This window comes from Dama dama, chromosome 22 (genome assembly GCF_033118175.1).
Source record: "Dama dama isolate Ldn47 chromosome 22, ASM3311817v1, whole genome shotgun sequence".
Classification (NCBI taxonomy): Eukaryota; Metazoa; Chordata; class Mammalia; order Artiodactyla; family Cervidae; genus Dama; species Dama dama.
In genome coordinates this window covers 4,404,437-4,509,873 of record NC_083702.1, presented here as the reverse complement: position 1 = coordinate 4,509,873, position 105,437 = coordinate 4,404,437, and the positions used below count along the sequence as shown (strand labels likewise).

Below are 105,437 nucleotides of genomic sequence, written 5' to 3'. Positions count from 1 at the left end.
ATGTAAAACAAAATATAAATTGGCAGACCTAAGCCCTAACATATCAACAACTGCTTTAAATGTAAATGGTCATTTACTGGGTCTTCCCTGGTGACCCGCGGTGTAGGGACCTCGGGTTCGATTCCTGGCCTGGGAACTAAGATCCCACATGCCTTGGGGTGACTAAACCTGCAAGCCACAGCAAAAGATTCTGCATGCTGCAACTAAGAGCCAATGCAGCCAGTTAAATAAATACATACATAATTTTTAAAATGAAAATGGTCATTTATTTTTTAAGGACAATTAAAAGACAGAAATTGGCAGTTTAAAAAAGGAGCTAGTCAGAGTGAATTTTAAAAATGACCCAACTATGTGCCATCTCTAAGAAACCCATGTATAGGCAGCTTAAAAGCAAAAGGTTAGAAAAAGATATATCATGCAAATATTAACTTAAAAAATCACATGGTTATATGAATATCAGAAGAAACAGACTTCAGTGCAAGGCAAATTGCTAGATAACAGGGAAAATTCATTAACAAGACATACAAGTCCTAAATGTGTCTTTATAAAAGAACAGAGCTGGAAAATGTGTGAAACAAAAATTGACAAAACTGAAAGGAAAAATGTCAATATCACAACTCATCCAATGTGAAATAGATAATTTGAAGAATCCTACAACTATCCAGGAAATTGAATTCCTGAGTTTAAAACTCCTAAAAAAGAAGCCTACAGGCCAAGATAGTTTTACTGAAAAATTCTACCAAATATTTGAAGAAGAATTAATATTAATTCTACACACTCTCTTACAGGAAATAGGAGGAACACCCAATTCACTTTATGAAGTTCATACTGTCTTTATATCAAAGCAAGATAAAAACAGTATAATAAAAAATGAAACGAAAAACTACAGACCAAAAATCCCTCAGGCAGAAATCCTTAACAAAATATTAGTAAGTAGAATTTAACAGTATATACACAGAATTATACCCCATGACCTGAGTCTCACAGCTCCTAAAATATTAACTAAAATAAAAATGAATAACAAACTTAAATGTAAAACATAAAACTTTTTTTAAAAAAGCATAGAAGAAAGTCTTTGGGATCTAGAACTAGGTAAAGAGTTCTCAGAATTGACCCCAAAAGCATTACTCAGAAAAGGAAAAATTCATAAGTTTTTTTTTTTTTTTTTTTTTTTCTCTGAGAAAAATCTTGTTAAAAAGCTGAAAAGACAAGTTACAGACTGGAAGAAAAATTTGCAAACCACATGTCCAACAAAAGACTAGTATCTAGAATATATCAATTCTCAAAACTCAACGCTAATGAAAACCATTAACAAACAGTTCATTAGAAAGTGGAAAAAAACACGACATTTCACCAAAGAAAATATACAGAAGAAAAACAGGCACATGAAAAGACATTCAACATCATTAGCCGTTAGGAAAGTGCAAATTAAAACCATGGTGTGGAAAAAAAAAAAAAACCCATGGTGTGATGATTTGCTACACACCTATAAAAATGGCTAAAATAAAAAAGCAACAACACCAAATACTGTTGAGGATGCAGAGAAATGAGATCACTCACATGTTGCTGATGGGAGTGTGAAATAGTACAACCACTCTGGAAAACAATTTGTAGTTTTCTAAAAAAATAAACATTCAATTACCTACCATATGCCCCAGCAATTGTCTTCCTGGACATTCATTCCAGAGAAATGCAGATTTCTGTTCACAGGAAAACCTGTACACCAACATTTATAACAGCTTTCTTTTTGATGGCCAGAACTCAGAAACAGCCCATGTGTCCTCCAGCCTTCACTGAGCCTGTTTACTGTCAGCCTATGTGGGTGGTTTTTATCAAGTTGAGAAGTTCCTTTCCCTTCCTAGACTGCTGAGACTTTTTTTTATCATAGGTGGATGCTAAATTTGTCAGATGCTTATATATATATATATATATAAGCATATATATATATAATTATATATCTTATGTCTTATGTAGTGAATTATATTGATTAATTCTTAAATGTTAAACATACATTGTACTTCTGTGGTAATTCCAACTTGGTCATGATACATTATGCTTTTTTTTGTTTGTTTGCATTACACCTTTTATATATTACTGGATTTGACTTTACAGTATCTTGTGAAGGATTTTTGTGTCTATATTTATAAGGGATATAGAACTGCAATTTCATTTTCTTGTAGAGAGTAATGCTGGTCTTACAAAATGGGTTGAGAAGTATTCATTCCTTTTCTATTTTCTGAGTTTATGTAAAGTTGAGATTACTGTTGCCTTAAATGTTTGATATAATTCACTTACTAATCTTCCCTCTAACCCTCAATCTCTCTGCCAATATGGTAGGTACTTAGTGCATGTGGGATAAATAAATTTGTGTTTATAAACCAAGCGTTGCCAAGTTTCAGATGGCTTTAAGACTGGGCCAGTAGCAGAAATAGGTGAAACAGCTGAACACAATAGGGAGGAGTAGTGAGAATGAAGTGTAAGTCGCTCAGTTGTGTCCGACTCTTTGTGACCCTGTGGCCTATACAGTCCGTGGAATTCTCCAGGCCAGGAGTGGGTAGCCTACCCCTTCTCCAGGGGATCTCCCCAAGCCAGGGATCGAACCGGGTTCTCCTACATTGCAGGCAGATTCTTTACCAACTGAGCCACAAGGAAAGTCCAGGGAGGAGTAGAGTCTGTGGCTAAAAGACAAAGTATTCAAATTCAAACTTCATCTACAAGTAACAAATGCAGGAAAGGGTGTGGAGAAAAGGGAACCCTTCTACACTATTGGAAGGAATGTAAATTGCTGCAGACACTATGGAAATCGGTATGGAGGTTCCTTAAAAAGCTAAAAATAGGGTTGCCATACAATCCTGGCAATCCCACTGTTGGACCTGTATCTGGAGAAAACACTAATTCAAAAAGATACATGTACTCCTGTGTTCACTGCAGCACTGTTCAGAAGAGCGAAGACATGGAAGCAACCTCAATGTTCATCGACAGACGGATGGAGGAAGGAGAGGTGCACGCCCATAGTGGTATACTGCTCAGCGTGAAAAGAATGAAATAATGTCATTTGCAGCGACAGAGATGGACCTAGAGATGATCATATTAAGTGAGCCAGAAAGACGAATAACCATTTGATATTGCTTACATGTGGAATCTAAAATATGACACAAATGAACTTATCTACGAAGTAGGAACAGACTCACAGACACAGAGGACAGCTGTCGTTGCCGAGGGTGGGAGAGGAGGGACGGACTGGGAGCTCGGGATCAGCAGAGGCAGACTCTCATATATAGGATGGCTGAACACTACGGTCCTGGTGTGCAGCACAGGGAACTCGATGCAGTATCCTGTGGCAAGCCAGAGTTGAGAAGAATATGAAAAAGAATGTATGTGTATGACTGAATCACTTTGCTGTAGAGCAGAGATTAACACGACATTGTCAATCAGCTATACTTCAAGTAAATCAAATTTTTAAAAAAATCCTCATTAAAAAAAACTTATCTGTGGAGCTTGCCCCCAGACCTTTGGCTTGCAACCCCTATACATAACCCCAGTTGCATCCTTCGTTAAGACGTGGAGCACACAGCAGAGGACACATGAGCCCCACCAGCTGAGAAGTCAGAAGTGGCATAGATGTGGCTCTGTTTCTGCTTTCCTTGCATAGATTCACCCTCCTTCGCTGCCTCGTTTCTCTTCTCTCTCACTCTTACCACCCTGAGGTTGCAAGCTTCCAATAAAGCGTGAGAATGCTTAGAAAGAACCTGGGGAGGCGGGGGAGTTATGGCAGCAGGCAGGCGTCGCCCAGCAAAGTGGCAGGGACTTAGCCAAAGGGATGAAGAGATAAGAAACGCCTGGCGATGTGCTGATCAGTCCGGGCACAGCTAGGATTCTCACCGGCAGGGCACAGGGCTGGCACAGCATTTCCTGACTAGCTGACCACAAGTGCCCATGAGCTGGCATCCTCTCCTGGGGTTGTCTTGGTGCGTTAGGTCACAGCACCCAGGATCTGGGGAGCAGACTCCCTGAGAAGAGGCGACAGTTCTTGTAGTCATTCATCCCAGGCTGCTGGAGCCTGTCTCCCCTGTGTCTTCATCTTCCCTGGAAAGGGTCAACCCACAAACCCTGACTGCGTGTCTGTCCCGGGCAGGGCCGTGAGCTGGCCGCTCAGGACTGAGCCAGACGTAGTCCTGTCCAGGACGACTCAGGACTGGACATCATCCGCATAAAGACTAGAAACCATCAAAGAAAAACATGATGAAATTAACTCATGCTCTGTTTCTCGAGGCGAGGAAATGTGTTTCTACATTTTGAAACTCTTTCCGTTCAAAACTGTCAAAATAAAGAAGCAAAGGCGTGTTGCTGGAAGGGAGAAGCTTTAAAACTGGGGAAAAACAGCTCATGTGGGACTGGCTCTTTTCCAAACGCGCTTGATGGCTGAGTGGTTAGCGCCTGGTGTTTTCAAAGGGCCGTTAAAGTGATGTCCTGCCAGAGCACAGAGGGTCGTAAGGCGCCACGGCCCTTGGTTTTAAGTCTTAGTGATGACTTGAGTGTGTCGAACAAAGTTTTATTTTTTGGACCAGAAATAAAGTCTCACAAATTCTGTATAGCTCTGAACAAATTCCTACTTGTCTCTCTAAAGTACATCTCCTATCTTTATGGGCTGTTTCATTTTTCCATCGAAGTTTAAAAAATATATTTTGAATTTTCTCTGGCTTCAGGATGAAGTCATAAGACCTCAGAATTGCCAACAGATGCTTTCTTTCTACAGTGTTAGTATGCGGGGAAGTTTTATTAAAGTGATTTTTGTGTGCTGAAAAAGATCAGACATGTGTAAAACCTGCCACAAATTGTACACCCATTCTCCAGGGAATGTCTCAGATTTGATTTCGGGGTTCACTCTTGCATAGAAAAGATGACTTTAACTCATACACTTTTTTTTTTTTTTTTGCTTTGGGCTTTTGGTGTGTGTGTTTGGCCTACGTCCCCACTGTGATTGTAAATTGCCAAAACTTGAACATGGAAAACTGGTATTTGAGATCAGGCATAAAATTATGAGATCATATACCTCCAATTTTTTTCATGCATTTGGATAGTCTCAGTTCCAATGTTCTTTTACGCCAATAAGGAGCATGGGCTAGGAGCAGTGCAGGTTGTTAAAAGTACTTGCCAAACATACTTCTCAAGCTTAACCCCATTAGACAGGCTGGGGCAGGGGCGGGGAGTGGGCAGGAAGAAACAGCGTTACAGCACATTGGCTTGAAAGCAGTCTGCCCAATGACTGGCCCCCAAATGTTTCTCATTAAGTATCTTCCCCAAGGGCAGGACTGGGACTCATTCATTTCTTAATTTTCAGCCCCTAACTCAGTGTCAGACAGCGTTCGGTGCTAAGGAGACATCAGCTGAAAGGATTATTTGAAGAGTGTGTGACATTAGGAGCTGTGTTGCAAGGATGGGTCTCCAAGAGTCCGATCCATGCCCCGGGGCAAAGTATGCTGTGGTGCCTTTCACTTCCAAGATGGACTTCTGGAATGCCAAGCAGACGCAGTGCCTTGAAATCCAAGAAGCTGCTTTGCCTGGAAGGAGAGACTCCAGAGAGGCAAGAAGAGAGCCTGATGCCTCCGAGTTCCTTGGTGGGACCTGAGCCCTGAGCCCTGATCCCCCTTCAGAACGTGTTGGGGACCGGGGAATCCCAAGAGAAGTCCTGGGGAACCCTGAAGTGGAGGGACTTTCCCCTCCTGGAGGCAGTGGGGTGGAGGTTGCCGACTGGAGGTCACGCAGAGAGAACGTGCCGGTGGCTCCCGTCTGGAACATCCTCTGTCTTCCCCAGGGGTTCTCACCTGTTCTTCAGGCCTCCAGCCAGATGTTCCTTCTCTGGGAAGATCACCTGCCTCTCAAGTCTGGGTTCCCTGATTCCTCTCCATGGGGTTTGCTTATCCCCTTTGCGTCCTACTGTCGTAAACAAATCAGCTGATACGGCCTCTGTCTCCTTCCTGGCCTGTGAGCTGCCCTGGGAGGGACTGTGTCTCCAGGCATCACTGTGTCTCTGTGATCAGAACAGGGGGATCCTGGGTCCCCTCTGCCCCTTCCTCTGCCCTCCCCAATTTATCACTGTTGTAGTGAACATAAAGCCTTCCCCCCACCCCACCCCTAGCGGCTTTGAATATTTTTCCTTGTGTTTGTTTTAAAACAGTTTGACTATTTGGTATTTAGAATGCGGTTTTCTTTGTGTTTACACTATTTTGGATAAATTGAACTTCCTGAATCCGTGGGCTGGCCTCTTTCATTGCTTTGGGAAAATTCTTGGCCGTAATCTGAGTATTGCTTTTGCTCCCCGCCCCCCTCACCTCTGTTTTTCTGGGGCTACAATTACATGCCTGTTGGGCCTCTGAACTGAGTCCCATAGGTCTTTTATCCTCTTTTAAAATCCATTCTTTTTTTTAAAGATCTATTTCTTTGGCTGTTCTGGATCTTTGTGGCTGTGCACAGGCTTTCTCTAGTTGCAGAGGCTGGGGCTGCTCTTTGTGGCGGTGCGTGGGCTTCTCATTGCGGTGGCTTCTCTTGTTGCAGAGCACGGGCTCTGGGCACGTGAGTTCAGCAGCGGCAGCTCGCAGGCTCTAGAGCGCAGGCTCAGTAGTTGTGGCGCACGGGCTGTTGCTCTGCAGTCTGTGGGATCGTCCTGGCATGCTGCATGCTAAGTCTCATCAGTCGTGTCCAACTCTTTGCAACCCTATGCACTGTAGCCCACCAGGCTCCTCTGTCCATGGGATTCTCCAAGCAAGAATACTGGAGGGGATTGCTATGCCCTCCTCCAAGGGATTTTCCTGATCCAGGGACTGAATCCAAGTCTCTTATGTCTCCTGCATTGGCAGGTGGGTTCCAGGACCAGGGATCAAGCCCATGTCCCCTGCATTGGCAGGCAGATTCTTAACCACTAGACCACCAGGGAAGCCCCCATTCTTCTTTTTTTCTATGTTTCAATTTACGTATTTTTATTGACTTATCTTTGATCTCATTTTTCTTGTGTTCTACTATACCTAATCTGTTGTTGAAGCTCTCCCTTGAGTTCTTAATTTTCCAGTTCTAGAATGTCAGCTTGGTTATTTGGTTCTTTTTTCTCTAAGAAGTCCAGTTTCCTATTTGAAAATCTATCTCTCATTATTTTGTCTATGTTTCTGTCCCTTTGGCATATGAATCATTATTATTACAAAACTCTTATCAGATGACTTCAATATGTGGATCAGCTGAGGTTATGAATCCTTTGCCTGTCTTCTCTGCACATTACTTGTCTTACTGTCTTCACTCTTTTCATGTATAGAAATTTTCACTGAATGCTGGACATTGTATGGAAAGAAAGGAGGTTCCAGGTGACTTTATTCTCCTCTGGGGAGGGTTTCTCCTCACCTGCTAAAAATCTCTCTGCTTACATGAAGAAAAGCTAAATCCAAAACTGTCCCTATTGGATAAGTGGTACGAGAGCCTTCTCACCTCAATCCAACCAGGAACTGAGTAGGGAGGGGCTGAGCTGGTTTGAGTATATTCAAGTTTGTCTCTGGGGCATCCCTGTTCCCAGATCATGCCATTGTTGACTTAAAAATATCCACAACCTAAACGTTGAGAGTTACGTTTTATTCGGTGGGAATTTTTAGGACTTCAAGCCCCCGAGACATCATCTCAAGTGACCTTGAGAGAACTGCTCTGAGGCGGCGAGGGGAGGAGCCAGGTTGTACAGAATTTTTACAACAGAGGGAGGGTAGTCTGAACATCCAAAGATGACTGTTAATGAAAGAAAATCAGATATCCCAAGTTAAGAAGTTTAGCATTTTTCTATGTATGGGAGGATGCAAGCGTCTGGGCTGTCTGAAGTCATCTCCTTTCATGTGGGTCTCAGCTATCCGGGGCCAGGATCCCTTGGAGGGAGCTCACCGTCGGCAGTGGCTGCAGGCTGGTGGCTGCTAGGTCACACACAGTCTTGTTGCTGATTGCCCTTACGGCTCAGCAGCTCACACCAGAGGGCTGCAATCGCTGATGACTGAGACATCCTTGTTTACTGGCGTGGCAGGAAATATCCCATTTCTCACCCTCCTGAGCGTTTGACTGGGAACCCGCTGGGCTGTGTGCCCCCAGCCCTGAGAGGCTACAGGACAGTCAGCCCCTCTGCATCCTGCCCAAGTAGCTTCAACTCCTGGCAACTACATGGCACAGAAAGGCGGGCTGCCTGTTGGAGGGAGGTCTTCTTTCAGCCTGGGCTCTTGTGTCCTCAGCCCCACCCTGCCTTTCTGATTTCCTCCTAGTTCCCCAGATCCCTGCACAGCCCCAGAACTCAGCAAATGTGCTCCCAGGAAAACTGGCCTGTGCATCCCAACCCCTTCAATTTTCCTTACCCCACTGTCCCGTGTGACCACTGGATACTAGCTGGCTTCTCCTTCCCCTGGCTGAGCCTCCCAGCCAAAAGCAGCCCCATCTTCAGTCCTCAGAGAGAACAATGGCTAGAGACTGTCAGCTCCTCTTGGGGTCGCCGATGCTAGCATTTAATCTAAGCCCCATTGCTTCCACAGCTCTTTGGTGTCTTTAAAAATATGATTTTTTGCAATTTACCCAGCTTTTCAAATGGAGGTGATGGGAATACCAGCCTGTTGAAGTGAAGTGAAGTGAAAGTCGCTCAGTCGTGTCCGACTCTGTGACCCCATGGATTATACAGTCCACAGAATTCTCCAGGCCAGAGTACTGGAGTGGGTAGCCTTTCCTTCTCCAGGGGATCTTCCCAACCCAGGGATCGAACCCAGGTCTCCCACATTGCAGGCAGATTCTTTACCAGCTGAGCCACCAGGAAAGCCCAAGAGTACTAGAGTGGGTAGCCTTTCCCTTCATCCAGTGGATCTTCCTTAACCAGGAATCGAACCAGAATCTCCTGCATTGTAGGCAGACTCTTTACCAGCGAGCCACAAGGGAAGCCCATTACTCCAATTTAAAAAGAAGAAAAGGAGTGCTTCCTACACAGTTTATCCACAAACTTGTTTTTGTAAAAAGAAGCCATGCTTAAGTACACAATAAATACACAATTGTATTGACACTCTGATTATAGCTGTAAACATCTTTCATGCAAGGGAACAAGAACTAGAGAGGAACGTGGAAAATGAGCCTAATGGGTTGGGGCAGTGAGGTTGTCTGTTTTTCTTGGACTTCTGATTTCTTTTAATATGATTAAAATGTGGTTTATAGAATTTTCAAAAATATTATTTTGGAAATCCAGGCCAGGCTGGGCGGCCCCGCCTGAGGTCTGCTGCATGATGGGGTCCCAGGTTCTTGGTCCCTTCCCTTTAGTGGACTGAGTTCTGTCTAGACTTGGAGTCAGGACAGCTGGAGAGATGGGTGCACCGGGCTGGGCTCTCAGGGGCTGCAGGACGCCTGCTGAGCCCCTGGCCTTCCTGAGCCCCGGTTTCTCCATCTGTAAAGTGGGCACGGTATCCCTATCTCACGGGTTGCTAAGGACTCAAGGCCATGCTGTGTGCGGCTGGCCAGGGCTTGGCTGAGTCTGCATGTGAGCCCTGGGGTCTGGGGACGTGAGCAAGACAACGCTGCAAGGCTCAGGCCGCCGGTGGAGGGATGCGTGTGTGGTCCAGGGCGTGCGGGCTGATCTGATCAGACACCTTCACATGTCAGGCCTGCCATTCATGCCCTACGTTTAAATGGGCACCACGTGGCCATGGCAGGACCAGGGTGCACTTCCTCCTGAACGGGGGTCCCTGGGGTAAGCAGAGCGTGACCCCACCCAGCAATGAGAGAAACGGACAAAGCGTCAGTGCCGGGACGAGCTGGCCAGTGCGGGAGTGAGGGTGGAGGACCGGGGGACACCCCCAGAGGGGCCGGGGGAGAGGAGGCCTGCACATCCACGTGCCCACAGACCACCCAGCCTCGGCCAACCTCAAACCCCCAAGTCCCAGACGGAGTGAGAGGCGTTTGGCGTCTGAAACACGAGAGCGTGTCAAGTACGTTCGTAAGTGAAGTCAGCCTCGTAGAATGTGAAATCTAAGACACAGGCTGACTTTTTCCTGCGTCAGGGTAAACACTGCATTTTTCATGTTAAGACCCAGACTAAAATCTGAAGCTGGAGATAAAGTGGAAACCCCCTGCGGTGTGACTCGGCCCCCTGTCCGCTGTGCTTCTCAGATCCCGAAGTTTCTGTTTGTGTTTGGGGTTGGGGGGGTCCGGGGGCGGGGTGATGTTGAGGTGTCCCAGGCCCTCCTTACACTGTTCCTGAGACTACCGGGACACTTGGGGCCAGTTTCTGAAGTGTGAGAATGGTTTGCCAGGAGGAGCAGGGCCTGCAGGGGAGGGAACAGCAGCTGCAGACAAAGGAGGGGTATTCCAGGTCTGAAGGGAACCCCGACCCCCAGAGCGTGTGCTCCACGAAGGCAGGGGTCTGTCTGTTTGGTCCATGGCTGGGCCCAGGACAGTGCCTGGCATGTAGTAGGTGCTCGAGAAAATACTTGCCAAGGGAGCCGATGAGCGAGCCATTGGCTGGGTATGCAGACAGAAGAGGCTGGAGAGGAGACAGAATCAGAGCAGGGCATCCCGGGCCTCCTGGGACCGTCGGAGGGCCTGGACACCGTCCTGCAGAGAGCGAGGAGCCAGCGGAGATGCAGAAAGATCCCTCTGCCCGTTGCCCAGCTGTGCGGCCCCGGCAGGGAGGGAGCAGCGGGCATGGGGCCAGCTGGCCCCAGGGCAGGGCTGTGGCCACAGCCACAAGCATCGCAGCCCTCCAGCACAGCCCGGGGGCCTGGCCCGGTGGCTGTAAAGCTGGTGGTGCCCGCAGAGCTTCTCCCGGCCCTGCCTTCCGCATGGGCACAGGGCGAGACGAGGTGGGGGGGCCATCCTGAGAACAGCCAGGCAGCCCGAAGGCAGGCGGGTGGCCAGCCCAAGCCCAGGAAGCCAGGCCCCGCAGCCGAGGGCAAGACAAGGTCAGAGACTGCAAGGAGCAGGAGGCCACCTTGGGCCCCGAGCACAGTTGGCACCTGGGTACCGGGGTCATCCAACCCCCAGGGCCTCCCCCGGAAGACGGCAGCTCCACAGCCCAGTGGGCCAGCACGTGGCATGGGGCCCGGCCCCTGGACATAGGGAAAAGCAGGGCTCACCTGCAGAGGCCTCTCTTCAAGCTTCTGCTGTTCTTTCTGCCTTGGGCACTGCTCGCCTCCCATCTCTTCCCACAGAACTCCCCGTCCTCCCCCCAGCTCAAGTTTCCACGAAGTTTCCAAGACCAGCTCTCCCCCTACATCCCCTCTCCCACCCCTTTCTCCTCCTCCTTCATCAGAGCTGACACTTATCAGACCGGTTCCATGTGTGAAGCACAGATCTGGACGCTTCGCCTATGATATCCAAGTTAACCCTCCCAAACCCGTAAGAGGCTAATGTCAGTATCGTTTTGTTTTTGTTTTTTAATAAAGAATCCACTGCAGCTCAGAGCAGGTGAGTGTCTTGCCAGCCCGTGAGGGGTGGAGACAGTGTTTTAACAGAGGCCTGTGAGGTCAGAGCTTGCTCTTGGTCATCAGAGTCACCACCAGGCATAAGACAGGAGGCTGTGGTCTCTAACCTTCTCCCTCGGCATTCTGTGTGTACAGGGCGGGGGGATCATGACCATCTTCTTTACGGGTGTCTCACACACATGGTCTCCATCCGGGAGACCTGGAGCTGAGTTTCTTGAGAGTCAGGCCAGGCCCCACTTGCCCAAATGCACCATCCTCTCACCTCCATGGAAAAGACCCTGATGCTGGGAAATTTTGAAGACAAAAGAAGAGGGTGGCGGAAGATGAGATGGTTGGATGGTATCACTGACTCAATGGACATGAGTTTGTGCAAACTCCGGGAGATAGTGAAGGCCAGGGAAGCCTGGTGTGCTGCAGTTCTTGGGGTTGCAGAGAGTCAGACATGACTGAGCAACTGAACAACATCACCTCTCCTCCGTGTCTCCTTTCCTTTCCACCTGGCAAACTTCTGCTGAGCATCCCTGAGAGCACCCCGTGCCCCCCGCCACTGCAGCCTGCAGTGTATCAGGGCACCTGTGGTCTCCCCCAGGCCATGAGCTTCTGGGAGCCAGTCCTGACACCTCCAGGCCTGGCACAGATCTGTGCTCAGCATTTGTGAATGAACAAATCCAGTCCAACATGACTGATTCTCAAGAGGCCCTGGAGCTGGAGGGATGAGATGGAGCATTGGCTTTGCTACTTAATTACTCTTGATCTCAGGCAAGTTCCTTCATCTTTTCAAGCCTCGGTTTCCTCATCTTTATAAAGGGAGCAGTTTGTGGCGAAGAGAGATGAATGCCCTTCCTAAACTCTGAGTTGTAAACAGGGATGATGGCGGCTCCAGGGAAGGCCTTGCTGAGTGAAGCAACACTTGGTAAGGCTCACAGCTGTGCAGATTTTCCTAAAATATGAATCCTTACAATGAAAAGATTGTTGCATTCCTTTAGAAAAACACTACCTACAAAGACTCCCTCCCCGCTTCCCCCTCCTCATTTAGTTGAACAAGTTTGCTCTGGTTGCAAAGACCCCAGCAGCTCCCCCATACACCCAGCTGGGACCTGTGAGGAAAGTTCAGGCCTTTAATTAGAACCATTTGTCCTTCCAGCAAACGGCAGGTGGCTTAGAAAGAGATGCTCATTAGAGGGGCATGTGCCCTTTGACCTGCTCATCTGACTTCTGGGAATCTGTCCTAAAGAAATAATCCCAAATGTGGGAAAGGCTCACGGACAAATAACATGGTCCTTGCGGTGTTTCTCATAACAGCAAAGAAACTGGAGTCAGCCTGAACATCCAACAAGGGGTGAGCTGAAGGCATTTATTGCCCACTGGGAGGGTCTGCTGTGGGGGCTTTGTAGCAACTTGGATGGTGGTTATGAAGAAGTTTAATTAAGGAAATCAGGTTACAAACTATGTACTCCAAGCCGAGCTATGTAAACTATGCATATCAAATACTGGAACAAAATACACCACCATTCTACTTATGTCAAGAGGATGAGATTATGGGTAACTTTTTCCCCCTGTCTCCCCCATCTTCTGCAATGTGGTTACAGTTAAAAGTATTTTCTAATCCTGAAAAAATCAAAACAAACAATGGCTGGTTTTCCTAGGGTAGACACAGAACTTTCTACTTTGTAAAAACAAGTTTGAAATAACCACATGTGTGGCCTGTTTTGGATTTTTTCCCTTTAATGTAGAAGTAATACATGCATGTGCGCTCAGTTGCTGAGTCACATCCAGCTCTTTGCGACCCCGTGGACTGTAGCCCGCCAGGCTCCTCTGTCCAAGGGATTTCTCAGGCAATACTGGAGTGGGTTGCCATTTCCTCCTCCAGGGGATCTTCCCAACCCAGGGACTCAACTCACATCTCCTGCATTGGCAGATGAATCCTTTCTCACTGAGCCACCTGGGAAGCCCAGAAATAATACATGTACAGAGTAAAAAATAATCAGTGCAAAAAGACCCACAAAAGCCACTAACCTAATGACACTGTTTTTCTTCCAGTATTCTCGATATATATATACAGTTTAACAAAGCCTAGCATATATGCATTTTTAAGTTTTGTGTGAGGCAGGAGCTTTAGTCTCAAAGCAGAGTTGTTGTCGTTGTTCAGCCACTAAGTCATGTCCGACTCTTTGCGACCCCATGAACTACAGCACACCAGGCTTCCCTGTCCAATACTGTCTCCCGGAGTTTGCTCAAATTCACGTCCATTGAGTTGGTGATGTCATCCAGTCGTCTCATCTTCGCCCCCTTCTTCTCCTGCCCTCAATCTTTCCCAGCATCAGTGTCTTTTCCAATGAGTCAGCTCTTTGCATCAGGTGGTCAAAGAATTGGTGCTTCAGCATCAGTCCTTCCAATGAACACCCAGGACTGATCTCCTTTAGGGTGGACTGGTTGGATCTCCTTGCAGTCCAAGGGATTCTCAAGAGTCTTCTCCAACACCACTGAACAGCTCCTCAAAGAACTATTAATATGTTTTCATGTAAAAATAAATGATGGTGGCTTTATCTGAGTTTGCCCTGATAATTCGTCTGATCCGTGGAGAGTTGTGAGGAGCTCTGTACCAAGGTCACAGGACAGAAATCTCTGGAACTGACCAACCCCATAGCAACTGTTGCCACGAACCTCCAGATCTAAACCGGCCAATTCCCTACCCTGTGTTAGGGTAATATATAGCACCCTATTACCCACCCTATAGCATCCAACCAGTCACCTAATGCCACCATTCCAGTAGGAATTTCTCTGTCTTGAGACTATAAAAATTGGCTACTAGCCTGTGAAAGGGGTCGGCTCTCCCTTGGGCTGGCCTGCTGCTCTAACACTGTCTCCCACTCTAATAAACTCTCTTCTCCTCTCATCCTGCCTCGCGTCTGAAAATTCTTTTCCAACCCACGCACAGACCACCACAAGTTCCAAGACAGCTGAGGTTCTTAACGTCCCTGGGAGGCTGATGCTCTCCCCTCCTATTTACAGAGTCCTGGGTCCCAATGCCTATTTATAGAGTCCCAGACCCCAGACAAAGAACATCTCTTCCCCTCCCTCACTGCGTTAGTTTTGCTGGGGCTGCATAATGAATGCCACAGACCCAGGGGCTTAAACACTAAGAACACATTTCCTCCCAGTTCTGGAAGCCGGAAGTCTGAGAACCGGATGTTGGTAGGGCTGGTCCCTGCTGGGGCTCCTCTGTCGGGCGTGTCGATGGTTGTCCTCACCCTGTGTCCTCACGCGGTCTCTCCTCTGTGTGTGTCGGTGTCCTCATTGTCTCCTCCTCTAGGGACCCCAGTCATATTGGACTGTGGACCACTCCAATGACCTCATCTAACTTAATCCCCTCTTCAAGGCCCCATCTCCAAATGTGGTCACATTCCCAAGTACTGAGGGTTAGCGTTTGTGACTTTTAAGGGGATCCCATTCAGCCCGAACACTCACCAACCACCTGCCGCTGCGCTGGGTGGGCCCTGTGGGGTGGTGATGAATGTGTGGGCTCACCATCCAGATGTGCCTGGGAACATCCTGGCCCTGCTCCCTGTCTATGTGAGGCTGGCAGGGTCTTCCTCTATGGTCCTGGTTCCCCTGCTGTGAAATAGAGCTCACGCAGAGTGAAACGGGCTTCCCAGGTGGCTCGGTGGTAAAGAATCCACCCACCAATGCAGGAGACGCAGGTTCGATCCCTGGCTGGGGAAGATCCCCTGGAGAAGGAAACGGCAACCCACTCCAGTATTCTGGCCTGGAGAATCCCATGGACAGAGGAGCCTGGTGGGCCAAGTCCAGGGGGTCACAAAGAATCAGACATGACTTAGCTTCTGAGCACGCACACATGCAGAGTGAAATGGGCTCCAAGCCAGAGGTGTGCAAAGATGCAGGACAGGTGGGAACAGCATCCTTAGCCTAGTGGGGAAGTGGACCAACGGGGCTGGCCCAGGCAGGGCTTCCAGTCACGTCCCCGGCACCACCAGCCCTGACGGCGGGGGCTGCCACACTGTGTGTGGGGCACAGGCTCGAGGGTCAGGAGTTGGAAGACAGACATCTGGGCGAGGACCGAGAGCCCAGGGCTCCTCCACAGCTTGCGTGCCCGGCAAAATGCGGAAGTTCTCATTCTGAGCTGAAGGGATGGAATTCTTTTCTCATTTGTCACTCTAGTCACACGATTGCCCCCATGACCTTCCTCCGGAGCAGACACTAGTGTCGTGGAGAAGGGACCAGAGAGGGCAGTGAATGGACTCTGGAGCGGAGGTGGGTGGATGGCAGCCCTGGGCCGTCCCCGGGGGGCAGCAGAGGGCAACGTCCGGGCCACAGTGGTGCCAGCTCTGCCACCTCCTTGAGCCATGGTCTCCCCAGCTGTCCTGGTGGGGGAAGAAGAGGTGCCCCTCTCGGCGGAGGTGGTGACGCTGGGCATTACACGGCTCTGCCTCGAAGTCATGCATTTCCCTCCACGCTGCACTGCCAGCTGCCAGAGAGGTGCTTTCTCCATTCACACACTGGACGGGAGTTTTTAAAAGTCTATTTTAACAAATTAGTTTGGCTGCCTCAGGTCTTGAGTTGTGGCTTGTGGGATCTTTAGTTGTGGCGGTTCATCTCAGTTCAGTTCAGTCGCTCAGTTGTGACCCCATGGACTGCAGCACGCCAGGCCTCCCTGTTCATCACCAACTCCTGGAGCTCACTTAAACTCATGTCCATCTATTGGTGATGCCATCCAACTATCTCAACCTCTGTTGTCCCCTTCTCCTCCTGCCTTCAATCTTTCCTAGCATGAAGGTCTTTTCCAATGAGTCAGTTCACATCAATTGGTCAAAGTATTGAAGCTTCAGCTTCAGCATCAGTCCTTCCAATGAATATTTAGGACTGATTTCCTTTAGGATGGACTGATTGGATCTCCTTGCAGTCCAAGGGACTCTCAAGAGTGTTCTCCAACACCACAGTTCAAAAGCATCGATTCTTCGGCGCTTGGCTTTCTTTATGGTCCAACTCTCACATCCATACATGACTACTGGAAAAACCATAGCTTTGATTAGATGGATCTTTGTCGGCAAAGTGATGTCTCTGCTTTTTAACATGCTGTCTAGGTTGGTCATAGCTTTTCTCCCAAGGAGCAAGCGTCTTTTAATTTCATGGCTGCAGCCACCATCTGCAGTGATTTTGGAGCCCCCCAAAATAGTCTCTCACTGTTTCCATTGTTTCTCACTGTTTCTATACTTTAGATGCGGCATGTGGGATCTAATTCCCTGACCAGGGATTGAACCCAGGCCCCCTGCATTGAGAGTCTTAGCCACTGGAGTACCAGGGAAGTCCCTCGACAGGATTTATTGAGTATCAAAGATGCACAGACACAGGCCTTGCCCTCAAGAAGCTCATAGGCTAGTGGGTGGAGAGAAAACTAAGACTTTAACAAAGAAAGAGAGGAACATGAAGCAGGAGAAGTGTCAGGAAGGGGGCCACCTCTCAGCTGAGACCTGAATGACAGGATGGAGCCGGCAGAGCTGAGAGGCAGGGAGGGAGGGGAGGCGCTTGGCTGTTCTAGAAGCCGAGGAAAGGACCCGGGGCTGCTGATACAAGATCCACGGGACCAAGAGACACCTGGAGGGGTGGGGAGGGACCAGGGCAGTCGCTGCCCTGAGGAAACCGCTCAGGTGGGTGGCAGCACCCCACAGGAGCCCCACAGCAGCCTGTCCTCCAGAGGCTGGGCAGCATCAAAGCCGTTTACTTTCTGACTTGGGGAAAAGACAGTCCACGTGTGCCAAAAATGATCTTTCAAACAAACAGAGCATTACTTGTTACCGAGAGGATGGGGGTGGCCGTTTGTCCTGCTCCTCGGTGATGGAAGAAAGCTGGCCTGTCACAGCGGGACATAACGGATGACTTCCTGCCTAGAGCAGAATCCAAGGGCTGTGTGTCATCTTGCCCTGGACCAGGGGCCAGATGGTGGGGGCCTCCTCGGTCCCTAATCCCCCCCGTGGAACCTCTCTGAAGATGAGCCCAGCTTCCACCAGCTACAGGGAAATGTGCAGCTCATCAAGTTTCCTGACTCTAACATCAAGACCCAGAAGGAAACTGATTAGAAGCTAATGCCAGAAAGAAGCTTGTCTCTCCTGATAAAAGGATACACTTCCTTTGGTCAGAAAACAGGGGCTGCCTAAGTGATCCTAATCTGATCTTTGCTTTGGCTGCCAAGAAACTCAAAAGTCAGGTTTAAGCGCAGGAATTATACCACTCCAGTTTTATGGTATAATTATTCCTTCCTGGCTCAACGGTTTCTTCAAAAATAAAAATAACAATATTTTCCCTAGTCAAACACAACACCCACTTTCATTTAGCTCCCTTTTGATCTTTAGCTGCATGAATGTAGCTTTTACAGAGTCATAACTGCAATGTGAATTTATACATTCTCACCCAATCTTGTTCCCCCACTTTTTTTTCTACATAAATTAATTCACAAAAATCCTATTTGTAGTAAGGCATCATAGTTAGCCTTTTCAACAAAAGCACAATATTCTGTTGAATCACTATTAACATTGTTGAATTTAATCGTACATACTGGGTATAGGTTATTGTTGGACATTGCATTTTTTTCTAAATTTTCACTGTAATAAACAATTCTGCTAATATAAAAATAAATAAGGGACTTCCCTGGTGGTCCAGTGGTTAAGACTTTGCCTTCCAATGAAGGGAGTGTGGGTTGGATCCCTAGTGACGAAGCCGAAGATCCCACATGCCTTGCGGCCAAAAAAAAATTTTAAAAAAATAAGAAATATTGTAACAAAGACTTTAAAAATGGTCCACATAAAAAAACTTTTAAAGAATAAAGGAATCAAAGTTATGAAAGACAAATACTTATATGAAAAATGTTCAAATTCTATGTTAATTAAAAACATACATTGAAGCATTGAGACGCCTGTCCTTTTGCCTGTGGAAATAGTCCAGACTGAACAAGGACATTAGTGCTGGAGAGGAAATGCAGCAGCCCAAGGCTTGGCTCCTGTCTCTCTCTGGGGTGACTCAGTCCAGTTCTGGATGAAGCATCCGCTCTTCGAGGGCATCCACGCTGGGAGTTGAGCCCAGAGAATGCAGGTTTCACTGGAGCAACGATTTGTAACCCCCAACATTGAAATGATCTAAACATCCAGCAATCGGAAAGTGGTTCATCTGTAAATGAACCAGACTCTGCCCATCTACAACAAACACACTAGAATCAATTTGCAACAACATAGATAGACCTAGAGATGATCATGGAAGTACACGTGGGCACAACCTGTATACTATTCATTGGCTAGATATATAACGCAGGTTTCTAATAAGACAGGGCAAGGCTTATGCTATAGTGTTTGGTGAACAACAAAGCCCTTCCAGCCCAGGACTGGAAGTCAGTCGGCCTGGATTCAGAACCCATAGCTGCCAGTCACTGGTCATGAGAATCTGACCAACAACCTCACCTTTCTGAGCCTTGGTCTTATCTGTAGAATGGGGGTACTAAAGCACCTCCCAGGGCTGTTGTGAATATTAATAAAATAACAGACAAGCCTATAATCTGCTGCAAACACATTTTTTTCTGGTTCTCTAACCTCCTTCCAGGACAACCTATGGCTTAAAAAACATCAAATTAATGTTAAAGTAGTAATGAGTCTCCATCGGCCTCGCACTTAAAGCTCCTATATCCCCATGTTCACTGCCTTTGGGACTTTACCAGACCAGCTCTGCGGGATTCAGGGACCCGCACCATCCAGCCAAAATGGACCAGGTCATCTTTCTAGGCTGCCCGGAGTCTCTGCCGCCCCCATGCCATTGTAGACGCCACCTGCTCTGCCCAGGAAACCATTCTCGTGCTACTGCTCACCTTTCAAGGGCCGGTCCCACGCCTTTCAGGAGCTTTTCCTGGCTCTCTGCAAATCTCAGACTGGAGAGGCACCCTGTGTGGGGGAATGAGTGCTGTGTCTTTCTGTCTTTGATGTTTAAATCTAACATTCATTCAGAAAAGGGCACGTATCAGTGACTGATAAAAACTCACACACTGAACCCTACCTTGAAACCAACGCAGAGATTAAAAAAAAAAAAAAAACATCCCAACCAGCCCCTCTTCCTAAAAGCCACCTCAGACCCCCTCTGGTCCCTAACCCATCACTCTCCTGACTTGTAACTTGTTCCTGTCTTCATGGCATCTTGCAGGAAATGTTCTTCAGCAACTGGCTCCACAGTGGCTCTTGTCTGAGAACCTTCCAGTAGCTGCCCAGGTTGTCAAGCGCTGGTTTTCAGGGCTGCATAGTGCTCCACACTGACTGCCCAGTGCCTGCATTCCGCTGCGGCTGAGCTCGGCCCTTCCCTGTTGGAAGCTGTCCTGAACTGCCAGGCAATGGGCACTCTGGCCCATGATTTTGTCTCAGTGCCCAGGACAGCATATGCCTTTCTGCCTGGTATAAAACCGAGTGCGACTCCTGGGTCAGGGAACCCCGACATTTGGCTAAGGGTGTCCCTGTGGGTCTCATCCCCCTGCTCCCATCTCCACCTGCACATCTTTGTTTTTCTTATTCTTTGAAATAATTCTATTTCTGGGTTCAGCAGACTAATTCATCCTCAGTAACCACCGACTGGTTGCAGCCATGAATTTCCTACACGGAGTGGCTTTTGCAGGCCCAGCTCAAAGGCTGCTTCCTCATGGGCAAAAAGGAATCTCTTTCTCCCCAGAGCTTGGGTGTCCCGGATTCTTCACCCTCCACGGGCGTTGGGATGCTGGTGGAGTGAGCCTGACGGGCGGTCCCCTGAGGGCAGAGCCAGGTGGCAGTCTCGGGCACACCTGAGGTCGACCACCGACCTGCAGAGCCCCTGACGACCCCCCGCGCAGGAGGGAGGGGGAGGGAAACCAGCAGACTGTGGGTTCCGGGCAACATTCGGGGGCCGAGTCCCGCAGGGGGCTCCCCGAATGGACCGCCCTTATTTTCCCTCAAAAGGCGCCTCCGATCCTGGGGACCCCTCGCTGCATGGGGCCGCCCCCCTCTCTGGGGGCGCTCCCCCAACCCGCCCTTTTGGTGGAGCCGGGCGGAGCTAACCTTAGATACCCAGCCCGCCACTCGGGCCGATGGGTGCGGAGGGGATCGGGTTTCACTCGCGCAGGGCGGGTGGGGGTGTGGGCGGGGGTGGGGGTGGGGTGCTTCCCGCCTATCGCGCCCCCCCTTTCCCAGGCCCCCACACCGGGCAGAAGTTTGGGGTCCCTGTCCCCGCCCCGGCCGTGGGCCTGCGCGCCCTTCGAGGATGGGTGCCAGGAGGGAGGGCACCCCAGGAGGGAGGGGGCCCGGAGGTCTCCGGCGGGGAGCGGCCGGGGGAGGGGAGCGGGCGCCCCGCGGCCCCGCCCCCGCCGCGCCCTCCCCGCGCCCTCCTCCGGGGCGGGATAATTGAACCGCGCGGCCGGGGCCCAGCGTTGGCTGCGGAGGCTCGGCCGGAGCTTGGAGCCCGCGCTGCCCGAAGCCGAGAGCCGCGCCCCGCGCCTTTGTCCGCCCGCTGCCCATGGAGCGCGCCGCCCCGTCGCGCCGGGTCCCGCTGCCGCTGCTGCTGCTCGGCGGCCTCTCGCTGCTGGCGGCCCGAGGTAGGGGCGCAGGGGGGCGTCGGGAGGGAGGGGGAGCCCCGAGTCCACGGCCCCCGCTTGAGTGACTCCCCCACCCCCACCCCCGACCCCTGGGGACCCCGCGCCCCGTGGGACTTTTGGGACTGCCGGCGCCTGGGGACGCAAGCCCGGAGCTGCGCCCCCGTCGGCGGTCCTGGGGCGTCTGAGCTGCCCGGTGGCGCTCCCCTCGCCACCCCACAACTACCCGCCTCCTGGTTTCCATCCTGATCACCTCCGCTGACTTGGGGACTTGTTTTAGAGACGGATGCCTCCAAACACATTCTCCCGCAGGTCCTCTCACTTCCAAACCCTGCCCACCCTAGCGCCCATCCACCCGCCGGGGCCAAAGTGCCGGCTGGGAGAGGGAAAGGCTGGTGGTGGCCAAGGTCGCCGCCCCACCCCCACCCTTCCCCCTCCCCCACCCCCATCCCCACACCCGTGGCTGCCCCTTGCCCCTGGAGCGCCCTTGGCATACCTGTTCTCACTCCTCCCACCTCCACCCTTATGCAGGGGCTGTGGTACCCAGCTTTCTGATGGGAAAACAGACTGGGGGGTGGGGATGGGTAAATTGCTCAAGACACAGCACCCGTCATGGAGTAGGGGGCGCTGGTGAAGGCCACAGAGAGGAAGGGTGTAGTCTGGAGGTGTTCAGGGTCACAGCTGTGTGTGGGGAGATCGCTGTCTGCCCTCCTGGGACACTGAGGACCCCAAGACGGAGGTGCTGCCAGCCTCCATATTCAGTGCGGCCAGGGTCGGGCCACCTCCAAACCCAACCGCCTGGTGGCAAGGGGGTGCAGGGGGGTCTCCACCAGCAGAGCCCCCAGCCCTGGGACTGACAGCGCTGGAATGGTGAGCACCCAGCTCATCCTTTCTCCCTTAATCCTCAAGGCCTCGCTCCTCAGGGGTGACCACAAGGCCCTGCCAATCCCAGCCATGACCTCTGACCTTTCCACTGACCCCAGTTGCTCGTCAGTCATTAGCTAGGCCAGCCCTCCTGGGGCCAGGCTCAGATTAGGGCTCCGACCACCCTCGGCATCTCCGGTTCTTTATCTCTGGCTTAGTTGAGCTGCTTTTAAACTCTCTGGTGACCACTCCCCTTCCTCTGTCAAAGGTCACTTGTCCCAGCTAATACCTTACTGGGATTCAGGGGTCCCTGGGAGGCTGGGGGTGGGGGCGGGGAGGGCTCTGCGCTCTGCAGAGGTTTCTTGGCTCCCTGGCCCCCTTTGCCGTAGACCTTCACGGAGCCCTGTCTGTTCCGGGCGCGGGCCTGTGCCCGGGACATGTCGTGGGTGGAGGAACGGGGCTCAGTACTGGCAGTGAGAGCCATCCGGGCCCGGGGGTTGATGGGAGGCTTCTTGGAGGAGTGGGTGCTTGAGCGGGAGCTGGTCAGGCAGGCAGGGGCGGAAGGGAATTCAGGGGACAGCGGGCTGGATCAAAAGCCCAGGGGGGCCCGGCACCTCCTGTGTCTAACACACAAGGAAACTGAGTCGCAGAGAGAAGGTCTAGTTGGGCTTTGCTGAGGCCGAGTCCCCAGACCCTCCACCGCTATCCCACCTCCTGTGTGAGAAGGGTCCCCTGCAGGCTGGCAGAGTCCAGCTTTGAAGGAGTGCCGAGGCATGCTAGGCTGGGATGGCTCCCCAGCCCTGACTGATGGTTTACTGCCGTCTTCTTCCTAGAGTGGGTCCTCACTTGAGGCGGGTAAAGAAGCCTCTCTCCTTTGCCCACTGATGAGAATGCCTGTATCTTTGGGGAGGTCCCTCTCTTGAATTTCAACAAGTTTGGTATGGTTTGGGGTGAGAGAAGGGGAGAGATCTGCCAGGTTCCTTTCTGTACCTGCAAACTCAGACGCTGTAAAGTTTCCCGAAGCCTTGTAAGGCCGAGAGTGACACTGTCCCCACCCACCCCCATAGAGCTGAGGGGGTCCCAGAGGAAATGTGCAGTTTAAAAGGGTCGCGGAAAAGGCCTTGATGGTGAGCCTTTTAGCTAACCTTCGGAACTCACTTAGTGACCAGGCCACAGGAAGGCAGAGGGGTGCTGCACTTCTGAGCCACGGGGGCGGAGTGGGAACCGCCGGTCTGTCCTGCATCCTTTTGTCTGTCCCGTTGGGCTTTCCTAAGAGCCAGGGTGGGAGGGAGTAAGAGAGGAGGAGGGAGGGTGTTGGGAAAGACGGTTGTGTTTTCTCCAAGACTTTCTTGGCTCCAACCGGGCAGCCTCTCCGACTGATCACAGAGAACGTCGCTGGGAGGAGAACAAAGGGGAGGGAGGACTTGGCCTGAAAACACGCGGCTGCGCCGCGGCTGCTCCGGAAGTCTCCCAGTCGGGTGGCAGGGGCTGGACAGGCTGAGGGGGGCTGCAGGAGAATGAGACTCAGGGTGTCTTGGGGGGTGGTGCCAGGGCCTCTTCTGGGGGGCCACAGCTCCAGGTTACGCCCCCTCCAGCACTGCCCGGGGCCACCCCACCTTGGGTGCATTTGAGCCCTGATGGTGGTGGGGGAGGAGGGTGGCTCACTCCCCTTTGGCACCTAGCAGACTTCTAGGAGAGCTCATTTGTGGAACTGACAACAGCTTTGCCTGTCGTCCCTCAGAAAAGAACCACGGGATGACCTGGTTTCTCATTTGTAAAATGGACATAACAGAAACCGACTTTTTAGGTCTCTTTGAGGATTGAGGGGGCTTCCCAGGTGGCTCACTGGTACAGAATCCGCCTGCAAAGCAGGAGACACCGGTTCGATTGCTGGGTTGGGAAGATGCCCTGGAGAGGGAAATGGCAACCTGCTCCAATATTCATGCCTGGGAAATCCTGTGGACAGAGGAGCCTGGCGGACTGCAGTCCGTGGGGTTGCAAAGAGTCGGACACGACTAAGCACACAGGAGGATTGAGGGCAAGACCGTAGGATACCTGTCGTGGGAGCTCTGTCATTATTACTTGTTATATGTGTTGTCCCCTTCCTAGAGTAGGACAGTGTCCTTTTCCCCAAGACTGCACTACTGAGACTGCATGTCCCCAGCCAGGAGCTGGGAGGGAGGCAGCTCTCAGGTGCCAAAGCCGTATTGGTAAAGATCATGCAAAGTGGCTCAGCTGGCCTCCTTAGGCGTTTGATCATCTATACGTGAGGTATCCGCTGAGGGCCAGCTCTGTGCCAGACACTGTTCTAGGTCCTGGGGATATGGCAGAGAGGAAGAGACCGGAGCCTTCTGCTCATGGGGCGTAATTTCCGGGAGATCCTGAAAAGTAGATGGTTCCAGACCAACTCCAGCTGGGAGTGAGTCAGGGAAGACTTCCTGGAGGAAGTGGCATGCAAACTGGGATGTGAAGGAGCAGATGGAGGGTGGGGAGGGTCACCATGGACAAAGGTTGAGAAAGCGAGTGAGAACGTGGGGCTTCCAGGAGTTCTGCCCCCACCTCGTGCTTGGGGAGCTTCCTCAGGAGCCTCCTCCCCAACACCATCCAGACAGCCTCTGCCATTCCTCTGAAGGGGGTGCTCTGTGAGCAGTGGATGCGGTGGGTGGAGCAACTTTGCAGGAAAACAATTCTAATAGGGTGCACGAGTATTTTGCCAGTATATCTCACACAATAAAAGGTTTTTCTTTTGCAAAACATCAGATCATAACAATTTCATTAATAAATGCTTGTGCAGGTTTCACATGGTTCCAGTTTCCTTGTAATGGTTTCAGATGAAACGAGGTGGGTGGGAACCTATTAGGTCAACTCCTGGGATCAGAGACCCTTCAGCCTGGAGGGGAGCTTAGTGCTGAGAGAGTGTGGCGCTGAGGGCAAGTCGTGTGTCCCTGGTTATCCAGCTTGCAGCAGGCAGGGCTGGACTGGAGGCTGTGCCCTGCGGCCGTCACTCTTTCCGCTGGTCACCGCCTTTAACCCCCAAGGCTGGTCCTGACAAGAGGCTGGGGCGGGAGGGAGCCAGCTGCCTGCATGTTATCAGGAGTGTCCTACGCCAGCCCACCCAGGGGTGGGAGCGGGCACTCCACCAGGGTTAGGAGACTGGACCCGAAAGTGACCCGAGAGAGCCTGACTGACTCCCACACGCTTTCTGCTCTGTTTCCTTAAATGTGGAAGGAAAGCTCTCTGCTCTAGGAACTTATTATAATTGAAGTCTTTTACATTTAGTCACTGATTTAGCGCTGTCAACAACCCCATGAAGTAGGTACAACTGTTATTCCCATTTTACTGCTGGGTTCCCAGGGGGCTCAGCGGTAAAGAATCCACTTGCCGATGCTGGAGACGCAGGTTCGATCCCTGGGTCGGGAAGATCCCCTAGGAGAAGGAAATGGCAACCCACTCCAGTGTTCTTGCCTGGAGATCCCCACGGACAAAGGAAACCTGGTGGGCTACCGTCCATGGGGGTCGCAAAGAGTCAGACATGACTTAGAGATTGAGCAACAGAGCAGTTACTCCAACAGGTGACTTGACCCAAAAGGAAGAACAGGTTCAAAAAAAAAAATACTGGCTCAGCCCATTAGCATGAAAACCCTCTGAGCTCTGGCATTTCAGAGCCGGTCCCGGCAATCAGTCCTTGCTCACAACAATGTTCGTCATCAGTGGAGGACACGGGACTCCGTGTGCCTTACCACTCGACTGGACGGACCCTTCAGTCCCATAATTGAGCGCTCCTGTTACCGAAAGAGTGTGGGATCCGGCTGCTCGCCACCCAAAAGCCAGTAAACAGGGCGGGTTGGTGGAAAGGAAAGTTTGCTTTATTTTAGGTGCCCGCAACTGGGCAGGGGGAGGGCAGACATCTATCTGTCCAAAGGCCAACTCCCCCCCTCCACTGGCAAACTGTGGGCAAGAGCTTTTATAGACAGACGTGGGGGGCGGGGCAGGCTACACGCAGAAACAGCACAGTCAGCTCTGAGCGTCATCTTCAGATTGCTCACCGGTGGTCTGACCGGCGTCATCTTGCTTGTTTCAGGTTCACTTAATCTTCAGTTCTGGGGTCCATCTGTTCCCATTTCTTTGAGGCCAGTTCTCGAAATCGTGGCAGCTTCTGTCATGGGTACAGTCTGGTCATCGTGCAGTTAACTTCTTCCACCTGGGGCTTCAGTATCTGTAAGACAGCTCACAGGACATGGCTCAGAGTATTATCTGTAGTCCTTGAGAAAGAACCAGCGGTCCTCGACTGTGCCCACTGACGACATTGTTATTCTTTGGTCTCCTCTGACTGTTTCCCTTTGCTTCTGGGTTCCTCATTTCTCTGATTAAACGTCTTTGACTCAAGTTTTCCACAGAGCGGAGGCAGGCAGAGGACGTGGAGGGGAGGGACGAACTTAAGGCCCTGCTCGGTTTCACTGTGCAGCCGAGGGGCTCGTTACAAAGGACAGGTGTTTTCCATGGTGGAGGCGGGGGGCGGCGTGCTAGGGAGGAGACGGCAACCGGGGCCCCTGAGGGGCTCACGGCTGGCTTGACAGGAGGGGAGAGCGGATCGGTGGATGAGCCTGTGCAGTGCTGGTCGGGCCATCCAGCCCGGGGCCCGACTTGGTCCTTCTCTCCCTCAGCTGCGGCCTGAGTCAGGCCCCCCTCCCCGCCCCCTGGGGAGGGGCTTAGGAGCCCCCTCTGAGCAGCCAGAGCCCCCAGTGCTTGTCCCACCGCAGACGTGCCAGCCTGGCCAGGGCCAGGAAACCAGATTCCCACCCGGCTCCGTCCCTGACTTCCTGGGGGATCCCATGGGCACGGGCCCCTGGTCACTCCTTCCCCACACCAGGGGCCCAGAGCCAAGGGGGTGAGCCTCCAGCCTCTGCCCCCGTCTTTCTGTGGCCGTCTCCTCTGTGCGCCTCTAGGGACATTTGTCCTGGGACTTAGGACTCACCCAGATAATCCAGGATGACGTCACTGGGAGATCCTTAGTTATAGCTGCAAGGACCCTCATTCCAAATAAGCCCACATTCTTAGGTTCCAGGCGTCAGGACACGGATGTGTCTTTTCTAGGGGACACCCCTGAAGCCACTATACGCCCTTGAGAGTAAACACAGAAACAGATGCGCTCACAGGAAGTCCCGTGGGGCCCTCTGCCACGGTGACTGTAACACGTGACTGCGGGACTCCGGTGGTTCTCAGGTGGGTGGTGGGGGCGCGGTGATCCTGGAACTCAGACGTCAGCGGCAGGGAGCCGTCTGTGAAAAGACCTGGGGAGGAGCGTTTGGGCAAAGGGGACGGAAGGCGTACACAGGCCTCCAGGTGGGGCCCGGTGTGTCAGAGGGACCACGGGATGGAGTGACGGGAGGGGAGGTGGGGGGGCCACGGCAGTTTGTGCAGGGCCTTAAAAGCCATGCTGCGGACTGTGGATTTTATCCCAAATGCCCCGGGGCCGGAGGCTCTTAAGCAGGGGAGTGACATCCCTTGCCTCACGTTTCCAGCAGCCCCTCTGTTGATGGATGGTGGATGGATCGCAGGGAGACCAGAAGGGAGGCTGAATAAGCCGGGGGGTGGGGGTGAGGCTCCTGCAGGGTCCAGGGTGAGGGATGCCCTGGAGAGGGTGGTGGCCTGGGGGCTGGGGAGAAGCAGACAGATCTAGAGAGTTGGGGAGGTTGAGTGGACAGGACTTAGGACTTGCTGAGGACTTGATGTGGACGGTGAGGGAGCTGGAATCATTCAGGCTGACCCAGTTATTTTGGCCTCAGCCTCCGGAGGCAGGATGACTGCTAATTACTGAGGCGGAGAAGCAGGACGGGGGTGGGCCTCGGAGTCCCGAGTGGACATCTTAGGTCTCCTGTTAGACGTCCGGGTGGAGTCTGGACAGACAGAAATGAGGGAGTCTCGGCCCGAAGGTGAGGCTGGACGAGACCACCCAGGGAGGCGGGGATGGAAGAAGAGGGAACAAGGGCCGGAGGCACTGAGCCCTCCCGGCAGTTTGAGGAGGGAAGAGCAGAGAGGACCCCTCCTCAGGGGCGTCCCCAGGGCCCGGGGTGGCAGCTAGGAGGCTGCCAGGGCTGGCTTTTAGAGGCCAGCTCTCAGAGTGTCTTTGTGCTAACGGCTTGAACCAGTATTTTTCTTTTCTTTTTTTATGAGCCTGTATTTGTTTTGAACCCATTTTTCCTTCTGACTTGTGTTGCCTGCCGGAGTGAAAAGTCCTGGAAGTTTTGTTAACCTACATGTGTGTCTCGTTTTGATGTGAGCCTTCTCTCCGAAACCCGCTGCACCTTTTCCATCATTGGTATGACGGCCCCCACCTCGGGCACAGAGAGGCCAGGCAGGGTGGCTGTGGACACACAGCTGCTTCGTGGCAGCACCAGGATTTGAACATGGGCAGCTTGGCTCTCTCGTCGTGTTTCGAAAGCAGGACGCTGAACGAACTGCCTCACTTGTCTTTCCACTTGAAAAGTCTGCCATTTTTCTAAGTCCAGCTTCAGGCAGAAGCCACCGTTTCTGGTTTTACGGTGGGTGGGTGTCAGCTTTAGAGTCACAGCCGGATTCGAATGCTGCCTGTTTGTCCCCTGGCCTTGGGCAACGGGCTGCATCTCTTTCCATCCCCTGTGTCCAGAGTTGCTCAGATCACACGAGATCATTCATCTGGCCGTGTCTTCCTGGACACTTCCTGGCTCTGGGACAGCCACGGGGCCAGGGGCAGAATGAGTCTTCCGTCCAGCCCTCATGGCACCGGAACACACACAGTTAATTATTTGTGCCAAAGCGCTGGGAAGTTAGGGGAGCAAAGAGACCATGAAAGGAAAGGCCGCTGCCCCGTGTTTGCGTGTGTGCATGGGTGTGTGTGTTGGGGGAGGGGGGGGCGTTGGTTCTGGAGGACTTCCTGGAGGAGAGGGCCTTTGAACGGGTGTGAATGAACTAGTCCGAGCAGAGGAGTGGACCCGGAACCCCCCAGCCTGGCAGAGCTTCAGTTTCCAAAAGCCGGGTGCAGAAGAGACTTGCCAGGTGTGCACATGTGTTCTGAGAGGTGAGGGGGAAGCAGAGGAGCTGGGTCCTGCAGGGGGAGATGCTGGAGAGATGGGGGCAGAAGGAGGGTGGCCCGCACGTCCTCGGGGGTTGGTCCAGGAGATCACATGAGCTGCCTGGAGGGAGTGGCGTGGAATGGACTTCTCTTCCCCTTCTCAGGGGTGTGCCTTCTGGTCCTGTCTCTCGCTGCCTCCTTTCAGCTGGTTCTCTATCCGAGACCCCGTCTCTCTGCTGGGGGCTGCTGTCCAGGGGTGTGTGGGCACCAGCTGTTCTAATGCTGGGGACAGGACTGGATCCATAAGAGCAGCCTCAGCGCCCCCTGCTTCCTCTCGGGGAGGCTGGGGGCCTCGAGGAGGGAGATGGGTCAGTCCTCGTGCTTGGCCACAGGGGGATGCAGAGGCGCTGGGACACACCCGGGAACAGTCTCCTGGCATCTCCCTGGGTTGTCATCTCCTTGAAGACAGAGTCCTGATTCTGGAGCCCACACTCCCGGCTCAGAGGGAGCCTGGCGCACGGAAGAGTCCTAAGAGGGGTGTTGCTGGCTCCCCAGGCTTGGGGGGGGGCGCCCTGCAGGGGGTGGGGATGGACTGAGTCTGGCATGGTTCGGTCTGGTTGGAATTTCCCGTTGGCATCTCATGGCAGCTCAGGCTTCCCAGTTATGCGGGTCCTGCACCCCACGGGGACCCCCTCCAGCTCTCTGCTGCGGCTTCAGGCTGTGCTGTGGGGCAGCTGGGCTGCGAGCCTTGCTTTAACTCTTCATTTTCCCCAATGAGGGGGTTAAAATAAAACCAAGTAGAGAGCTAACCAACCACCATCTCATATCTCAGCATTCCATGTGTGTGAAGGGCATTCTGATGCCCCAGAGTTTGAAAGGACATGGTCTCAGGCTTCCGTCTTTGTGAGTCTCATCCACACAGTCAGATCACACGGACCGGAGATGAAAACAGTGCTTTGCTGAGGTTTCTTCTTAGAGAGGGAAGTAACCCGAGGGAAAAGATTCCAGACTTGCCCGAAGCTCCACTTCTCTCTAAAAAGCGCTTCCTGCCCAGGACGGGCGTTGAGTGACCAGTTAGCACATGCTGGGTGTGAGTGAGTGGCATTGCTCCCAGTCTTGGGGACCAAAATAGTGGTGATGGCCTTGTCGCTCCAGGTTGCTCTCATGGCATGGTTTAGGAAGGCGGCTCAGACACGGAGGCTGTGCCTGAGGTCTCTTCCATTTTATTCCCTTTGGGAGATGGTTTCAGGGTCTGCTGGTGGGCCAGATGCCATCGGCTGCTGCAGAAACCCTTGGTACTGGTGAGGTGTAGCATCAGGTGGGGTTGACACCTCGGTTCTCTTCTTGCCTCCCGCCCGGCCTACCCCTGTGCCCTGTGACAAGTAGGGCCACGGCCTAGAATTCCGTCCCTCTTTCCCCTCCTGCCGATGGTGCTGAGTCCCTGCCGAGTGTGGTTGGGAGAAATGATGCTGGCAGGGAGTTCTCCCATCACCTCCAGAAAGCAACAGTAACAGTTTGAAAGAAGGGTTTTTGTTTAATGTTGGGTGCTCGGCTCCCCAGAACAACAATCATGGGAAAGTTACCCAAAGTAATTTTGACCCAAGGATGCATACATAACCGATGTCAACAGGACACAAAGAAAGATAGCGTGTCGCACTCAACCTGGTTTCAGTGGAGTAGCCAAGTTGGGGACCTTTGGAATCTGAAGACAAGGTGGACAGGTGGAGAAGATGTTCAATCCAGAGCTATTTGTTCCTGTAGTGAAATATCAAGTGGTGTAGACGTCCAGAGAGGGGGAGTGGGCTGGAGGCGAAGCTACGTGTCCTGGCACGGTGGCATAAGCAGGAATTTAAGGGGTGAGGGGTGGGGGGTTGGAGGGCTGTCTCCAAGGGGAGCCTCCCGTGTAGGGCTGTTACGAGGAAGACGGCAGTGTTCTGTCTGCTCTGACCTCTGCCGAGTCACCATCCCGCCTCGCCGTGGGCTCCCTGTGACCCCTCTGATGGGGGAGTATTTGGGGGGTCACCTCCCACCGAGGAGGGTGTGCTGACCTCAGTCACTGGGAGTTCCAGCTCTAGGGCGGCTTGAAGCATTCTGGGGGCATTCCAAGTTTCTGGATTGAGGGAAGGACTTCACATTTTATTGTTCTACTGAGAATAAGCTTCAAAGTGCTCAGGGCTCCCCAGCGGGAATCATTTCCAAATGTTTCTGCAGCTTGGGGCACAAAGTTCTTGCCCTGCTGAGCCAGCTGCGGGAGTCTGAGCTTTCCTCATGCTCGCCTTTCTCGGAGTTGAGGGAGGCGTAGGAGCTGCCACTGGTACCCCAGCCGTTCTGCACCCCAGGAGGGGGCCACGGCGCCCCCATTCCTCACGGGCAACGGCAAGCAGATTTCCTTTGTTCCTTTCACGTGTCGTGCAGCCACTGTTTACTGGAACCCCCTGTGTGCTCGGAACTTTATAAGCTCTACCCGTCTCCTCAGCCACTCTGCAAAGGTGTCGTGAGCCCCCATTTTGCCGCCGAGGAAGCTGTGGCTCAGAGAGGGGAAGCGTCCTGCCCAGGGAGGGTCACAGAGCAAGCAAGCACTGAACCTGGGATCTGATCCCAAGCCTTGTTCGGCTCCAAAGCTGACTCTCTTCCTGCTCAACCCTGTCACTGCAAAGGGCCAGCTTTGAGCTGAGGTCCGGGACGAGAAGCAGGCCCAGCTCTGCGTGGGTGGGAGGGTGAGGCAGACACATGTCGATGGAGAGTTTGCTCCAGGCTGGGCTGCTGGCAGGCGGGCTGCAGGAGGCGGGGAGAGACTGGATGGGAGGGGGGTGGGGTGGGCCAGGGCTGGAGGGGCTATGAGAGCCCCAAGGGGCAAGGCCGCAGGCGGGAAAGCTAAGTGGGGCCCGCTGGGGCTGGGCTGCAGGGGGACAGCACAGGGGATATCAGCCTCAGCGTCCGGCCACGTGGCTGGTCACAGTCGTCCTGCGAGTGAACCACGGGCATCGTGTCTAGGACGGCTCAGGTCTGGTGTTTCGTGAATGCTTTTCTTAAAATCAGTTGGAGCAAAAATGAAGGAAGGAAGGAGTGGGATCCCTGGAGGTCATCCATGCAACCAGAAGTCTCCCGCTCGTGGGGGACCTCTCATTTGAGAAGCCAGTGACACTCATTTTATTACTATCTGGGCCCCAGCCCACGGTGTCCCCCACAGTCACCAAACGGCAATGGGGGGGAGCATGGACGGGGAGAGCTGTGGTGGGGAGGGGCCGGGTGGCCGGGTGGCAGTGGGCTGGCAGGCTTTGCTCTGGGGTGACATTTAATCAGCCCCCTCGCCCTTAATCAGCCCCCCGGGGGCTCCCACTGCCAGCCCAAGGTTGGGCGGGTGGATCTTCTGCTCAGCGCTCCCCGGCCCTGGGATGGGGATCCTGGGGTCACCGGTAGGGGACTTGGCGAGGCCCTTCCTTCTCCTGCTCGGGAGGTGGCCGGTCCATTTGCAGCAACGTGGATGGACCTGGAGATGGTCATCCTGAGGGAAGTAAGGCAGACAGAGGAGGAGAAATGCCATGGGACATCCCTTGTATGTGGAATCTAAAAAGAAATGATACAAATGAACTTGCAAAGCGGGAAGAGACTCACAGACTTAGAAAATCGATTTATGGTTGCCAGGGGTAAGGGATAGTTAGGGACTTTAGGAAGGTCATGTACACACTGCTGTATTTAAGATGGATATTAACAAAGACATTGCGTAGCACATGGAACTCTGCTCAATGTTATGTGCCAGCCTGGATGGGAGAAGGATTTGGGGGAGAATGGATACGTGTTTATGCATGGCTGAGTTTCTTTGCCGTTCGCTTGAAACTACCACAACATTGTTAATTGACTATACCTCAATGCAAAATGCTTTCAGTGTTAAAAAGTAAATTAATAAAAAATAATTTAAAAAGAAATGTCCTATCCAGGCTCTGGCTCTTCACGCCAGCATGGACCATGCCCACTGGATCTTCTGGGGGTGACCACTTGCTGCCTCGGGGCTCCAGGCATAGTTTGTCCCCAGAGGTGCTCGAGGTAACTGTGGGCAGGTCGTCACAGCCGGTGTTACTGGACACACTGGCCTTGAGCTGAGTCCAGGAATGGCCCTCTCTTCTGGGGCCACCTCGAGGGCTGGGCCTTTGAAGGACGGTGGGCTCAAACAGAACACCCAAGGCCATTGGTGCCAGGAAACGCTGCCAAGCCTGGTGGGATTTATCCCATGGGGTGCACAAAAGCCAGCCATGAGAAAGCATGTTCCTAAAGTCCAATTTTGAAATGGCCGGTCCAGAGGTGACCTTCCGTCCGGGTGCAGAGGCTGTTGCCCCTCTCGCCCCCTCCTGGCCATGGGAGGAACTGGGGCTGAGGGCACCTTGGTGCCTGGCGGCTCCTCCCTTTGGTAACCATGGGGTCCTGTCCTTCCGTGAGCCGGGGGGCCCGTCAGGGGGCAGCCTGGGCTGCGGATGGAGGGCTGGGTGCCCAGTGCAGCCGCGAGGGCGTCGGTGTGCCAGCGGCCATCTTTCCTCTTTGTAAGCAGAGGCAAATCTGTGACAAGTCTGGGGCAGAAACTGTCACCAGCTTCAGTTCTGATGCCCTAGCAAGTGGCAATGACAATTAAACGAGAGCGCAGGTGGGTCTCAGAAATGCAGGCTCCTTGCTTCTCCCTGGAGCCGGCTGGCTGCATTTGCAGCCCCCGGGTATCCGTTCCCTCCTCTGGGCTCTGCTCCCGCGGTACCCTCCCCCTGGGTGGTGTTCACTTTCTACTCTCCGGGGAAGCCTTCTTTGGTTGTCCCAGTTTGGGGGGTGCTCCAGGCCGCCTCCATTCTGCACTTTGTCTTTAGTGACCCCCGCAGGAGTGGGGTCGGTCGTGTCCTGGACACCCTGACCACCAGGCTGTCTGCGTCCCCAGCCTCTGGCCCCGGAGCAGGGATCCTGGGTGCTGAGCCACAGCCCCGACAGAACGGTTTTGGGAAGATCGTGGTTGAGGTCTCAGGCCTTTTCAGGAGGAGCACGCTCCTGGGTCTCCTAGCCCCAGCCCCAGTGGAGTTTTCAGGACGTGCTTGTCGGGTGACTGAAGGATGCTTCAGCATCAGCCCGGGATGCTGTGAGGCGGCGTCCAGATGGTGCGGCCGGGAGGGGGGTGCCCTCGGCCACCCAAGGGAGGCTGCCCATCCCAGGGGCCCTGGGGGTGGTGGTGAGTCACCTGCCTCCTGTCACCCTGTTATCCTCCCCGCACAGCGGGCGCAGACGTCCCCATGGAGGCTTGCTGTGCAGACGGACATCGAATGGCCACTGAACACAGGGACTGCTCGCTGCCCTATGCCTCGGAATCCAAGGAATGCAGGTACGTCTGCCAGCGCTTCACCAGAAGAGCGTCCCTCTAGACAAAAGCAGGGGAGGAAGGGAGAGTGGGTGGCAGACCCCCAGGGGGAGCCTAGGCACCAGGACCAGGCTGTGGGTGGGGGGGTGGTGCATGGGCTGCTGACCCCTGCCTCCCTCCCCACTCTGTGCCCCCATGGTCCCCGTACATGTCTCTGCTCACCCTTCCCGTGCCTCCCTGGCATCATCAGGGCATCCTGATGTTTCGCCAGGCTGCACGCAAGAAGACCTGGGTTTGCAGCCTCCGCTGCCACAGCTGGGCACTGTGACCAAGTCACCCAGAAAGGGGGTGGTTACTGGGGACGGGGGAAGTCATGTGATCTCAAAGCACTGGAAGTGCTTTGCCAATAAAAGCACGGGCCGCTTTCAGACCCCGACACACAGACGAACCAGTCCCAGAGCATAAGTTCTCCTAGGCCATTGTCCACCTTATGCAATAGCCAATGTCTGGATCAACTATGTTTATTCCTCTCTCTCTAAATTAACTCAAGCTCTTTCAAAGGTTTGGGAGGACGTAAGCTTAGAATGGGCTTCCCTGGTGGCTCAGTGGTACAGAAAATGCCTGCAGTGCAGGAGACCCAGGTTTGATCACTGGATTGGGAAGATCACCTAGGGAAGGAAATGGCAGCCCACTCCAGTATTCTTGCCTGGAGAATCCCCATGAACAGAGGAGCCTGGCGGGCTACAGTCCACGGGGTGGCAAAGAGTCAGACACTACTGAGGTGACTGAGCACCCGACTGCAAGCTTAGAATAAATGATAAAGATATGTCATGTTGAGCATCACTGTCAAAATAATACGAAAATAATAGCAAGTCTTTAGGAAGCACCTACTTTGTGCTGGGCATTTGTGCTGCCCAGCATCTTGTTTAGCTCCGTTACTGACCCATTTTACAGATGAGAAAACTGACCTTTCCCCAGAGTGCTCAGCTGGGGGCATTAGGACTTGGACCCAGATCTGCTTCCCTGGGGAGCAGAGATCGGGAGGCAAGGGTATGAACACGTTCCATCACATGCCATCCGTTCATGCTCTCTGCCCCTGATCTGAGCCAGAGCAGCTTTGACTTGGGGGTTCTGGGTGGAGAGCTGCCACAGACAGAAAGAATGTGCAGGGGAGGCTCGTCCGCCTCATTCTGGAGTCTTGCATTTGTGTTGGCATCGAGCATTGAGAGGCTGCTGCCTGCCAGCAGTGACGGAGTATGTAAAGCTCCATTGAGGAAATTCTTGAAAAGTCAAAAGCATCATAGACCAAACAAAAGATGGAGAGAACAGGGCACTCGGATTGTCTGGACTGAGTGGGAGACTGTGCCGGGAGGATTTACGGCGCGTCTGATGAGTGAGAGCTGAGACTGCGGCGTGAGGCTTCGCACCAGAAATGTCAGAGGGTGGCTGGCAGTTTGGGGCGAAGCTGGCCGGTGAGCGCCAAACATTCTGTTTACAGACTGGGCCCAGAGAGGCAGACGGGCCCTGGGGACCCATCGGGCTGGCTTTCAGACTGTGTGACCTGAGCCAGCTTGGACCCTCAGTTTCCCCAAACGTTAAAGCAGGACAGTGATAATGACCAAGGGGAGGGAAGCAGCTGGGACCACCGCCCTAGGCAGAGGAGTGTACTTGTCTGCTCAGGCCACCAGCACAGACACCTCTGCCCAGGCGGCTTAAACCACAGACATTTACTGTCTCACAGTCTGAAGACAGGCGTCTGAGGTCCTAGTTCCTCCTGAGGCCTCTCTCCTGGGCCTGGAGATGCCACCTGCTCCCCACATCCTCATCTCTTCTCCTCTCTCTGTGTGTTTCTGTCCTAGTCTTTCTTTTTTAAAAAACATTTTTATTAAAAAAACTTTTTTGGGGGGGCTGCAGCTCGCAGGATCTTAGTTCCCCAACCAAGGCTCAAGCCCGTGCTCCCTGCAGAGGAAGAACAGAATCTTACCCACTGGGCCGCCAGGGAAGTCCCCACAAGTTCAGTGTTATCATTTTTAATGAAGAGCGAGAAGGGAGAGAGCAGGTCAGAAGTCAAAGCTGGTTTAAGAGGCTCCTCTTACTGGTTAAAGGGCACAGGAAACAAGAACCACCGGCCACCTGGTAACTCAATAATTCAAGTGCTGTTTTTCTCCTTTCAAAGTGGCATTGTGCCAGGCCCTCCAGTTTTAAGTTTTCATTCCTTTGGCAAATCTTGATTGATCCTCGGTGCTGTCCTAAGCTCAGGGTGAGCAGACGATGTCTCTGGTTCGTAAGAAGGCACGAGGTGTCTTGGAAAGGAAAGCCTAGGGATAAGAGGCCGGGTCTCCTGATCAGAGTGGGTTTACAATTTCAGATAGAGATGTCTGGGGGTGCCTTGCTGAGAATGGGTGTCTCATCAGGGCCTGAAGGAGGCGAGTAAGCCAGCCGAGTGACTGCAAGATCACTTGTCCAAGTCGAAGGGCAGTAAGGGGAGAGCAGCTCCAAATCTGCCTGCAATGCAGGAGACTCGGGTTCGATCCCTGGGTCAGGAAGATCCCCTGGAGGAGGAAATGATAACCCACTCCAGTATTCTTGCCTGGGAAATCCCACGGACGGAGAAGCCTGGCAGCCTACAGTCCATGGGGTCGCAAAGAGTCGGACACGACTGAGCGACTAAACCATTGATTGTCCAGCTCTCTGGACACCCAGCTCTGGCCCAGGCCCACCAGTGCAGAGCTTCATAACTGCTGCCCCGGAAGGACCCCAGTGTGGGAAGCTGTGCTTCCCCTCCAGGGCATCCCTCTCTCATCCCTGAAGCCTCTGCATGGGGCCTGGCACACAGTAGGGCTGCAACCAAATTTTTTAAAAATTGCAGTAAAATATACATAGCACTCAGTGGTGTCTGACTCCTTGTGGCCCCATGGACTGTAACCCTCCAAGCTCCTCTGCCCATGGAATTTTCCAGGCATGAACACTGGAGTGGGGTGCCATTTCCTACAGATTGCACCATCGTGACCATGTTTAGGGGTACAGTTTAGTATATTTGCATCACTGTCCCACCATCCCCAGAACTTTTTCATCTTCCTAAACTGAGGCAGAAACTCCTTGTTACCCTCCCTGCCTCGGCCCATCCCTTCTGTGTTCCATCTTCATGAGTTTGACTCTTTTGGGCCCCTCACACAAGTGGAATCACAGTATTTATCCTTTTGTGTCTGGCTTCTTTCACTTAGCTCTCTGTCCTCAGAGTTTCTCCACATTGTAACACGTGTCTGGGTTTCCTTCCTAGTTGAGGCTGCATTCAGCCCCTTCTTATGTACAGACCACACTTGGCTTGTCTGTTCCTCGATGGATACTTGGGTTGCTCCCATCTTCTGGTGGTTATGAATCATGCTGCCGTGAACCTAGGTGCGCCAACGTCTGAGTCAACTGCTTTCTGTTCTTTCGGGTTTATACCCGGAGTTGGGATCACTGGATCCGACGCTCATTCTGTTTGAAATTTTTTGCGGAACTGCCACACTGCACCGTCTAACACCCCACCCGCAGTGCACGAGGTTCCGATTTCTCCGCAATGCATGTTCTTTTCTGTTCAGCCAGTAAACATCTTTGAGTGAACGGATAGTTGGACGCACATCTGTTTGCTCTCCCTAACAATTTAGTAGAATGTCGGTTATTTGCAAATTGACCGAGGGCATGAGTGAATGTGTGGTAACAGAGTATAGGCATGTTTCATTTTCTTGTGCTTCAAAGGTTGGAATTTTTTTTTTTTAAACAAATTGAAGGTTTGTGGTAATTCCATGTTGTCAGATGATGGCTAGCATTTTTTAGCAATGATGATTTTTGTTAAGGTATGTATTGCTTTCTAGACATAACACTATTACACACTTCATGGGCTGCAGTGCAGTGCAAGCGTAACTTTTATATGCTCCAAGAAACTGGAGAATTATGTGACTTGATTTACCGTGGTGGTCTGGAAGTAAACCTGTAGTCTATCTTTGCATGTATTGGCAGACCCAGGCTGGAGCCCATGGACAGTTCTAGAAGTGCATGAGAAGCCGGGTGAAGAGCTCCAGCCCCACAGAGTGGAGGCTGGGGCCACGGCCGCCTGGCCAGCCACGCGGGGGGCCGGCGGGGCCCCACCCTCTCCGGTCCAGCACAGGCCTGGCAGCTCTTCCTGCCCTTGTTGGCAGCCCCAGAGCCGGGAGTGTCCGGGGTCTGGGGGGAGCCACGCCTGTGATCACACACCTCTTGCTCCCTGCCCTCCCTGCCTGGAGCTGTCTCTGAGGGACCACGTCTGGCAGGTCCACCTCGAGGACCTTCTTCCTGGAGACCCTAGCAGGGCTAGGAGATGAGGGTACAGCGGCCCTGGCTCACTCTTGGCCATGGGCAGCCTCCTCCGCCTCGCTGGAGCTATTTCCTCTGATTCCAGAACCTGGGGAGATGTGTATTGATAAAGGAAGAGAGGGTGCAGACCCGAGCCAGCCCTCATCTGTTTTTTTTAATTTGTTTTTAATTAAAAAAAATAACTCCTTTGGCTGTGCCGGGTCTTGTTGCAGCATGTGGGATCTTTAGTTGCAGCACGTGGGGTCTAGTTCCCTGACCAGGTATTGAACCCTTGTCTCCTGCGTTGAGAGCGCAGTCTTAGCCACGGGACTACCAGGGAAATCCCAGCCGTAATCTGGTTTGTGTTACAGATAGCTGGGAACTTTCTGTGGATGAGGCTCAGTGCTCGAGAGATGAAGTTGGTCTCTTGAACCCACTCCCAGGCACCACCCTGCATTCAGTCTTTCTGATTAAACACTGTCGAGCACCTTCCGTATGCGGGTGTTGTGTGTGTATCTCGGTGTGTGTCTGTGGATGAGCGGCAGGGGTGGGGAAGGGGAAGCCCTGTCCGATGTGACAGGGCTGCCGTCCCCGAGCGGCTGCTGCTTCCGGGCCCTGGGTACACCTGGCAGGCCCCCCACCCCGCCGAGCCCCTGGCACACCCCACGCCCTCTGCCCACAGGATGGTTCAGGAGCAGTGTTGCCACAGCCATCTGGAGGAGCTGCACTGCACCACGGGCATCAACCTGGCCAACGAGCAGGACGGCTGCACCCCGCCGCGCGGCAGCAACGCCAGCCTGGAGGCCGTGTTCGTGAAGGTGAGGACCCGAGGCCTGGGGCGCTCTCCTCCCTGCTCCCCGCACTCAGGCAGCCTTTCCCTCTGAACAGCAGGGTGTGCAAAGCCCCGGGGGCCGGAAGGACCACTCAGATCTCCCCACCAGCTCTAGTGTATCCAGGAAACTCTGGGCCACACCCCAGAGTTGCAGCACACGGGGTCTGGTTCCCTGACCAGAGGTTGAACCCGGGTCCCCTGCACTGGGCGTGCAGACTTAGCGCTGCAACCCAGGCCCTGTCCAGCACTGGGGAAACGGGGATGGAGTGACCCAGCCCTGCCCTGAAGACTGCCAGCGGGGGTCCCCAACCTCCGGACCATGGATCAGTACCTCCTGTCGGATCAGCGGCAGCATCGGATTAGATGTAAAGGGCACAATCAACATAGTGCGCTTGAATCACCCCGAAACCATCCTCCACCCCAGTTTGTGGAAAAACTGTCTTCCATGAAACCAGCCCCCCAGTGCTGAAAAGGTTGGGGACCGCTGACTGCCAGTCCCAGGGCTTCAAATAGGGATTCCAAGGTCAGCGCATGGGTCACCTGGGCTTAGGGCCTTCTGAACCCTCAATTCAAGGTAGGCATCCCCACCTCCGCCCCCAGGAGGCCCTCAAACTTCTCTGCTCTCCCCAGCTAGTCAGAGCTCAGAATGGGCCCATACATATGCCTCTGAGAACGCATGACCTCCATAACTGCCCTAGAAGAAAAAACTGAGGTTCAGAGAGGCCCACACTCCAAAGTGACCTCTCAGCAAGGGTCCTTTGAGATCAGCAGTGAGGTGAGGCTGGGAGCGGGGTCATCTGGCCCAGAGGGAGCCCTGTCCAGAAGGTCAGCCATGAATGGATGTCATGCATCCTTGACTCCAGACCCAGGCCAGGTCCCCACGGCCTCCGTCCCTGTGGAAGCCTGCATCTTTGCTTGGATGTGGAGAGGTTCCTGAGAACGTTCCGAGGTCTGAAAACTGCAAATAAACCAGGCTGTCCCTCCCTTACCACTTACCAAGGGAGAAAAATAGCCCGACCATGAGGAGCTCAAGTTTGGAAAGTTAATTAACCTGGTCATTTGGGTTTCTGGTGGAGGTGCCAGGTGACGAAACCGAATTCCCTGGAAGAAAGATTTCCTGTTGCCCGTTAGGAACCCATGAAGTAATTTCAAGGAGAGAGAATTGGAATGAGGTCTGGATTCCGGGAGGGGGAGTGGGTCTCCCTTCTGGAGCGCGTCTTTTCACACAGAGTGGGACATGGAGGGATATTCCCCGTCGAGGAGTTGGAGGTCCAGCACCCCTCTGCCCACTCTCAGCTTTTGTGGGCTTTTCATAGGAGGAGGTTGGGGGGGCGGGTAGGGGAGCGGGGGCTGGTCAAGGGGGTTCCTGGGAGCTGGGGCCTGAGATGCTTAGAGCCGGCCTCCCAGAAAGGGGGCTCTGCCTGGGTCCTCAGACTTCAGAGAAAGGCCTGGAACATTCTAAGGGGTGTGGAAACTGATCGCCTTGGCCGATGAGCCGTTTGTGTTTCTGGGAATGATGACTGAGGACGTACAAGGTGGAGGAGGTCACTGGGACTCCTGCTCTTTCTGCAGGATGTGAGACCCTCGGCCTCCATGAAACTCAGGCAAAACCACACCCCTACCCCCCACCACCCACTCCTGCTCCAGACCTTTGGAACGTTCTGTGCATTTCTTAGAGTGATGACCGAAATGGAGCTTTTCATGTGCCAGGGGTGAATGTTGTTTCTGGACTTCAGATGTGACTTTGGGGAACACTGGGGTATGCAGGTGACAGCGGCAACTCTGTCCCCCACCTGCTGACCTGTCTTGAGGTTCTCTTCCTGCTGCCCGAACCACCCTGACTGGGGTGAGGAGGGAGAGACAGGTGTATATTCATCGTCCCAGGCGTGGTAGAGAAATCTCAGCGGGTGCGGAGGGTGTGGACCCTTAGGGAGCCCCCCTTGTGGGAGCCCCGGGGGACCCTCTCCTAGTCCCCGTCTTCCTGGAGGCCCTGCTGGACCGGCTGGGATTTGGGGGGGGGGTCAGTCAGATGTTGTGGAGTGTGTGCTGGGATCAGCCCCTTTAAGGTTCCTTTCAAAACCAGGACCTATGAGGTTCGGGGGGCAGCAAGCCTTGGGCTCAGCTGGCTTTGCTATTTCCTGCCAGCGTTTAGAAGAGGCAGCCGAGTCAGGCGTGTGTCTTCCCCGTCCGGGGAGAATCCCCACGGGGGTGGGGGTTGAGGGGTCCGTGGGATCCGCTGTGTTGCGTGTCTGGCTTCTCCATCAAGAGTCTCTGCCTGTGTTTGCAGAGGTGCTGCCACTGCTGCCTGCTGGGGCGGGCGGCCCAGGCCCAGGGCCAGAGCTGTGAGTACAGCCTCATGGTCGGCTACCAGTGTGGGCTGGTCTTCCGGGCGTGCTGCGTCAAGGGCCAGGAGACGGCAGACTTTGCCCCGGGGGACGGTGGGGACCTCCAAGAAACAGGTAAGTCCCCCTTTTCTTCCCTCTGGGGCAGGGCAGTCAGTCAAGGTTATTTAGAGAAGCAGAACCCATAGGATGTGGGGAGGGAGAGACGATTTATTTTAAGACACTGGCTCACACAGCTGGGGGAGCTGGCAGGTCTGAAGCCTGCAGGCTGTGTACGCAGGCCAGATGCCCAGGGGAGCACTGATCTTCCAGCTCAAGTCTGAAGGCCCTCTGCTTGCAGAGCTCCTTCTTGCTTGGAGGAGGCCAGTCCTTCTCTTAAGGCCTTCATCTGATTGGATGGGGCCCACCCACTTGATGGAGGGCAGTCTGCTTTACTCAAAGTCTGCTGATTTAAGGGTCAATCTCATCTAAAAAATACCATCCCAGCTGTGTCCAGACTAGTGCTGGATGAAATATCTGAGCACCGTAGCCCCACCAAGCTGACCCCTAAAGCTGACCATCACGGGTGGTGTGGGCTTGCACGTTGACCATTGCCTTAACTCTGCAGAGACTGGTTCTGGTTGTCAGAGCAGGTTCATGTTTCTCACTGTCCTGGAGTGAAACCAAGGGCTTGGAATCTGGGATCTGACGAATCTGTGTGCATGTCCCTGTCCTGATGTATTTGGGGCAAACTGATGGATCCAGGTCTCAGTTTCCTCATCTGTGAGATGGGGACGCCTACAGTCCCACTTTCTCAGGTTGCTGGGATGAAATGGGAGAAGGGGTATATGGTGTTTGCCATCACAGTTCGTCTCATCCCTCCAACCGCCTAGGGCAGCGTAGGTGGCTGGCCACGCTCTTGTTTACCCGTGTTTCACAGATGAGGTCCTGGCATTCAAGGTCACATGGCCGACTCACGGCGGAGGCAGAACTCTGGCCTTCCGATGCCTGGCCAGTGCCCTCTCTCCATCTGGAGCTGATGACATGTAGACAAGAGGCTGGGGGACCACTCATTAATAGCAGTCTGTGAGCATTCAAACATAGATATTTATTCAGTGTAGGGGTGAGTGACCCCCAAAGCAGCTTCAAGACAGCTCCCAGCTGTATTTCCATCAGTTTAGCTCCCCACCCTCCGTTTGTCTGAAGCCACGTCAATCCTGAAGCCTTGGGGCATGGTTCAGTTACACGGTTCAGGAAACTTCTCCGTTGTCTAATCATCTCTTCCACTTATGCAATGGTTTCCTGTGCCATAATGGAAACAGCCCTGGAAAATTTCAGGCGTCTGCTCTGCCCCAAGCTTGCTGCCTGCCCGGGACCTTTGCTTTCTCAGTCTGAGCTCCGTCTGCCCTCTGTTCAATGTGGGGAAGGGGCAGGGAGCAGGTCAGAGGAAGAGCTCACAGACCAGTGGTCCCTAAGCCAGGCCATCCGTTCCTGTGGCTTTGGGGCCCTGGGTCAGATGACCCATCTTTCATTCTTTGTTTTGACTTCTCAAGTCCAGGGCTCCGCCGTGCAGCTGACTTCAGATATCTTAGTCATAAAGGGAACTGGAACCACGTTCTGGCTCCCTCCTTGACTTTTGAGATGACGTTTTCACTTTAAACAAACTCAGATTCTTCACCCTGGTGGAGACTTTCTCCTGTGTCTCCGGGGAGGACTTTTGTTGATTTATATCTTGGTTCGTTAATGGTGTCTGAGCTTTTCTGTTGCTCCAGACGTCTTATTTCTCCCTCATCTTTCATCTGCTTCATTTCTTGCTCCAGACTTTCCTCAGTGTCTCTGTGAGGACTTCCCTGTGTTCCCTCCTCGCTCAGACACAGACCTGCCTTCCTGTCTTCCGCTGACGTTTACTGTGGGCCTACTGTGTGCTACCACGGGGCCACATGGGGGGCCCGCAGACCAGTGCCGGCCTGAGGTTAAATACCTACAGAAATGGACAGTAAGCCTTTTAGAAACTTCTCTAAGCATCTGATACAGAGTAACCCATATCTGGGTGTCCCTGGTGGCTCAGATGCTAAAGAATTGTCCTGCAATGCAGGGGACCCAGGTTCTATCTTTGGGTTGGGAAGATCCCCTGGAGAAGGAAATGGCAACCCACTCCAGTATTCTTGCCTGGAAAATCCCATGGACAGACAAGCCAGGCGGGCTGCAGACCATGGGGTCGCAGTGTGAGACCCCATGTGAGAGACTAACACTCTCACACACACACACATCTGTTTAATCTAAATATAAAGTTGGGATTTGTGTCTGTTTTCTTAACCTTTTTCTAATGAGCTGTATTTTGAGTTATCAAAGTATTGTTATCTTCAATATTGTTGCTGTTATATTGAAGTATAAGTTATCTCAGATGGGGGAAAGAGCGCTGTTCTTTTGGGTAGAACTGTGCTGGGGTGTATCTTGGTTATGCCCATTCTACAGATTGGGCGACTGAAGCTGCAAGAAGCTTGGATTCCAGATTCCTCTTCTAGCATTCTTTGCCCAGCATACTAGCTCCCAAAGAATGTTATGGAAATCTTAATGACTTTATCACCCAGGTAGTAGTCTCTCACAAATCCCCCTGGCCTTGTCACCGTGAATCCTCTGGAGGGTGGTTCCGATCACCCTGGCCTGTGCCTGGACGTGGCAGGGACTTGGGCTTTGCCAGGATGTAATGCCAAGTGAATGAAGGGTCCCCAAATCAAACATTCTTTTTTCCTCTCTCTTTTTTTTTAACTTCTAGTATAGTTGATTTACAGTGTTGTATTAAATTCTGCTGTACTGCAAAGTGATTCTGTTATGCGTATATGGACTTTCTTCTTCGTATTCTTTTCCATTATGGCTTATCACAGGGTATGGAATATAGTTCCCTGGGCTGTCCAGTGGGACCCTGTTGTTTGTTCGTTCTGTTTGTAAGAGCTTTCATCTGCTAACCTCAACCTCCAGTCCATTGCTCACAAGACCCTCTCCTGTGGCCACCCCTGGTCCGTTCTCTGTTTGTGGGACTGTTTCTGTTTCATAGACAGCTCATTTGTGGCATATTTTAGATTCCACATGTAAGTGATATCATGTGGTATTTGTCTTTCTCTTTCTGACTCACTCCACTTCGTGTGATCATCTCTTGTTTAGTCGTGAAGTCGTGTCCGACTCTCTTGTAGCCTGCCAGGCTCCTCTGCCCACAGGATTTTCCAGGCAAGAATACTGAAGTGGGTTGCCATTTCCTTCTCCAGGGGATCTTCCTGACTCAGGGATATCAGTTCTTTACCACACCCAACAGGGAAGCGCTGTGATCATCTCTCGTTCAGTCACTCAGTCGTGTCTGACTTTTTGCAGCCCCGCGGACGGCAGCATGCCAGGCTTCTTTGTCCATCACCAACTCCCAGAGTTTGCTCAAACTCATGTCCTTTGAGTCGGTGATGCCATCCACCCATCTCATCCTCTGTCGCCCCCTTCTCCTGCCCTCAATCTTTGCCAGCATCAGGGTCTTTTCAGATGAGTCAGCTCTTTGCATCAGGTGGCCAAAGTATTGGAGCTTCAGCTTCAGCATCAGTCCTTCCAATGAATATTCAGGACTGATTTCCTTTAGGGTTGGCTGGTTTGATCTTGCAGTCCAAGGGACTCTCAAGAGTCTTCTCCAGCACCACAGTTTGAAAGAATCGGTTCTTCAGCGCTCAGTCTTCTTTGTACTCCGGCTCTCACATCCATACATGACTACTGGAAAAATCATTATTTTGACTATATGGACCTTTGTTGGCAAAGTGATGTCTCGCTTTTTAATACATTTGTCTAGGTTTTTCATAACTATATTTCCAAGGAGCAAGCAGTCACCATCTGCATTGATTTTGGAGCCCCTCCAAAAAATGAAATCTGACACTGTTTCCACATTTTCCCCATCTATTTGTCATGAAGTGATGGGACCGGATGCCATGATCTTTGTTTTTTGAGTATTGAGTTTTAAGCCATCTTTTCCACTGTCCTCTTTCACCTTCATCAAGCAGCTCTTTAGTTCCTCTTCTCCTTCTGCCATTAATGATCATCTCTAGTTGCACCCAAATTAACCGTTCTGAGCAAAGGTGCTCCCAGCCTCCCAGCCTAGAGATGACTCACACCCTAAAGGTCTTTTGCTTAGTTTCTTCCCAGCTGAAAAGTTCTTTGAATTATTTAGGGGCCCTTCCCATATTTTTATGTGAAAGTGAAAGTATCAGTTGCTCAGTCGCGTCCAACTCTTGCGACACCATGGACTGTAGCCCGCCAGGCTCCTCTGTCCATGGGATTCTCCAGGCAAGAATACTGGAGTGGATTGCCATTTCCTTCTCCAGGTGTCTTTCCGAACCAGGGATCAAATCCAGGTCTCCCGCATTGCAGGCAGATTCTTTACCGTCTGAGCTACAAGGGAAGCCTTCCTGTGTCTTTTGCATAGTTAGTGTCTATAAATTATGTTACATTGAAATTTACTGCAGAATTACTAATGTGTGTCTTTTTACTGAGGTCTGTTTTTCCAGTGAGGGTGTATCATGCTCTCACATGTATGTGTTTTAGAAGACATGGGAAGGTAGAAGGAAGAGGAAGTCAACACAGAGATGGACACCGTTTCCTCTGGGTCACATTTCCTTTCAGTCTTTTTTCTGTCTCTCTTCGCTTCTCCCCTGTAGGCGCAGCTGCACTGAGGAGACCCTAGATTTGTGCTTTCCCACCTAGCCTTGTAATGTGATGGCTGCTGAATTGCGCTGGAGTTGTGGTCACTGTCATTCCATCTTGTGGAGGGTCCTCCTTAGCAGGGGGCTTGGTTTTCAAATTGTCTAGGGATTCCTGGGTGTATCCACCCAAGTTAAAAGGGCTAACGCATTTCCTTTATGTCAGAACTGCCAGTGCAATACCACCCTTTTAAATTTGGGCCCTGGCGGAGAAGGCAATGGCAACCCACTCCAGTACTCTTGCCTGGAAAATCTCATGGACAGAGGAGCCTGGTAGGCTGTAGTCCATGGGGTCGCGAAGAGTCGGACACGACTGAGCGACTTCACTTTCACTTTTCACATTCATGCATTGGAGAAGGAAATGGCAACCCACTCCAGTGTTCTTGCCTGGAGAATCCCAGGGACGGGGGAGCCTGGTGGGCTGCCGTCTGTGGGGTCGCACAGAGTCGGACACGACTGAAGTGACTTAGCAGCAGCAATATATCCTCAAGTTGCAGTGATTATAAATATAAAATTTAGCTGTGACAGTACAGCTGGCGAATAAATCCACCTGAATGAAGGAGAAAAGGGCAAACCCTAGGAATAAGGGTCATGCGACAAAGAAGAATTGATGCCTTCGAACTGTGGTGCTGGGGAAAACTTTTGAGAGTCTCTTGGACTGCAAGGAGATCAAACCAGTCAATCCTAAAGGAAATCAGTCCAGAATATTCATTGGAAGGACTGATGCTAAAATTGAAGATCCAATACTTTGGCCACCTGATGTGAAAAGCTGACTCATTGAAAAGGACTCTGACGGTGGGAAAGATTGGGGGCAGGAGGAGAGGGGGACGATAGAGGATGAGATGGTTGGATGGCATCGCCGACTCGGTGGGCATGGGTTTGAGCAGGCTCTGGGTGATGGTGAGGGATAGGGAGGCCTGGCATGCTGCAGTCCACGGGGTCACAAAAGAGTCAGATAGGACTGAGCAACTGAACACAACCACCCTTCAGAGTACAGGATTCAGGATAAGAGGAAGCCCCAGAATCCTAGGCTATCCTTCTATGTCCACAGAGCACTGCATTTGAGCCACTTCTTGAATAAGCTTTTTGTAAGAGCCTTTATATGAATCTTTTGCTAGCCAGGCTACTAAATTAAAAAAAAAAAAAATTCGGGCCCTTGTCCCCCACTGCATCCCTCTCTGTTCTATTACCATGTTGAATCTCTTTTAAAAACATTTTTATTTATTTATTTGACTTCAGTGCCTCTTAGTTTCAGCATGCAGGATCTTTTAGTTCTGACATGTGAACTCTTCATTGCATCTTGTGGGGTCTAGTCCCCTGATCAGGGATCAAACTTGGGCCCCCTGCACTGGGAGGGCAGAGTCTTGGCCACTGGACCACCCCCTCTATTGAATCTTTTTATTAAGAGGGGGGGCCTTTTCTGTGCCGAGTGCTTCACCCTCAGAGCCGGTGCTCAGATACCTTTGTTGAATGAGCCAAGTGAGTGACTATGGATGACTGGCACTAAATTGAGCTTTGCAGGGCAAGTGGATGAAATCTGTGTATTCGCTTCCTGGGGCTGCCCTAATGAGGCGTCGCAGACTAGGGGGCTTAAACAACAGAGATATTGTCTCCCAGTCTGGAGGCCAGAAGTCCGAGACCATAGTGTTGGCAGGGCTGGGCCTTCTGAATATCTCCCCCAGCATCCCTTGGCTTGGAGATGACTGTCTTCTCCCTATTTCTCCACTCCCTTTTCCTCTGTATATCTGCCACTGAGTCCAAATGTCCCCTTTTTATAAGGACACTCATCTTAGGATTAGGGCCCCCTCTCACGGCCTCATCTTAACCTGATCAAATGCAGTGACCCTTCTCCAAAATAAGATCACGTTCGCAGACACTGGGGGTTAGGACTTCACATCTTCTGTGGAGGTGGGGGTTGGTGGGGGGGACCCACAGTTCAACCCGTAACAATAAGCTTTCACCAGGTGCATCGCTTTGGAGGGTGTGACTGAGTTTATAGTAGGGCTGTGGCTGCATTTGTGGAAATATTCAAGCAGTGCGGACAACATAACCACACTTGGTGGATGGCTAACAGACCCTCATGCCAGTGCTGTTTCTGTTAGAATGGATCTTTTAGAGATATAGCGACATTTTGTTTTGTAAGTGTGGCTCTGTTTTTCAAAAGGATAACATGAACACTGAACTGTTTATAAGGAGATGTACAGACAGGCATTAGCTGCCTGGCGTTTACAAGAAGAGAAAACATCTGGAGTTGCCTGTGTGCTCATGTGGGTGTGGAGCGCCGTGTGGACAGTGTGTGGACAAACGTCTCTCTGCCTCTTTCCCCTTAGCTAAGGTTTCTGAGATCGACGAGGAACAAGAGGACCCCTACCTGAATGACCGCTGCCGAGGTGAGTCCGGCGCCTCCCTGGGGCCGGCTGATGGTTAACGAGGCCCGAAGGAGGGTCATGCTAATCTCTCTGGGAGTTGACCTCAGGCTCTGCTCGGGTTCACTCGGATTCACCCGAGACGTGCCCTTTGGCTGGCAGTCAGCTGGAGGTCCCGGTCACCTGCACTCCTGGGCTCCTTCCCTTCCTCTCCTGCTCGCTGGGACCCGGTGGGCGAGTGAGGGAGAGGGTGGGCTTCTGGCGAAGAGGCTGCATTCTTGTGGCTTGTAGCGAAGAGGGTAGCATTCAACGCCCTTCAATCACGGCCCACAGACTCAGTTGATAACTCTATGGGGGGGTCACTCTGAGCAGGGACCACCAAGGCTGGCGCCCCTTAAGGGATGCGGGTGAGTGTCACTTCATTTTGTGGCCTGGAGCTCCAGCCGTACCATCTGTAATATCCCTTTGTCTCATAAGAGTGATGCTTTCAAATCTAAAGTTAGTGGGGCCTTGCAGCATTGTTTTCCTTAAGATAAGAATTTATTTCTCACGATGGAACATTCCTACACGTTTGGACTGGCAGGTCTGCTCCCCGGGGACATTTAGTGACTTGCCTTGTGGTTGGGCTTTAATTAGGGAACCAGTTTAATCACAAAATAAGGTGGTCTGTTATAGTGACACTTGGCACCGAGGCCTCAGGTGGGGGAAGGGAAAGCAGAGAGCCCCAGAAAGACCCATAATCCTTCCTGGGGAGCGTGGGAGGGTCTTCCTAGAGGAGGGGGGGGATAGCTGGTTTGCAATGGGCAGGATGGACTAGCCAGGGGAGTGACGTGGGTGGGGGTACTGCAGCAACTGGAGCAGAGACTTGAAGACCCCTAGCAGCAGGCCCTGGTGGGCGGTGGGTCGGGGGAGGGGCAGGGAGACGGGAAGACGCTGGAGAGGTGGGCAGGCCGTGCAGGCCCTGGGCAGCAGTCCAAACTTTATTTCATGGAATCTTTGTTTGGTGGAGGTTTGTCCCCATGAGATTAGCTCTTTGAGCATCTCGCTAGCTGCCCTATGAGAAGCGTGGTTGGAGGGGTGGGTACCAGGTGAGTGAGCGACTGGAACTGAAGCAGTGGCAGTGGAAGTGGGGTATTGGGGCCCCACACACCCCTCCATCTGTCAGATCAGGGCCAGACCTTGGGGGTCTCCCATGGGAAGGGGGGTGCTGGGAAGGCTGCGGTGGGCTCCAGCCTGGGGAGCCTGCCTTTCTGCATCAGTCCCCCTTGAGGGCACTTCCTCTGGCCCTGTCCAAACAAAGAGAAATCACCAGGAGGTCCCTGGGTGTGCCAGGCCTCTGCTCACATTTGCTCTGATTCCAGGCGGCGGGCCCTGCAAACAGCAATGCCGGGACACGGGGGAGGAAGTTGTCTGCTCCTGCTTTGTGGGGTACCAGCTGCTCCCAGACGGCGTCTCCTGTGAAGGTAAATGTCATCCTGCTCCGAGAGCCTCTGCCTCCGCTTGACACCCAGGCAGGGCCCGCTTTGCACAACTAGGGGCCCTGTTCGTAGGTGAACTGTGGCCCAGGACCAGCTTTCCAGTATCCTGCAGCCAGGGCTCTCAGCCAGAAGAATGTGAACACTGGGCTGGGAAAAGGGGGTGGGCTTGGGGTCTGACTGGGCTCTGAGTCCAGGATATGCTGAGTGGCCCTGGGGGCATCCCAAGCCTCTTTTGGCCCCTCATCTGTGAGATGGGGGAGATGGAGGGAGGGGACAGCCCTGAATAGGAGGGGGTCTCTAGGGTCACACGCCTTCAGTTCGGGGCCTGGAGCTTGCTGAGCAGATGCTCAGAAGGAGCAATAGATCTGAAATAGATCAGCCAGTGAGACAAACCATTGCTTTCGTTTTGCTCTGGTGGGGAGCACCCAGGGCTCCACTCCGGTACAGAGCGTGACTATCACAGACCCGGGGGACTTGATGGATGCAGAGAACTGACCCCACTCTGCTTCCTGGTCCGTTCCTTCTGATGACACGTCAGGATCGGTTGTCCTTGCCAATTACTTCTGCATTGCCTGTGTCTCTCCTAGATGTCAATGAGTGCATCAAGGGCAGCCAAAACTGCCGGCTCGGAGAAACCTGCATCAATACAGTGGGCTCTTTCCGCTGCCAGCGTGATAGCAGCTGCGGAACTGGCTATGAGCTCACAGAGGACAATGACTGCAAAGGTACGGCAGGCTCCGAGTCACAGAACCTCGCCCCCGGGAGCAGATGTGATGTGATGAGAAAGTGGCTTGGGGGGTCCCGGGCTCCGCATGCTGTGTCCCCTGGTGACTGCCTGGGGCGCCGGCCGGCCCTGTCACTAGTGAAGACTTAGCTTCTTTACCGTCATGCTGAGTTAATGACAGTGGAGAGTTTGGGTTTCTGAAAAGGCTCAAAGCACGATCATTTAAAAACGAGACCGGGGCCGTCCCTGCCGTCCAGTGGTTGGGGCTTTGCCTTCCAGTGCAAGACGGTGTGATGAGTTCGGTTCCTGGTCAGAGAGCTCATATCTCCCATGCCTTATGGCCAAACTACCAGAACACATAAAAGGGAGGCAATATTGTAACTATATAAGAATAAGGGCTTATAAAAAAAAAATAATAATAATAAAAAAGAATAAGGGCTTAAAAGCAATTTAAAAACAACAACAAGACCCGAGATGAATTTCAGGTGCTCACATGTGCTTCCTACTCCCATCCCCCCCATTTTTTTTTTTGCACAACAGCTGCCGTCCATCTGATTCCAGCCTCCCTTGAAGTTCAAAGCATATTCCCTTCCGCTGCGTAAAAAGCATGACATTTTTGGCTGCTGGCTTTTCCCCGCCAAACCATAGATGTTATTTGGCAGATAAGCCTTTGATGAGGATCTGTTAGAACATAGTTTTCTGCTGAGGGTTTCCAACCCTTCAGAACGACAAAACCACTTGTGTAAAAACGTTGGTTGAATTATGAGGGTAACTCAAAAGCAAGTCACACCCTCCTGACGTCTGAGGGCCTTTGGGCAGGCTCGGTGCTCCCCACCCCTGCAGACTCACTGGGCGGTTTGGACCGCGAGAACCCAGGGGCCCCACCAGCTGAATATACACTTCTGAACATCTGACAGCCCATGAACTTCAAGGGAAGGGCAGCCAACACGTTCAGTCATGACAGTCACCATTGTTAATATTTGGAATATTGCAAGGACTGAAGAATGAATAAGTTTATAGGGACTGTGTTTATTGCCACTAAGATCATCATCGCTTTATAATCTAAAACTAAACATGTGCTTAGCCTGAAATGAAAACCAAACCAAACCAAACCACTTATTGCCAGGAAAATGTCTGGGTTATTTATTATATAACAGAAAATTTGCATCATAAGAGCCTTGGGGGGATAGTCAGAGTTTTAAGTCTTTAGCAACACGAGCACTGTTTGGCTAAGGCTCTTGTTGTATGTGACCTCTTTATTGGAATGTTTTGGGTTATAGTCTGAATAATGAGCATTTAAAGAAAAGAAAAAAGCTTTCTTGTGATTTTAAAGTGTTGTAAGATGCTTCTGGCGGGACTCTTGCTAACAATTTCCTTTTTTTATGATGTACCAGATATTGACGAGTGTGAGAGTGGTATTCATAACTGCCTCCCCGATTTTATCTGTCAGAATACTCTGGGATCCTTCCGCTGCAGACCCAAGCTACAGTGCAAGAGTGGCTTTATACAAGATGCTCTAGGCAACTGTATTGGTAAGACACCGCTGCCAGGGCTCACGGGGTCCGCCAGGCAGGGTAACCGTCCAGCCGTGGGCCCTGTCTCTAGAAGGCGGGGCCCTGCACAGGGCAGACAGAACAGGGTTGGCAAGCTCTTTCTATAAAAGGCTGGATAATAAATGGTGCATTGCAGGCCGTGCGGTCTCTGTTGCAACTCCTCTGCTCTGCAGGTTGCAGCTGGCAAGCAGCCACAGTTAGGTAAACAAGTGGGCGGGGCTGTGTCCCAATAAAACTTTATTTACAAACACAGGCGACAGGCTGTGTTGGGCCCCAGGGGTCTAATTTAGCAATCTCCGATGCATTCAAGAGAGCTTGAATTTTGAAATCAGAGACTCTTGCTGTTGAACTGAGTGAACTGAGTGCGTGCTAAATCACTTCTGTAGTGTCTGACTCTGCATCCCCATGGGGGATGTAGCCTACCAGGCTCCTCTGTCCATGGGATTCTCCAGGCGAGAATACTGGAGTGGGTTGCCATTCCCTTCTCTAGGGGATCTTCCCGATGCAGGGATCGAACCCGCGTCTCTTATGTCTCCTGGATTGACAGGCAGGTTCCTTACCACTGGCACCACCTGGGAGCCCCAGGGAAGCCCTCAGTTAGTTTTAAACACACTGCTGCCCTGGGACCAGCCCAGGAGACAGGAGGTGGGCCTGCTTTCTCCTGCAGTCGCCACCTGGCTGGATCACTGTATGCTCTTGGCATTTGAGTCCAGGTCTGCCACCTGTCCTTGCCCTCTGCCCCAGCAGAAGATTCTGGGTCCTCCCTTGAGGTCAGACAGATGTCCCCCTGGATGTGAGCTGCAGGTGCCACCAGCCAGAACCCATGCTACTGGGGCTGCCCTGTCACCCCCCTGGAAAGGCTGGCAGCGCCACGACAAGGGACCGAGACTTTCTATCTTCTGTCTGTCTCAGGCCCTTGCAGATAAATCTGTATCGATCTTTGATTTGGAATGGTGGTTTGGACTGAAAGCCCTGCCCCCTTTGATTGCCATCCCAGGATATTTAAAGACAAACAGCAGCAGCCCCTTAGGATGGGGGTGATTTTATCTGCAGCCAACCCCAGTCTTTGTTCCTGAAACGCCCCCTTTTCACGGGAGGCATCTGAGCGGTAGGGGCCTCAGCTTGGCTGCCCTGGCCCCTAGCCAGCCCCCTGCCCACCGAGCTGTCGTCACTCAAAGAAGGGGGCTGGGGAGCAGGAGGCTGACCGCTCTCCCGGGGCCAGGAGGGGGAGGGACCTGCCCAGACTTGCAGGGGGCTCGCAGGGGGCTCTGCGGAGGAGGGCGTCTGTCAGGGCTGGAAACCCTGACTCATGGCAAAATCAGCCCGAGTTCCACACAGAAGGAGCATTTGCAAGTCTCGACTTAGCCCCGGTTTCCCACTCCCCACCCCCACCCCAGTTTGGGGGTGCCCCTCTGCGCAGGGGAAGGGGCCAGAGCAGGAGCCGGGGGCCCAGGACTGGCCGCAGCCCGGCTCCCCCCACTCCCTGAACTTGGGTCTTTGGAGGTCCTAGAGGGGTCTCTCTTTTCGTGTGCCCACAATCCTTGCAACCAAGTTCAGGAGCTTTTGTTTTTAAAAATTCTTATTGATTTAAAAAGTTTTGTCCCTCTTTATTTGTAAAAAAGCGAGCAAAACCCAAATGTAGAAAGGGACGGCTTCTTCCCTGCTCGGCAATGTGTGTGAGTCCTAGACTTTTGTTTTTATTCGAAGTGGGACCAGACAGTTCTGCCACTTGCTTTGTTTTTGACCTACTGATGTGTTTTGATATCATTTCATGTCAGTACCTTTATGTCATCTTTTTATCGTGCCAAACAAACCTTCACAAGAAAGTGAATCGAGGAAAAAGGAGGGGTGTCAGGATGGTTCAGGGCCAGGGCAGTCCCCCTCTACCACCCTCGATCCTGGGTTCCCTGCTCACACACTGCCGGGACGCCACCCTTCCTCCCGCAGGATACGCTGACCTGTGGTGGGAAACTCTGGCCTCGAGTATAGCCAGAACCATCTTCCTGGGGCTTCTGGAGCCAGCCCTGGGCCCCGGGAGCCTGTCTGCTCCCCGCTGGCCACACGCTGGGCGGCCCCGTAGCTGCAGGGCTCCACCCAGGGGACCAGCGCGCAGGATGGGAGTGGGTCTTCGCGGGCAGAGGCCTCCTTCCCAGTCACAAAGCATAGAATGTTCTAGGCCTTTCAGGTCTGGTCATCGAGGGCCTGGCCACTATCATGTCTTCTCCAGGTTTTCTCTCTTCCTCTGTTTCCCTCCACCGGCCCATCTTCCTTTCTGCTTTGGTGAGGATGAGAGAAGAGGCTGGCACTGGGCTGCCCGCACGGCTGATCCATGCCAGGGGTGCTGGGTTCTGTGGTCATGGGTTAAACAGAGCGAGCGGGGGTCCTTGGCAGCTGGGATCATCCGGGCTTTTCCCATGTGGGGCCCTAAGAGGCTTGTACGAGGCCTTCGCACCCTCCTGAGACCTTGTCTGTTATTTGCTGTTTGTCCCCTCTCCCGGCCACCCATTCATTGGCTCCCTCCCTGTGGCCTGGGCCCTGCATTGTGGCGCTCACAGGCTGGAGAGCTCACCCCTCTGTGGGGCGCGGGTTTTCTCAAGGGCCACCGGTGTCCGTGGTGCAGGATTTGGGAGCTGTAGATCTGATCGTGCACAAGGCTTGAGGGGAGGTAGCGGTGTCGGTTCTGAACGCTGCATTAGTTCTTGACACACGGCTGAGCTTTCTTCTCTGAAGGCCTAGAGCATAAATACCAACCTCACTGATCCTAGGGGCTGTCATAGCCACATGGGAGCGGCCTTAGACGCATAAAAGCACAGGCCTGGCTGTGCTCCAGGAGAATGGAATTTACAAAGACAGGAAGGGGGCTGGATGTGGCTGACAGGCTGTGCCCACCCCAGATTTCAGGGCCCTTGTCGCAGCCGGGAAGCAGGAGACCCTGGTTCTGTACTGAGTGGGCCCTGGCTCTGGCCTGAGTTCGGGGACTTTCCTGTTTCTAAAATGCAGATTTTAATCCCTGTAAGCCTGTCTTGTGGGTTCGATGTGGTGGTCGAGGGCAGGACTGGAGACAAAAGCTTTTGTAAACTGTAAAGTGCTGTGCCGGTGAGACCGTTCTGACAAAGGCTGTTGACAGGGCGAGGAGGGAGCCGGGCTGGCTGTTGTCTGGGGAGGATGGGGCTGGGCTGTGAGGGGAGAAGCACAGCTGGTCCTCCACCATCACCCCCTTCTATTAGCTCCCGATGATTATAGGTGATTTGGAAAACCTTTAGGCCCTTTCAGAAGGCTTCTTCTGGTAGGAATTTCACTCTGCAGTTTTGCACCAGGGCTGAGCATGAGCAGCCATGTAAACCCAGTTCTGGTTGGTTTACACCTGTTGGGTCTGTGTTCGTCACAGGAGTCCCCCTTCAGAGGGGTGTGCAGTCAGGGAGGGAGCCCACTGGGCCGTGAGCTCAGAGCTGCCCCTCCCCGGGGCCTGAGTTCACACAGACACCCCCGGACCCCGGAGTAGGGATGGGGACGTTGGGGGAGCTGTGCCCCAGAGGCTGTGCTTATATGAGAGGCGTGTCCACCTGGCAGACTGGGGCGATGGCTCCCCAGGCAGGCCCGGAGTGGGAATCAAGTGGCTCTGGAGGCTGAGGCCAGAGGCTGGGCTGCAGGACAGACCGGCCACATGGCTGGGAGGCGGGCGGGGCCCACCAGTCACTGGAGGCGCCCAAAACACTAGTGCCGACACGGAGGGGGCCGCCACGTCTGTGTTCCTCACCCCTGCTCAGTTCAGGGAAGATACTCATTGACCGTGTGGAGCGTGTGAACCCAGGATGGCACCTAAATTGCCAAGTTCACTGGGTGGGACTCAGGCAGGTGGCTTTGGCTTTCGTGCAGTGGAAGATGGAGGTGTTGTGGGTTTAGGGGCAGGGAGATGGGCCCGGTAAGGGGTGCTTAAGGTGGGGTGTGCTACTGAAATCTGGAAGCCGGTGGGGAGGTTGTGCTATGTGGTCCAGGCTGAGCGCATCATCTTAACTCCATCTGTGGTTTTATAAAGAGGAGGAAGATGGGAGTTTTCTGGAGATCTGGGTGCTAGGTTTGGGAAAGCCCTCCAGGTTTAACCCTGCCATCTGTCTTTCCCCCCGTAGATATCAATGAGTGTTTGAGTATCAGTGCCCCATGCCCTATTGGGCAGACGTGCATCAACACGGAGGGCTCCTACACGTGCCAGAAGAACGTGCCGAACTGTGGCCGTGGCTACCATCTCAACGAGGAGGGAACCCGCTGCGTTGGTTGGTATTAAAAAAGAAAGCCAGTTTGAAATGAACTTTTCTGTCTGCTCCAGCACAACCCTCCCTTCTCTGGAAGGAGAGAGCAGATCCCCAAAGGAAGCTGTGTGTACCTGTTCATCTATCCCATGGCTGGTCTCCAAGCCTAGGTCTTTACTGGCTATTGCCTGGACCGTTGCAGTAGAATGCCAGCCCACCTACTGCCTCCAGCTTTGCCCCTTCAAGTCTGTCCCATTCATTCTGAGCTGAAAGCTCTCTCGCCCTTTCCTGCTCAGAGCTCCTTTTGCTGATGACTCCTCACTGGGGCAGACAGAGGACTGATGCTCCTGCTTGGAATTCGTGCGTATGTGAGGGTACTCAGCCGCTTCAGTCGTGTCCAGCTCTTTGCGACCCTATGGTCGCAAAGGACCCTATAGGGGTCTAAAGGACCCTAAAGAACCCTATAGCCTGCCAGGCTCCTCTGTCTATGGGATTCTCCAGGCAAGAGTAATGGAGTGGGTTGCCATGGTCTCCTCCAGGGGACTTTCCCCAACCAGGGTTTGAACCCACATCTCCTGCTTTGCAGGCGGATTCTTTACCATCTGAGCCACCAGGGAAGCCCTGCTTACAATTCAGTCCTCCTGAATTGACCCCACGCTCACAAACTTTTTAATCCAGATGGAACAGGTCTTGCTGCTCCCCCAACAAGCCCTGCCCGTCTCTGTCTGTGTGACTTTTGCTCTTACATCAATCTCTCTGCCACCTGCTCCTACCTTCCTGTGGGTTCAGGCAAAGGCATCTTGCGCCCATCCTGCCCAGATCCCTGCCACGCAAAGGAGTCTCCTCCTTCCTCAGCCTCTCCCCAGTCCTGCGGCACTTCCTGCTTTACTTAACTGTGGCCACTGCTGGCTCTCAGTAGCAGGAGTCCCCCGAGGGTAGAGGCTGCATCCAGTCAGCTGTCTCCCCAGTGCATAGGACGTAATCTGGGAAATCACGTTGAAGAATTAGATGGTGCCGCTTTGTCAGTTACGTTTTAGCAGGCTCCTTCCTTGCCTTCCGTTCTGATCATGCCCCCTCCCACACTAAAGGGTTTTCAATGTGTCTTTCTTTTCTGCAAGATGTGGACGAGTGCTCTCCCCCCTCTGAGCCCTGTGGGCCGGGGCACCTGTGTGTGAACTCCCCTGGAAGTTTCCGCTGTGAGTGCAAGGCTGGGTACTACTTCGATGGCATCAGCAGGACGTGTGTGGGTATGTGTGGGCATCCCTGCGGGGGGCGGGGGGGCGGCTGGCCAAGTGACACCAAGGAGAACCAGCCTAGGCTGCACCTGCAGTGACCGTGGTCTGCTCCTGACCTCTGACAATCCTGAGTCCAGACAGTGCTGGAGAAGAGACCTGGATCGGGAGACCCCCATTCTAGTTCCAGTCGTGCAGCTCCTGAGGGGTGCTCCCAGGTGTAAGCCAGGTTCCCCACCTGTAGAACAGGTGCTCTGCTAGCCCCGAGACTCCAGCCCCCTGGACAGATGCCCCAGAGTCTTTGTGATTTCCCAGAGAGTCACTGCTGACCTGCAGGGCGCAGGGCCCAGAGCTGTGTGCTCCCTCTGGGCGGTGAGAACCCGGGATGGCATGGTGACCCGAACTTGGGGAACCAGGACAGATCCTGCTGGTGGACGCCTGCCGCCCCCGAGCCAGGGTGCTCAGGAGAGGCTGGTCCCTGCCCTCCCCTGCTCAGTCCCACGACACCTTTGTCGGGTCCCAGAAGACCCTCCCTTGGGCTCCAGGATGGAGGGCTTGGGTGGTTGGCCACATGCCCAGACATACTGTCCTGGAAGGAGCGCGAGGCTTCCCCAGTGGGCAGAGAGGCAGGGTGGTCCCAGCGCCCCCGCTGACTTGCTGTGGGACCGGTCACTGCGCCTTTCCCCAGGAGAGGAGGGCGGAGGAGGTGGGGGACAGAGGTCGCGAGCTGACAGGGAGGACGCTGCCTGAGCCGCCCGCCCGCTCCGTTTCAGACATCAACGAGTGTCGGCGGTACCCGGGCCGCCTGTGCGGCCACAAGTGTGAGAACACGCCCGGCTCCTACTACTGCAGCTGCACCATGGGCTTCCGGCTCTCCTCCGATGGCCGCTCCTGTGAAGGTGAGGGCCGGCCGTGGGTGGGGGTCGGGGGGCTCTGGGCCTGCATCGGCTCCTCTTCCCTGAGCTGCCTGCCTCCCCGCCGCTCTCCCGGCAGGCCCGCTTGGGAACGACTCACTTGCACCCCAACACGTATCAGATGATGTGTCAGCAGGAGCGATGCCTCTCAAAAGTTGCTTGTCAGAGATGATGGCCCTCCCGGTTTCTCCTGGGTCCGGGGAGTGCCAATAACACCTGTGCACACATGAGAATGGATGAGTGGCATGTGGCTGAGGGTGTGGAATCCAAGGGCATCTGACCCACCGCCTTCCTCACATGACCCTGGGGGGTGGCTGACCTCACCAGCCTCAGTGTCCTCATGGGGGAGATGAGGTTGTTTATGCCAAAGAGGGGTCTTCCCTGGTGGTTTGGTGGTAAAGAATCTGCCTGCCAATTCAGGAGATGTGGGTTCGATCCCTGGGTCAGGAAGATCCCCTGGAGAAGGGCATGGCAACCCACTCCAGTATTCTTGCCTGGGAAATCCCATGGACAAAGAAGCCTGGCGGGCTACAGTCCATGGGGACGCAAGAGTCAGACATGTCTTAGCCACTAAACAACAACGACAGAGGGAAGCGAAAGTTGGATGCTTGTTTAAAGTGGTAAGACAGATTTTATTTACACTTCTGCAATAGAGGAGAGAGAGTTTGGCATAAACTGGTCTTAACTCCACCAAGACAAAAGGTGCAGGCTTTCTAAATGCTGGGGCCTGCTGAGGAGCAGCACAGAAGGATGTTAAGGTCGGCGGTCAGTGCAATTAGGCCGGCTGTGTCTGCTCAGTGGCTCTGACCCTCCTGCAGAGTGTGGGAGTTGAGGGGGGGCTCCCTCTTCTTGACTGCATTTCAAAGGCTTGGTTCCCATGTCCTCAGAAGGACACTCCTGGGTTGAAGAAGATACATCTCAAAGGGACAGAGGAAGGGTTTACATCTGCAGGTTTTCTGAAGTAAATGCCTCTAAGGAAAACGGAGGTCAGGACCTACAGTCCGGCGTGGGCTGGAACACACAGCAAGTTCTTTGGCAGCGTGGAGCTTTCCCAGGCAGGCATTTCAAGGGTCATGTCTGGGGCTGATTCTGATATTTGGTCAGGTCTCTGGTGGGTGGATTCAACCAAGTCGAACTGGTGCCAAGAATAACACTGCCTCCCTCTGATGGGATGGACTGAGATGAGATGATAAGCCCAGGACCTGGCACATAGTAGGTGCTCAGTGGATGTCATATCTTATACAGGAATTAGGTGAGGAGGTCAGCAGAAATTGAGGGTTTCTGGCCACCCTCGGCAGTCCCTCACAAACTCCCTTCTTTGCAGCGCAGTTCCCAGAGGCTGACCTGTAGAGCCAGCCTCCAGACACGGCAGGTCTTATAATTCTGCATTAAGAAGGATGATCACAGATGTGCCAGGATGCACCCCGGCATGTAATTCTCACCCTGAAGGATGGACAGTATGAGGGGCTCCTGGGTGCTAGGCTTCCCCTGAGATTCTGGGATTCGTCCCCAGGAACCAGACCCAACACACAAACGTAATGACAAGGAACCAGATTCATGCATGGCGGGATGGGGGGGTCCCTCGGGCCTGGGTTCAAGTCCCAGCTCTGTCACGTTTATGGTCTTGAGAGTAACTTGGCATTTCTGGGCCTCAGGGTCCTCATCTGCAAAATGGGGCTAGTGAGACCCACCTAATACCACTCGTAGGGGTCATGAGGATGAAACACAATGGAGCCTGTCCAGTGTTTCACGGTGCCCCGCGTGAGATGACACGCTTGTGACGTGGAGACTGCTGGCATCATTGTTATTATCGTTTGTGGCTTGTGCTCTCCGTGATGACTCCTAAACGACTGAATAGTAGATACTCCTACCTGTTACTGGACGATTTTGCCCCAAACCCGGGGCCCGGCCAGCCTTGCTGCATTATTCCACCAGCGAGCAGTCGTAAAGCACCCTCTGCTCCAGGTGTGTAGCGAGAACATGGTTCCTGCCTTCAGGGAGTGTCCCTGGGACGTGATGAGACACCACGCTGGGCAGAGGTGACCAAGCGCGCAGGGGGTCAGGTAACAGCCAGGCCAGGCATGGGGGGCTGCAGGGGTGAGAAGGGGTGAGACAGTAAAGGACATTCTCCCCTGCTCACCCCTCCTGCCCTGCTAAGAATTAGCAGTAAACAAAAGTGAGAAGGGACTTCTGGGCCCGAGGTCGGCAAACTGTTTTCTTCTGAAAGCCACACAGTAAATATTTTAGGCTTTGCCAGCCGCGTCCCATGTGCCTCCTTAACTCTGCCATTGTAGTGTGTAGGCAGCCGTGGACTATGGCAAAGGAATGAGCGTGGCTGTGTACCGATAAAACTTTATTTGCAAACACAAGTGGTGGGCCGAAAGGTTGCTGATCCCTGTTCTAGGCAAAGGGAACAGAATCAAGAGCTGCAGGGTGGGTGTGGCTTGAAGCTGGCAGTGGCGGGGGTGGGGAGATGCCGGAGCCCCCAGCCTTGAGGGGCTGGAGCGGGAGCCTCTCTCCCTTGGGGAAACCTCAGGCAGGTCCCTGGCCCTGCATGTGGCAGCCTCTGCCTCTGTGTGTGTGTTAACTCGAGGGAGGTCATGACCCCTCAACCAGGAGCCCAGGGACTCAGTTTTGAGCGGTGGCCTCGGGGACCCTGTCTCTTTCAGACGTGAACGAGTGTAACAGCAGCCCCTGCAGCCAGGAGTGTGCCAACGTCTACGGCTCTTACCAGTGTTACTGCCGGCGAGGCTACCAGCTCAGCGACGTGGATGGGGTCACCTGCGAAGGTGAGCGGGGAGAGGCCTCCTCTCTCCAGTCCCCCACTCCCCGCTCCTCCTGGCTGGCGAGTGGCCTGGGTTTCTTTTCTCTGAGATGTGTTTGGATGGACTTTACCCATTGTTGAGAGTGAGGTTCCTAAAGGAGGAAACCCACTCCTGGATTTTCTTTAGTGCCATAAAACGGAATAGTGGTGATGGCCATGGGTGCCGCCCGGACCTCGAGCAGGGCGGGGGTGGCGGAGGCGGGGCCTAGGAGGCACATCCCTCACTCGACCCTTGGCCTCTGGCCTTTCAGAAGCCCCTCACAGGCCTGGGCCACCCTCCTCTGTAACATCCGGGTTCATCCCACACTTACCCGGTGGTCAGAGGATGAAACCAAATGATGATTCAAGAGCACTTCATACGTGCCTGGCACAATGTTGGTGCTCAGAGGGCAGCTGTTTGTAAGGTTATTCCTATTTTTATTATATAATGTGTGTCTGTTAGCACGTTTATAATCATGGCATCAGGATGGAGCCGGGAGGGTACCTCTGTCTGTGCCATTGCAAAACCCTTGGATCCCCTTTGTTCCCCAGCCCCCCTCTCCCTGGCCCGCAAACTTCACACCAAGAACTTGCTGTGTGGCCCTAGGCTAGGCTTTCTCCCTCTCTGGGACTCAGCACGCCCTTCTGGCGGGATGGTCTCAGTGGCTGCCCCAGCCCTGGCACTTTGAGACCCGCTGTGTCCAGCTCACCCTCGGGGCTGACTTCCAGGTCACAGCTCAGCCCACTGGGGGATGTAGCCCAGCCTGGGTGGGGGGTCCACACGGATGCTGAGGGTGAGCTTTGCCATCGCAGACATCGATGAGTGCGCCCTGCCCACGGGGGGCCACATCTGCTCCTACCGCTGCATCAACGTCCCTGGGAGCTTCCAGTGCAGCTGCCCCTCGACCGGCTACCGGCTGGCCCCCAACGGCCGCAACTGCCAAGGTGAGTGGGGCGGGGTCCCGGGGTCTCCCAGGTCGTCTTGGGGCTCTGCTGGGCGGTGGGAACCTGAGGCCCAGCAGCCACAGCACAGATGGGGTGCGTTTCGGGGGGACAACTCTGTATCCTGGGTGTGTCCTCGCCCCACGGGCACCCTGGTCTCCCATACTCAGGCACGCTTATTCAGCGGGGGTTCTGAGTCCTCCTGTTCTGCCTCAGGCAGCCCCGGGGGTGCTGATAGCCTTTAAAAGGAAGACGTCCAGCATCAAGGAGGCAGGACTTCAATACCCAGCAGACCCCACAGCTTAGCATTGCTGTTTAGTCTCTCATTAAGTCACTTGACACACCCAGGCCCTGCCAGGAGTTAAGGGCAAAGCAGGGAACCGGTGGTGCAGGCCTCTGTCCCAGGGCGCTGGTCTCCCCTTGGCAGGGGGATGGACCTGGTCAGGGTGAGTCCCCACCCTGAGGTCTCTGTATCGAAGAACTTTATGGCCGGGGTTCCCGCAGGGGCCAGGGATCAGCTAAATGAAGGGTGAATGGCCTTCATCCTATTCTCGGCTCCCAGTTCTAAGAACACGCCAGGGGTCATCGCATCACTGTCTCTTGGGTTACTGAGAGGGGAGCTAAGGAGATATTTGTGAATGAGCAACCCCAGAACGGGCGTGCTGGCCTTACCCTTGGCAATGGCTGCGGCAGCTGAATCAGAGGTTGGGACTGTCCAGCCCCTGCAGCGAGCCTCCTACGGGGCTGGCGGCCCGGAGGCTCTGGGGGCCGGGGTTCTGCAGATGTCCTTTCTGGTCATGAAGGGGGTTTGCAGACTGTGATCAAAGGCGGCAGGAGCTGCGGCGTTTGCTGGGAGGGACTGCTCGGCTGTCCAGAGCTCCGGATGGAAGTCGCTCTGTTTGCACATTTCTGAAGGAGCAGATGACCTGGCCAGGCGCCCTCACCGCAGCCTGGGGTCCTGCCAGACACAGCGAAAACACATTCCTGAGCCTCTCTCGGGCTTTGAGACTGGGGCCTGCTGTTTTTGCACCAATGGTCAGGATTTGGCACCTCTTCACAGATGCCTCAGGGCTTCCCAGGTGGCGCTAGTGGTAAAGAACCCGTCTGCCAATGCAAGAGAAAAAAGAGATGTGGGTTTGATCCCTACGGTGGGAAGATCCCCTGGAGGAGGGCATGGCAACCCACTCCAGTATTCTTGCCTGGAGAATCCCATGTACAGAGGAGCCTCGTGGGCTACAGTCCATGGGGTCACAAAGAGTCAGACCCAACTGAAATGACTTAGCACGCATACATGCAGCTGATGCCTCTAGTATGGTGACGTCCCCTGGACCCACCATTTGGCTACTCCAGACAGTTGTGGGGTGGGGGACGACTCCTGTGCCCCAGGCCTGGTTCTGGTCCAACCCAGATGGCCACTGACTTTGGAAACCAGGCACAACATAGACTCCCTTTCCGCCTCAGTTTCCTCATCTGTAACGTGGGGCCAGTGTCTTCTGCCTGTTCCCTCCTCAGATGTTAGAAGTGGCATGTGAGGTAAGGCTGATGTACCTTGAGAGCCTTGGAGAGGTGCTGGCTGCCTGGGTTCAAAGCTCAGGTCCCCCACTTATAAAATGTGTGGCCTTAAACCAGTCACTTAAGCCCATGAGCTCCTCCTAAAAGGAGGATAATAACCAGTACTTGCCTCATTTAATTATACTGAGAATCAAGTGTTTCCTGTAAAACACTTCAAGGGCCATCATTTAGAGGTTGCTGTTGTTACTATGCTCACTCCAGGGATCATGAATAGTCAGTAAATTAAATTTAAATCTCCTATAAACAAAAGAGCTGGCCCGGGGCTGTGCTCAGGAGAGCAGCCAACGGAGGGCAAAGATGACCCGATCCCCCAAACCCTGGGCACCCCCATCTGGGCCGGGGATGGCTTGGGGGGCCTCAGCCTTCACCGTGCTGCCTTGGGGTCTCCTGCAGACATTGATGAGTGTGTGACCGGCATCCACAACTGCTCCATCAACGAGACCTGCTTCAACATCCAGGGCGGCTTCCGCTGCCTGGCCTTCGAGTGTCCCGAGAACTACCGCCGCTCCACAGACACGTAAGTTCCTCGGGCCCCGCGGTCGTCTGTCTGTGTTGGCCTTCCTGGGGGCCGGGCTCCCGGCCTACACGAGGCGGAAGGGGGTGTTCATGAGCTGTGTCCTCCCACGAGGGTCTTGGGAAGCTCAAGGATCCCTGGTTCTCAGGCGCCTAAATGCCAGCGAGACTGGTCTCAGAGAAGGAAATTGGCCTCAAACGGGCTGAAAGTCGGCGGGCCTCCTCGCTGACCCGCCTGCACGTGGAGCCAGGCAGAAACCTGGCCTCTGCTTCCTGGGGTGGAGCCTTGGGCAAGGGACAGCTGTCTGGACCTCAGTGTCCACCTCTGTGGGATGCAGGAGGCAGAGCGTGCCAACTCGGATGGAGGTAGCGATGACTCTGGGTGGGTCACACCTGAAAACCAGATTCTGTCCGACCCAGTGATGGTGTGGGAACAGCACAGAAGGGTCTGGATTCTCAGCTTGAAGCTATGTGTCCATGTGTCATTGTAAGCTCACTGACTCTCAGGCCACGGGATGTCTGCTGGGGTGTCCAGAAACCCTGCTCTTCAGGGAGCAGTGACGACCCTCTGGTCTCGCCACACACGACCCCACCCCTTGCTTTGTTGGTTGAGTTTCCTTTCCTGCCCCCAGAGATCGTTTCAGGGAAAGCTCCTTGGTGGGAGCCGATCTCAGGAGCGTGGATGTGGGATCCCTTCCCTCCTGGCCTAGGCAGAGCCAGCACCCAGCCAGGCTGCCTGGGAGACTCGGCCTCTTGACCTTGGCCCTGCTTCTCCCGCCATCTGGGGCAAGGGTCCCAGGCCCTGTCGTGTACTTGTTCTGGCCTAAAGCTAGAGCAGGAGATGCTCTTGTTCTTCGCAGCATCGGGGATGTTCAGCCTCTGGCCTCGCCCCCTCCCCACCCTCTCTGTTTTCCCAGCAGGCCTTCTTGCCAGTAGGGAAAAGCCACCTCAGGGCTGGGTTTGCCAGCACTCAGCCTTCCAAGAGCCGGGGGCTTATACAACAGGCAGTGTTGGTGCTCCTGAGCCGGGAAGAGCGATCATGTCCTTTTTCTGAGGCTGAGCTGCTCCTGTCTGTCTGTCCATGCTCCCTCATTCCCTCCCAGGCCCTTGTCTGTGTCTGGGTTCGAGGATTCTGGAAGATGGGCTGGTTGCTATTGACCTCAGACTCAGGTGCAGTCACAAAGGCAAACGGGGAGGAGGAGGCTGCCCTGCACGGGGTCTTCACGCCTCCGACGCTGGGGGTGGGCAGGCTGGCATCGCATGCTGAGACTGTGGCTGTGGTCGGCTCCCCTCCCCGGTCCTCACACGTGGGTGCTGTGGAGTCCTTCACCGCGCCGCAGCTGGGGATGGTTTTACTTGTTTGGGGACTGTTCACCTTGAGCCTACTGTGTGCGGGCACCTGGGCAGACAGTGGGCCTGCAAAGGGCCCCGGTGCCCTGCTCTGAGCCCAGGAGGAGCCCATGCAGAAACAGCCGTGGGCAGAGTGCAGGTGTGCCCTCATCAAGGAGGGCTTCCGGCTAGCGGCGGGGTTGGGAACAGAAGGCAGGGGTACTTAGAGTTGGTGAGAGGGAGGGAGTGGAGGGTGGGATGGGCGTGGACCTGCATTAAAGGACAACAGAGGAGTTCCAGCCAGGAAATGGGGTGCCCCAGCAAGGAACCACGCCTGCTGACTGAGGGGTTGATGCTCCAGGGCGTGGTCTGTACCCATCACTTGGGTTCATCACCCTGCTCCCTGGGGGATGATAAGGAGGGAGCATCATCATTGTCTGTATTAAGCGCAGGAAGTGGGCGCCATCCATCCATGGTCAAGGTGGGGGTGGGGGCGCTGAGGCTCTGAGCAGCCCCTCCAGGGAAGACTGTGGACCCATTGAGCAGGTGCTGCTTGCCAGCGCCACCCAGTGGCCGGAGCAGAGGCTGGGAGGTGGGTGGAGCTGGGAAAGGTGAGTCTTCTGCCCTGAGGGTCTGGTCTGTGACCCCCTCACAGTTCTCAAGCCTCACGGAGATGCTGTGGCATTCTGGAATGATCTGGCTTTGGTGTCAGCTTCACTTAGGTTTGCCTCCCAAGCTCGGTCCATTCCAGGTCCCCTGCCCTTGCCCTTTACCGTCAGCAGGTCCCGTGAACTTCTTGCTGTAAAGGGGTTGTGGTGTCGCCCTCTGGGTTCCTGTTGGATGATCTGCGATTGTGGGGATACGGCTCGCTCTGGGTTCAGCCTGGGGGGCTGCAGGTAGGTGCCCCCAGGCACGTTTTACTGCCAGTATTTATGGACGGAAGGAAGGCAGACGGTGGCCCTGGTGTCTGGTTCAGGACAAAACCTGGGAATCTGCCTGGAGGAGGAAGGAACCAGGCCTGGGACTCCCATCCTGCCCTCCCCGCCTGGCTCTCCTGTTCCTCGGTGCCGTGATCTGGGGTCTTGGTCACCTTGGGGCCCGTTTTCCTCTGTAACACGTGCTGACAATACCTACTTGTCAGCGCCTTGAGGATTAACTGTGACGCTCTGGGTGCCCAGCCCACAGCCAGCATCATGCCTGTGAAACAGAGTGGTGGTGAGGAGGATGGCCACCAGCCACCCTGTTCTCATCCTCAGAATCCAGACGTTCCTCAGAGCAACTGCAGCTGTGGCTCCGCGGCTGACTGTATGCCTGTGGGCTGACTGTGTGACCGTCCGGGTCTAGGGTCGCTCGGTCCTCAGACGGGAAGACGAGACTCGGCTTCTGAAGGGCTGTTGAGGAATCATGGGCCAGCTAGGAGCCCAGCACTGGGCGCAGAAAGTGGGGGCCGGGCCTGGAATCCTCGGTTGACAGGCCTTGGGGGGTGGGGGTCTTGTCTTGGTTGCCTTGTCATGTATCGGGGGGGCTGTGTCTCTGGGAGCACAGGAGCCCCGATAGCTTAGGGCCACTGCCACGTCGTGTAGATGTGGGCAGGACACAGGCCAGAGTGCCGGGTGAGGCGAAGCTGAGCCTCTCAGCCCTGCGGACTCCTCAGACTGGAGTTTTCTGTTTCACGGCCCTTCTCTTTTTTTGCAAAAACTCTCTTAAAGAATTTATCTGACCTTCAGAAAGCAATTTTTACAAGTTAAAAGCGCTGTATTAGAAAGGACCCAGGAACCGGCACTTCCATGGTTTAACATTCAGGGAGCTTTGACCAGCAGGATTTGAGTCTCTCTCTTTCTCTGTCGCTGGGCCTCAGCCTTCTCTCTCTCTCTCTCCACAAACAGCCTCCTTCTGGCCAGTTTCCCCGGTGGCCGAAGGGCGGTAACTGGAGCATGACCCAGCAGGCCGGGCCACAAACCGCAGGTCTGGGCCCCAAGGACTGACCAGGCTGTTAAGATCCTGACCACACAGTTCCCTCCTCCCCACAGCAGGGATATTCAAAGTGTCCCTGAGCCTGGGATGGGACCGAAAACATCCTCTTTACCCCCTCAGCGGGGCAGGCCCCGAGACCCAGGGTCTCAGACGCTGGGGCCAGAGGGAGGCTGGCAGCCTTAGCTGGCACAGCTCCCGGCCCCAGGGTGTGACTCCGGTGAGCGGAGTGGGTGGCAACCTGCCCTGGCTAGTTCCTGGGGCTTGTGTCCAGAACGACAGGAACTGCCGGCGGGGACGGCTGTGAGCTTCAGGTGGCCATACCTCCCGGGAGAATGCGCTGGCCTTGAGGACCTTTCTTCTCTGGTGTGTGGTGACTTCCAATAATTGCATTTTCGTGGAACTTGGGGTGTCCTGAGTAAAGTCGTTGAACTGAAAACTTGGGGCACGTTGTTCTCTCATGCGGGTCGAGATGGAAAACGAGGTGGGTGGTCCCCGGGTTCTGGGCCTCCTCTGCTCTGTGATAGATGCGGTGGCGACGGCCCCTCCTCCATCGATACACACCCGCTGACAAAGACTTCAGTGCCGCCCCCGGTCTGACAGGCAGTTTGCCAGAGGCAGTAGTTACGCTTTCTGGGATGTTTTTAGTAAGTATGGGGTAGAGCAGAGTGGGATCATTGAAGTTGCAACTGACCAGGAAAATCAGGGCCGAATTTACTTGTGCGCGTGTATTAATATAAAGCACGTAGTGAGTGTCAAGCTGATGCTGGGTACTGGAGACGAAGCCAAAGAGCCGTGGGAATGGAGTGGTCTGGAAGGAGCCGGGCCCAGAAATGCCCAGAGGGAGGAAGGGCTTGGGTGCTCTGTGGGGTTGGGGGTGTGGAGACCATCGGGGAGGAAGTAGTGTTCTGCTCTCTGGTGTATGATGGCTGTGGGGGCGATAGCAGAACTTCACACACACCTCACGTTCCCTGCCTTCCACACATGCCGTGTTAATCATCTGGCAAGTCAAAAGCCTGATCTTGGACGTGGGAGACGTGGGAAAATTTAACACACATGATGGAGACTCTAGCACCACCTGCTGGCCAGATCCACCAGGCCCTTCCTGAAGCAGCTGTGTGTGTGTTTGTGTGTGTGTACACATAGCCTTTGAAGTGAGGGCTTCCCAGAGCAGCTGGGGGTGTGTGTGTGTGTGTACACATAGCCTTTGAAGTGAGGGCTTCCCAGAGCAGCTGTGTGTGTGTGTGTGTGTGTGTGTGTGTGTGTGTACACATAGCCTTTGAAGTGAGGGCTTCCCAGAGCAGCTGGGAGTGTGTGTGTGTGTGTGTGTACACACAGCCTCTGAAGTGAGGGCTTCCCAGATGGCTCAGTGATAAAGAATCCAGCTGCCAGTGCAGGAAACATAAGAGATATGGGTTCGATCCCTGAGTCAGGAAGATCTCCTAGTGTAGGAAATGGCAACCCGCTTCCGTATTCTTGTCTGGGAAATCCCATGGACAGAGGAGCCTGGCGGGTTACAGTCCGTGGGGTCACAAAGAGTCGGGCCAACTTTGCCTCTGCCATTCAGTACAGACTGTGGAGTCATGGACAAGTGCTTTGGTCTTCCTGTTAGTAAAACAAGAATCGTGTGGGACAGCAAGGGGAGCTTGGGGAAAGAGAAACTCTGACTTACCCAGCACGAGGCCAGGCATGTTCCATGGTTTTTCCACAGTCACCTGGCGCACCCCAATTTGGCCTGGACCTGGGTGTCTGTGGGGGTGGGCTGCCCCTCAGCAGTACCCACACCTGCTTTCTTTCCCATTGCTCTCCTCTGCCTGTCAGCTGTCTCCCTCACAAAACCTTCGTCTTCAGTGTTCCTGATTGTCACATGCCTTTACTAGCATGGAGCTCATTCCTAGGGCTGCCATTTCTAAGAGCTCAAAATGGTAAACGGCCAAGTAAATGAAAGGATTCCAGTGAGTGAGTCCTGATAAAGAGCCTGGACATAGGATGTAAAAAGAGACAGTGCTTGTTAACAATAAATGCCAAGTGTTAAATAAGTTCTGGTCACCCAACACGAGGCTTGGAAACTGAAAAGCTGAAATGGAGGCATGATGGAAGACAAGGACAGTAGTAGATACTGCCAACTGGAGAATCCAAGCACAGTTAAGATGGCGAAACTTCCTGGGACACGCTCTGTCAAGTCCTGTGGGGCTCAGCACCTTGGCTCTGCTTCTAAGGCAGCTGCCTTCTCATTGTGATGGAGTTCAAGAGACAGAAGATAGGCCTGTTCTTATCGTCTCACAGAAGGTTAGAACCTGTCCCCATCCTGTCACAGGAAGTTAGAATCTGTCTTTATTCTGTCAAAGGAAGTTAAAACCTATCCTCATAATCCTGTCACAGGAATTTAGAAGCAATAAATATTCTCTCACAGGAAGTTAGGACCTGTCTCCATCATGTCACAGGAAGTTAGGATGTGTCTCTGTCCTGTCACAGGAAGTTAGGACCTGTCTCCATCACATCACAGGAAGTTAGGATGTGTCTCCCTCCTGTCACAGGAAGTTAGGACGTGTCTCCCTCCTGTCACAGGAAGTTAGGACCTGACTCCATCGTGTCACAGGAAGGTAGTACCTGTCTGCATCCTGCCACAGGAAGTTAGGACCTGTCTGCATCTTGTCACAGGAAGTTAGGACCTGTCTCCATCACGTCACAGGAAGTTAGGACGTGTCTCCCTCCTGTCACAGGAAGTTAGGACGTGTCTCCGTCCTGTCACAGGAAGTTAGGACGTGTCTCCGTCCTGTCACAGGAAGTTAGGACCTGACTCCATCGTGTCACAGGAAGGTAGGACCTGTCTGCATCCTGTCACAGGAAGGTAGGACCTGTCTCGTCCTGTCACAGGAAGTTAGGACCTGTCTGCATCCTGTCACAGGAAGTTAGGACCTGTCTGCATCCTGTCACAGGAAGTTAGGACCTGTCTCGTCCTGTCACAGGAAGTTAGGACCTGTCTGCATCCTGTCACAGGAAGTTAGGACCTGTCTGCATCCTGTCACAGGAAGTTAGGATGTGTCTCCATCCTGTCACAGGAAGTTAGGACCTGTCTGCGTCCTGTCACAGGAAGTTAGGACGTGTCTCCGTCCTGTCACAGGAAGTTAGGACCTGTCTGCATCCTGTCACAGGAAGGTAGGACCTGTCTCATCCTGTCACAGGAAGGTAGGACGTGTCTCCGTCCTGTCACAGGAAGTTAGGACCTGTCTGCGTCCTGTCACAGGAAGTTAGGACGTGTCTCCGTCCTGTCACAGGAAGTTAGGACCTGTCTGCATCCTGTCACAGGAAGGTAGGACCTGTCTGCATCCTGTCACAGGAAGTTAGGACCTGTCTCGTCCTGTCACAGGAAGTTAGGACCTGTCTGCGTCCTGTCACAGGAAGTTAGGACCTGTCTGCATCCTGTCACAGGAAGTTAGGACCTGTCTCGTCCTGTCACAGGAAGTTAGGACCTGTCTCCGTCCTGTCACAGGAAGTTAGGACCTGTCTGCATCCTGTCACAGGAAGTTAGGACCTGTCTGCATCCTGTCACAGGAAGGTAGGACCTGTCTCCATCATGTCACAGGAAGGTAGGACCTGTCTGCATCCTGTCACAGGAAGTTAGGATGTGTCTCCATCCTGTCACAGGAAGGTAGGACCTGTCACAGGAGGTTAGGACCTGTCTGCATCCTGTCACAGGAAGTTAAAACCGCTCCTCATATTGTCACAGGAAATTAGGACCTGTCTCCATCTCTGCCCCAAGCCTTGGCTGGTCCTGTAAATACAGGCAGGGAACTGGGCCTAGAGTACTAAGCTTTAGTGAGGAAAGACAGGAAAATACTTGACTGAGCACAAATCTAGCTTCCTTACACACTCTGTGACCTCAAGAAAGCCACTGATTCTTTCAGCCTCAGTTTCCTCATCTGAAAAATGGCCCTCAATGCCCCCTCACAGTGTGGGTGTGATCATTCTACCAAAGGCGTGCTGACGAATAGCCAAACGCTCTGTAAATGGTGGCAGCCATGTTTGCTGGCCTGGACAGCTGCCCAGTGTCGCCCTGATCACTGTCTGGGCGAGGAGCTGGGAGCCTGGACGACACTCAGAGGGCAGGGTGTGCCTGGTGAGGACAGCCTTGGGTGGGGCTCTGCCGGTGAGAAGGGGACACACCTTGCTCCAGGCACAACCCCGACCCCAGCCCCCCCAGCACCCCCCGAGGGTGTTGGAAGAGGCTAGTGCCTGAGTCGCGGCTGGAGGTCCCCGACACCTCCCACAGGTGAGTGAGGGGTGCTCTTCTCGTTGGCTGATTGGCCAGAGGGGCGGCGGGAGGCCCCGCCCAGCAGGCCCCCCGCTTACCCTGCCCCACGCTCTGTTGTTTCTCCGCTTGCTGAATGGGCCCTAACCCTCTCCTTGTCTCTCTGTCCACTTTTCTTGCAGCCGCTGTGAGCGCTTGCCTTGCCATGAGAATCAGGAGTGCCCCAAGCTGCCTCTGAGAATAACCTACTACCACCTCTCTTTCCCCACCAACATCCAAGTGCCCGCCGTGGTTTTCCGCATGGGCCCCTCCAGTGTCGTCCCCGGGGACAGCATGCAGCTGGCCATCACCGGCGGCAACGAGGAGGGCTTTTTCACCACCCGGAAGGTGAACCACCACAGCGGGGTGGTGGCCCTCACCAAGCCCGTCCCCGAGCCCAGGGACATGCTCCTGACCGTCAGGATGGACCTCTCCCGCCACGGCACCGTCAGCTCCTTTGTGGCCAAGCTTTACATCTTTGTATCCGCAGAGCTCTGAGCACGCGCTTTGGGCCGTGAGGGGCCCCTCTTGTTGCTTTCCCCACCCTCCCCTCTGGGATGCCAATAAAGGCTCAGCGGGCAATCCCACACAGCATGGCTGGCGTGCCTTGGTTTTATTTGGTGCGGTCGGGAGTGTCTGTGCTGCTTGTTCCTGGTGGGGAAGGGGGAGCCCAGCACTGCCTGGCGCCCCCCAAGGGTGGCTAAGGAGTGTTTTCAGTGAGGGGTCTTCGCCCAGGAGCCCCTGTGCGTGGGAGTCACAGTCCATACCACCAGGGAGCCCAGGCCAGGGCAGAGCGAGGCCGGGTGTTTCATCTGAGATGATTCTTTGTCCCCCACTTGTGCTGAGCCCCAAGGACGAGGTGAAGGAGGCCCCTAGGGATGGCTGAGCTCCCTCCTCTCTCACTTCACAGATGTGGAAACTGAGGCCTAGAGAAGGGGAGGGGCTTGGCCGAGGAGACTCGGCCTGTGTATGGTAGGAGGCAGTCTAGGAGCCAGGTCTTCTGGCCCCAGCCTTTCCTCACTGTATTGCCAAGAGCTGAGCCTTTAACCGAGACCATAAAAGCTCCATCTTGAGACTCAAACTTCCCATTCTGTCTTGACGAGAAGCCCGAACTTGTGGAAGAACACTGAACGCGATCATAGCGTTTTAGATGCAGCCCTTACCTAAGGGAGGTTGGTTCCCTCCACAGAGGACCCCAGCTATGTACCAGGAGGAGGCAAAGGGAGCCTGATGAATGTGTCACTCATGGGACCCCCTCAGTAAGCCCCGGGGCCTTCATGTGCGCTATTTCCCTTCCTGTGGGGCAGGTGTGTCGTCCCCAGAGAGACTCGGTGGGGTGAGTGATGTGCACAAGGTCACGCAGTTGGTCTTCAAACCCTGGTTTGCTGATGGCACAACTCTGACTGTTCCATTCCGTCACAACACCGCCAACATGAGCCTCGATCAGTCTGCCTGTCTGCGAAGATATCTTCCACCATGATCCCAGCCAAGCCCCAGTGTGCCTCTCAAGGCACGGCATCATTTATCCCTGGCGCCCACCTCCAGCCTGACCTCAAAAGTTCTCCCTCGCCTCGCTTCCCTTGAACCACACTGTTGAGTTCTCTGCTGCCACAGGCCCTTTGCACATGCTTTTTCACCCTTGGCCTGAATATTGGTTGAACCTCAGTCACTGTGTTCCTGTCGCCACTGGGCCTCCCTGGACACCCGTGGGTTATGTTTCTTCTGTCAGTCTTTCTCCTGCCTCTGCCTTTGTGATGCTCATAGTTTGCAGGTCCCACTTGCCTGTGTTTCACTTTTGTTTACCCCCCACCATCCAGAAGGCTCCGGGGAGCCAGGAACCAAGTTGGTCTCATTCAGTGCTGTGTCCCTAAGCTCCTGGCGAGCGCTCGCATCCGTAGGTGCTCTGTTCCTGTCTGTTGAGGGAGTGGATGACTTCCTGCCAACATTGCTTGGCACATCTAGCATTGCTGTGGCTGCAGATGCTGTTTTCAAGTAGGAACATGAAAGGGAGAAGAGAATGTCAAGAGGAATCAAGTAAAGGATACTGGAGGGGCCTAAAGTCCTTCCTACAAGGGCCTGAAAGAAGATGGGGAAGGGGCCCGCTTTGCTGTCTAGTGGAGAGGACAGGTATACAGTTAACACCGTGCGCCGTGCCCCATGACAGAAGCAGCAGGTAACCTGCCTCAGGAGCATACACTTGCTCCCAAACCCCTGCTGTCTCCCAGACCCCTCTCTGAGCATGTCTGGTCTGGATCAGCTTGCAGTCTCCCATCTTCCAAGCTGAAGCCAGAGGCCCTCTCTGAAGGACCAGTCTGGTTATGTCCCTCCCCTCTTTAGAACCTTCTATGACTAGCAGATGAAGCCCAACTCCCTTGGAATGGCACCTGAGACCCTGTCTGCTCCAGCCTCTGCCCTCCTTTTCAGCCACGTCTCCCACCTGTTCCCAACTCTGGCTCACCCCCTGCTAGTGACCAGTGTTCTAGTTACGCAGAACACTTGCCCTTCTCTACACTCGCTTTCTTCAGGCCATAGATGTGCCATGCCTTCCTCCTGCAAATGGCCATTCTCCCTGAAGATGTAGCTTAAAAGTCACCTTGTTGGTGAAGGCTATCCTTAATCTGAGCTTTCCAGAGCCAGGTGTATTCCATCAGAGCAGTTACCCTGTCATCTTGTTCTTTTTTTTTTTTTTTTTAAATACTTTTTAAATGGTGCTATCAATTCCTTTATTTTATTTTTGGCCACATCATGCACCATGTAGGATCTTAGTGCCCCAACCAGGGATCGAGCCCACGCCCCCCATAGTGGAAGCACAGAAAGTGCGAGTCTTAACCACTGGACCACCAGGGAAGTCCTTGTTTTTGTTACTTTTTACCATCACATTTTTAAAGGCAGAGATTGTGTCTGTATTCTCTATACTTTTCAGAATGTCTGGCCTGTAGAAGGAGCTCAGTAAACATCTGAATAAACATGGATGGATGGATGGATGGATGGAGGGTGGATAGTCTTTTCAAGGCTTAGTTCAAATACCACCTCTTCTGTGAAATCAACAAGACACAGCAGGGATTCGTCATTGTATTCAGTTATTCTTTCATCTGGGGCTTTCATCTGGGGGCTTCCCTCATAGCTCAGTTGGTAAAGAATCTGCCTGCAATGCAGGAGGCCCCAGTTCAATTCCTGGGTCAGGAAGATCCACTGGAGGAGGGATAGGCTACCCACTCCAGTATTCCTGAGCTTCCCTGGAGGCTCAGCTGGTAAAGAATCCACCTGCAATGCCGGAGACCTGGGTTCGATCCCTGGGTTGGGAGGATCCCTTGAGGAAGGGAAAGGCTACCACTCCAGTGTTCTGGCCTAGAGAATTCCATGGACTACAGTCCATGGGATCACAAAGAGTCGGACACAACTGAGCAACTTTCACTATTCTTTCATCGTGGTCCTGCTTATTGAGGCTGGGGGAGCTCTTTTCCCCTAGGAGTATTAAGATGTGGGGGGATTCTTGGGGGCTTTAGAAGCCTTTCGGTGACCTTATAAGGCTTACCAGAATCCCCTCTACATTTCCACTGACTGTTTAGCTTTGCTTGCACTTTCCCTTGTTTGTGGGACTTCCTACCTCTTCAGGTGGCCTGTTCCATTCGAGAACACCTCTGATGTGTCTGTGTGTGTACCTGAGTGCACACATGGGGATGGCGGTATCTGAATTACCTGACCGCTCACCTCTCTGCAGTCCCTGGAGGACATGTAGCAGTATTCCTGTATCATCCTGCTGAGATCACACAGGGCAGAAAAAACAAGCCAACGCACCCACCCAACCAAACGAAACACAAGAGTTCGAATGTCCTTGTTGCCATTGACTGGTTCTGTGATCTCGGATGAGTCATTTGCCTTTCAGAGCTTTGAGGCCCACTTCCTGAACTATTTTGGAAATGACATGAAGTTACTTACACACAAGGCAGCATCTGGCTGTGGTAGGCAGTTAATGAGTGTTGGTGTCTCCATTCGTTGGAAGGTACTCAAGTGTTCGTTTGGATCTTGATTTAAATGGAGAATGAAAGTTCAGAGGGTTTGTAGAGCTGCCATCACTTCCAACTCTTGGACCTCTGTGTGCAGTTTTGTGTGTTTTTTTTTTTTTTTTGCTGCACCACGTGGCTTGTGGGATCTCAGTTCCACACGGACTTAGTCCCACCAGAGACTAAACCTGAGCCCTTGGCAGTAAAGGCAGAGCATTCTAACCACTGGGCATCCAGGGAAGTCCCATGTGTGTGCACTTCTGATCGTCACTATGCTAAACCAAGCTCCCAAAGGTGGTGTTGTTCAGTCGCTAAGTCATGTCTGACTCTTGCAACACTATGGACTGTAGCCTGTCAGGCTCCTCTCTCCACAGGATTTCCCAGGCAAGAATATTAGAGTGGGTTGCCATTTCCTTCTCCAGGGGATCTTCCCAACTCAGGGATCAAACCCAGGTCTCCTGCACTGCAGGCAGATTCTTTACCAACTGAGACACCAGGAAGCCCAAAGGTGAAGGATGATAATTATGATTATCATATAATGATAAAATAGTTAACAACTATCACAGCTAACACCTAGGCAGTGCCTCTGTGGGCCAGGCAATTAACTAACCCTCATGGAGCCTTTGAGGAAAGTGCTGTTATGATCCTCATTTCACAATGAAGACATGGAGGGAGAGAGAGGTTAAGTAACCCGCCCAAAGTCCCCCTGCTGATAGAAGGTGGGGCGGGATTCCGACCCAGGCAGCCTGGCTCTGGAGCCTGTTCTCAGACACCCAGCCCCATGAGGCAAAAGGGGGCAGGATTGCCGGGATCACTCAGTGCTCATCAGCTTGTTACTCTAGCTTCCTCTCAAAGGAAGAGCTTCCTTTCATACCAGCCCAGTTCTAAAATTCTCAAGTGAAAAACAAGAGTGTTTTATTAGCTGAGGAAGGAGACAGTGGGGCGAAGAGGGAAGAGCTGTGAAGAGTCAAGGAAGTGACGTGTGCAGACTGTCCAGCACAGTCATCTGGGATAACGTTGCAGCATAATTTTGGAAGTTTTCCGGATCCTAAGCAAAACCACGATGACCAGATAAGAAAGTTTCTCATCCATGGGAAACGTTTCCAACTAAACAAAGGCAACCCCCACATATAGTTCAAATGAAATCCACCCACATGGTATTGGCATCCGTGCGGGAGGAAGCAGTGAAAGAACCTCAGGCAGCCAGCAGTGTCCTGTAGAAAGCGCAGTGGCTGAGGCTGGGAGCCACTTTGCTCACTGCAGTGGCCAGTGTGTGCAAGGACTGAAGAAGGGGTGGAGCAGGCCGTGCTGGGCTTAGTCACTCAGTCGTGTCCGACTCTTTGTGACCCCATGGACCGTAGCCCGCCAGGCTCCTCTGTCCATGGGATTCTCCAGGCATGAATACTGGAGTGGGTTGCCATGCCCTCCTCCAGGGGATCTTCCCAACCCAGGAATAGAACCCAAGTCTCCCACATAGCAGGCAGATTCTTTACCAGCTGAGCCATCAGGGAAGCCCAAGAATACTGGAGTGGGTAGTCTTTCCCTTTTCCGGGGAATCTTCCCAACCTAAGAATCGAACCGGGATCTCCTGTATTGCAGGCAGATACTTTACCAGCTGAGCTACCAGGAATTTTTTTTTTTTTTTTAACATTTCTTTAGGCTCCATCAGGTCTTAGTTGTGACGAGCAGGATATTTGTTGTGTTATGTAGGGTCTTTTGCTGCAGTGTGCAGTGTTAGTTGCCCCTCAGCGTGTGGGATCTTAGTTTCCCAGACCAGGGATAGAACCTGAGTCCCTTGCATTGTAAGATAGGTTTTTTTGTTTTTTAATTTATTTATTTTTAATTGGAGTATAATTGCTTTACAATATTGTGTTGGCTTCTGCCATACATCAACATGAATCAGCCATAGGTATACATGTTTCCCCTCTATGAGGCTCCCTCCCACCCCATCCCATCCCTGTTGTCACAGAGCACCGCATTTGAGCTCTCTGCATCCTACAGTGAATTCCCACTGGCTATCTATTTTACATATGATAATGTTTATATTCCAGTGCTACTCTCTCAATTACCCCACCCTCTCCTTACCCCACTGTGTCCGTGAGTCTGTTCTCTGTGTATCCATTGCTGCCCTGCAGATAGGTTCTTCAGTACATCTTTCTAGATTCCATATGTATGTGTTAATATGCAATATTTGTTATTCTCTTTCTGACTGACTTCACTCTGTATAATAGGCTCTAGGTTTATTCACCTCACTAGAACTGACTCAAATGCATTCCTTTTTATGGCTGAGTAATATTCCATTGTATATACATACCACACTTCTTTATCCTTTCATCTGTTGATGAACATCTCAGTTGCTTCCATGTCCTAGTTATTGTAAATAGTGTTGCAATGAACAATGGGATGCATATGTCTTTTTCAATTATGATTTTCTCAGGGTATATGCCCAGTAGTGGGATTGTTGGATCATATGGTAGTTTTATTCCTAGTTTTTGCAAGGCAGATTCTTAACCACTGGACCACCAGGGAAGCCCCATTAAACTTTTAAAACTGGGCCATCAAGGCTTCCTTGAAAGTCAGGATCTCATACTATGAAGAAACTGCTGGAAATGAAATAGAAAATTGAGTAGGAAAGAGGTTATTGTGGAAAATGAAGTTCCAGGTAAATGTAGAGGCCTGTCAAAGAGCAGGCTGCCAAAAACAACAGATGAAGGGGCCCTGTGAAATCAGGAAAAGTGTGGACCATCCCTTATGTGACACTGATTTCACATAAAAATGGTTAGCCAAGAAGTGTCCAGGTTAAATCTCATATAAAGTTATTGTAGGAAAAAAAGAGAATAAAGAACAGAATGACATCCCTCTGGAGAATGAAAGTATTCCAGGAAGATATGCTTACAGAGGAGATCAAAGCTGTAACCTAAATCAAACAAACTAAAAGGATTGAAAATATAACCAAAAATGAAGGAAAAATGTAAGCCAGAATTAGGAAAAACTGAGAAATGAAGTGATGAGACTCAAGAAATTATTTTAAATTAAAGCAAAAAGCAGTTTCAGAAATAAATACTTAAGGAAAAGCTGGGAAAAAAGTTCTCATAAGTTGAAAAATAAATAACAAAAGAGATGAAAAGACTTGAAGAGAAAGTGACAGATGTTGAAGACAAAGAAGATCCAACTTACAGGTAATAGAAATCTCTGAAGAATTAATGCAAAACAAAGGAGGGCGGCAATAATTACTAAAATTGATAATTCAAGAGACTTTACAGATATTTTAGGAAAAAGATTTAAAATTCCATATTGAATGAACACCCAATATATTTGAACATATTGACTCAGAGCAGCCAACACCAAGATATAAAGAGAAAACAAAAATACCTTTGGGTAAAAACAGCAAGAGACTTATAAGGGAAAAAACTGTATTATCATCAAATTTATCCACAACAACACTTATGCCAGAAGAAAATTAATACTTAGGATACTCAAGAAAATGTAAGTCAAGGATTTTATGCCCAACAAAACAGACTTTTATGTACAAAAGTGAAAGTCGTTCAGTCATGTACAACTCTTTGTGAACCCATGGACTGTAACCAGGCTCCTCCATCCATGGGATTTTCCAGACAAGAATACTGGAGTGGGTTGCCATTTCCTTCTCCAGGGGATCTTCCTGACCCAGGAATTGAACCCAGGCCTCTCAAGTTGCAAGCAGACTCTTTACCATCTGAGCTACCAGGGAAGTCTTTGTGTCTTTATGTACAAAGGGCACAAACTATTAGCACTAATGCAAAATTGTCAGCCTGAAAGCATTAAACATAATTACTCATAGAACTACAGTTAAATGAGTGTTATAAAAAAAAAGTATAGTATGAATCACTGTAGGCTCAGACTATGTAGATCTAGCACATCTATTAAAATTGTAGGTAGAATAAGGAGAATTTAACCCCCAAATTATTACTTTAAGTAATTATGTAATTATGTTAGTGGTAGTAATTTTAGTTTTGTTATTTTGAGACTACTGGGTCAAAATATGGAATAAACTGAAATAAATAATTATGGGATATTCTACCATATCCTGTGTTCTTAAGAGCCAGAATTTTGATATGGAAAAAAGGAGATTCCTTTGGTATATAGGAGAGGTTAAGTAAAAACCTATGTGCTTCTTGTTTTGACTGTAAATATCAGTATGAACTCATACTGTATATGATCTTTAAAATTTTCCACTGAAGAGGCCTAGAAACAGTGACCAACTCAGTAGCACTGAGCATTCTTGGCATCCAGATTATGGTCTTGAAATATCATTTTCCACTAAAAAACAAAAAACAAACCCAACACTTCTTGGAAATAGCTGGGACAGCAGAAGTGTAAGATGAGGCTGGAACACCTTGTTAAGCCAGATAGCAAGAGAGCCATCAGAGATTCCTGGGGCTGAGTCCAAAGGACTCAGGAGAGGACTTCCCTGGTAGTCCAGTGGTTAAGAATCTGCCTGCCAACGCAGGCAGCACAGGTTCGATCCCTGGTCCGGGAAGATTCCACATGCCTCGGGGCAACTGAGCCCATGTACAACTACTGAACCCATACTCCACATCAAAAGAAATGACCGCAACTATAGAGTAGCCCCTACTTGCCAAAACTGGAGAAAGCCTGTGCTCAGCAATGGAGACACAGGCAGCCAGAAAAAAATAAATAAAGATAGAATAAGGACTTCCACGGTGGTCCAGTGGTTAAGACTCTGTGCTCCAAATGCAGGGGCATGTGTTCAATCCCTGGCCAGGGAACTAAGATCTCTCATGCCACAGGGCACGGCAAAAATAAATAAATAAATAAAGATACAGCACAATTTTTTAAATGGGCAAATTCAAGTGATTTTCTCAAGATGCACATGTGTGTTACAGACATAAAGGAACCCAGGTAGGCGATTGCTGGCAGAGACAGGACAGGGGTTACTTTGGGGGTGCACGAGAGGGTTAAGACAGATCTGGGCCCACAAAGCGGCCTTGAGTGCCAGGTTGAAGTTCTCTTTCTTGACCTGGGTGCTGATTGTAAAGCAGTTTGCCTTATAATACTCTTTAAGCTGTAACTTTGCTTCGTGTAACTCTCACATGGTGTTTTATTTTATGATTAAGAGGTTTTTAAAAGTATGCCTGCACCTGTAGCAAATCAGGCCACTCCTCCCCGTCCATCACGTACGTGACACTGGAGATTTGACTGCTTTGTGTGGGGTACAGAGCTGCATGCTTTACCTGTGACCGCCCCCCCCGACCCAGGGTCCCAGGAAGGCCGGACCTTGTCTCCCTTGCTTGCTTTTGGTGTCCCTGGTGTGTGGCACCCAGCAGACAGTCCCAACACACTTGTTGAGCAAGTGAATGAATGAATGTGATTTGCAGTTGTGGAAACTGAAGCTCAGTTCGTGCAGCTGGTAAATAGCAAAACTTCGCTTATCTTGGCTGGAGCAGTTGGAAACTGTGGTGTGTCTCGGGGGTTCGACTCCCGGTCCAGTTTGTAGAAGGACCTGGAAGCATCCCCTCGGAGCAGCTGGGCTGGGAGGCCGGTGTGGGTCTCCCATGGCGGAGCCAGCCTGGGGCGGGTGCTGCTGCCCAGCCAGCTGCTTCTCTCCCGGGCCCGGGGCCCTGTCTCTGTGGGTGTCCTGGTTCCACACGTCCCACCCCCTCTCGTGCTGTGGCTCTCCTCAGGCTCCGCCAGGAGAAGACAGACACCGTCCGCTGCATCAAGTCCTGCCGCCCCAACGACGTCGCCTGCGTGCTGGACCCGGTGCATACCGTCTCCCACACCGTCGTCTCGCTGCCCACCTTCCGCGAGTTCACCCGCCCCGAAGGTGAGTGGCCGCTCCCAAGTCTGGAGCCGGCGCGGGGGTCCTGGCGGAGGCCGGCGTCTGGGGGACCATCCCTGCCAGGGCAGCCTCCTTGCTGAGGCTGCAGGAGCAGCTCCTTGGCGAGATGTGGGTTTGGGGCTTGGAATGCTGACCCCGCCCCTCCTTCTGCATCTCCTCCGTATCCTCAGACCACAAGGCAACCCGGGTTCTGCCTGTTCCCTGCCCTCAGTTCAGTGAAGGGGGTGTGGATCTCATTTGGGGGATAACAGTCGTTCAGCAAATAGCTATTAAGTGTTGATTCTTTGCCAAGTGTGGGGTTATCAGGGAGGGCTTCCAGGAGGCAGTGACCCTACTCTGGGCCCTGAGGGGCCAGTAGGAGGTTAAAGTAGGGAAGTGGGGAGTGGAAGAGAGGGCCAAATCAGAATACCTCCGGAAAATCTGGAGGTGAGTGGGGAGTGTAGGTCTTTGAGGAAGGAAGCCAAGTTTTTCTGGCTGGAGTGGTGGAGGCTTGGCAAGAGATGGGCTGCAGAGGTAGACGGGAGCCTGCACTTGGAGTTGGGGCTTCAACTCCAAGGTTTTGGGAGCCAGTAGAGGGTCGTGACTGATGCTTTTTGCACACAGAAGCTGTGTCCTGGAGACCGAGGGGCAGGTGGGTTGGTGTGGCTAGGCCGACTCCAGGGAACCCCGCAGTAAAGGGGTCAGAGTACCCGCCCCAGGCAGCTCCACCTGCAGTGTCAACCTGCGGTCAGAGCCCCTTTCCACACGCGGGGCCAGGGCAGCGGGCTCCCCGTGCCTGGCAGAAGGCTGCGGGCGGGGAGCTGCTCTGCGTGCCTTCCTTTGGGGTGTGCGGCCCACATGCCAGGGCCGGCGTGGTCTCCAGACACCCCTTTCCTCTGTGGAGTCTTCACCCTTCCCCTGCGGCCTTCGGAAGAGCTCCCCATGAGAATTCATTCGGCCAACTGAGCCTCCTGGGTGTCAGGCTCTGGGACGCCGTGGTGAACAAGAGTGCTCCATCCGTCTCAGGGAGGTTGGACAGGTTGCCTTGTGTCTGTACATGGCCACGGGGTCCAGGGAGTGACTCGGTGCGCATACCGGAACACTGAGCCTGGCCGTGGGGGTGGGAGGGCAGGAGAGGCGCCCAGGGACGGGCTTACCTGCAGCAGAGGTGGCCCTGCCCGCCCTGCCCCCCCGGCCCCCACCTCCTCGTCCCTCTAGAAAAGGGAGGCACAGGACCTTGGCAGGGTGGCGCGGACTTGGCTCTGTGGTTTGCCTCGTGCACCGTGACCGGCTCCCCCAGACCATGCAGATCCTTCCCAAATCCCTCTCCCCCATGCTGCAGGCTCCCGGCCGGTGCTGACCCACAGTTTGGTGTGACGGGAAGCTGGGTGTGGTTAGAGGTACCTGTCAGCATCTTGGGCCAGGAAACCTAGACCTTGACTGTTCCCGTGGCGAGGACCCTTGGTGGGCAGTGGTCGGCCGCCTGCTGCACTTTACGGTGGAGAGACTGAGGCTCAGAGAGGACTCCCCCCGCCACCCCAGATTGCGCAGAGCTGGTGTAAATCGGGCCCTTGTGCTCCCAGGCCTGATTTACCATCAGGTGGCCTGGGAGGTGGACGCAGCCACACACCCGCTTGGGACCCAGCCCGAGGAGGGGCTTGTTCGACCCCCATCCCGGTGGGGCAGGGACCATCTTGACCTCTCTCCCACATCCGTCATCCGCCCCCCTTCCCCATCTTCCCAGCTTCGGGGAGACTCCTGAGCAGTCACCAGTTACTTCCTAGTGCTGGCCCTACCAGCTAATGCGTTCCATGACCTCAGGGAGGATCCGAAGTCTCGCCAGGCCTCAGCTTCCCCGTTGGTGCAAAGTGGGGACAGGCTGTGACCTGGGGTCCCTTGGGACCCCTGCACCTTCTCCATGCACGGGGTCCTTGTGTTGGGTCCTCATGGGCTTGGGTCAGGCCTCTCCGGGGTTGCGGGGCCTAGCGCTGCACCCTCTTCATGCCTCACTTCTCTCTGGCAGAGATCATCTTCCTCCGGGCCATCACGCCTGCCTATCCTGCCAACCACGCGGACATCATCTTCGACATAACGGACGGGAACCTCCGTGACTCTTTCGACATCATCAAGCGCTACATGGACGGCATGACTGTGGGTGAGTGCCCGGAGACAGCAGGTGCACCCAGACGCCCCCTGGTCCTCCAGCCTGTGGCCCAGCCGCGGCCTGTCGCGGACCTGCCCGGCTCCCACCCGGGTCCCTGGGTCCTTCAGGGCCCAGCTGGAAACGCCCGCCTGTCAATCACGGTGCGAGGAGCGTCCGGGGGGTGGAGCCACCTGCTCTCCGTCTTCCCAGCTGCTGCTGTGGTTTGTTGTTTAGCTGCTAAGTCGTGTGCGACTCCTTTGCAACCCCGTGGACTGTAGCCCGCCCGGCTCCTCTGTCCGTGGGATTGTCCAGGCAAGGACACTGGACTGGGTTGCCATTTCCTTCTCCAGGGGATCTTCTCGACCCAGGGATCGACCCCTCGGTCCTGCATCGCAGGCGGGTTCTTTACCACAGAGCCTCCTGGGAAGCCCCTTGGTCTCCTAGGTCCTGGATATTGTTGGGCCTGAGCGGAGTGTTACGGAACGTGGTCTGTAGGTGGCACTGTTGGCTCTCAGAACCTCGTCCCCGAGGCCCCCCAGCCCCGACCGACCGTTGTGCAGCTGCAGCTGGAGACGGGATCGTTAACTCCTCTGTTGCCAAAGAGCCATTTATAGCGACTTTACAAGCTCTTAAATGGGTTTGCATGTTGTAAACATGACTGAGTCATCTGGGGGCCCCCCTCCCCCGGCCTCCTCCTCCGCCAGTTGGCAGCAAGAATAATTAGTTAATTACAATTAATAGTATAGGAGTCCTCACTGGGATTCCGAGGGGAGGGCATGCAGCCATAGAACTTGCTGCTTGCCCCTGAGTCACTGCCCGCCCTGGGCCTCAGTTTCCCCCACTGTTAGGTGGAGCGACGTGTTACGGGACCTTCGGGCGCCTGGAGATGGGGGCAGGCAGCAGGAGGCAGGGTCGAGGGTTTGTGTACACCCCCCCCCCCGCCCGCCCTCCCGGCGTGGGGGTTGGTGAGCGGCTCGCGGGCACCTGCACACAGAAGCCCACCTGGGGGTGCCCTTGTGCTTGAGGCTGGGCCACCCTGGGGGCACTTCTCAGCTCTTGGACCACAGGAGATGGAGTCAGAACCTTCTGACGCACTCGTTCATTCTTTGCGTTTCTGGGCTTTTCCCTCGCTGCACTAGCCCTGGGCCTGACGTTGTGGAAAGAGAGATGGCTCCAACCGCACAGCCCCTGCCCCTGAGGGCTTTGCATTCCACCGGGTGGCGGCAGGGAGGCAGAAACAGGTCATGGGAACGTAGTGGTGGAGAGACAGTGACAAGCAGCTGCGAGGCCTCGCTGGGGACTCCGGACAGTGCTGTGTCTTCGGTTCCCAGCTAAACCCTCCTGGAGTGACTGAGCCAGGGGCTGGGCCGCAGCTGGGCCCAGAGCCAGTGCTCACAGCACGTTTTTCTAGCCGCATTGATACTCCAAACAGAACCAACCTGGGACCTTGTGTTTCTTGGGTTCCCATCCACTGGGACAGAAAATCCTGGCACCTCGGAGCCTGGAGGCTCCCTGGAGGCCACTCCTTCCAACTCCTTTTGGAGGGGGACTCCCGAGCAGCGAGGGGGCCTGGCCGGTCTTCCCAGGGTGACTTGGGCCGGGGAGGGGGTTGGCGAGGAGGGGACAGACCTCGGTGTGAGAGGCAACCACAGGTGCCACCTGCGGAGGCAGAGCATCCTCTCCTCGCCGCCTTTGGCCCCGCGGGCCCTGCTTCGGGTTTGGTGCCGGGGGAGGGCCCAGGCTGGCCCAGGCTGGGCCTGGTGTCTTCAGGGTCTCAGTCCATTTGCCGGACGTCTCGTCTGGCTGGGCCCCTGGAGCCTGCCAGTGAGCTCTCTCACTTGGAGGGCGAAGGCCAGAGGGGATGGGCGTCTCCCTGGGGTGCGACCCAGGCTGAGCTGAGCCCCGTCTCTACACCCGCAGGTCGCTGCCTTGTTTCTCTCCTTGGGGCCTCTTGCCTGGACTTCCTTATGCCCCCCCCCCCCCAGCCCTCTCCTGCCCCAAAGAACTTCTGTGCCCCCTGGAGCATCTGGGCTCTGAGGGTGGCCGCCCTGGCACACGCCAGGCCTGGTCACGGGCCTGTCCACCTGTGATGGCTTGTTCTGCCGCTGGACTCTAGCCCAGGCTGAGCAGCGTGAGAACAGTCCCTGGGCACGCTCACCCCCGCACCCCGTCTCAGTCCTTGCAGACACCTCTGGGGCCATGACTGTCTCCGTCGGGCAGAGGAGGGAGCTAAGGTAATGACCGCCTGAGACTGAGCTACAAAAACCGCAGGGCCCGGGAAGTTTGCAGGCGTGTTTTCGGCTGTGCATCCTTGTTTCAAGCAATGTTTTAGATAGAAACCCTCTAAGTCCCTGGAGAGGGAGAAAGTGTCTTGTGGGGCCTCTCAGGCCTCCCGTGGCGGGCTCCTGGGCCCATTGAGCCCGCCCCCCATGAAGCCCCCTGCTGCCTGCAGCACCTGGGAAGGGGCCACACCTATTCATAGGCTGAACCCCTGCCTACTCTAGGCCTTACCCCGAATGGACATTGGGCACCGGGTCAGGAAGGCTTCCTAGAGGAGGTGAGGCCTGAGCTGGGTTGTGATGCACGTGAAGGAGCAGCTGACACTCAGTGTGGAAGCAAGTTCTTCGTCACCGCCACACTCTGTGACATGTTGGGAGTCTCCCATCAACAGAGGAGGGACTGATGGCCAGAGAAGGCAGGTGTGGTTTGTTCCAGGCACCCCTGCTGCTGGAGGCAGAGCAGTCCTAGAGCCCAGTCTTCCCCAGATACCCAGAGCTGGAATTCTCAGACGGCTGGTGTTGACCCGGGCAGAGTTAGCAAGAGTTTGTGTCCCAGAGAATTAGCCAATGCACAAGCCGCTGAGACCATGACACAGTGAAGGTCGTTGCTCCCCCAGATAACAGAAGGAGAAAGCTCTCCAAACTGATTAAGAACCTGGAAGGGCCAGACCTTCCCCTAATGCGTCCTTTAAAAACCAGCTCTCCGCAGGGATAAAGGCAGCTCTGAGCAGGGCTGAGCTGCTCTCTCCGTAAAGCCGGGTGCAGCCGCCCTGTAACATTCCTCTTTCACCAGCTGTCAATGAAAAATGAAGAATGCATTTTCGACCTGTGCAAAAAATGCTCTATTAATGCCTGAGGTATTCTCGGGCCACTACAAAGCCTTCCTTATCCAACCCCGGCTTCACTCTCCACCCAGCAGAGCACCGACTGTGATTAGGGGCTGCTCCAGAAGGGGTCTTTCAGGTAATAGTTCCTGGAGATAACTAACGGGGGGCCCTGGTGAGGTGGGTGCAGTTTGTGTATCCTCAGCCACCAGCAACGGGGGACCCTCCCCCCGGACTCCCCAGGCCCCTGGGTGGTTGGTGGTATCTGAGCCTCAGCCGTCCCTGACCCCTCCTTGCTCACTACTCCTTTTTAACTGTTTTTCTAAGGACAGGGAGGAAAAAATATCTGTCTCTATGGAGGGTGTACTTTGCCAAAATTTCTACTAGAACCTCCCCAAAGCCAATAGGAACTAGACAGCGCTCAGCTCAAGCTACTTTTTAGACCCACAGGTTGATTTCATGAATGGCCCCCTCGATCCTCGGTGGACGTCACCGTTTCTATAGGAAAAAACCGAAGAGCCTCAGTGTCAGTTGGCAAGCAGGCGTGCTGGATGTCCAGTCTGTTCTGGGTTGTTCCCTGGGCTCCTCATCCGCCGCTGGGTCCCCTGAGAATCAGAGGTGCTCCTATCTTCAGCTCCTGCCTGGGTACCATGGCAACCAGCCATGCTCCCAATAAAGTCTGAATGAATGGAGATGGTCCAGCTCACCTTGTAAGGCTTCCCAGTTGGTGCAGTGGTAAAAAGAATCTGCCTGCCAATGCAGGAGACACAGAAGACGTGGGTTCCATCCCTGGGTTGGGAAGATCCCCCTGGAGGAGGAAATGGCAACCCACTCCAGGATTCTTGCCTGGAGAATCCCATGGACAGAGGAGTCTGGTGGGCTGTAGTCCATGGGGTTGCAAAAGAGTAGGACATGATTGAGTGACTGAGCATGTATGCATGGACACGGGTTAGGTTGAAGAGGGATAGTCCCTAGTTGCAGACACCGTTCTTGTCATTAGATGAAATGATAAGGAAAGCCCCGAGCAGCACCTGGCACGTAGTAGGTGTGCTGGAGGTCAGTATTCGTGGAACCCAAACCTTTTCCCATAGCCCACGTTGTCTGTGCCGAAGCCTCTAAATTTGGCCCGTGTGTCACCACCCTCATAACAATATCCTCACTCCCCTTCCTAAAGGGAACCAAAAGCTTTTATGTACATTTTGAAAGAGTCTTCTAAGTTTTATTTGTGAGAATACAAAGACTGTTACTCTATTTCACTTTTGAAAAATATCAATGGCTGGGGCCATTTGCCCTTTTAGGGCAAAACACCTTGGAGTCCCTGCTTCCACAGTTGGAGCGCTGAACTTGGGGTCAGATGTCCCGGCGCTGGTTCTTGCTTGGTTGTCTGTATCTAGCTGTGTGACCTCAGGCAGGTCTCATAACCTCTCTGAGCCTCGGTTTTCTGATCTCAGTGAGATTGCCATAGTAATACTTGCCTTGCCGGGGTATGAGGACCAGAAGGAGTTGTATGTATTTTAACATAGCTGGGCAGGTTGTTAGGGGATAAATGAGCCACTGTGAGGAGGCCGTTTGGGGCTAGAGAGCTGGTGAGGTCTTGGAGCCCCGTGAAAGGACAAGAGAGCAGCCAGCGGGGGGCACATGGGATGCTGCCGGGACTACTCACCCCAAAGTGGCTCCAGTTACCTGGGAGCTGTGTCATCAGCACCCCTCGTGGCCTGGGCTGATGAGTCAGGCCGGAAGCGGAATGGTAGAGGCCATGCCTCCCAAGTTCTGTCATCCTTGAATTAGTTATTCAACAAGAACCTCCTGGATTCCTACTCCATGCTTAACCCCATGCTGGGTGCTGGGGAACAAGTTTACACCCAAGCCACAAATCCTGCTTTCAAGAAGTTGCCGCCTAGCTTCCCTAGCATCCTGCCATCTGAGTTCCTACAGTTTATTTGTCAGCAGTAGGTTTTGTCTCTGTTAATGTCTCAGCGGGAGAGACAAGTAATAATGTGGCAAGGCTGCCGTGTACAGTTGACTGTTTTGTGCACTGAAAAACTTAGGGGGTACCATTCACAGCCTGTTCTACGTGCAGGGCACAGCTTACTTAGTCAACTGCATGCAGCGGCCCCAGTACAAGAGCTTGTGAGTGAGGACAGCTACCTGCTGTACCTTAGCCCCTGGCCAGGGGAAGCCTCATGCAAAGCAAAGAGCTTGTCTGCCCAGCCGTCTGCCTTCAAGTCACTCTCAGTCATTCCAGCCTGCAGGGCCCAGATCACCTCTTCGAAATCTTTACCTCTTAAGGGGTTAAACACACGCTGCTGACCCGTCCAGGAGCCTGATTCAGAAAGCTTGGCCCAGGATCAGTACACATTACGGATGAGATTCAGAAATTCCACCTAAAAACAACAGCGCGGCCGTCTCTGCTGGTGATGAGTGATCGGCCCTGTCCTGCTTTCACGGCAAATCCCAGGATTAGGCGCTTTCTCTTCTAGGGGAGGCACAGCCCCCGCCCCACCCCCCGGGGCCACACCCTGGCCGGCAGCCAAGTCGTTTCCAGGGGGATGCAAAGGGGCGGGCCTCGGCCCAACTTCACCTGGAGGCTGGCGGTCCTGGGAGGTCAGGGGGACGCAGAGGGCAGGCGGTGCCCTCTTGGAGGCCTGAGACGGGGCGTGAGAGGGGGACGGACCCCAGCACCTTTTGTGCTGACTGTGCGGGGGCCTCTCGGGGCAGTGACGGGCCATAGACGTTGGGCCCAGGGCCATCGTGACTCATAGAGAAGCAGCTATTCCTGCTGCAAAGCCCTGTGAGGAGGGCTCCCGAAACCCAGTTTCACAGAAGCAGAAACTCTCAGAGGCCACCCCCAGGCTGGCACAGGACTCTTAGGGCTCAGAGGGGTCCCCTGCTTTTGAGGCTACTCCTCAGGTCGGCACCCAGGGCCACAGGGAACCTCACTGGACACCTCTCTGCTCCTGCCCGTGGACCCACGCATCACGTGGGCTGCTTCTTACACCTGCTGGCCCCCTGCCCCCAGCCCCCAATGTCATCTCCCAGCCGTGAGGTCCACCAGCCTGGCCGAAGCCACGCCCCGCCCCCCCAGCAGGGTGCTTCCACATGATGGCGAATGATGCTCCAGCCATGAGGCTCCTGAAGCCAGGGACCCTCTGCTCCCCTCCTCCCACCCCCTGCAGCCAGTTGCTGCTGGGTCTACCAGGCTTTAACCCCCACCTTTCACGTCCAGTCCTGCCGCCCGGCTGGAGACGTCTTCAGCCTCAGCCTGCTTATCTCCTCCCCAGTGTCCAGCACTCTAATCCCTTCCTCTTCCCTTCACTCTGGTCCAAACATACCAGCCCATGCCCCAGACCCCATCCATTTCATGGCCTCTCTCATCTCCTGGACTTGAGCCATGGCATCACCTCCTTCTCCTCTTGGTTAAGCTCCTATTCATCCCTCAGAGCCCAAGTCAGCCGCGTCACCTCCTCTCACACGCCCTCCATGCCCCAGCCCCCAAAGGCAGAGTGGCTTCCTGCTTTGTGCTCCCAAAGCCCCAGGGCCGAGCTTCTTATAGAACTCTGGTCTTCATTCTTCTAGCAAATAATGTGTATGTCCCAAGGGAGCAGGCCCTGCTCTAGGGGATGCATCAACCACCAGGAGAGACAGACATAGGTGAATCCTAGCCAAGCACACGTTTTCTTCCGGGGGTAGGAGCAGGCAGGAGACACGTGTAACATCCACACCGTCAGGCAGTGTGAGTGCTCTGCAGAGGGCAGGGGAGGAGAGGGGAGCGGGCCGCCACTGTGTCTGGTGGTGGGAGACGTTAGTCTAAGGGCCCGGGGAGCTGAGGAAATGAGCCGTGTGGCGATCTGGAGGGGGAGCTCCAGACAGTGGGGACGGCAGGTGCAAAGGCCCTGAGGCAGAGGCGAGCCCGGCGTGTTGGAATCAGCGGCCGACAAGGCAGGGTCTTGAGGCCGCCACAATGGCTCCAGCTTTACCGCCAAGTGAGGTGGGAGCCACAGGAGGGTTTTGGGTTGAGGTGGGAGACGATCCCTCTGGGTGCCTGGGTGAGCCTGGGGACCTAGTTCCATGACCAGGGGTTGAACCTGGGCCCCCTGCATTGGGAGTGCAGAGTCTTAGCCTCTGAACTTCGTGACTCACTCTATAGGCTTCCCTCATAGCTCAGCTGGTAAAGAATTCGCCCACAATGTGGGGAACCTGGGTTCGATCCCTGGGTTGGGAAGATCCCCTGGAGAAGGGAAAGGCTACCCACTCCATTATTCTGGCCTGGAGAATTCCATGGACTGTATAGTCCAATAGGGTCACAAAGAGTCGGACACGACTGAGTGACTTTCACTTTCATGCAAAACCTTTCAAAAAACCTGTGATCCAGGCTGGAGGTGACTGTGGCTTTGACCGTGTGGCTCCGGCAGGAAGGGTGGTCAGCAGACAGATTTCTGATACATCAGGGGTAGTGCTAGGTTTTGCTGACCAGTTGGGTGTGAGACAAAGATGCATTGCATGGGTCTTGACCTAAAGAACAAGCAGACGGGTTGTCAGCAGGTGAGCTGGGGAAAACTGTGGCACAGCAGCTCTGGGGAGGTCGCAAGTTCCCTTTGGCATTAAGATTGTGGGCCTTGAGGGACACCCTTGGCCACGCAGGGGTAGAGTGAGTAAGTCTGGGAGGTGATTGTGGGTGGATGGGAGCTGGCACCCCGAGACCAGACAAGCTCATGGAGGAACTGAGTGTAGACAGAGGAGAAAGGAGGCTGGAGCACTGCGGTGTCTTGTGCTCAGAGGTCGGGAAGATGAGCGGAGGCCAGGTTGGAGGAGGAGGCCTTCCCAGGAGAAAGGGCATGAGCCGTGTCAGTGACGGTGAGTCTGGTCAGATGAGGACAAAGGATTCACCACTGGATTCAGTATCGCCCCAGCGGATGGTGACTTGACCAGGCCGTGCTCAGTGGAGTGGGGTCGAGGGGAGACACACCAGGGTGGGCATGCTGGAGGCACCACCAGGGGTCTCCTTCCGGAAGGTCTGCTGTGTGTGCGAGTGGAGAAATTCTGGGGCCAGTGGGGAGGGTGTGTGGTCACGGCATTGTGAGTTTTTTTTTTTTTAATATTTATTTATTTAATTTGGCTGCACTGGGTCTTAGTTGCATCATGTAAGCTCTAGCTGCAGTGTGTGGGATCTCGTTCCCCGACCAGGGATCAAACCCAGGCCCCCGTTGTGAGCGTGGAATCTTAGCCACTGGACCACCAAGGGAAGTCCCCACTGTGAGTTTTTGCTTGACTTCCTCTTCCACCGGTTGTAAATTTCTGAAGGCAAGAGCCCACAAGGGGTTCATTTGTGCCCCACCCCACCCCCCGCCCCGTCACCCTATTTGTCTTTCTTTCTTGCACACCCTCGCATGCACACGCTCATGTACACACACAGCACGCCCACTCAGAGGTTCCCCAGACCCGGCGCCCAGCAGGCTGCAGGATCACACTGGCCCGCTCATGTACAGTCACCAGGGGGTTAAGTGAGCCCAGAGCGGCCTCTCTCGGCATCTCCCGAGTTCTCCTGCGGATCGGCTGCGTCCAGAATGATTTGTGACGCTCTTACTGCTGCTGTTATGCACCTTCTGAAGAGCCTTTGAGATCACCGGCCCGTTCATAAATTATTCTTTTTTTTTTTTTTCTAAGAAAATGAAGTGTTTTTAGCCAAACAGCAGCAGAGGCATGTTGTGCAAAATTAGGGGGGGGAAAAGAAGAGTCTGATGATGATACGGATCTTCCGACGGCCTCACCTGACAACCGTAACTACACAGAGGACCCAGACGGCCACCATCAGCCACTGTCACTAAGAGCACTTCCCGCAGCCTCAGAGTCGGGTGTTCCCAGATGGGACGTTCCCAGGGCGTTCGATCTGTGCTTGTGGCTGAGAACTCCGAGTGTCGGGTCCTCGACGGTCACAGTCGTCTCAGCAGCAGGAGCACCGCTGTGTGCTGGACACTCCCAGCACGTAGGCCACACGTACCGTGTCACTTGGGTTTCCTGACGGGTCAGTTGTCAAGAGTCCCCCTGCCAATGCAGGAGACAAGGGTTCCATCTGTGGGTAGGGAAGATCCTCTGGAGGAGGAAAGGGCAACCCCCTCCAGTATTCTTGTCTGGAGAATCCTATGGACAGAGGAGCCTGGCGGGCTGCAGTTCATGGGGTGGTACAGAGTCGGACACGACCGAGTGACTAAACAAGAGCTGTGTCACTTAACCCTGTGGGGGACGGCCCCTTTCTCCAGGTGAGGACACTTGAGGCTCCGAGGGGCTTCCAGGCCCAGGGGGCATGCCTGAGGCCTGCACACAGCCTGGTGGGGTTGGATGTGGGGTTTCTGCTGCCACGACCATCCTGTGTGACCTGGAACCAGGCAGAGTCCTCCTCTTTGAGGTCTGTCCCAGCCCTGAGATTTCTCATCTGGGGGCACCTGGAGACATGCAAGGGGGCTGATGAGTTTGGGTCTAAGGGTGGGGAAAGGCCCCCAGCAGGTCAGTGGGTGGAGGCTGATCCAGGCGGGAGGACTCACAGAGAAAGAGGGGAGGACTCTCATCCTCCCCATCACTGTCACATCCTTGGCCAACTTGGTAAAAGCAGGTGCATCAGATGGCAAATCCCTTCCAGAAAAGCACCCACACCATCTCTCCCTCCGGCGAGGCCAGGCGGCTTGGCAGAAGGGCAGCAGCCCAGGGGCTGGCTTCGGGGGCAGGTTTGCTGTCTCTGGTTCAGAACTCGTTTCACCCCCAGAGCTCCCATTGCTCCTCCTGGAACTGTGAGGCCCCAGTACGTGTGGCTGAGATGTCAGGGGAGGAGATGGTAGATGGGGGTGTCTTCATCCCCACCATGTGCCCCTGGAAATGCTGGTTCCTGAGTCCAGAAAGGAGCCTGGAAGGCTTAGTGTGGAGCTGACATTTCTTTTCCTATTTCTGCCCGAGGGAGAGGTGGGCCCGGGGAGGGTGGGGGTGGGATGACTCTTCGGTTTCCTGCTGCTGCCCCGTCCAGACCCCCTGGTTTGGTCATGAGAGACCCAGGAGGAAGTGTGTTTATGAGAGCCGAGAAGTTGGGAGGATGGTTCTGCTGAGGCAGACTTTAAATCTGCAACCGAGACCCCTGTCCCCCTCCTTCCAAGCTCTTACTGGGTGTTTTTCAGGCAAGAAGAAGAGAAGACAGGGCTTGGGGAGCTCCGTTCCTTCACTGCCCGTGACCAATAGGATTGCCCTACAGTTCCTCTCTGCCATTTTTGCCTTGTATGGATGACTCAGCCAAGGGCAGCACATTCTGGAAGTTTCCTCCACACCACATCAAGCCAGGTGCAGTCGGGTGGAGAGAACTAAGATCAGGGTCCGTCTCGTCTGGATGGGCGCTGTGCGCTGAGAGCCCTGTGATCTGAGGCATCAGCCCCCAGAGCCCTGATCTCCTCCCCAGTGGGAGGGAGGCGATGGTCCTTCCCCGCCCCTCCCCGAGGAGTGTGGGGAGAACGGGATGGAACAGTGGACGCGGGGGCCCGCCCGTTCCCATCTCCTCCCCCGCTGTGGACCTCTTTCCCGGCCCATCACCACCATAGCTTTGCACGTTAGACGTACAGGCCATATTTCTTCTGTTCTTGCGTTCTCCGCTTTGCCTTTGGTCTGTGCTGTTCATCCTGGCCTGGAGTTTTCCCTGTTGAGGAGAATTTCCCGAGATCCGGGTGATGGTTTGCTTTCTTCCCAGTCGCCCACTGTGTTAGTGTTTGGTGAAGCCACGTGGGTCTCCTCTGAGCGCCAAGGTTCTCGGTCCTGGCCCCTTGTCCGAACAGGCCGACTCATCACCTCCCCCTGGCTCATGGCTCTGTGTGGTGGCCGCCGGGGCCAGACAGGAAGGCCCGGTTCTAACATGTCGCCTTTCTCCTTGCACATGGGCCGCACCTGAAAACCCAGCGACCTATGGCTGTCATCCATTCCTTCCTGCCACTTTTGTTCCCCGGGTGATAACTTTCAACTTTATAAACCGTGGTTGGTGCTCTGGTCTCTAGCATGCATTCATTTAGGAATTCACTTATTGCAGGCCTCCTATGTGTCAGGTCTGTAGTAGGACCAAGGACCTGCTGTTCCAAGAACCAGAGATACGAGAGTGACCAGGGGGACCTTCATGGTGCGCAGTGGATAAGAATCCGCCTGCCAGTGCAGGGCACACGGGTTTGATCCCTGGTCCTGGAAGGCCCCACAGGCCGCAGAGCAGCTAAGCCTACGTGCCCACAGCTACTGAAGCCCTCACACCCAGACCCTGCGCTTTGCAGCAAGAGAAGCCGCCGCAATGAAGAGTAGCCCCTTCTGGCTGCAACTAGAGAAATCCTGCTTGCGGCAACGAAGGCCCAGTGCAACTAAACATTAATTAATTAAATTTTAAAAAGGTTGACCAGAAAAGAAAGTCGGTGCCCTTGGCCTCTGGCCTCACACGGCGGCAGGGAGACCGTAACAACCGAGAAGACCAATGACTCTATAACCTGATTTCAGGTAGCGACTGCATCTTAGTCTCATCTGATGCCAACTTCCTTCCCTCTGCCTTTTTTTTAACTTGAAGCTCTGTCTTTTGAAAAGCACAGTTCATTTCCACTGGCATGAGGTACCATGCCATCTCTGAATGGATCGTCGTTTTTGCTAAGATGCTCTTCGACAGCCCTGTTCATGCCATTATACTTGGTCAGTTAGAATTGCAGGACTTCTGAGTTGGAGGCTGAACTTCAGAAAGACAGTGACTCATACAAGGTCACAGGGTTGCTCGATGAGGAAGCAGCATAGGAATGCCAGGCTGTGATTCCAGGTCTCCACAGACCAGTGTCTCATGCAGATGCCCTCGTGGATGATCCTTCTCCTTTCAGACAACCTGTGGTTGATCAGTTGCGACCCCAGTCAAGCGGCAGAAGCTTGGGGATGGCTGCAGGGGCCCGGAATCGAGACCACAGTCCCCAGGAGGCGATGGAGGTCTCTGTGTTCGGGCTCCTGGCACATCGGCTGCAATTTACAAAACAGACGAGACATGAAGGTGAAGTGCCCGAGGGGACCTACATTTTTCAAAGGGAAAAAAAAAGACTTAATTATATCTTTCAGAGGCACAGACACGCCGAGGAATACCAGCAGTGTCTAGGACCCGAAGCAGAAATGCCAAAGATGAGGATTTGGAAGATTAACACAGTTGAACTCGGCATCGTGGCCTTTTTTTTTTTCCTGGGGCTCCTGAAAGCTAGGGAGGTAAACACCACAGCAGGGAAGATGGACAAGGCAGGCGTGATGGAAAGCCTTTCCCTCTCTCCTGCGTTTTGCTGCAGGAATGGTCTTTCCACATAAAGCTGCTCCCGCTTAGAGCCTTCAGCAGCCCCTTCCCTTCAGGAAAAAGGTTTGAGGGGCCCTCAAGGAGCTGGGTCCCTTCTTTCCTCCCCTCTCTCCTTCTTCTCTGTTCTCTCTCTTCCTCTGCCTTGATCCTACTGGATAATCATAACGATGCTCCCCCTGTGTCCTGCCCTGGGCCCTGGGCTGGGGACAGTGGACAGAGATGAACGTGATGTAGACCCTGCCTCCAAAGGGGGAGTCGACTGTGAAGGTTCCCCCGAGGGAGACCAGACGCAGGTGGTGCAGAGTGGGGCTGGCAAGCCTTCATGAAAGAGGACGCAGGCGGTCTAGCTGGTCCCCAGCACCTGGCACAGAGCAGATGCCAACCACATGTCTGTAGAAGCAAGTGACAGATGGAGTTAGACCCCTGGTGGAGGTTCCGCTTCTAATGTCTGTGATGCCACATTCGGGCAGCAAGCGTTTCTCTAGTTCCCTCTCTGGTTTCCCTGCACCCGGAAGGTTGGTGGTGGTTCTGAAAGAACAGAGGTCTAGCGTCGGTGGTGGTGAGGAAGCCAGGAGACTACTGGTCTGGGTTCCCAGTGCTGTGAGCCTGACCAGCTGTGAGGGCCCTGAAGAAGCCCTTTTCCACCTCCTTAGGCTCCTATGTCTCTTTCCCCAAGATTAACTCTCTTCCCAGAACTGACTCGAACCTTGACACTTGGGGCCTTTGCACAGGTCCTGCCTACCTCCTTGGGCTTCCCTGGTGGCTCAGATGATACAGAATCTGCCTACAATGCGGGACACCTGGGTTCGATCCCAGGGTTGGGAAGATCCCCTGGAGGAGGAAATGGCAACCACTCTAGTATTCTTGCCTGGAGAATCCCATGGATGGAGGAGCCTGGCTGTAGTCCATGGGGTCCCAAAGAATCAGACACGACTGAGCTGCTGACACCTTCACTTTACTTACCTCGTCGGGCGCCTACTTAGTCTCTTTTATTTTAAACTTGTTTATTTTTTGGCTGCACTGGGCTTCTCGCTGCTGTGGCTTCTCTGGTTGTGGCGCACAGGCTCTAGGCACTCGGGCTTTAGTACTTGTGGCACATGGGCTTAGTTGCTCCACAGCATGTGGGATCCTCCCTGACCGGGATCGAACCAGTGTCTCTTGGATTGTGAGGCAGATTCTTAACACTGGACCACCAGGGAAGCCCCCTACTTAGTCTTTAAATTTGACTTTAAATTTACTTTAGTCTTCCAATTTGAAGTCAGCTCCTGTGTAGAATCTTCCTTAAACTTCTCTTGTGCAGAATGGCCTCTATTGGATGGATGGATGACAGATGAATGGATGTGTAGATGAATGAATAATGGATGGATGATGGATGGTGGATGGATGGATGGATGGATAGGTGGATGGATATTGGATAGTTGGATGGGTTTAGGGATGGGTGATGGATGGATGGGTAGGAAAGCTGTGAAGAAAGAAGTGATATCAGGAGAAAGTCTAGGTTCAGTGAAGGTGAGGACCAGGAGGTGGATCTCAAGCTTGAACTAACCTGGGAATGAAGCGGGCATGTTCACTAAAATTAGAGCCCCCTGGGAAGTGTGGCTAGGCTGAAGAAGTAGTGATCAGGTCCACAGAGTGGGTGTGGCCTGGGAAGGGATCCCGGGACCGACTAGGGTTACAGACAGAGTTGGGGATTGAGTGTGGACCCCAGGTCACAGGAGAAGGACAGGGCAGCTGACTCCCTGGGCACCTGCTGTATCACTCCCACAGTGCCTTGTTGAGCCCTTGCAGATGCCTGTGTCTTCCACCTCAGTTGTTCTCTTGTTAAATGCAAAGATCCTGAGAAAATCCAGGCCCTGAGTGTGACCTGTATCTGAAGTTCAGCCTTCCGCTTCCTCTTCCCCTTCTCAATGCCCTTCTTCTCTAAAGCAGCTCTTAGCTCCCATTAGTGTTCTGTTTGGCCTCTTAGCTGTTTACAGTCGGAACCCTTAGCCGAAGCATGACGTTCTGGTCCTTAGGCATCTTAGAAACTAACCCTCATGAAGAGCCCTAACAGTACATGTTGAGATTTAAATATATTTTCTAGACATCCAGGGCTTTCCTTTCTCGTCAATGTTTAAGGCAATCTAATAAAAATATTCAACGTTTGCTCTATTTTTCAATCATGGAGGAATTCAGTCCTACTTGAACTGAAACTCATATCACATTAGAATGTTGCAGAGCTTTTTGATATCCAGCATTAGTAGGATGGCCTTGTGATGGTTTTGTTTCTGACTCTGAAGGTGACTGTTTAATCCCTGTTTCACAGAAGAGGAAGTGGGGACTCAGAAAGGTTCAGTAAGCAACCTGGGATCATGCTGCTGACTGAAGTCAATTGGACTCAAACCTTGTGCCCTGAAGGGGCTTCCCTTGTGGCTTAGACAGTAGAGAATCGGCCTGCGATGCAGATTCAATCCCTGGGTTGGGAAGATCCAGTGGAGAAGGGAATGGCTACTCACTGCAGTAGGCTTGCCTGGAGAATTCCATGGACAGAGGGGCCTGGCAGGCTACAGTCCATGGGGTCGCAGAGTCAGACACGACTGAGCGACTAACAACAAAACAACAATATATACTTTGTATTTATAATAATTAAACTATTTATATATTTATATTTGTGTGTGTGTGTGCGCCGCATGTGTGCTAAGTCACTTCAGTTGTGTCTGACTCTTTGCACTGCGGACTGTAGCCCGCCAGGCTCCTCTGTCCATGGGATTCTCTAGGCAAGAATACTGGAGTGGGTTGCCATGCCCTCCTCCAGGGGATCTTCCCGACTCAGGGATCAAACCCGTGTCTTTTGGGGTCTCCTGCATTGGCAGGTGGGTTCCTTACTGCCTGCCCCACCTGGGAGCCCATGTATTTATGTATCATGTACTGATTATATGATATTTAAAGGGCTACAGTCCACAGGGTTGCAAAGAGTCACACACAACTGATGCGGCTTATCACACACACACACAGTATAATGATAACATATAGAAATAAATACGTGTCTGATCATAGCTTGCGGAAGTGTTCCCTCCACCTCTGCTGCTGTCTGTCCCAAACTAGCTCTCTGGCTCACTGAGCCTCTCACCTCTTTCCTTCAAGCCCCCTGAGCCCTTCTGAGCACTGCCCCAGGGATGGGTGCAGGTAACCCAGGCCACTGAGGCTGGTGGGCGCCAGCAGTGGTCTCCAGCCCGGGGAGAGGAGACAGTCACGCTGGTGAGGGTGCTCAGGGACAGGAGAGTCTGGGGCCGTGCCTGCCACAGGGGCCACGACGCCCCCGGCCCCAGGCGGTGCCCAGGAAGGGGGCCGCAGGCAAACCGAGGGTGGTGACAAGCCCCCATCTTTAGCCGGGAGTCGACGATGTTCGTGGGCGTTCCGACAGGACAGAGCTAGGATGTCATCGCCAGGCAGGGGCAGAGAAAGGGTGCTGACAGCCCACCAAAGCTTCTGCTTATCTTTCCATCAGAGCTAGAGCCCTTGTTTGCTTGGAGTAGCCTGGAATTCCACCCCGCTGCTGGGCACTTCACCTTTGAAACACAAGCCCAGGGAGTGAAAGCGGGGATGGCCTGCCGAAATCCCCTTCCTGACCATGAACTTGGTGGTCTTGACCAAGAACCAGCCACGGGTGCAAAAGGCCTTGGGCCCCTTTAGATTCCCCAGAGCCTTCACTGATCTCAGGTTGGGTGTCAAGGGCCACGCTGGGTTCCCATTTCCCAAGTCGGCGGCAGGGCTGTTTGTACAAGCCAGCCTGCAGTCAGCAGTTGGACGCAGCAAACAGTCTGTGTTCTGGCTGGTTCTCAGGCTCTAGGGTGTTGTTTGCAGACAGCCCTGCAGTGGTGGGTTGTTCTTGACCCCGCCTTCAGGGACGTCACGCTGGGGTTGGAAATTGTCATATGGCACAACCAGAGGGCCGGCTGCTCCAGCACACCCCTGCACCACACGGCTTTCGGAAGGTCCTAATATCAGAGCCGGGGAGATGGAAGAGGGTCCCTCCCAAATGTCAGCAGCTGGAGGGGTGGCACCCGCTCTGTGCCAGGCACGGGGATCTGCAGGGAGCGAGGCACTTCCTCCAGGAAGCCTTTCCTGACTCCCCCGCCTCCCTCACCTCCATCCTCACCCCCGCTGGACGGCGTGCGGACTTCTGTCAGGCATGGGACTCACCTGCGTCCACCACCGACGTGGAGACCAGGACTCTGTTTGTTTCCTCGGCATCACCGTGACCAGCGCCTGGTACCCACTGAGGAATGCGTGAACGCGTGCGGAAGTGGGGCACTGAGCCCGCCTGTCCGGCGGGGAAGTAGCCCTGCACCCTTGGAGCTCACACCTTAGTGGACGCCGAGCTGGGGAGGCGGGGGTTCGGGATCAGTCTGTGCAAAGCACAGGGTCACGTGGCATCGTCTGCTCGCTGAGGAATCCGAGGCCCGAGAGGGCGGTGGGCTCTCCACGTCCAGCCGGGAGGAGAGTGCTCACCTCAGCCCCAGCGTCTGGCCCCCGAGCGCAGGGGCGTTCTCTCCGTGAGATGCTGGGTGCCCTGCGTGGGCAGGCGGTGACGTCAGGGTCCGGCCTGGAGACATGGAAGTTGTGGGGACAGAACACTTGGGGTTCTTCCTCGTCCACTGCGACTGAGCTGAACTTATCTGCCCTTCCCTCTGAGCCCCGTCTGGGGAGGCCACCATCATGGCCTTTGCTGGGTCCCTATGATGGTCCAGGCAGACCTCCCTGCCATCCCCCAGCAGCTTTACACAGCAGGCTTCTGCTTCCCCAGACAGACACCTGTCTCCCCCGTGCCGTCTGTCCTGACTGCCCTGACCCATCTCGGCTGGACTCGAGCCACCGCTTGCTCACCTATTACCCTGAACGCCAAACAAGGGGCTCAGGTGTCACCCTCCAAAAAAGAGGTGTGGAGGGCGAAGGACCCAGGAGTGTGTCCCATAGGGAACTGGGAGTTATCTGCTCAGATAAAGGGTTTCCAGGTCCCCAGGACAATCCTCAGCGTGAGAGATGGGGGGAAGAGGCTCACACATGCTGTGTTTCTCCCCACGGGTCACAAGTGGGCATAGTGGGTTAGGAGAGAGGGGGACGGGTGTCTTCTGGGCATCTGCTCCGTGACAGGCCCTTTATCTAGACTCTCAGTTCTTGGTTAGGTCGACGGTGGTAGAGGAGGAAACCCAGGCTGACAGAAAAGGAGCTGGCACGGAGCCTAAGGCAAGGACTCCAAAGCCCATGCGCACAGACTCGCTCACAGTCCGAGCTGCACACAGCGGACAGGCCGCAGTGAGCCCGCCGTCGCTCGTCCCCAGGGATGGTGGCAGAGCCCGGGGGCGACCACTTGGAGGGAGATGCTGAGCGCTTGGCTCAGGCGGGACGTGATGAGGTCCGAGCCCTCCTGCAGCTCCAAAATTCCCGGAGGGAAATCGTGTCCCCGGTCTCCACATTGCTCTGGTCCCTGCTAACTCCCGAAACACCTTCTGCTCTCTCCCCAGGTGTCGTGCGCCAGGTGCGGCCCATCGTGGGCCCGTTCCACGCCGTCCTGAAGCTGGAGATGAACTACGTGGTTGGGGGTGTGGTGTCCCACCGGAATGTCGTCAACGTCCACATCTTCGTCTCTGAGTATTGGTTCTGAGGGGCCGGTTCGCAGCGCAGCCCAGTCTGTGCCTTCAGGCCAAGTCATAGCCCTGTGACGACGCCCTGCCCCGTCTGTACCACCCAGACATATCTCGGTTTTATGTATTTGTTTGTAGTGTTAGGCCGACATGTATTAAGCTGGGCCAGATGAATAAGTCCATCTGTTGTCTTTTGGTGTTTAAATAATGAGTCCAATGACTTAACTGTTTGATTGAAAACCTTGCTTCTCTTTTAACACAAAGGTTAAATTTTGCTCCCTTTTCCTGTCTCTGGGCTGAGCATTGCTAAATGACCAAGGGGGAAAAAAAAAACATTTTTCAAGGGGCAGCTAAGTCCAAATGGCAAGAGAAGACCAGTTCTTGCCCTGATTTTATGAAAATTTGACATTGGTACTTTTTTTTGCCAATCAAGTTTTGTATATGAAATTCTAAAGACACAGTTACCAAAGAAGAGCAGGTATGATAAATTCTGCCCAGAAGCAGCATGCCGCAGTGCCCCGGGGAGCCCTTCAAAGGTCAGTTACAATTGTGTGGAAACAGAGGAGCCCCGCCTAAAGCCACAGCCTGTTAGGTTGTGTGCAGTTCCAGTATGTTTGCCAAAGCAGTCACTGGGTTTTCTGCACCCTGCATCCATCCTGTATCATAGGTGGGAAAATAAACAGCTTTGTGAGCCTCCTGATGCTGTGTGCATGGGAATCGTTTAAGAGGGGCGGTCCTGACTAGCCAAGGGCTTGCGAGTATACCCCAAGACCTTCTCAAAACCCTCCTGCCTCCCAAGGCTCCGGGGTGGGGCCCAGCCTTTGTATTGGGAAAGCCTCCAACCCACATCATTTTTGACAGTTTGTCCCCCTCCCCATTCCCAGGAAGCGTGGCTCGAGCACCTTCCATGCCCCAGGCTCTGCCCGGCAGGTGCATCACGGAGCTCTGCTGATGACGTCCCTTGTGGGCTTTCTGAGCCCCTCTAGAAGCTGCCAGGGGGGCGATGAGGCTTCTCTTTCGTGGGAAGGAGAGACCACCAGAGCACTGAATCCCCCTGCGCTCGGCAGCTGGTGCTTCATTTATTCCTCCTGGAAACCCACCCATGTGGGTGCGATCGTGTCCGATTTAGAGACAAGCGAACTGGGCTCAGGGCTTCCCTGGGGGCTCAGCAGTAAAGAATCTGCCTGCCAATGCAGGAGACCCAGGCTCGACCCCTGGGTCAGGAAGATCCCCTGGAGAAAGGAGTGGCTACCCACTTCAGTGCTCTTGCCTGGAAAATCCCATGGACAGAGGAGCCTGGTGGGCTACAATTCATGGGGTCACAAAAGAGTGGGACACGACTTAGCAACTGAACAAGAACAACAACTAAACAACAACAGAATTGGGCTCAGAGAGAGGAACTCAACTCCCCAAAGTCACACAGCTTTTTAGAGACAAAGAAGGGATTCAGGTTCTGTTTATCAGATTCCAAACAACATTCCTCTCTAAAAGCCCGCGTCAGAAGAGACGTGGACAGACTGGATTTATGGGGATCCTGGCACCACCTTCGGCGTGGACAGTGGACCGAGGGCAGCCTACGCCTCCAGGCCTGCTTGCACCGGCAGGAGTCAGCATCCATGCCCTTGGTCTCCACGTACGTTTCCTCCAAGTCCCGCCCAGGCTTCACCCCATCTTCTTAGGCATCCCATTCATGCCCCAGGTCATCTCAGCAGCAGGGACCCTGGCACTGGCCACGCCCTCGGCCCCGTAGTGGGATTGCAGCATGGCCGGTGTGTGGTAACTCGAGCATGTCCAACTCTCGAACCTTCGGGAACACCCAGCGCTTATAAGGCCACTCATTTGGGGCACTCGTCCACTAAAGCCAGCCAGGCCTGGACAAGCCCGTCACATCTTGGCGGGAAGGGGAAGAACCACTGTAGGGCTGGGCTGTCCTGGAGTCAGGTCCAGGGATGAGGAGGGTGAGGGGACATCTGAGCAGCTCTCGGCGCCTGTGAACTGGGGTCTGGGCAGGGAAGGGGAGGGTGCCTGGAGTCTGATCACAGGAACGGACGCCTCAGTGCATTAAGGAGGTGGGGGGAGTGGAAGGGATACACAGGTTCTGGTTCCCATCTGCCGCTCTCAGGGCAAGGCTGCAGAACCTGGGAAGTTCCAAGCCCAGGCCCTGGGAGAGGTGGGTTCCCGAGAGCCTCTTCCTTCTGAGGACTGGGGTGGAGTGGGGTGGGAAGACGTAGTGCTGAGTCATTCTGGGAAACAGCCTTTCCCACACTCCTGATAGAGTTAGGGTGAGAGGTGCCATTGGTGAACAGAGCCAAGCCTCCTACTGTCGATTGGCTCTCAGATGAGCACGTGACCCAAGCTGGCCAATCAGATCTTCCTGACGTAGGGCAGAGGACAGGTGGGGAGGTCCCCGGCCGAGGGGTCAAAAAGCAGAGGGGACAAGGGAAGGGAGTCCGGGTCCCGTCCGATTCAGAGAGCCAGAGGGGCGGGCTCTGAACTTCACTTTGGCGGAGCCAGCTGCCTGAGTCACTACCACCTGCCAAGCCTCAGTTTCTGCATCTACAAAGTGGAGCCAGGAATCCCTGATCCGCTGCCTGGCTCCCCAAAGGCAGTGAGGAGCCTGGAGGTGACGGGGGCAGAGGAGCTTTGCAACCGTGAAGTTCTGTGTACCTGTAGGAGACCTTATCATCAAACGTCCTTAGAGGTAACGATAATGATAATGATACCTGTTGCCACTGTCAAGCCACACGAATGTCCTCCTGAAGCCAGGCATCTTTTTAGTTCTGCATTTCCTTCTCTTACTCCTTTGCGAGACATGCGGTTACAGACGGTTCTCTATATTACACAAGAGCCTAATTTTTCACATTTTATATCATGCTCCAGGCTGGGCACCTGATGGGCAGAAAAGCCTCCCATTATTCTTGCAAAGCAATTACTGTCAGCACCCAGTACTGTCAGGTTCCAGAAGGTCTCATATCACAATA

At 53.7% G+C, this 105,437-nt stretch overlaps 1 protein-coding gene across 2 annotated transcripts; it reads left to right on the top strand.

Moving 5' to 3' along the window:
* The first annotated feature begins 20,920 nt into the window (after window positions 1–20,920).
* Window positions 20,921–103,156, top strand: FBLN1 (fibulin 1). Of its 2 annotated transcripts, XM_061124341.1 has the most exons (17): window positions 20,921–21,075; window positions 34,232–34,337; window positions 39,310–39,445; window positions 41,747–41,918; window positions 48,838–48,897; window positions 50,235–50,336; window positions 50,939–51,076; window positions 52,470–52,607; window positions 56,756–56,899; window positions 57,994–58,122; window positions 58,881–59,006; window positions 61,691–61,810; window positions 62,638–62,769; window positions 64,732–64,855; window positions 82,131–82,273; window positions 84,291–84,422; window positions 102,337–103,156. In XM_061124341.1, exons 1-17 carry the CDS (start codon window positions 20,997–20,999, stop codon window positions 102,474–102,476), a joined length of 2,121 nt encoding a protein of 706 aa, XP_060980324.1. In that variant the 5' UTR covers window positions 20,921–20,996; the 3' UTR covers window positions 102,477–103,156. The 2 variants fall into 2 exon arrangements, with proteins under 2 accessions (XP_060980324.1, XP_060980325.1); XM_061124342.1 differs by lacking the exons at window positions 82,131–82,273; window positions 84,291–84,422; window positions 102,337–103,156 and adding an exon at window positions 72,586–73,036.
* Window positions 103,157–105,437: the final 2,281 nt, after the last annotated feature.

Bases quoted from the DNA above. Each gene is read 5' to 3' on its own strand.
- FBLN1 (XM_061124341.1), top strand. From the start codon at position 20,997: ATGGAGCGCGCCGCCCCGTCGCGCCGGGTCCCGCTGCCGCTGCTGCTG. The intron at 34,338-39,309 runs GTACGTCTGCCA...CTCTGCCCACAG, and splicing joins TCGGAATCCAAGGAATGCAG to GATGGTTCAGGAGCAGTGTT. The intron at 50,337-50,938 runs GTAAATGTCATC...TGTCTCTCCTAG, and splicing joins AGACGGCGTCTCCTGTGAAG to ATGTCAATGAGTGCATCAAG.